Raw genomic sequence first — 109,257 nt, forward strand, 5'->3', positions numbered from 1 at the left:
TGCTTCTATATTAAACCTGGAAGAATCATTTATGCATAGCAGAACGACTGTGGTTAGAATTAAGGTTATGTCAGGTGTCAGCAAAAACGATCATTGTGAAAGATGTAGTCCACTTTTATTAGATTCCATGCTAGATCAAGGCCATATTTGATCTTGCACAGATTTTGAGAAGATAATTTATCTTGCATGGTCAACTGCCTAAGTATTTCTCATTGGTTCTTCCTGCCCCCTGGTACTCAGCTATAGGCAGCACAGGCACATACCTACATGCATTCGCTCTTTAAATAGAAACTGCTCTATTGCAGTTTCCTTAGATATATCCCTCTCCTTAGATATATCTGTGTCCTGCATCTCCACCTTCAAAGCTATTATTTTTAACTGTTCTTGGGCCACAACTATATCACTTGGATATCTCAGGAAGGAGATTTCCAGAAAAGAAACAGCTTTTTGCCAATATAAAAGTGCTGACCTGAGCTGTATTTGCATGGGGCCATGGATAAGTTAGCAGGGAAGTACAGAAGATCAAAGGAGAGTAAGATTTTTTTGTCAGGATTTTTAGATAAAGTTGATGTGCAGCAGCTGTAGCACAGATTAGATAGGGACTGATAAGAAAGAATAATATGGTTTAGTTAGTACTTTAGAATGAGGATAGGAACAAAGATAGGAAAAGCATGCATCAGTAAGAGAACATGGCTGACAATTTTATCTGATGTAGAGAAATAGCTGGACTACGAATAAGGGGGAGCAAAAGAGATGGAGTGGACAGATGCAGGTGTTGGCCAGGGGCCTGGGAAAACTGTCAGAGTGAAGGCTCATTAGTCAGCACACACATGTCCATTTGTTCTTTGAAGGACCTAAAATCAAGGCCAGGAACCAGAAGTGTTCAGGCACCTCTCCTCCAAACTTTCTACCAGCACTCCAGCTTTCTTGCACCAAATCCCTCTATGGGTCCTATCCTGTGGTTCAATACTGGAATCATATAGCACTTTACAACTTTCTTTGCCTTCCTTGAGAAATAAAAAACAGCCTCACCATAAGTGCTTTCCAGTGCATGGACAGCTTGTGGACAGACATCAGCTGAGATTTCTCCAGGACTTCTTCAGCTTGTCAGTACCATTTCACCATGGGACCTTACACACATGCAGTCCAACAGACATGCCTTTGGGATCCTGAAGGCTGTAGATGAACAGAACATGCCTGGGCATTCCAAACCCCCCTTGTGATGGCAGTGCCAGTATCTCCTGTCTTTGGGTATCAGCAATGAACCATAGAACTTTAGATTGGAAACCATAGATGTTTAGATTGGAAAAGACCTGGTAGAACATTGAGTCCAACCTTTAACACAGCACTGCCAGGTCCACCACTAAACTGTGTCCCTAAGTGCCACATCTACACATCTTTTAAATACTTCCAGGATCCCTTTAGGAAGTCAACCCTTGGTGACTCTACCAGTTCCCCAGGCAGTCTGTGCCAATGCTTGACAACCCTTTCAGTGAAGAAATTTTTCCTGACAGCCAATATAAACCTCCCTTGGTGCAGATCAAGGCCATTTCCTCTTGCCCTGTAACTTATGACTTGAGAGGAAAGACCAGCTCCCACCTGGCTACACCCTCCTTTCAGGCAGTTGTCGGGAGTGTTAAGGTCACCCCTGAGCCTTCTTTTCTCAGGGCTAAATAATTCCAGCTCCCTCAGATGCTCCTCATCAGAATTGTGCTCCAGGTGCTTCCCCAGTCCATTGCCCTTCTCTGCATGTGCTCCAGCATCTCAATGTCCTTCTTGTAGTGAGGAGCCCAGAATGAACACAGGATTTGAATATTCACAAATGTCCCAGTGCCAAGCAGAGGATGAGGATCACTGCCCTGGTCTTGCTGGCCACACTATTGCTGATACAGGCCAGGATGCCATTGGCCACCTTGGCCACCTGGACACACTTTGGCTCATGATCAGCTGGCTGTTAACCAGAACCCTCAGGGCCTTTTTCAATGGACAGCTTTCCAGCCACTCTTCCCCTAATCTCTGAAGCTGCACGGTGTTGTTGTGATCCAAGCGCAGAACCCAGCATAAAGAACATGATAGTTACCTGTAATGGCAGTTTACATTCCACAGCCATGCAAACTGAGTTAAGGAACTTGTTCATAATATCAGTCTCTAATCTCAGCAAACATGGGCTTCACAGGAAGTCTATGCCTCTGAGCACCTGGGCTCATGAGCTCTATGGACATTCAGGTAACATTGAAGAAACAACATTTATTTATTGTGGTGAGAGCAGAAAAGGCATGAGGAAGGAAGAATGAAATGTCAGCATTGAAACAGATTAGGATTTCTGATTGTCTGAGGTTGCAGTGCTTAGTTTAAGATAGCAGAATATCTGTTGCTCCCTCCAGGCAGGTCATGTGTCAGAGCAAGGAGAGGCTGCCATTCCTGCTGCCGTGTGCCAAGCTGAAGCTCCCATGCAGCTTTGTGATGGGGCAGTTTTGCTTTTACCCATGCCTCAAACTCTCCACTGGCTCAAGGCATCCAGAAGCCTGGAAACAGCTCCAGGGTCCTTCACAGGCTGGTGATCACTCCACTGAGTCGTGGTGTCCAGGCAATTCATTGATGATTCTAGTGCTTCTCAGCTGAGTGAAAGGTCTGACAGCCTTGCAGCCAGGAGCCTGCCTTGGAGTAGTCTCCATCCAGTACTACAGTTCAAATTGAAGATCTTTGCCACAGTTGCTGACAGATGACACTTGCAATGGGATAGGCTTTACCTTCAGGGTCTCCTGCAGAGCTCACAGTGTGGTATTGACTGATGCCATCAAGCAGATAGGTATTCATTCTGCAAACAGAAACATAAAATTCAGCTTTTTCCTTTCAATATAGTAGCAAGGATGCATGGACCTCCTTCTCATGGGGCACAAGTTAATTTGGACACAAGACAGATGTGCTGTGACTCCACAGCTGCCTGGTGGGACCTGGAAGAACTCTTTTCATCACCAGGCTGTAGCTGTTTTCTTATTCTGAGTTGCCTGGTGATAGCTGTGAAGTTTATCCCAGCTGGTTCCTCATGAGCTAGTGACAGACATGGTCTATGAAACTTATTTTTGTTGGATGGAAATAATCTCTTAATCATGTACTCAGAAGATGGCAGTAATTAACACAACGTAAACATCAGTCTGTTTAGGATTATCTCAGAACCTGGGGAAGCCATGTGGCTACAGGTGCAGGGAGTTAACATCGGTACTGCCAACAAGTCTTACATGGTGGGAGAAACAAAATGCATTGAAGGAATCTCTTCTGCAATTTCTGCATGTTATTTGCTCAGTTCATGTACCATCAGTTAATCAGACTGGCCATACAGACAACTCCACAGGAGTGATTCTGAGCATAAAGCCATGCTGCTGCCCTTTCTGACTGCATGATGTATCACTTAGTGGTTGAAAAATGCTTCTCATAGGGTGTTGTGTCAGGGCCTCAGCCAATTCCTACGTGATACAATCATCTTCTTACAGTTCCTTGTTTGTGCAGACTGATCAGTCCCTCTGCCCTCTAGTGGGGACCCTCTCTTGGTCCTTCTCTTCCATAACTTGCCTTTGAGAAGCATACACCAGCGCCAGTCTGAACCCCATATATCCAGTGAGGTGCTTCAGGAGTTCCATCACATATATCTATGGCTGACTCTCAGCTGTGAAGTGCAGACTCCTTCAGAGTTTTCCCTTGAACTGGATCAGTTATGGCTAAACAGGGGAACATGCAAGGATCTGTCCTGACGATGTGTATGCAGCCTTTTGCACCCTTTGCCCTGTATTTCTTCCTGCTTTCTTCTGCTTTCAGTATCTTTGTGACAAGTGAAATCCTTTCCCTGCCCTAAGTGTGGCATGTTTCTTGTTGAGGACATGTTACAGTTAACCATACACTACGTGGCTTTGCCATAAAGATTCTATTGCCTGGTGGTGACCTGGAAACGATCTGTTACTGTTGGCAATGGCTCTGGCACAGGGCTAGGAGACAGGGTGGAAGTGGTTTGACCTTGATTATATCATTTATAGGATAGACAGCTCTGCCTCAGTTTTCTGCAAAGAACAATTTCTTGACATTTTTACTGCATGTCATAATTCTTTGCTGGGCCTGCTTTAAACTCTCTCATTCAGTTTGAACTCTCGCATTTGGGCCACATGGAAGCCAGCAAGAATTACGGACAAAATGTTTTGATCTCACAGGAATTACATCTGCAGTTACCCACAAGGAAGGAGAAACGGTCTGTGATGTCTCAGGGCAGATCTCATCAATCATCTTGGAAAGTTTTGAATTTGATCTGCTAGAACAAAATATTTGCAGTATACATTAGGAAAGATAAAACCTTTTCTAGATCAAGTAGAGCTCTGGCTGAATGCCCAGCCTTGCTGCCAAACAGCTGGCCTTGCTGTTGGACAAAGAGTAGGAAAAGGCAGTATGTTTTTCTACCTGTACAGAGGCTAACAAAGATAGGGGGCCTTGTCCCTGGAAACAAAAATTACCTGTAGTCTTCATGACATTCCATTCCAAATCCTTACTGGAGAGCCTTTCAGGAAACTGATTTGCCTAAAAGAAAAGCCCATTCAAAAGCTGTTTTCTAAAATGCTTTTTGAGACGTATGTTCCTAGGTTGAAAAATATGGTGTTGTGGAAAGCAATCTCTATAAACAATAGAGCTGTGCTTTGTATTGTGTATTTTCCCCTACATCTTATGCTACAGCCATCTACTTTAGAACATATTTAAGTTGCAAATAACTAATAAATGCAGAACTCAACTTTTCTGGTCAGCATTTCCCTTTCTGCTCCTCCTGTAAACAGTGCTTTGCAAAAATTCACCAGCACAAACACAAACAATTCTATGATAAAGAGTTTCAATATTATTAAAAAAAAAAAAAACCAAAAACACAAACCAAACCCCAACCAAACAAAACAACAACAACAACAACAAAGAACAAACAAAACAAAAAACCCACCAAAACACAAAAAAACCCCACCGCAAAGTAAAATTTTGCTCTGGGTAATCAATCTTTTCTCCACAGGAAACTCTTCAGGTACCCCTCCTATTATCAGTTCATGAAATAGTCCATAAATTCAGTGTGTGTAAAACAATGTTACATTAATAAATCATTGAATGGATTTTTTTTTATTCAGTGGTGTTGTTCTTTGTTTGTTTCTTTTAACTGAAGATGTTTAGTGAAAAATCTGAGACAAGAACAGACTAAACATACCAGCAGCCGGGATGGAGCTGCAGGCCTCTCAGAATTTTGCATTTCCAAGTGGTGTCATCTGTGGAGGTTGAGGACCCAGGGCCTCTTGCTGGATGCCCTCTGTGTCTGAGCACAGTTAATGGTGGATTCAAACTGTGTCTCCATGCATTCATAGGCTGGTGCATCCAAGTGCCAGTGACTGGGAAGACTGAGATCCAGGGGCAGCTACTGGACACTCTGGGTGCCTGAGCCCAGCTGCTGGAGGCATCCACTTTGTACAATTGTATCAACCTATTTCCCAGAAATGGATAGAAACCTTCCAAAAGAGGATCCTGAGCAGGAAGGTTAGCACTCCATGTTGTTCTACATGTTGTGCAACACAGACACAGATGGCTGATGCAGAGCTCTGCTGGTAATTTATTCATGCTTGTTTGAGGGTGCATCCTTGTCTGCTCCCAGGGTCCCTAAGCTAGAAGAGAGGACTGTCTTTGAATTTGCTGCTGTGAGTAACAATTTCTGCTCTAGGCAGTGCTTAGAGGGGACTGGAAACTATGATGCAATAGGTACCCAGTAAGCCCACATCTGTGCAGTGCCACAATAAGACAATTGAGAACAGTGTTAGACTGGATTTTATGTGTAAGAAAATGTTAGATAATCATTTCATGTTTCTAATTAGCCTAGTGTTAATGAAGACACAAAGTGGCAGAAGATGACAATGTTACTCAATGAAAAATAAGACATGGTTTGTCATCTGCAGTGTTACTTGCAATTTATCTTTTTTTGATCCAATACAGAAACAAGAATATTCAAGAACATCTCTGAGGTTTAGCCACAGTAGCAGATGGGGTTGCATCTGCAGACGAGATTGTTTTGTCTGCTTTGAATTGAAATTAAAAGCTGTTGTAATGACAATTCATCTAGTATGAAGAATTAGGAAACAAAGTACAATTACTTTGGGGGTTTTTACTTTTAATAGCAACCATTTAAAGAGTAGTAATTATAGCATATTGTTCACTGACGTCTGGAATGTCTACATTGCATGGCAATTTCAGTTTAGGAAAATCACTTACAGCAGTTGACAAAATACTTTTCCTACAAGTGCCATGTTAGTGTTTTATTTTGAACTTTTATAAATTCAAACATTTTATTGGGCTTGCAGGGCAAGATTTTGATAACAGGGGTGGCTTTTGTGAGAAGCTGCCAGAGGCTTCTCCCATGTCCAACAGAACCAATGCCAGCCAGCTCCAATACAGACCTATCACTGGCCAAGGCTGAACCCAGCAGTGATGGTGGTGGCATCGCTGGGAAAACAGTTAAAAAGGGGCAAAAAATCTTGCAACTGCAAGTGGAGGGAGGAGTGAGAATATGTGAGAGGAGCAGTTATGCAGACACCAAAGTGTGTGAGGAAGGAGGGGTGAGGAGGTGCTCCAGGTGCTGGAGCTGATATTCTCTTGCAGTCTGTGATGACGGCCATGGTGAGGCAGCTGTGCCCCTGCAGCCCGTGGAAGTCAGTAATGGAGCAGACATCCACCCGCAGCCTAAGGAGGACTCCACACTAGAGTAGTGCTCTCTTTTTGCTTGTGAAAATAACTCATTTTTTCTTGGTCATTTGGCTTTCTATTCATAAGACTATACTGCTGTATGCTGTCTGCATAGCTACTCATATTTTCTAAACTACTCTTCCTAGTATTACTTTATCAGTAATTATCATATACTGCACTGTTTAGGACTAAATATTATGCTTAATCTAATATTCTTTATTTCTGAGGCTTAGTAAAATCTGCAAGGATTATTTGGAGTGTAAAAAAGACCATTTTGATCTTTGGTTACTTATTTTAGTATATCCTGATGACTCTCCTTTAACACTTGACACTTTCACAGTAGTATTTGGGATTTTCAAGTCAATTCATCCGTTCAGATACCATCACCATTTTTGAGAGACAGGCAGAGAATGAAAGAGGAAACATACTTGCCTTTGCAAAACATTACAATCCTACAAATCTACACTGTTGCACTGGGCTGCTTTGTCACAGGGCTTCCTTGCACATTAGCAGGACCCTGGCTCTGCAAAGAATGTGTCTCTTGGTCTTCTGCAGCAAAAACAACATGTGGAGTGGGGGCAAAATTGGAAGCCTCTTGATCTGTTCACCAGAAGACTCATATGGATTAAAAAGATTAAATTCCAACCCCATGAAGCAGCTAGCAGGACACAAAAATAGCAGGTAGGTAGGTGAAATAGGTTTTGCTTGCTTACACTGAACTGTCCTTTAGTCTGGACAGTGCTGCTCAATGTCAGAGTCCCCATTCACAGATCACAGCTTCTTCTTTTCTTGCAGAAGTTTATAACTAAGTTCGAGGTGGTTTTCTCTTTCAGTAGCCTGAGAGAAATGGATTGCCCCTTCCCAGAGCAGCTGGAACACGTGGCTTTGCTAGTGCTATCTCTTTGGATCCAGCCACCCATCTCCTCTCTCAAACTGGACAATACTTCCAAATCAAGAGAGAGCACAAACAACACCACTGAGACACTCCTGCTAGCACATTGGTAAGGTATCATCTCCAGGGAAACATTACACCAAAGGTTGTACCAAGTGTTAGATTTTCTTTCATCTCTGTGAGTGAATAACTTATTGTTTCCCCCAGGCACTTCTACCCAACAATGCATCATGTATTGGCTTTGATTTTTAAGCAGACATGGTAAATCAAGCAAGGGATGTAAAAAACGTGTTGTTTTAAGAAGGTCAAGAGCAAGCTTCAGTTGTGCAATTCCTTCAGGTGCAAACCTTGGTTAAGGCTTTGCCCTTCAGTTATCCTGCAACGGAAATTTAATTGCTTGCTTACACATATTTTTTGTGTGGGCACATGAGCACATAGATGATGATAGGTATGTTGCATCACTGTGAAAAGTGGTGCAATTTTACCCTGAGATCTGCTTTCCTTATGAAATGGATGTGTGTATGAAAGGCTGACCTGACAACTGCAACTGTTATAGGTAAAACTGAGGAGCAGAGAACAGGCTGGGACAGTCTCATACTAAAGTTATTAATATATTCCAATCACAAACAGGATATAAAAACTGTGGTGGGCACTCAAGATTTCCTGCCTGCTGGAAGAATTCAAGTTTATACAAGTAATTTGTACACTATCTTCACTCCCCCAAAAGATAGTGTTGTGCTGAATCTCAATTGAAATAGTTTAAACAGCAGGTGCTACAGTTTTTCAAGTGAAAAGTGACCTAGCTGCAGGAGAGGAACCCAAAGGAGCAGCCTCTGCTTCTGTTAAGCTTTGCTCTAACTGCAAGTGTAGAACATCTCAGCTACATACTTTGTTTTACGTAACTAGGAACGTATCACTAGACAAATTTACCTTCTGACTTTTAATAACTGCTTTGAGTGCATCTCATCAAGTTCACACATGCATCTAGGTCAGTCTAATCCAATCTTGTTTTCACACTCCCCAAGATTGCAGCTGGGATAATGAAATTGCTAGTACAAAAGCCTTGGACAACCTCCACAAGTTAAAGCAGGGATTACTAACAGAAAAAATAAAGTATTCAAGCAAGACACCACAAATCATGTTTTATTAGAAAGGGCTTTGAGGGAAAGATGTATCAATCTGACTAGAAGTGTCTCTACTAAAAATAGCTACAGATGTTATACCCAATAGCAAGTATGCATGTTTTCTCCCTCTGGAATGGGCAGAACAGAGTTCATTTTCACATTACTTATTCTCAAAAAGAATTGTTCAGTATTAGATATTTTCCAACAGAAAAATCTGCCAGAGCTGCTGAAAAGGGAAGGGATCACGAGTGAAGTATGACAACTAAGTAGGATATTGTTTAAACAAAAGGCAGTTCTAGCATTTGACCAAGTTGATCATACCCTCTTACTAATGTACCTGGGTTTTAAAATGTTAAAATCATGGAATTGTTTAGGTTGGAAAAGACCTCAAAGTTCACTGAGTCCAACCTTAACCCAGCACTATCAAGTCCACCACTAAACCATCTCCCTCAGTGCCCCAACTTTAAATTAATTTAAATTAAATTAATTCTTTTAAAACCTCCAAGGATGATGACTCCACCACTTGCCCAGGCAGTCGGTTCCAGAGCTTGATAACCCTTTCAGTGAAGAAATTTTTCATAATAGCCCATCTGAAAGTCCCCTGGCACAACATAAGGCCATTTCCTCTCATTCTATTACTTGTTACCTGGGAGAAGAGATGAACTCCCACCTGGCTACAACCTCCTTTCAGGCAGTTGTAGAGAGTAATAAGATTCCCCTGGGCCTCCTTTTCTCCAGGCTAAACAGTCCCAGCTCTTTCAGCTGCTCTTCATCAGACCTGCAGTCTAAGAACTGCCACAAATAAAATCTGTACTTTACTTAGGGAAGGCTCTAGAAGTATAATGAGAATATAAAATATAATCACACAAAGAACAAAACCTTCTGGCTAGGGTTTGGGGTTTTTTTATTAATCCAATTAACTAAAATTTCTAAACATGCTGACTTCACAGCCCACAGATCACAGCTTTTCCATTTCTGTAACAGGAGAGAGAACTGGGATAAGCTGTCAGACCACCACACTTCAGATCCTATCCCACTGTAGGAAACCATAAATTAACATTATGTGGGCAAAGCAACTGAACTTTTAAGCAAGATAAATATTTATTAGCATAATGGCAGAGCAAAATCAAGGCATCTGTTCAGATTTTCTGGAAACTGTGATAAAAGACTACTGGCTAGAGAGCTACAGCTCTTGAATATAGAGATGTAAAAAAGCGCTGAGGTTTTTTTTACTGTTTAGAATTAAAAGAACATTTGCCTTTTCGAAAAAGGCAAAGAAAGAAAGAAAGAAAGAAAGAAAGAAAGAAAGAAAGAAAGAAAGAAAGAAAGAAAGAAAGAAAGAAAGAAAGAAAGGGAAAGTAAGAAAGAAAAAAGAAAGAGAAAGAAAGAAAGAAAGAAAGAAAGAAAGAAAGAAAGAAAGAAAGAAAGAAAGAAAGAAAGAAAGTAAAAATACAAGGAAGGAAGAAAGGAAGAAAGAAAGAAGAAAGAAAGAAAAAAGAAAGAAAGAAAGAAAGTGTTAAATTAGAGTCGAAAGTGCTGCAGAAAGATGTTTTTAACTGGTAGGTTGTCCCATTAGTGATTTTTAAGCAAATATCCCTGAAGACACAAGATATTTTGGTGGGTTGACCGTGGCCAAATGCCAGGTGTCCACAAAAGCCACTCTGTCACTGTTCTCCACAACTGGACAGGGGGACAAAAACAAAGCCTAAGCTTCATGGGTTGAAATAAGGACCAGGAGAGATCACTCATCAAATATTGCCACAGACAAAACAGACTCAAACTGGGAATATTAACTGAATTTATTATTAACAAAATCAGAGCAGGATAATGAAAAGTAAAATACATCTTAAAAAACACCTTCCCTCCACCTTTCTTCCCAAGCTCTACCTTCTCCCCTGGGAGGCACAGGGAGACAGGGAATGGGGGCTATGGTCAGTTCATCACCTGTGGTTTCTCCTGCTGCTCAAGGAGAAGGGGCTTTCCCCTGCTCCAACATGGAGTCCCTCCCATGGGTGACAGTTCTCTGTGAACTTCTCCAATCTGAGTGCATCCCATGGGTGGCACTTCTCCATGAACTGCTCTAATCACGGATTCTCTTCAATAGGGTGCAGCCGTTCAGGCAGAGCCTGGTCCAGTTTGGGTCCCCCACAGGGTCACAAGTCCCACCATGAAAACTGCCCAGGCACGGGCTCCTCTCTCCAAACGTCCCTGTCACAACCTTGCTTCAGCACAGGCTTCCTGTGGGTTCACAGCCTCATCCCAGACAGCCACCTGCTCTAGCACGAGGATCCTCCACAGGCGGCAGGTGGATCTCTGCAGCCCCATGGCCCTCCCTGGGCACAGCTCCAGCAGAGGAATCTCAGCTCCAACACCTGAAGCGCCTCCTCCCACTCCTCCAGTTGCTGTCAGATGTTGCTCTGTCCAAGAACATATGTTGTTTTTCCTTTCTTAAATATGTTCTTACAAAGACATTGCTGTTCTTCCTGATGGGCTCAGCCTTGGTCAGGAGCAGGGTGGCCCTGGGCCAAGCTGGCATTGGCCCTGCCAGACATGGGGGGAGCTTCTACCAGCTTCTTACAGAAGCCATCGCTGTAGCCCCCACCAGCAAAATCTGGCCACACAAACCCAACAAAGATATTAATTCACCATAAACTATGTAAGTGTTTAAACACCTTGGGGTAGATAATGGGTCTTGAATCCTATATTTTTTCCACTAAAAGAGATTTTGATAGGTATATGATTTGGACAGGAACATTTTTTAAAATGTTGCAGAGAGGATAGGATTTAGAAAAATCCTGATATTTAAGACTAAGATTCTACAGTTATCTTCAGAATCTGCTTTAAGTGGTCCTATTGAACTTCTATTGTCCAGTAACTCGATTTTAGCATTGAGGAGTAAATCAAGCTATTCACCATCCTCTCTCTCCAGCAAGCATCAAGACTAAGACTGTTCATCAAAACAAATCTTACTGCAATACTCTACTGGAAAACTTAGCTTATGTTACTAATTTGTTTTGAAGAACATAACCAAACATAAAAGTGCAAACAGAGCAGATGACACTTGAAAACTTTGAATTCCATTTATTTTCAAATTATATTAGCAGCAGAGTTTGAGGGTTTTGTGGTAAGGTTTTTTAGGTAGTGCTCGTTTCTTTGGTTTTTAATTTTTTTTAATTATTTGAATTTGGTTGTTTGCTTGGGGGCTTTGTTGGATTTTCTTTTTTTTCTCTTGAGTTGTTTTGGTGTCAGCAATTCTAAAAGATTCTTTATTATGTCAATCACACAAATGATACAGTTGACTTGAAAATCTGTATGCTTGGGATCCCATCATTTTCTTGAAACCATTCTGGAGTCCTCTGAGTAAAAGGTTGGGGTATGAGAACTGATGCAAATGTCCAGAATTTGGAATACAAAATCAATGTTAAGAACAGAAGAAGGAAGACACTTGATTTTTTTAAAAACAGCATAGTAAGAATTTTTTTTAAATCTTTGAATTTTTAAAAACAATTTAAAAATGTTTTTTATAAAGTTAGGAAACATTACACAATTGTCAACAGTGCTAGATTGGTCTAAGTATCCTAAGTAGACTTCTAAAACCAGTTTAGAGTGAGAAGACACATATTGCATATTGAGATAGGTATAAATTTTAAGAGGTAGATGAAAATAATAACCTATTAGCAGTACAACTTTTATTTAAATATCATTAAATATTGTTTATACAGTGTCCCTATAGTTTTAAGAGTGCAAAGAGAAGGAAAAACACTGACTCTCATTTAAAAGCAACTGTATTAATCTAATTCCTTGGTCTAAATCACCAGCTCTTCTGGAGATGCAGGTGAGGGTAAACAAAAGGATTAGAAAGGCAGGGGAAAAAAAATAAAATCAACCCTGTTTGTGTATGTAGGCAGAACCCACCATCCAGACTGCAGTGAGGGTGGCTGAGCTCACAGCACAACTGTCAGGACAGCCTGGCTGCATTGAGTGGAAATAGTAGAAGCCCCCACAAGCAGAAAAAAGAAGCATCAGAAGTCATGCACAGTACTTCCCATGATGCCAATTCAGACTCATTGCCTAATCTGTTTATGAAGGTGCTTCACTGCTGGAAAAGCATTTCTGTTCCTATTCACCCTGTCCATCAGATTTCTGGATTACCATTAAGAGGAAAAAGCAGTAAGTAATAGCAGCACTGATGGAAAGGATTTGTCACAGTGATGATCTGAGTGTGTTGCTAACCTGCCAGCATCTGTAAAATGCTGGCTGTTACTAAAACCATCCATCTCAAAGTGTTAAAAGCACAGCTCAGTACAAAAATGGGATGACAATTTTTCTGTCCTTTGGATAGTCTTCAAATTTCTCAAGGTACCACCTGAAAAACAAGGAAAGAAATCTGATGAGTACTGAGTCTTCAAAACACTATTAAAGAAATTAAATAATTGTACAATGTGTTGAATCCATATGTGTTTTTGTCTACAAACAAAAAATAAAAAGCCTTTAGAACCTACTCTGGATAGAAAAATGGCATTTACTGCACTCACCCTAATGACATCTCATCACCAAATACAACAATACTAAGTTACAGCTGTCAGCAATGGGAAATGAAACCAACAGATCTGGTGAGTTATGTCAGGTGAGGAATGAACTATTGTTTCAAAATGTATATTGTTACACATCCTGAGTAATACACACTTGAGAATTAGAGGGAGCAAAATTTAAATCAAAAACATGTCATTGCATAATGACTTCACATGGAAAAGCAAGGGATACTTCACACACTGGAATGAGAGTCCCATTCTGCATAGAAACATCTTTGGCTGCAGTTAGAATTTGGGTAATCAAACTGAACATGACAAATGTTGCACTGGCCTTATTGCTAACACAAAGACCATCACTAATTACAAATCCAGACAATAAAAACAAAATGCTGAGCACTAGCAGATATGTGTTTTCACCTTCTATAACAAGCATGTTTACTCCCATTTTTTAATCTTTTACTGAAACATTTTGAAAATTCTTCTGCTTCTCTGAAATGAAAGAACTAAGTTCTTGGGCTCCTTGAAGGTGCAGATATTCATAATATCAACAGCTAACTGCAAGATCAAAGCTGGAATAAACAGAACAAAACATACAATGCATGATAACCTACATCTAGGGAATACAATTATTCCCCTATTAATCCATTCCAATCATCTATCCCAAGTTTTTTAAATAAACTAAACTAATATGTTTCTTCACTTAAATGGATTTGATATTTTTAGTTGCTTGAGGTTTTTTTCCTGTACCCCTCTTCCACCTTCATGCATTTTTCCTTTAGTGTAAATAGCTTCCTCTAACAACATTTAGCTTTTCTTGATGTTCTGAAAGAGTGCCATCAGGGCTTAAATTTGATGGAAACCAACCATGGAATTTGAGCCTGAAGAACATACTGTACAAGGAAAGGCAGGAGAACCTGTCCTTGCTTCATCTGGCAAGGAGGTGACACTCAGGACTCAATTAGATGAGCCCTGGGCAACTGGGCAGAGCCTTGTGGTTTGCCCTGGCTGGAGCAGCCACAGCAGTTGACTGGACAAGCTCCAAAAGCTCCTCCCATCTCAAGATACTCTGCAACTCTGCTCACTAATAGCAGGTGATGAAACAGGAAGAGATGGTCATAGGCAACAAGTTTGGAAGGCTCAGGTTGGATAGTGGAAGAAACTTGTTCGCTGAGAGGGTAATACAGACCCGGAACATCCTACAAACAAGGGGCAGGAAAACCTCTGTTTCTGGAGGTTTTCAGGACTCCATTAGACATAGACATGGCTGCCCCTACAGATGCTCAGTATTTTTTTCCAACCAGTTTTCTTCTTAAACTCATGTTTATTTCCTCTTATGCCACTAAGTTTCAACATGAGAACCAAAGCGGGAAGGTGAAAATGACCAAAATAAAATTAACACATCAAAATCTTTTCAACCTGCTATTAATAAGAATCTTTTCATCATGTCTCCCCAAGCTATGGTCCTTCTTGTAAGCAAGAAAGCTGCATTATAAATACAGTACATGAGCAGTCAGAATGTTTAGAGCAGAGACTTCATTAAATATCACCTGCCAGAACTGTTTTCATAATGTCCATACAATTGATTATAGACAATGATACAGACATGCCTATAAAGTGTGCCTGTTAAAGACAACTTGGGTGGTTTTCAAAATTTAAATTTTAGAGAAACAAGTTTGAGAAAAGAAAGTATAGTATTTGATTAATTAAGGCAATATTGCTAAACTCGACTGTAATCTTTACAGATCCAGGATGAACTATCTTCATTTAAACATTGTTTTAGCACCTTGTTGTACTCTGTTTTGTACTTGTTTATGCTCTGTAGTATTCTGCTGAAATTCTGCAGCACTTAATCTTCTTAGAGTATTCTCTATCATATTCTGCCCTACAGCAGCAGTGTCTTTCACAAAACTTGCTCTGCAACATCCCTATAGGATGAGGTATTATTTGTGAAATGGAAATGCAGTGTGGCATAGAGACAACAGAAATGACAAGGCAGGAACACTTACTTGTGGTGTTGTCTTGCCCTTGAACCCAGGATGAAGAGAGTACACAATGCAAATGCAAAGCTTTCAATGGTGCAGCAGGCAAGGGCAAACCCAAACCACTCCAGGATCTCTCCGAAAAAGTTGGCTCCACTGACATACTCAAACATTCCTCCTGAAAGCAGGACAGAGTTACTTCAAAATACCTTAATCAAGATGTCCAATGTTATCTTTTCTGTACACCAAATAGGAGCTATATCACAAACGTCTCTATTTAATCTTTAAAGGCAGTGGAGATAGTGTTTTTCAGTTCAAGCTGTACTGTGAAAGATCAGACCTCACTCTATGACAGACCTTCTGTAGCTCCACTTTTCCTCTTTAAATAAAGAAAAAAATCCAGATTAGCATCAGAGGCAAGTATATGCCTTTGCAAATAATGACTTAATAATATATTCTTTGATCATATAGAAACATTTTTAAAAATATGTAGAAATAGAAGACATACTCCTCTTGAGTCCCAGAAAATACTCATAGGGTTAGTTAGCCTACAATTTTTCATTTCTTCGAGTATTTTAGAAATTAAGTTAATTATGAACAATGCTATTATTATCAAGTAAAGTTCCAAATTTATTCTCTACCTTACAAAGTCTATTGTATAGAAAATTGTGCATAAATAATTGGTACTCAGCTGCTGACTTAATTTATGAATTCTTAATTCATAAATTAAGAATTTCACCCTAATTCCAAAGTTGGGGTACAAATTGATAACATCTCAGCATGTGCTTTACCAGTGGGGCCAAACAAACAAGTATTTGGCAAATGTAATAAAGGACATGTTTTGACCTTGCTATAATTACACTACTTTTGTGACAAAAAAAAAAAAAAAAAAAAAGAAAAAAAAAGAAAAAAAAAAAAAAAAGTGAAATTCTGGCAGTCAAGCTAGGTAAGGTACAATGAAAAGTTCAGCTCCTCCTGATCTTACAGCAAATAACATATTTCCTTCAGAACCTTTTCATACACTGAACACAGTACAGTATGTTCATATTCATTTTTCACATGAGCACTTCAATTTACATCTATTAAAACTATAATTATTTTCACCTTCTTGGTAAAAAATAACAGCCTAGCTTATATACCTTAGTTCTTGCAGTTTTATTAAAAGAAATTAATAACCAAGAAAATGCAGCAACTGGGAGAAAAAAATGTAGTGCGACAATAGAATTCAGAGGTAGTACTCTCTTTCTGATCTCAGTGAGTGTAATGTACCCGGAAGAGTGCCTGTTTCCAAAAGTGTCAAATCTTAACACTTCCACATAGGCTCTATAAGAAAGCCTTTCATATTCTCCATTTTCCCACAAAGGCCAGATTTTATAACGACAAATTTATCTGTATTTCTATCCTCTTTTTCCTGTGTCTCCTTTTCCAAAATTGTTGCCGTTCTCCGATTATTTTAGGTACCTCTCTCTTCATATATGGGACATGAGATGGGTCACATGCTGAGTACTTTCTTCATTCCCCTCCTGCCCCCACACTGAGTCAATAATTTAGGTCTTTCTTCTCCACCCACCTGCTGATTCTCTGAAAAGTTGGGCAATGTTGTTACATTTTTACCCCTTTTTAAAAAGATAGCCAACATTGATCAAGAAACCCAAAGATTTGCACAAGCCAAGTGATATCATGAAACCGATTCCTTACAATACTTGGCTTAAGATGAAAACAAGATGTTTCCCAAACTATAAAATAACTTTCTGTGGTAGAAAACAAAAGACTATTTTCACTTGCCTCTTATATCATAAATTACTATCACCTCTAAAATACACCAAGCTTTAGATGGTCATTTTTACACAGAATCACTTTAGGTTGAAAGGGATCTCTTGAGATAATCTTGTCCAACCACCACTGTTGAAGCACGATCAGCCAGAAATAGGTTGCCCAGAACTGCTCTGGTTATGAGTCTCCCCACAATCTCTCTGAGCAACCTGTTCCACAACTGTGTATTTGACCACCATCAGAGGGAAAAAAAAATCAGATATAATTTTATGTATTTGAATTTTGTGTCCACTGCCTCTGGTCCTGTCACTAGGCACCACCAAAGAGACCCTGGTTCTCTCTTCTTTGTTCTCTCCAGTCATGTATGATCTCCCTGAGCCTTCTCTTCTCCACCCTGATCAGTCCCAACTCTCTCTACCTCTTCTTACATGAGATATACTTCTTTTTGTTGTATTAATGTCTGTACTATTTTACTTACCTCTTGGTATCTTGTAACCAGTTTCCCCTGGTTTTCTCAGATTTCTGAGAATATGATCAGAATGAATATTGATGGCCATGCCAATCAACCACCCTAACAAACCTGAGAGAAATATTGAAAAAAACTGTATTTAGTGCACTGTGTTTGTTCAGAAAACAAATTACAGTCAGATATCATTAGGCATATTATCTCAAAGCAGTAGTAATGTAAGCAGCATAAACAGTTCTGGTGACATCTTGCACAGTCCCAGTCCCACACTGTGCTCCTTAGTCAGTTGAGTTCACAGTATCAACAGCTCCCTAGATGGGAAATAGCACTGTAAAAATGAAGCTTATTCTTATGTTGCTAGACTTATATAAATGTACGTATGTACATATATGCAGATGCAACATGTATGTTTCCCCAACTTCCATACAGAAAAACAAATACGCTAAAATTTTACACACTGAAAGAAACAGCCATTTTTAATCTTCCCAGAGGGACACATCTTAGCCCCACTCTCCTTCTACTATTTTACTGATAGCATATCAAAATTTCCCCACCAGATTTCTGTGCAATAAAAGGAATACAACTGTCAAGGAATTAAGCGTATGATTTACTTGTGCCATTCAGCAAAATGGTTTAGCCATTTATTACAGCCTTTCACAGAAAATGAGACTGTTGTCACATTCTGCATCTTTATGTTGCCACGAGGATAGGATAAATCAAAAGGAATTTAGGGTTAAAATTTTATCTCTTGGCAACATGTTACCTGTTATCTTCCTTTGAAGGCCACATTCCCTGCTGATAAGGAACAGATAAGGTCTGTATTTTGAGGTTAACCAGAGCCTCACCTCAGATTCTGTGATTCATTTTTCCAACAAGATACAATTATCTGGAGCATCCAGACACCTATTGGTATTAGGGAGAGACACTGGCAATCCACATCCCTTGCCTACAAGATTATATCCAGATATGGGCAATGCATACACACCCTTGAGGTCTCATGTGTGTGAAGAGTGAAAAGGTGACACGTGCTTAATAACCTGATTGCCAGAAAAAAAGCTTCATACGACAGTTGAGATGCTCTTTTGTAACCTGCACCTTGTGACTTACAGGTGCTGTTCTGCTTTGTAGAGCTGCTGCTAAAAAAGTGCTTTGATGCACAAAAGAATTAGCTATCAACATTCAAAGGAAGCAGCTGAATAGGGACTAAAGGAGTAAGAAAAGACATGGCATGCTGCAAATGGTTTGAAGAAGCTAAAGCAAGCAAAGGAAGAAAGGAGCTTCCAGCTAAAAGTGCAGATGGACTAGGAAAGGACACAAAGATGAGGCACAGAGATGTTAGTGTCCTGTTTGTAGCAGTCACCACTTAAGGGTACCACAAGCCCTCTTGGTAAATTCACAAGCTCTTTATTGGCATCCAGGTGTAATGTTCATGATGAAAGATTATGACGTTGCTTTTGGTTTGCAAGCTCATGGTTCTGCATTTGAAGCAGAACATTCCTGTTTCCTCTGAAAATGGACAAGTTCACTGCTCTGAACTAAACCAACACACAGTCCAGAGAAACCACGAGGAAATCACATCAAAAACCATGTTCCTGCTCCAAATCAGCTGCTGATGTAAGTTCTTGGGTTCCCTAAAATAGACAAACTATAAGGTTCCACAGTCGGAGAACACATCAGTTGTTTGAAACTTCTCACAATGATAGTTAATCAGACTGACTTCTCCAAATTTCTGTCTTCACTGGAAATTTATCTCTTTTCAGCTTCCAGATATAGAACCTTTGTTGGCCACTACTTGTAGACACTCTCTCATTTATCTTCCACATGCAACGTCATATAGCTTAAGAAATATCATATTAACTACCAGGAAATGCACTTTCTTGCTATTGTTATTTTCTAATATCTTAGTAATTCTTTTTTAGTAATTTTAAACAGAAGCTTAAAGACACTGTCAGACATTTTTGAAGTATTAGAACATAATAGTCCAGTTGTTCAGGGAGTACCCAGTGTACAATACTTCACTTTGGCATTTGCTTTGATCAAAGCCATAAGTATAAACCGCAGGTATTTGGAGATGCCCAGCTGGGATGAATACCAAATAGCAATTATAAGTTGCTAAGATCCAATTATGTTGATAGGCATTACAAAACAAAACAAAACAAAACATCAAAAGATATTCCAATTACAGGAATTAATAATAATTAAAAAAAAAAAAAAAGAGGAAATCTTCAGTTTAGCTGTTTAATGGGCATACCAAATATTATCTCAAGATTTGCTAAAATTACAGCCTCAAAAAATCAGCAATGGTCACACTATTAAAGTGGTTGATACATATACCAGGAATCTTCACTTTCTTATTTTTCAGGATAACTTTTTAAAGCACTGTATTGACTAACTACAGTCACCAGAGCAACACTTCCCCTGTGTTTAGTGGTACTAGAAATATATATATGCACCTATTTCAAATTGGTATTATTTGGGAAAAAAGCAAAGAAACAAAACCACAAATACAAACCAAACTATTCATATACAGAAGTATTCATAGCTGAAGGCAGATGAACCTAACTATTGTAATACATTTACATCTTTCAGAAATCCTAGAAACGTAAAAAAACCCCAAAAACCCAGAAGAATCTAAGGAACCTTGAGCAACAAGTCTTATTAGGTTGATTTTTTTCAAGTATTTGTAAGGAGGAACGGATTTATGGCTTCTTAATCATGATTTATTCACAGCACAGTATTGAGATATCTTTTGACTAAGGTACAAAAACTGCCTGGCTTCAGTCTTCAACAGTTTTGATCAACATTTTTTTTTTTTTTTCCTAGATTCTGATCTAAGGAGAGTGGAAATTTGAAGTGACCAAGAAAATTTCAAATATATTCCGGTGCCCTCTGAAGTCATTCCCTTGTACCTCAATTTCTCTATTTTTATCATAGAAACAGAGCTGCCTGTTAATCTTGGCAAGGGAATCTACTTAGATTGAAATTTCTTCAACCTTACATTCATAACAGCATTTAGCACGGTTGTCCTCTATTGTCATCCACATTAACACTGGAATAAAGACAAAAATTTCTTTTTTTGTTGTGAAAGGCTTGAGAAATATAGGAGAAACACTAACTTGCTTTGGCTACAGAATCACAAAAAGAAGGGTACTGACTCAGATCAAGGATCTACACAGTTCAGTACTCTGCCTTTGACAAGGCAAAATATTCTAGTTTATCTTCAGATGAAAATGATCTTTCTGTAAAGATTTAATTAGGAAATGATACTATCATTTTTACAGTAGGCAAAAGTAGATGCCTAGGAAACAAAAGAGCAAATAAAATACTTTTCCACTAAATGCCTTAGTCTTTTAATCATATCCATGGCTTCAAGTATAAATGTAACCTCACTTCCCAATTGGGAGTGAATGATCGACCCCTCCACCCCTTCCTTGTGGGGGCAGTTTTGTGATTTGACAAAGCCACTCCCCAGTTACAAGGGTAGCTGGATTGCTGCCTGTGTATCCAGTGTGGATAAGCTGACACCAAGGACTTGCAGCATTTGCCATGGTATGTTGGTAGTTAGGTATGTCCTGGCTAGATTTTTTACTCCATGAATTCATTTACTTTAGTTTAGTCTACATGTTACACAGAAAATCTTTGCTTCTTCTAAACATGCATGCTGCTGGTTCCATGTAGGGCTTCAAGTTTCTGTGTGAAAAAAAAATACATGACCTGGACCTGGATTCACTTGGCTGTTCAGGAGTAAAGATGACAATCAGACCATCTAGCACTGCAGAAAGAAGTACCAGTTCACAGTTCAAAAGAAAATGGGGTTAAAAGGCAGCCACACCAATGAGAAAATTATGGGAAGACTTATAAAAAGGCATTGAAGATACTATAAAATCACAATAAAAAATTAATAGCTGTGATGACAGAGGAAAATGACACCCGATGTTCTCATAACAGATTTAATTCACCTGTAATGAAGCGTGAATCAGCCAGCCAGCCTGGAGGGTAAGTTGCATAGGTGGTTAAGCTTCTGCCCTGCAAGTACCCGTTGAAAACACAGAACAGAAGCGCTAACACAAACGTGAAAAACGGTGTTGGTTTTCCTTCACGGATCAGAAGAGGAAAGATGAGTGCCCTACAGCAAATAAAGAAAAGAAAATTTATTGTATTAACCACAAAAAAAGATAGTTTTGAAGTCCAAACACTGTCCACACTACTCTACTTTTCAGATTCTCAGCACCAGCCCTTGGTGCCTGTTTGAAAGGACAGCTGTACTTGCTTTAAAATCTAAAACATTCTCTCTTTTTTGCCTAATTGGCATTACCAGATCAGTCCTCTCTCCCATGTGGCAGAAATTTTGAACTTTGTATTCAAAGCAATTACTTTGGTGAAAGGAACAAAGAGAACTGATATTAAGCACAGTCTCTGTTATTGTTCCTAAATCTTCAGTTGTATCATCAAGCTTTCTGAGATGAGCTAGGACTCAAGATCCCTCCACCAAATTCCCACAGCACTTCTAGAGGGAAAGTCAATTCCCTTAAAATTAACTTAATTGACCTCAGTTTCCTCCCTACCCTGTAAGCCAGACATTAATTGCTTCACCTTGACAATTTTGGTCTACTCTATGACACCTCTAGAGATGTGACAAACCCACAATTGCCATCCCATTTGGGAAAGGAATCTTGATTGCTTTTCCTGGGGGATTATGCAAGTAAACAAACTAGCTCCAAACAAGAAGAGCCGGTGAATATTTTGTGTTCTTTCTTGTGGAACTAGCCAGCTCCCAATTGTCTATTGATTTAATTATGATCTATAATGATACAGAAGCAGGATCACCGTAGCCTGAGCATTCTTCACATGTTTTCCATCTACCCAAGGATGACTGCTTCAAAATAACCTTTCCAAAGGAAGTCCAACCCTAGCAGCATCCAAGAAGAGCAATAAATTAATTACAGGATTATTTAAAGCATGCAATGCTACAACAAACAGACTAGAAAACAGAGGTCTCTTCCAGTCTACGTCCAATTACAGAAGAGTCCCTCAGGTTTGGCAACAGCAACAAGCAACTGGAAAAAAAAAAAGAAACTGCAGCACAGCGCTCAGCTTTTTGTACAAACCATTGCCTCACGTTCCTAGCTATTCCCAGACCTCAGGGGTGAGTTAAGATCCCATGTAAAAGCTAATGTCTTCATGCTTAAAAGAAGGAAAAGGGAGAGCAGTAACACAATTCCAGGTTTTCAAAGGTAGCCTCCATGCCGGCCATATGTCATATACCTCCCCACCACAAGGCTGTGGAATACTCTTGGTCAAAACCAAGAGCTTTTCTCAATAAAAAACAGAAAATAAGATACCAGCCACTCAAGTGGCTTAAAAAACATGACAAATCTACCCCTCCTGTCTTGGTGGCAAATTTACTTGTGGAGTACGACCAGTAGCTACTGTCCATACTCCACAGGAACAGCAAGATCACACCTGGGCTCCAGCTGCCTTCCCCAAGCATTTTTACAAAATGCCCGAATACTGTTGACTACCTGGCAACACAGGGCACTCAGCTTTGCCAGTATTTTAACAAACCATTGAATATGCTGTGCTGCAGGAAATACGCAAGGCTCATCAAGTCCAACTCCTGCAATGAACGCTGTGTTGAAAGACAGTGTTGAACAATATAACTGGAAAATAACTATTGTTTCGCAGCATCAAGATTACATCAGTACACTGATATAATAATTATTTTTAATAGTTATACTAATATAATTATATCAGTACACTGAACTGTCCTTGTTGTAACGCTGTGCTCTTAAGACATCCTGGTCAATGCCTCGCTGAAGCGGGAGCCACCACGAGGCACAGGAGCGGCACAGGGATGGAGCGGCGCGCCGAGGGAGCGCCCAGGGCTCCGTTTGCACGCCGGAGCATCGCCGTGCACAGCACAGCGCGCACAGGGCAGCCAGCACCGCATCGCCACGGCTATTTACCCAGCCACCCCAACAACACAGAGCGTCTCCTCGCGTAGCAAAGCAGAAGAGATGTCAGTGACTACTACATTAAGTAACAAGCGCGAATTAACACAACCTCAACCCCTCCGGTCGGGAAGCAGCAGGTATCCCTACGAAGACGGGTCCCTTCTCCTGCCCCCATCCCGGCAGGGAGCCCCGCGCTCCGCCCCGGCGCCGCCGGAGCCCGCGGGCAGCGCCGCCCGCCCGACCCCGCACCTGTGCGCGTAGTGCAGGAGGAAGCAGCCCAGCAGGACGCGGTTGGGCCGGGCGGCCGCCACCGCCCCGCCGCAGGCGGCGAGCCCGAGCGGGACGAGGAGGGAGGGCAGCTCCTGCAGCGCCCAGGCGGGGCGGGCGGGCAGCAGCCAGCCGAAGCGCCGCGAGGAGTACCGGCCGTAGGGCATGGGGATGAAGCGGAGCAGCAGGGCGGAGGCGGCGCCCAGCGCCATCAGCCCGTACGAGAAGAGCTCCAGCAGCCGCCGCTCCTCGGGGCCCTCGGCCCGGCGCCACAGCGCGCACACGCCACCGTCGCCGGCAAACCCCATCGCGCTCCGCCGCCTCCGTTCATCTGGCACCGCCAGTGGCCGCCGGGGGCGTGGCCGCCGCCGCCCCGCCCGTTGTGGGTGGGGCCGGGCCGGGCCGGGCGCTCGGGAAGTTCCGCCGGGAAGCGGCGCCGGGAGAGGGCGGGTCTGCGCGTGCGCGCCGGCAGCACGCGGCAGCCGCGCGGTGCCTCCGGCCGAGCGGGAGCGGAGGCGGGAGCGGCCCCTCTTCCTCCTCTTCCTCACGGCGGGGCGGCTGGCGCGGCTCGGCCGCCGCCTGGCTGCCATGGGCCGCCGGGCCCGGGACCGCCGGCGGCAGCAGCAGCAGCAGCAGCGGCAGGAGCGGGGCGGCGGCGGGGACCAGGCGGTGAGAGCCGGGCCGGGGGAGGCGAAGCGGGGTAGGGAGCGCCGGGGCCGCCGGGCTGACGGCGGCGGCGCTTTTCTTCAGGGTTGGGCCGGCGGCTACCCGGAGATCGTGAAGGAGAACGAGCTGTTCGAGCGGTACTACCAGGAGCTGGGCATCGTGCCCGCCGGAGAGTGGGACGCGTTCATGGCGGCGCTGCGGGAGCCGCTGCCCGCCACGCTGCGCATCACCGGCTACCGCAGGTACGGGCTGGGGCTGCCGCCGGGAGCCCACGGCACCGGGGTGGAACTGCGCGGTCTTTGGGGCTCCTCCGACCCGAGCCATCCCGTGATTTGTGATTCTCCATCCGCTGTCCCTCCGGGTGTCTCTCGCATGCAGCCACGCCAAAGAGATCCTCCACTGCTTGAAGGAAACGTACTTCCGAGAACTGCAGGACCTGGAGGTGGATGGCCAAAAAGTCGAGATGCCGCAGTCGCTGAGCTGGTGAGTGAGCTGGAGGCGAGATAAGGCATTCTGCATGTTCCCGGCAACCAGCCTGGCTCATCGGTCTCTTTCTTCTGCCTGTGTTCTTTTCCCATCTCTTTTCCACCAGGTATCCTGAAGAGTTAGCCTGGCACACTAACCTGAGTAGAAAAATCTTACGCAAGTCCCCACAACTGGAAAAGCTTCATCAGTTTCTGGTTAGCGAGACAGAATGTGTAAGTTTTGGATAGATCTTGATTTTTTTCTGGTATATCCTGAGCAACACTTTATTTAAATACATTATGAAAGGTGGAGGCTGCCTTTTCTCTCAGAAGTTGGGTAGCTCAGAAGAATCTGGATTTTGTGTTGCAGTTGGCAGTGATGCATCCAGTGATTCTGGTGTGTAACTGCAGCTACAAATATTTGCCTAAACTAATTGCATTTTTTTGTTGTTTGGGGATGTTAAAATGGGTCCCTGTAAAATAATCAGTTGCTGTTAGAAACCAAATGTTTAAATCTGATAAAAAGCGCATGCATGTGCATGACAACATTTAAGTGATGGATGCTTTTGACTTTATTTGAGCCAGTTTCTCCTCTCTCTTGAGAAGAAGCTACAGAATTAATACAGTTGGGTAAATACACCATTAGAAATTATAATTGGGTGAAATACTGTGATTTTTTTTTGTTGAAGTCTAACAGAATTTAATTCTAAGTTTATCGTAGTGTGTTTCTGACTGCTTTGTTATTTTACTACATAGCAATTTTAAAGTTTTATTGCAAAAGACATGCATTCTTTCATGGAATAAAAACATTTATTTTCTTTATTCCTTTCAAGGGAAATATCAGTCGTCAGGAGGCTGTTAGTATGATCCCACCTCTGCTGCTTGATGTTAGCCCTCATCATAAGGTAAATCTAGACTATAATGTATACTAAAGTTTGTTCCCTGAAATTAGCTTAATTGAACTACAAATCACAAGAGCAGTATCAAGGCGATACACGGTTCTGTTTCATGTTCATTTTATGCTTTCTGCACATGGACAGCAACACTCAACTAATGTTCAGATCACAAACACACCATCAGAGGAACATCTGCTTTTTCAGCTCTATGTAATACCCTGCAAAAAACACTTCAATTTTAGGCAGTTGCTTAGTCTTATTTTTAAAGTGTAGATCCGTTTAGCTGCATCTGAGTTACATATTCTTGTTACAAAGTAAGGTGACTGTTTTTAACTTCCTCTCTCCATCACGCTGTGAACAGATGTAGTTTTCAAGATGCAAGTGATCATATGTCTTAGATCTTATGTCTGGATTTCGCTCCTCTATGCCTTTTGAAGAGGCTGAAAAGTTCTTCTCTATAAATAATCTGTTAGATGGAATATTTTGGGTGAGCTCAAACATGCTGTTGGTGGTGGCTAAAAACTATAGGGTGCTAATTTTAACTGAAGTGTTTAAGGAATGCCCATGGTATTTTCTTATGGCACACCATAAGAATGAGACTATCTGGTAACAAACTTTCCATTCTAACTTTGTGATGTTTTCATACTCTCTGCTTGTTTGGAGGCCGAATTGTCAGGTGGCCTTACTCTCTTAATCTGTTAAATTAATGAGCTAGTTGCCTTGCTGTCTCAAGCAGCCACATGTTCTTCTTTCTTAAATTTTCATGCTGTATCTTAACATTTTATGTTTATCAGACTTTTAACATGTGTTTTAAAGACTAGTTTGTATGCAGTTGTTTTTATATTAACATTACTTAGCCTACATAACTTCACCTTTTTTTCTCCTACTTTCACCCAACCCAGTGTATGGCAGCCATGACTCTTTCATGTAAGGCAAGGTCTTCTCATCTGTTTTAAGTGAATAGTAAATTGAAAGTCTCAGTCCTGATGTGTCACAGGTGTATTTTGATTTTTGTCTGGAGTTGAACAGGTGGTGAACATATTCATCTTAATGTAAAACACGAATTGTGGGGATATTTTTGCATACACCTTATGTTGTATATGCTAACCTAGTAGTATATAGGCTTTACATTGAATGTTTAATTTGGGTGAGTATTGCAGCATTTTCCAGAATTGTGTGCAAGATTTCATAAATCAGACTAAGAACAGGTTCTTTATCCTCTCTAGTGCCAAAACAGCAAATGTTTAAGGATGTAATGAAGCCCCGACTTGTCATTTAGGACCTTTTATGGTCCTTAGTGCCTTAGCTTAGGAGCTGTTATGACCAGAATTGCAGGTTATTTTGCTTAACCAGCATGTTCTGTATGTCATGTCTAACATGCTGATTCCTTCTTCACAAGGATAAAATTAATGATTGTCAGACCTCCCCATAGCTGTGTTCATTTTTGATCTTTTTTTTTCCCCGTTTAGTTTTCCCCCACCAGTTTCCCCCATCAGTTTTAGACTGTGTTTAGTCTTAGATATTCTTCATTATCTTTTGCATTATCTGCAAAAGTAGAAAACAGTAGCATCACATCTCTTAATTTAAACAGGAGCACTGATACTGTCTTGCGAAGTGTGTTTCATGTTGTGTTAGCACTGCTGCATGGCAGCATTTAGCACACATTCTCTGGAGCTCTCTTGGTGTTTCTCTGGGGGCTGTCTTCTGGTTCAGTCTGGTTTGTGCCAGGGGCTTGCTTGAGGATCTGAGCAGATGATTCCCGTCCTTTATCCTGTTGCACGATCTCAGCTGATTTTTACTGGAGCCAGAGGTCCAGGAGATAGACATATGTTTCTGAAAATCTGTAACTTGGCAAGAGAAAATACTCTATTAAGAGAACAGTGTGAGATGTCAGTTCTTTTGCTGTGAAAGTGACTCTACCAATGACTCCATCACAAGCCCAGTTAGTGATTAATTAGGATGGAGAAATACACTAGAATTTAGGTGTTGGTGTCTTTGCTGGTGTGTTCAGCTGCCCTAGGGCAGTTCAAACACTTCCCAAGTGCTTCTTCCAAGATAAAGAAGCAGGAGACATATACTGGCCTGATTCTGTGCATTGAAATGTAAATGTGTGGGGAGAGAGAACAATTAGTTTTTATAAAGTCTGTATAAACTACTGTCTCTAATTAATTTACTAATAGTTTAAAGAATAGTACTACTTGCTCTTGAATGTAACTTTGTCATTAATATATGTGTATATATGTAAAGTTGCAGATAACTTCAGCTGGAATTGTTTGTGATCTGATAAAAGGATCATATCCCCAAATCTGTATTCAGGTTCCTCTTTCAAATTTTATTTCAGCTGAAGTTTTTGTTCCCTACAAACTAAAGTCCTTATATTTTCAACCTTCAAAGGTAAAGCATACAAATAACAGGATTGTACTTTGTTGGTTTTTTTTTCAATTTGGTATTCAGAAGAATCATAATTCTGCATGTTCAAAAATATTTATTTTAAACAACATAGTAAATTTCTCAAGTACTGAAAAAGTACAAGGCAGGACTTCTTTAAACTTTCTTATGTTTGTAGATTCTAGATATGTGTGCTGCTCCTGGATCTAAGACTGTACAGCTGATTGAAATGTTGCATGCAGACATGAATGTTCCTTTTCCCAGTAAGTCAAAAACTAAAAACTTGTGACTTGGATTTTCTGTTTTTTTCTTGTGGTAGATTGTTTTTAATGTCACAGATGAGTAACTGCAATTAACTGCATATTGAATTCCCCAAGGGGTTGTTATGTGAGTAAAGGTACCCACATTTGATTTGATTTGAAACTTCATGGGCTTCCTTTGTGTGAAAAACAGACACGAATTATATGTATCATTACAGTACATGTGATTAGAGCTTAATTTCTGTATGTAAATCAGATTTACTTCGTAGAATGGTGGCCTGTGAGCCTCTGCTTTCCTGCAAACACTAGATTAAACTGCTTTAGATTTTAAGAAATTGTGATATTTATGGGTTTTGTAATCTTCAGAGTCTTTATTTTTGTTAGATGCTCAAAGAAAATACTACCCACTGGTACTGTAAAGTTGTAGAGTGTGGATTCTTTCTGCCTTGTACTTAAATTTGCTGATGTAGAGATTGTCTTTAGTGACAGTGGGGTTTTTTTCTATTTTAGAGGTTTTCCTTTGAAAAGTTGAAGGGCCCTTGTCTGTGTCTTACTGCCACAAGGATCAGAGCTAAAACTCCTGGGCGTATGACACATCAGTTAACCTTCAAGATGCTTGAAGTTATTTTATGCTCAGTAAGGGCTCCCCTATTTGTGAGCAGTCTATAAGTAAAAATCTCCAGTGAAAGGTTTACAGAACTTTCGAAGATAAGATAATAAACTATGTAAAATAATTTATCTCTTGAATAGTAAAGCATTTTCCCACTACTTTATGTTCCCAGAGGGTTTTGTGATTGCCAATGATGTCGACAACAAGCGCTGCTATTTGCTGGTTCACCAGGCTAAGAGATTAAACAGTCCATGCATCATGGTGGTAAATCATGATGCCTCCAGCATTCCTAACCTACAAATAGATGTTGATGGAAGAAAAGAGATCCTCTTCTATGACAGGATTTTATGTGATGTCCCCTGCAGGTACCTTGCATGTGAACTTGAATACAAGTGGATGCTACTTCTTTAAGTGCAGTGCTAAATTTTTTATGCTACTGAATTGTGCCTTTTGACTAGGATAGTGAGTTACGATTTATAGTAAATTCTGCATTTCTTTTAAGTGTGGGGATACAGAATCTAGGTTAATTTTTTCATTCCAGGTGGTCCTTAAAATTGATCAGTTGAAGGGCTTCGAATTTTGACCTTATGTTCAAGACACTGAAATACAAAGATGGTGGGGAAACAAAAGAGAACAGTGTAGGAGAACTAGTTATAGTTCTATAATTATAGTTCTACAACTATAGTTATAAGGGAAAGGAACTGATATTTTGTGCTGTTATAAATGACTTGGATATGGAATGAGTTTTACACACAAATAATACAAATATCTTCAATCTCTGTTGTAGTGGAGATGGAACCATGAGGAAAAACATTGATGTATGGAAGAAGTGGACAACACAAAACAGTTTGCAGCTCCATGGGTAAAAATGCTTATTATTGCACATCTGCGCTTCTTTCATTTTTCTCTCCTTTTTCTGTATCTTTACATCTGCATGCATTCACATGTTAATATATGACAAAGCAGAGACTAAGAAGAGTAATTTTTCTCTCAAATCCAGAGCTTAGTGCCATTGAGAGGAAATGTTGGGGTTTCAGATGTGAGGAGGGAAGCATGTGAATTTAAATTGCTCGTATGGTCACAAATATCTGACATGGAAATATTAATTGAATTGATTTAGACAGGATAGCTAATAAAATGGAGCAAAATACTTGGTTGGGATTCTTAGCATTTAGGCAGGTAAAATACTGTTGGAAAATACAGTAAGTTGTAACATTTAATAGTGATATTTTAAAGTCTTTAGGATTCTAGACATCATGCACAAATGGTTTCAGTTACCTGAGATGGATTTATGTAAACTGATGGTGAATGAGTACTTAGCCTAGTGCAGGCACATGGTAAAATGTAGTGACTTGAAACAGATGGAAAAACTCAGGACATTTTACCTTGTATTTTTAACAAGCTGGGAATGCATTGGTTACTGTGACTCAGCTGACCTATGACTTTTTGGCAACTCATTCATTATTGCAGGTTTCATTTTAGTTGGAAGTATGCAGGTAGGGTCTAAACTCATGGTCCAGCTCAGTGATATCTTTCTCAGAAGGCCACTGCTAGTTAAGCTCTGTTGTCCATAATATTTTTAATAGTTGGATTACTTGTCATTTTAACTGGATTTCTGAGAAGAGTCATGCTTTCGGGTGTTATTTTTCTAGTGTTGAGTACTTCATAATAAAATTGATGGGGCACTAGAAAGAACAAAATACAGAAAGTTATGTTCAAAGTTATCCTGCATTAGTGTTAATGTTTGACCTAATTGCTGCTTTAATTTAAAAGATGTCACTGTGTGTCTGCAGTATAGATAGCACTAAGCTGACTCAGTTTAGCACTGACTCTAATTTGTGTACTGCTGACAGCTGTAGAGCTCCCCAAGTGCTGCCTTAGTCCATGGAGAGCTGTGTGTCTGCAGTAAAGCTTTTTTCCTGAGTGATAACTGGCTAGACCAAGAGTGTTCTGTCAGATTGCAGTTGAGAATTGCAACCCGTGGTGTTGAACAGCTGGCAGAAGGCGGGAGAATGGTGTATTCCACATGTTCCTTGAATCCCATTGAAAATGAAGCTGTGATCGCATCTCTGCTGGAAAAGAGTCAAGGTGAGAATGTGAGCTTGGACAGAGTGGGGAACTCTTTGGTTTGGGGTTTTTTTTCCCCCCCTCAGCCCAAAAAAAGGATATGTGTGTGATGGTACTAGTGATAAGTGTAGTGTGGGTAATATACTGCTAATTTGCAAAACTGTGGAAGTTTTTTGGTACTGTAGGATTTCATTAATGTTGCTATGAGTAGTTTCTTGAATGGATGTGAATCAGCTGCAAATAGAAAACCTGAAGAGTTGTGTCAATTATACAGAAGACACTTCTACAGATCAGTGGCATTCAGTCTCTGTTATCTGGCTCCCACTAACTGCTTCCACTGGTTGGGGTCCATGTCTGACATCTGTAATTCCTTTGGAAAACTCAGTGTGGAATGTTGCTGCTGTGCACTATAGGATTAAAAAGCTTGGAGTGTAGTTAAGCAGTTAGAGCAGAGTAATTGTACACCAGTAGGTAGGAGTCCCTGATACCTTTACCATCCTTTGCCCCACATTTTGACACGCTTGGAATTTTAATGTGTTTAAACTCATGCGGTGGAAAAACTGAGATGAGCTGGGAGGCTGTACTGCGTCACGTCATGATAGTAGAATTCAGTAGTCCATTTAGTTGCTGGTGTATGCTGTTTTTTCTGAATCAATAACCAGAAATTTGGAAATACCAAATTGAAGTTGGCATGAAAAGTTCTACAGACTTTTTAAAGTTGAGCCTTTTACAGAGCAGAAGCAGCTCTATTGCTCCTAGAACTGCACTTAATCAGGAAGTTAGTAGCCTGTTTTGTGTGATGTTTACTTTTAACTATTCTGGCCCCAAATTACACGTGGAATTTCGTTGTCTTAGAAGCAGCACTTTAGCTAAAGTGCTTGCAGGTAAATTAGGAATAGACTGTGTAATTTTTACTGCCACTCTTTTGTGCACTGAGGCAGCCTCATCTTATGTCCTGTGTGGGGTTTTGATCACTACAATATAAGAAAGTCATTAAACTATTAAAGAGCATGCAAAGGAGAGCAACAAAGATGATAAAGGGTCTGCAGGAAAGGCCTGATGACAAGTGGCAGAGGTAACTTGTTCTGTTCAGCCTGGAGGAGACTAAGGGGAGACCTCATTGCAGTTTCAAACTTCCTCTTGAAGGGAAGGGCATATGACCAGTGACAGGACCCATGGGAATGACCTGAAGTCGTGTCAGGGGAAGTTTAGGCTGGATATCAGGCAAAAGCTTTTCATCCAGAGGATAGTTGGGCACTGTAACAGACTCCCCAGAGGAGAAGTCACTGCACCAAGGCTGGCAGAGTTCAAGAAGTGTTTGCACAGTGCTGTCAGACACATGGTGTGACTCTTGGGGTGTCCTGCACAGAGTTGGACTCGATGATCTTGGTGGGTCCCTTCCAACTCAGCTTATTCTGTGATTCTGTGAAAGGACATTTTTATTTAGAAGTAGTTTCTTTGGTAATCATAGGCACATTTCCAGTAAATTATAGTATGCTAGGCTTATTGAAGGCCATAGTAAGCCAGCATTAATTTTAACAGTGACAAGATTGGAAAGCATTAAGAGCTAGTTAGGATAGGACCACAAAAGCACTAGGATATGGAGGCCAGCCATTGCAGCACCTGGGGGAGGGAAATTCAATACTTTGAAGGAAGAACTGGCTATGATGTTCAGATCTAGTCCCTGCTCAGTGGAGGTATTTTGAGCCATACTTAGGGGCTGTCGTGTGTCCCAGCAAGTGAATGTTTTACTTGGAACTTGAACACAGGTGTAGCTTAAGAAGGCAGTAGTAAAGAGGTAGTGCTGTGTTCTGCAGGGGGCATTGTACCTCAAGAATCAGTTCAGGTCAGTCCAGAGGATTTGTTAGTAGTTTCTAGCACAGCGTTACATTGCTGCTTGTGAAGCAGATGAGAGATTGCGTTCCTCTTAGGCATGAAACAGCAGGGAGAAGGCCTTTTTGTACCATGTAGCAACTATTGGAAATTGTAGCACTTCTGACACACTCTTCAGTGACTGATCAGTCTGATGTAGTCTTGAGACATCAGCTGAAGTCATGCTGTAGGGAGGCCAGATATTCAAAGGATGGATGCAAAACATCAAGTGTAATTACATTTGAGATGTCATTTTTTAATTTTTTTTTCAATGAATTCATGTATCTCCTTTTCATTTATTTAAAAAACTCACTTAAGCTGTCACTGTAAGAGTAAATGGTTATAGTCATGTAGAACAAGTTGATAAATTGCGTACATGAGGAAAAGTCCACCTGACTGTTAAATAACTAAAGTATTCAGAATCACAGAAAAGCAATGTTAAAAGTTACTATTTTCTAGGGAGATCCCCTATTTAAACAGTAAATTTTTATATCATTCCTTCTCGACTTTGGGCAGCTAGAAGCTTTTATTCAGTAAATTAAGCTATACCCTGATGTATTTCTTGTAATAATTTGACATATTTTAGGTACATAGTCTTTCGTCATGTTAGCATTGAACAATTTGGAATTTTCCTTTCAATTTTAAAAATCAAATTCTCTTACTGGAATATATTGAGATTGTAAGTCCTTGAAATTAGAATATCATAGGCATTTCGGAAGGCTTAGTTATACCAAAAGTTATTCCCTGAAAAATACTTACTCAGTGTAGTAAATCCAAGTACTGAGTAAATGAGAATAAGAGCGTCAATGATTCCATTGCTTAAAACACTGATTTTTAATAATACAGGTTGTAGAGTATTACTCTGCAGTTGCTACAAAAATAACTAGCCATTATGTTTTGGGTAATTTATAGGTTGCATGTTACATAGTTATTATTAACAGCTCTTCTCACCTTCTTTGTGGTGTAAGTGGTATAGCATTTTATTTCCTGAAGGTTTTAAAAAGTACTGTCCCTAAAATGGCTTAAAACTTTAAAGAAAACTATGTTTGTAAAAGTTAATTGGCAACATAACTCTTCCATTCTGTTTTCAAAACATTTATCTTATTGGGATTTCAGGTGCCTTAGAACTTGCTGATGTCTCTTCTGAGTTACCAGGTTTGAAGAGGATGCCAGGAATTACAAAATGGAAGGTATTTAACCTGATATTTTTGTGAAGTTCTTGGTGTGTGGTAGAGTGTTAAATTAGGGAAATTCTGAAGTGGAACATTCCACAATATGAGGTTGAACTGCATTAATAGCAGTGATTTGATGTTTATGGGAGAGAGCTAAGCTGAAAGTCTTTGCAAGGGTAAGTTTTTTTTTCCTCATCTACTCTCCCCTTACCTCTAGGTTTCTTTCCTCTGTCTCCTATACTTTCTTGCTATAATCCATATTGTGTTGTGGGTATGTGGCCTGTAGATGGCAGCATAATTTCAGCCACTTCTAACGTTAGCCATCTGTCTCTGTCTTCAGAGTCTGTGAATGTTAGATTCTGCAGTTCTTCAGCTGGTCCATTTTGTTTCATTTGGGAGTAAAAGCTGTGAAACTCTTTCTGCAGATAAGCTATAAAGCTTGTAGTGATGTGACTAATCCTCAAATATTAATAGAATCCTGTATTTTGTTCCAGGCCTTAAGTAATTTCAGTTCCGGAAACAAACTAATAGGGAGGGGCAAAAACCCCAAGGCTGCTTCAGCTTCTTGTCAAGAAAGTAGAAGGCCGTCCTAGTAGTGGGGAAAGAAACTGATTAAATTTTACTTATGAGTGTGTGCCTTTGCAATGCCATTGGATTTTCTGTTGTACCATCTCACTAGTCTCTTGCAATAGCAGACAGGTTTATGCCTGTGTACACGCTAATGAGCAAGATGCAGGGAATAAATATTTGTTCATGTTCTGCCACTGGAAATCCAGCTTAGAGACTAGCTGATTTCTTTCTTATAGTTCCTAAAGTTTACACTGTGTGCTTGTACCTGAGGAATGAAGGTAAAATGCATAACTGCGGCTTTGTGGTCTTAATTTTACCTTATTTTGATACTCCGTAAAGCCATTATATATATTTATATAATGATCATTAAGGGTGTATTCTGTTCCCTGTATCATCTATTTCTCTGTTTGCAGTTGAAATATATTTTAAAAACTAGTCTGATAAAATGTGTTGAAAGTTTGCCAGACTTTCTTCAGACCTGATTTGCTGCTACTCTGTATTTTCATGCCCCACTGGCTAGCATGTCAGTGGGGATACATGTGCTTACTTTGGTGCTGTTTTTACTTGTTGTAGTCTTTTGTTCCCTGGTGCACCGTTTGTTTTCTGGGAGGTCTGTGACTGACTGCACTGAATATTCCTGAATGTCAGTTGACTGTAAATCTCTGGAAAGAGGAAAAAACAAATAAGGTTTTGTTCAGGGGACATTTGGATGCTTGGAAATAACATTCAGTACTCCCTCCTTAAGCTAGACGATGAGTGAACTCCAGTGAATTATTTTGGGCTTGAAGGAAGACACCTTTTTAACTCCAGATTTGGTCATCTGTTCCTGCAACACTTTTACTCTTCCTTCTGCTCTAGCAGGTGATCAGTAAAATGTGCAACTGGGAAGAGTTCAGTGTGTTCTTTGGTGTTTTTTCATTCTACCAGTCACACCAACTTACCAATTAGGCTGGTAAACCAAAACTAAACAGCTCCAGACTGCTAGGCAGCTTTTCTGGTAAAGCCAAAATAGTTGTAGATTATTTTAGACTTTGGTTATTTATCGCTCCCGTTGTTGGTTTTTCTCAAGCTTGAGTCGTGACTTCCAAAGAAGAGTGGTTCAGAAGTACAGTCTGTCTTGTCTCCATCTAGCACTATGAAATGTAGCCTGTTTTGACTTGAAATACTAATTCTGTAAGTACAGTAATTTCTATTTCAGGAAATGTAGAAAGGCACAAGGTGTGATCTGATCAGTGGCTGAGAAGTGCCAGACTTCATGATGCTGAAATATGCTTTCCGAAGTTCTCAGTGAATTTTTGTAGTCTAGATAAATGTTACATTTCAGTTTCCACTAAAGCACCTGATTAAACTTTCAAGACAATCACTGTGAGATGTATGAAACCACTTCATCATACTTGCCAGTCATGAAGTTGCCATCACTGCAATTGCTTTACTTTGTTGCCTTAATAACAAAAATGGGCCTTCATTTCAGTGATTAATTTTATGCATTATCCCTGTAAATCCCCATTTGGGACCTTTCTTACAGTAGCATCCAGTACAAAACCAGGCATCTAGAACTCTGAAGTCAAATTTTTCCCTGGCTTATTTTTTCACTTTGGTATCCTTGCATGAAGAGCATTCAGAATGCCTTCCTGCAAGAGTTGGGGCTCTAACCTTTTGCTTGTATCTTAAGAGTCTATCAAAAGCTTTGACCCTTAGCCAGACTGAGGTGATGTCATGTCTACACAGTGTCTTAGAGATCTGTAGATATGTTCTGAGTCCTAAGGGAGGGTACAGATGCTGCAAAATCCATGGGGACATGGTTCTTCAGCAACTCTCCCCAAAAACATCTGTCATTGACTTGTATATGCCTGTGTCATGTAGCTTTCTGCCTACCAAGCTGTTGTGTTGCATATTTCTTATGTAACAAAATCGGGATTCTTCAATTCTAATCTTTACTGGACTGCAGTAGCTCTTTTCCTTTGTATACTGCTTGGAAGCTGCCTATAACACAATGTTTCACAGCCAGTCTCATGAAAAAAAGGAATAATGTATCTTAAATCTGATAGCTCACCTATCTTCCACTGTCCTTTCACTGGATTTTGGTGGTTCACATGTTTTTAGCAGGTTAACAGAGATCTTTGTAGTTGATTCAGCACCAATCTGCACTTTGACTGTATGCTTTTTTTTTTTTTTTTTTTTTTTTTTAAAGCATATGAAGTGGAGTAAAGAGCTGCAGCTGGCAAGAATCTCCTAGTCTTGAGTGCACATGTACAATGCACGGAGAAACAATGCACTTTAAAGAACTTCGTTTTCTATACCAGAAAATAACTTCTCTATTGGGTGTCTGAGCATTGGTTTGCAAGTATTCTAATTAAAACTTTTAAAATGGTGACTTATATTCTTCACTCAATTTATATTTACCCCTTTGAAGGTGATGCTTAAAGATGGACAGTGGTTTGAGGAGTGGAAGGATGTGCCTTCAAACAGACAAACTCAAATACGTCCTACTATGTTTCCAGTGAAAGATGAAGAGAAGCTAAAGACACTGAATCTGGAGCGCTGGTAAGTTTTGCCTGAGTAGATCTTACAAGGATTTGATGTAACGTGTGTGATTGTGGGCAAATTATAATTAGGTCAGATTAGGAATGTGTAGGTCTGAGACTATTTTGATTGCTTCACATGTAATGGCAGTGCACAATATTTAAACTAGTGAATCAGGAGAAATTACTACAAGTTGTGTCAGAGGAATAAGTGTTCACACGAAAAGGTCAAGGTCTTTGTATCCAATAGAAATAAATAGTCAAAATTACTGAAAAAGTATGTACAACTTGAACATATTCACAGCGTGACTTACTTGCTTTTAAAGGCTTTCCATAGCTATTCTAAAAATATTGTTTAGAAATGAGTCATTAAAGCTCAAATGTGAACGGTGAATGAATGTCTTGCGTTGATGCAAGCGATTTTGCCAGAATGCTCTATTTAGAGCCTGTTTCTAGTTCAGTAAATTAAATCTGCGCAATCCTACTAGGAATACTTACCTTGTCCTGAAAGTAAATATAAAAGTGTGCCTTCTAGTATTTTGTGATTCTGAATGCAGCCATGAATGTACTTCAACATTTTTTTTTCTTTTCTCTCTAGTCTTAGGATATTGCCACATCACCAGAACACAGGTGGCTTCTTTGTGGCTGTCTTAATAAAAAAGTCTCCAATGCCATGGAATAAACGTCAGCCTAAGGTATCTTCTTTTAAATTATCTAAAATGTTAATTACTAATAATGTTTCAGGATTTTTTTTTAAAGTTGGCACATAACAGAAGACATACTATAACTGTTCTGTATCTGCCCTTCAGCTATAGTTCAGTGTGTCAATTAAAAATAAATTCCTAAATCCATGAAATACTTAAGAAAAAAACCATGACGATTTTTAAACTAGAAAAGAAAAAAAAAAGGAAGGGGATTTCGAAATGGTAGTAAAATAACAAGATAAATCTTTACCCTAAAATTAGGGCTTTGAAAGAATTACAGAAGCATATTATATTGAGTAGCTGTCACTTCCTTCAGCTGTGTGTGGTCCTCTGCTAAAAGGCTTTTTTCTGCTGGGTTGTAAGCTAATTCTGATGTCGGTTTATCTTACTCTGGCTGGTTGCTCAGGAGTGATTCACTAGCAGATTAGCAGATCAGCAGCATGGGGAATGGATGTAAAACTGTTCAGAGCAGCAGCTTCAGCCATCTGACTTTAATCCATTTGTTGTCAATTGTCTTTAAAATCCTGTCAACAGGATTTTAAGTTGATGTGATTTATTTGATCTCTTAGATTGTCATGGCTGTGAGAAAAACTTCCTGTGTGAATCCCTTTTAGGTGTTTATTTGATTTGCTTTATTAGAACAACTTATGAGTAAAATGTATGTGGCAATATGGAAGAGGGAAGAAGCAAGCACCCTCCAAATAGCTTATGCTGTTCTAGGTTAAACATCACAGCACTCTTACAGAAGGTGTGCAGCAGCAGGATGCATGTGTCACTTGGAGTGTTAGGAGGAAAACAGCAGATCTTGTTTTAAAATAGGCTTCTCTGAGTGCTTGAACATGATTTTGTAGATGTTACAAAAATAGCTTTCTTGGACAGTTGGTATGAAACTATCTAGATCAGTACTAGAGGTAAATGCAATTTATAGTAGTATCTTGATCTAGTAATCAGATTAACTCCCTGAATGGATCTGTTTAAGCACTTGCATACAAATTGACAAGAATTAAGCACATACAAAGAGGGAACATAGTTGCCTTCTGTCAGAAGTTGGATACTACTTTTGCTTTTTTGAAAATACTGTACTTTGAAATAGGTTCATCAGAAATTACCAGAAAGAACAGGAAATACTGAAGTGACAGCAGCTAATTCAGGTAATGGTTCTGACTGTATTTTTGAAGAACCAACACTTGCTGAAAATGAAGAGTCTAAGAAAATGCAAGAATTGCAGAATTCGGACACTGAGCAGAGTAAAAAGGAAGGAGTATGCGGGTAAGAACCACATCTAATTATTTGTTCCGTGACAGCTCTGCAATTGCTGAGTATTCTGTAGTTCTTTTGTGATTTAGAAGTGATGAAGAAAAATTATTGAATTCATTCAGTTATTTTGCATTTCCATGTTTTCTGTCTTGTGTGCGTTTTGTTCAGCAAGTTTGGAAAAATGAGTATTCTTACTAGCATTTGTTAAGTCCTTTAATACTTTCTTCTCTGTTTAGGAAAAAAATAGTTTCAGAAGCTGGAAGATCTGTACTGTCTTCACAATCATTCCATCACAAATCTCTGTTTGTTTTTGTGAACTCTGTTTCAAAGCACTGCTTCACTTCCTTATTTTAACTAGTTAAATTGCATGTAGTGTTAGTGAAGCACAAGAAAATGCCGGTATTCTGTTTGGCATACTGTTGTTACAATAAACCAAATGTTTATGACTAAATGAACTGAATATACTGATTTTAAAGGGAGTACTCTTAGTGAAATTGACAATGCAATGTTACTTCCTTTTTAGACCACCACCATCTAAAAAAATGAAGTTGTTTGGATTTAAAGAAGACCCTTTTGTGTTTCTCCCTGAAGATGATCCATTGTTCCTTCCTATCCAGTAAGAAAAAGGATGTTTCTGTTTTGGCAGTAAGATTCCTATTCGTTCAGGGATGTTAGTAGTTCAGGTTCAGTTCATTACAGAAGATGGGTCTCGTTGATCTTGCATAATGACTTTTTCCTGACTTTGCACCAGGGCCCCTCTCCTCAACACTTAAATGAAAATAGCCAACTCGAGTTTGCACTGGAAATTTTCCAGTGTGTCTCAGGGTCTGTAACAGCTTGTCTTTTCTGATGTCATGCAGCTTAGAAAGTCTAATCTTTGTGTTCTGAAGCCAAAGTGCTAAGTGTTTGCAGAGATAGCTGGAGGAAATGGGCTAAACCATGCATTTTGAGTATGTGATTTTATTGCTTGGTTAATCAAAACAAGTATTATGGCCACAGGAAGTTTTACGCATTGGACTCATCATTTCCCAAGATGAATTTACTGACTCGAACTCAAGAAGGAAAAAAGAGGCAGCTGTACATGGTTTCTAAGGAGCTAAGGAATGTGCTTCTGAACAACAGTGAGAAGATGAAGGTATGGTTCATAAGCATCAGTGTATATCTCTTTGAACTTGCCAAGTGTACTGTTTACGTAGAGGATTAGCCCTCTGACAGGCTTTTATTTTTTTAAGTCTGGATTAATGTTTTCCTCTCTGTCCCTCCTCTGTTAGAGATGAAAAGTTGACTCTGAGATGAAAATCAGTACATTTTTGGTGGATGAAAGAGAACTTAAAAGTTGAGAGAGGGAATATATAACTGCTCTGTGTGTGCCAGCATTTTTATGTAGTGTTCAGGTAACTTTACAAGTTTACATTGAGAATGTTGTATTTATCACCTTCTCCATTATAAAAGTAATAAGAGCTTTGAAAGGCAACCAAAAAGATAAAATCAGCTGAATTATTTACTGGCTGTGTTACATAGAGACATTGTTTCAAATGTTAAACATTTTGAAATGTTAAACATTTTGAAAGTTCATTAAGTTGAGTGATAATGGGATAATAAGTAATTTTTGTCAATTAAAAGGAATTTTGGTTTTCAAAATTTCCTGTAGAAAATGTCTTGCTAATGCTAAAGATTTGTCTCAAAAGTCATTGTGTAATTTAGGTTGGAATGAAATCATCTAGTCCAACTTCCTTCCTACATCAAACAGAGCCAACTTCAAAGCTAGATCAGATACATTCTGGGGCCTCGTCCAGTCAAGTCTTGAAAATTTTTGAGAATATTCAGTACATCTTTGCAACAGATCTTTGAGATTGATAAAACAATTTTTCTTTTATCCCCTATGCAGGAAATGGCTAATAATTGACAAAATTTTGAGAAACTGGTGCAATTTAATAGGTTGTGAGACTTCGATTATCTCAGAAAATAGAGTGTCCAAACAGTAATCACTTTTACATTTTTGAAATCCTGTCCTTGATTGCATTTCCCAGATTCACACAAAAAATTCTTACTCAAGCTAAAGTTAAAACTAGATATTAGTAGTTTGGTTTAAAACTTCCTCACACTGTTCAGTTTTCAGTATGGAAAGGAGTAAAAGACATTTTCTATTGAGGCATCGCCACATTTTCATAGCAAGAGTTCCCTTTTCTCCTGAGTGAATTTTCACATTAATTCAGTGTCCAGTGCAAATAAACTTTTAGTTAAGGGGTTGAGGAAAACCCAAGTTCAGAGTGTTAATTTAGAATTTATGCTCTCTACTGATGATGCTTATTGGCTTTGCTGCTTGCAGGTTATCAACACCGGGATAAAAGTCTGGTCTCGCAACAGTGATGGTGAACAGTTTGGATGTGCATTCAGATTAGCACAAGAGGTAAGTGCATAGCATTGTGTTTTCAGAGGAGGTACTTTGTTTTCCTTGAGAGCCTATGAGACAACTGGCATTAGCTTTGTCAGATTAATGGTAATTTACGTTTTCAGTATGGTTTAAAATGTGAAAATTGTTTTCTGGTATTAGGTAAAGCACATACTGTTTTTAACATTTTTCCTTCAGAAATCAGTGGTTAAATTTTGAAATAATTGTCTTTTTTTATTAAACAGGGAATTTATACTCTGTACCCATTCATTCATGCAAGGATTATAAATGTCTGCATAGAAGATGTCAAAATTCTTCTAACCCAGGAAAATCCATTCTTAAGCAAATTTAGCAGTGAAACACAGAAGAAAGTCAAAGATATGGGTAAGCCTACTAATTTTGCTGTCACAAAATTATTTTTATACTTTGCGAAGAAAGCTGTGAAAATCCTGATAAACTGTGTTTGCTAAAAATTTTGACTAAATTTATCTTAAATATACTTGTTAGGTAAGTCAGCATTACTGAAAGGTAGTGTGCTGCTAGAAATTGTAGTCCTTTCTGATTGCAGCCTCTAAGGTTTTTGAGCTTTAGAGGACAGCAGAGTTGCCAAACTTATGACTTCTGCAAAGTAATGCTGTGAGGCATCATTTAAAACATCTGATGAACAAAGATTTTATATACGCTTCTGGGTTTTCTGCCTGTTAGTGCTCCAGCTGAAACTTTTTGTTATCTGCAATTATTTGTCATGACCTTATGTATGAAATGTAGTTACTCAGATTTGATTTTCTTAAATATGAGGAGCAATGTCTACTCATATTAAACTTTTATTTCCTCTACACTGGATGCTTCAAGATACGAAAATTGGTTTTCAGCCTTTTGTTATTGTTTTATTTCCAATTCATTGCTGATCCTTGTACTTCTGTGTTTGATGAGACAAAATGGGAAGAAAAAAATGTTCTGAAGTCTGGTCTGGCATACTCTTACATTCATTTTAATTGAGTAAAAGTTCCTTGCTAGATTCACTGAGTTAGTTAATCCAGTGTGTGGATTTTGTTTTTTAATCTGTTTGTTTGGGATTTTGGAAGAGGCAGTGTTGGCAATTGCTTCTGTAACCATATAAATACTTTAGTTGGAAAAAAAAAAAAGGAATAAAATCTGGTATTGTCTATAGTTAAGTGTACTGATGTAGATAACTGCTGACCATGTCATGCTCTGTGTTTGTCTAAAAACTTGTTTTCTTGAACATTTTCAGATTACAATCATTGTATCACTGTACCAAGTAACACATCTGTTTTGTTTTTGTTCCCCCTTCCCTGTAGCCATGGGAAGTATAGTTCTGAAGTACGACCCAGACCCTGAGTAAGTAGATGTGTTGCTTTCCATTTATGCACTTCTAAGACCTGAACAAGGATTTCTTTTCACTCGGCAAAAACAGAAGTAGAGGCATAGAGATGCAGAGAGGGAAACAGTAAAGCCATATAGGATACAGAGAATAAGACAGGGAAAAAAGCTGTCTTGTCTGTGAATTCTTAAAACAAGTGTAGAATTTAGCTTCATAAAGGAGAGCTGGTAGTTGTGCTAGAAACAGATCACTGCATTTGATTTACTTGTTTCCCTGTCAAGTCCAGCATTTGGAATGGAAAAAGTTACTTTTTATTGTTCCTTTTCATGGACAAAGTAACTTTTGTTACTTTTAGAATTTTCTAAATGTAAACTTTCATTTTTCTGTTCCTTGTATCAGTTTTGAAACCAGAGCCAGAAAATTACTTTGCTTGTTGCAGAAATTTAAGAGCATTGAGGTTTTGGGTTTTTGGCTTGCTTGCTTGTAGACAAGCAAGTGCCTGTGTAGATATTGAAGTTAAAAAACAATGTACTTTCGTCTTCTGTGAATTGCTACAAAATGTATTCATTGTTAGAACTGAACTGGTGTATGGCTATAAAATGAAATTTTGAAGATGAACTTTCTCATAACTGACTGAGCTTAACTGTTTGTTTGTAGAAAACCTCATGAGCTTCAGTGTCCGATAGTGCTGTGTGGTTGGCAAGGGAAGACGTCACTGCGTGCCTTTGTGCCCAAGAATGAGAGACTTCATTACTTGAGGATGATGGGAGTTGAAGTGTTTAAAGCAAAGAGGAAAGAGGAGGAATTGGAAAACAAAACTAAGGAAGAAATTCAACAGGGACTGGTGCAAACAGAGGAAGGAATGGATGTGGAAGATAAAGAACATGATTTAGTCACAAAAATGGAAGCAGAAATAGGTGGAGAGTCTTCCCAGAGTCCTGTGGAAAGCAGTGCTATGGAAGTAGAAAATAAAATTGAGGACTTAGATCAATCTAGTAAAAATGCCAACAGTCACGTAAGCCAGGAAGGCAAAGACACGGATGCGAGTAATGTGAAAGATTAGGTTTCTTTCTGTATTGCTTGGCAGCTTCCATGAGGCTCACATCCAGACTTTTGCTTTTAGCATGAAACTGTATTTTAAAATTTGGTTGGAATGGGATGTTCCTCTTTTAAAGTTTCACCTATTTTATATTTTAAATGAAAGCTATAAAGAGATGTTTCTTCAAGTGTGTCTTCTTTTCACCATTTTAAACTCCTTTTTATTGATGGGTTTGTGAGTCTTGCTGGCAACAGACCAGGCAAAGACCAGTAAAATTTAAAGCCTGTATTTTTAATGGAACAATGGTATGCACAAATGCACTGCACGTGTATGACTGGTCAAAAATTCCTTCAGAAGAAAACCTGGAGTTCCATTCAAACTACATAGTTTCCAAAAGAATTTTTTTTCCTGTGATTGTTTAGCCCATCTATCACTATTGGTTACAGTTGGTAACTGCAGGTTCTATAAAAGGGTAAGAGAGTCAGTGTGAGTATCCATACAAGTGCACATACAGGATATCTGACTGACAGCCTGGTGAATGGTTATTCAAAAGAAAACCATGTCCAACATCCTGGGTAAAAAAAGCAGAATGCACTTTACCAGAGACTGATGTCTGAGGTTCTTCTTCAGAGTGATTAATTGCTAGACTTAGCTAGATCTTCAGGTATGCTGAGTGCCTCAGACTCCTGTTTTGAAATGTGCCTGGGAAGAGTCTGACTATCACTCAAATCTGCTGTGGTCATCTGTCCCTCTTTCACTTCTTCAAATGGGAGTCATCTCTAATTTTTGTTAGATAACTTGTTTATAGCTGAAATAAGTTTTAAAAAAAGCATGATGGTATATATGTTGTTGTACAGAGGCTATTTGAAAGGTTTTTTAGGTCTAGAAGGATAATTTATTTAATCTGACTTTAAAAAAATTTGGCTACCTCAGAAACTTGGAATATAAATTCTATCCTTTGTGGCTTAGTTTCAACAGTACTCTGCACTTTTGTCAGGTTGAAAGGAAAGTGACCAGTAGTACAAGGTATTGTCCTCTTCTAGGACCATAGTGATGCAAATATTTGTTATGCTTGTCAAGTGGAATTTTACCATGTGTATTTTTATTGATGAAGTCTTGTGTGGCTTGGATCCATTTGCTGTACCTTGCTACAACAGACTTTTTGATGTCTGCCCTTGAACTACTTCATCAAAGGGAGAATTCTTGAGGGACAGACATAAAAGTGAAATAATGCCATGTCCTCTGATGAGATATTAGTCTCATGCAGTGAGAAACCATTGACAGGACTCATTTTCCTCTTGAGAGTCCATAAAATAGGTTAATAAAAAATCAGTTCTTGCCCTTGTATTTTGCTAAGGTTTGAGTTTGTTCTTTGAGTTGTGAGCTCTGATGGGACAGCTTTTGTGCTGACAGCTCCTTAGGCTGAGGAGCAGTATAGCAGAATTTTCTTTTGAGCAGAGATGTGTGCAAAGTATAATTTTTAATTCTTAAAGTATGTGAGGAAAAAGATTTTGCAACTTGAAACTTCAAGGATGTTTTCATATCTTTGAATTTATTCTGGCACATTAGGCATTTGAAATGGAAGCAGGGTGGAAAGACCACTTATAAGACGTCATTGAAGTCTGCAGTATTCAGCCCTGAGGATGATTTGAATCCATCTAATCTTTATGCTCTGATGATGTCCACAAATTATAAAAACATCAAGTGTTAAAACTTACATGAAGAAACTAAAATTTGTTTTGAATTATGCCTGCTGTTACTGTATCTACTGATGTTCTTTTCAGTCAGTGACTCTGCTAAGCATACAAGTTTGACAGATTCAGCTGAGAAGAATACTTGTTGATATAGACAATCCAGCAGAAATCAAACCATAGAAAGTGAACTGTCCTGATTAGGTTTCGTTGACTGAGCTTATGACTGGCAGACTAAAATGAGAGTAGGAAGCTTTTATCTGGGAGCTAAAGAAAAGCAGGTTCTTGGATCATAAACTCTCTGAAATTGGGTATGACTTAGACTTGTAATAGAATAAGAGCCTGTACTTTTAAATCCTCTCATTTTCCTGTGTTCTCTATGAAATTTTGCTTTGCTCTTGGCTTCTTGGAGGTGTATTTTTTGCTGTCAAGTGCAAGTGGGAGATTTCAGCTAAGAAACTAGAGGTCTTATTTTCTTGTGCTGTTCAGCAGTTTCTACATCTCCAAGCAAATAGATTGAAGATTTGTTTTGGGTTCTTTTAGTACTGCAAGTTTCCTTGCACCAATTGCTCTGTCCCAGTTGATCTTGCCTTGATAGCCAGAAAGGAAGATGCACAAAATTGTGTAGGTAGTGGCTGAAAGCCCTGTCCCAGATTCCCAGGCTGGGAGCCCGATGAAATGAGTGTGTTCTGTTTGTCTGTCTCTGCTGAGCTCTCTGCTACTGGGGCTCTGATGCTCCGGTGGCTGAACCTCTGCCCGGGTGGTTGCTGCAAATAATTTGAAAGGAAGACAAAAGAAAAAAGTGATAAACAATCACATTAAGCTTGAACACAAACTATGAAGTCTGTCCTCGTAAGTAGTCCCTATTTTGTGAGATTTCTCTAGTTAGCATTGCTGGTTTTTAGAAACATGGGACTGTAGATGTTTGTGCTGATGGCAGGGGGTTTTATATGTGATAGTGGGGAAAACAGAAAAAAAAATTCATGTATCTTAATGAATAGTCTGATGATGTGCTGCGCAGAGGAGTCCTCAGTAATAACTGCTGGATCTTTAGGAAAATCTGTTGACCAAAAGGCCTAGAAAGCTAAGGAGAAAACAAAGGGAACTCACCACATGGAATGCTTCTCTTCAACACTTACGTTACTCTTTGTTACTTCCGAAAATTTGTTGGAATTTTCTTACTTTGGTTTGCTGCAAAATTAATATACCACAGCCTAGTGCCATCGAGGCGATTTTTTTTTTTCCTTAAAGGTCTGAATCTTATTAAAAGTCAATGAAGCTTCTCAAAGTATACGGGCCCCGTGAAAAATTTCTGCCCATGAATTTCAAATTTAGATGAAACAGTAAAAGAAAGCAATTTAGCTCGCATAACAAGCCCTTTTTGAAGCTGGGCGCAGGAAAATCAGAGCATTTCTTCCTTCCAGCGGGGAACCTCCGTCCCGGAAAACAATCGGCAGCGTGCTCCTGCTGCGCTGCTGCCGGAGCAGAGCTCGGCACGCTCTCCGTGCCCAGGACAAGCCTTGTAAACAACCCCCAGCAAAGCGGCGCAGGCACAACAGCCGTTCTGTTATTCCCAGCCGCTGTCCCGCTGGAGCTGGCCGGCGTGCCCGCATGTCTTTTGGCGCTGGGCTCTGCAGCTGGAGCGCGGCGAGGTCGCTCGGCACGGTGCTGCCCCTCCCGGCTCGGTGCTGCCCCTCCCGGCTCGGCGCTGCCCCTCCCGGCTCGGCGCTGCCCCTCCCGGCTCGGCGCTGCCCCTCCCGGCTCGGTGCTGCCCCGCCCGGCTCGGTGCTGCCCCTCCCGGCTCTGTGCTGCCCTCCCGGCACGGTTCTGCCCCGCCCGTCACGATACTGCCCGCGGCCAGCGCGGGCCGGGCTAGAGGCATCGCAGAGCCCGCAGCATCCAACACCCCCGGGGTACGTACCCTGCCCGCATTTCTCCCTGCACCGGGGTTTGCCGCACCTGGGACTCACTCTTGTACCCAATACATGGTTGTATTTGATTGTCATTTCGTTTGTTGCTCCGCCTTTCGCAAACAAAGTTCAGTGTTGTTTTTGACTAAAATCTGGTTTTCTTACTAGGGTGTGGCTGCTTGTGCTACAAACTTAAGTTTCTTCGGCACTTGGGATCTCTATTCAGTTAACATTTAAGTAAGCTGTTGGCTACATAGGTGCCTGCCCAGGTAGCCAGATTTTTTCTTTAGATGATTTACCCACGTGTGGTTTTGGCAGGATGGGTAACTCCAGACCATCACTTGGGAACGTGCCTGTACACTCCTATCTCACCTGAATATCTCCTTGTATTTCTGTATTTTGCCTCCCTCTTCCCATTTTCTGTGTCATCCCTTGAAATTACGGACTTCTCGTAAGTTTTTCTTTTTTGTGTCACTCAAATGCTTTCAGGTGTGTTAATAATGGACTTTTGCCGGTTCTCAAAGGGAAAGCTAGTATGAATGGTGGCCAAAACATTCTTACAAATTTATATAAGAATGGGGTAAATATACAATGATCCTTGCCCAGAATATTCTTCCAGACTTCAGGAGTTTCTTGGCGCACAGATTATGTCTTTTGGGTTTAATGGTCCTTTATGTATTTGTCCTCCATACATTTGCTCCCTGAGTCCATGTGGACTTTTAGTTCTCATGACATCCTATAGCAGGGGGACTCGAAATCCTACCTCTTGTTGTGTGAAGTATTATTTTAGCACCTAATAGTTTTGTTCAATGATCCTCATTTCTTGCATTGAAAGCCACAACAAGCAACTGATTGCTGAGTAGTTTCTTCAGGACTCTTTTGATTTTATTGTCTTCTGTCATATCCCTTATCAGTCATCTCTTTTTCCAACCTGAAGGGCCCTAGCTAACTTGTTTATCCCCTCTATGGAGACTACTCCAGATCTTTTGTCATCTTTATCAAATATTTCTGAACTTTTCTCAGTTTTTATGTCCTTTTCCAGGTGGAGTAACTGCACATGGTGCTTCAGATGTGGCATTTGTGGAAGCGTGTGCTCACTGTTGCATGCTCCAGTACACTGCTTGGTGATTCTTCATGCTACTAAATATCAAGCTGAATTTTCACTGGAATTGCTTGTCATAACCTCATTATTATGTTTTGAGTGGCAATTGAGAACTGGGGTTTTTTGCATGTGCTGACAGCATTATTTTCCCCGACATAAATCACTTTTGTCTGCACTGAGATTTGTTTATTGTTTCATCACTCAGTTGCCTTGGTCTTGTAAGGTCCTTCTGCAATTCTTTGAAGCTGGACCGAAACCAGTAGTTGCTGACTGAATTTTATCCCACTCAGAATAGTTTTCTGGGAGTCTGAAGGTCCTCGGTAGCTCTGAAGGGATTCTAACCTGGTTTTTTATTATGACTAGGTCACAGGAGGGGAATTTTGTATCAAAATGCTGATGAGCAAGATGACCGAGCAGAAAGAGACTATAGTATTTTCTTTCTAATGTTTAAGTAATTAAATATACATCCACAAAATAATCTCATAACATGCCTGTTGTCTGGAAAATAGCAACGTATTGGAGGGGAAGAAAGGGTCTTTAGCACGGCAAAACTTATGACAGTTTTCCCCTAATCATTTCCAGGGTTCATCAACCTAGAATCCAATGAGGGTCTTGAGAACCACCCCCTAAACTCCTCTATGGCTTCTCAGGCTTCAAATTCAGTAGTTTGTTGTGCAACAAGGTGATATCCTGTACACTATGTTACCAAGATTTCTTGCCCTTGTAGGTCTGAATGTCTCCCTGGCCAGCTGTTAGTCTGGTACACTGTCCAACTGTGTGTCCATAATTTCAGCTGATAATTCAGGACAATGAAGAAGGAGTTTGAAACAGCCTTAAATACTAAAATTGTCTATGGCATTTGTCCCAAGTGACTTCTAAAGCCATTTTACCCCATAGAAAACTTTGCATTTTCTCTATCTTACAATTTCCTAACTTTAAATATGAGTATAGAGAGACAGGTGCACTCAGCTGATCTGAAATGGTCTTCACCATAGAAATATTTTGTCTTTTACACCTTAGTAATATATTTTATGGTGGGGTTTAAATTCATTGCTGCAAAATCAGCTTAGGTTATCTGGATTTATTATTTTTTATTGGTGAAAACACTGTAGAGCTTTTAAAAGGTGGCAGATTGACAGCCTTGAAGTTAAGCCGATTGTTCCATTATTTCCCAGCATCTCTCAGCCTTTTAAAGACATCTGCTCTTTTCTAATCTCCCATACTCAGTTTTTCAGATGACTGCTAAGTCTTCTGAGTCAGAAAAAGCTACTTCTCTAGGTACCTTCTGATGATGTTTATCAGGCTTGTCTAATTTGTGAAGTTGTCTAATTCAGTTTGGTGTAACTTTTTTCATTACTCTGTATCTTGTTCTTCCTCTGGTCCTTAAGAGAAAGAACATTTATTGATATTATTTGCATGAATAGCCTCATTTTGTTTAAGGGCTAGGTCATCATTTTAGACACAATAATTACTGTATAGAGAATGCAGGTTAAAAAGAAATAATAGGCAGCTCAGCTTGAAAACATCTGCTGATCCTTTCTTCTTGAATATATTTGTCAGCATTCTCTTTGGGCCATTCAACAAGGTAAGAACAAACTACAGAGAATGGTATCTTGTTATTCTGAAATTCTCTTGCTCACTTGAATCTCGTTTTGCAAAGGCACTTCTCAGGGCAAAGTGATGTGACTGACGGCAAAGGATACAAAGATGCAGCAAGGGAGGCTTCAGTGGGACATGAGGAAAAACAAATCCTCCCCCACAAAAGGAGCTGAGCACTGGGGCGAGTGGCCCAGAGAGATACAGATCTCCATTCTTGGAGATCTTCAAAACTTGTCTGAGTGAAGCCCTGAACAAGCTGACCTAGCCAGGAAGCAGCTCTGCTTTGAGAAGGGGGTTGGTCCAGCTCTCCTCCAGAGCTGATTCAAACCTTAGTCTTTTTCTGATTCTAGGATCACTTCCTAGGTGAATGCCTTCAGCCAAGCACAGGCAGCCACAGACTTTTTGCTGAGTACACCTTCACCCACCCTCTGGCTTTTCAGTCATGGAAATACTGCCTTTAGTGACTAGGGAAGCGCCTGTACCTGTCTAACCGGAGTTAAATCAGCCTGCAATGGTCTAACAATGCAGTTTGTGGATTCCCTACTGACTATGTACAGTAGGTTGGTACTGCAGTGTTTTGTTTTCTGTAATTCAAACTGGTTCAGTGGAATCTGTCAAAATGTAGGAGGAATAACTTCATGGTTCTTTCAATTATATCATAAATCAGAAGATAAAAGAGTTGAAATTGCCAATGAAATTGTCAATGTTAGATTGCTGTGGTAGAAATGAGCCTCCAGTGTGGCATTTTGTACCACCACTGTTAATTCTGACACAATGCAGAGGTAGCAAGGCTGGGGAATTGTGTCCTGTGTTCCAAAATGCTGCATTGCTGGCTGAGGAGAGCTGCAGCACATGAATAGTGTGAGGCATCTACAGATCTGAATTGTTCCCGTTTTCATTAAGTCATGTGTTCAGCTGTAAATGTTACGTTATCTCTAGAGGCAGAGGATGAGTTGTACATAGTGATTGTGAATTTCAGATAGAAAGGGCAGATTTGAGCAGTCTTGAACATTTTTATTCCCTAAAAAAAAAAAATAAATTAAAAATAAAATTTAAAAAAAGGGCATGGTTGTCTGGTTCTTAGACAGCACAGAAAAATCCATGCCCCCTTTGAATTTTGGTCAAGAAATGACCACCCACCTCAGCAAGGACCAGCCCAGGCCTGAGCTTTGACCACAGGGGATGTAAGACACTGTTTGTTGATGTGTTGTAAAATAAGACAGTGCAGGAGATTCAGTTTGTTATCTCAAAAAGGAAGTGATGATACAAAATGAATGACAGCTGTGAGGCACTTGTCCTGGTGGGATTACAGGATGTTCCAAGGCAGTTGGGCTTTAAGGAAAAAATACCAGTGGACGGTGTTGATAGCAGGCAAGTGGTTTGACTGTCTTAAAAAGAAATGTTCTGTGAAGAGAAGTAATACATGTGTGTGCTGATGGTCTCCTGTGTGGAGTACAGGGTGTCAGCCAGACCCACGGAGATATTTCTTTTGCTCTGGAACATCTTAAAGACACATTAAGGAGACAACATTAAGACAACTTCCTTACTTGACCCTTACTTCCCTGTGGGGGGGACTTCAGTGTTTAACTGAATTGCTTCTGATATTAGCCAGTCTGGGTTTTCTTTGTGATAAAAAAAGTTGTTAGGTGGGGTGGTTTTTGGTCAGTTTTTGGTGGTTTATTTTGGTTTGTATTGTTTTGTTTTCTAATCAAAGCATTCTTAAGCAATACTGGCAAAAAGGGGAGAGAAATAGAAACCTAGAAAATATGTGTCACATACTAAAGCAGCCATCACAACTGATGAACAATTTATTTGATTCCTATGGAGAATCCAGTTATTCTGCTTTTCACATCCAAACAGGATTTGAATTTATGTTCAGTGTTCAGAAAACTCACATAATACCTTACTCAAAATCTTCAAAAAAGAACTAATTCTTTAATGTTTTCATTCCTGTGACAAATTGCAACAGGTCATGGATGTGACATGCTTTGTTAAGGACTGATGTCATACAAAAGGGTTTACAGGGTTAAAATAATATGAAATTGCTGATCATCCTATTACAGAGACTGCTGTTCCCTTGGAGAAGAAATAGGAGGGATAATATAATACAAATGGCGTGTCTGAACAGAGGGAATAACATTAACATTTTGTACTGCAGGCTGCCTTGGTACAGGGCTGTGATAACAGGCTGATGATGTTGACCTCTCTGAACTACATTGAAAGGAAAGTCAAACTCAGCCTGATTCTTTCCTGAAGTTTATAGAAAAGCACATTAAATCAGATTTAATCTGAAAAAGTAAACATCATGAAACAGGGTATTTCCCTGCTACATTCTTTGTAGCATGTCAGCCATCTACGAGAAACTGATGTCATTTTCCGTCTCTCTAGATTAATTTCCGGGCTCTGTTCTTGAGGCAAACGAAGCTGTGTTTCAGATCAGCTCTGTCCACCACACTGAGTGTGTAGGACTGTGCAAACAGCAGAACAGGCTGGGTTGGAAGGGCCCTGGGCAGGTGATGCAGTGAGCCTCCTGCACCACTAAGGACCAACTTCCCTGGTTGTTCAGGGTCTAGGTGAGTTTTGGGAATGTCCCAAAAGGGTGTCCCAAGGGTGCCTTGCTGGGCAGCTGCTTCAGTGCTTACCTGCTCCTGTATGGAGGCCATTCAGCAAAATATGGCAAAAAACTGCAGGCAGCTGTTTTCACAGAAGCATGGAAAAATTCAGGTTGGAAAAGACCTGTAAGTTCATGAGTCCCACTGTTGACCCAGCATCACCCCGTGTTTACCACTAAACCAAGTGTCACATCCACATACCTTTTGAACACTTCTAAGGACATTGACCTCACCACTTCTCTGAGCACTCCCTTCCAATGTTTGGCAACTCCCTCAGTGAAGACATTTTTTTCCAGTATCCAACCAAGACCTTCCCTAGAACAACTTGAGGCCATTTCTTCTTGTCCTATCACTTGCTACTTTGGGAGAAGGGGCTGACCTTCACCTCACTATAACCTCCTTTCAGGTAGTTGTAGAAAATGATTAGGTTCCCCCGAGCATCCTTTTCTCCTGGCTAAATAACCCCAGTTCCCTCAGGTACTCTTCATAGGACTTGTGCTCCAGACCCTCCATCAGCTTCCTTGCATTTTTCAGGACATACTCCCACACCTTCTTGTAGTGAGAGGCCCAGAACTGGATGCAGCACTCGAGGTGTGGCCTCACCAGCACCGAACACAGCGGGTCAGTCACTGCCCTAGTCCTGCTGGCCACAGTGTTTCTGATACAGGCCACCTGGGCATGTGCTGGCTTATGGTCAGTTGGCTGGGAACCAGCACCCCCAGGTTCTTTTCCAATGGGCAGCTTTCCAGCCATTCTACCCCAGTCCTGGAGAGTTGCATGGAGTAATACTTTATACAGCTGTATTGAAATACTGTGTTTTCCTGAAATATTGTGGATGTGATTTCACACAAAAAGAAAAAAAAAAAAAAAAAAAAGAAAAGAAAAAAAAAGAAAAAAAACCCAAAACAAAACAAAGCACAATGCATAGAATGACAGAGAGGTCTCAGTAGGACATGACTGATTACCAATAAATTACCATTGATTTAGAGAGGGAATATACAGATTGTCAGGCTCACCGCTGGAACTGCCAATAGAGGAGCCCTACTGTGAAAGAATGAACAGTAGATGCAGTTAAGATAAATATAAAAAGTCTGAAACAGCTGGTGAGGACAACACTTGTGTTTATGGCTGGCTGCACCAAGCACAGATGCCAACTACTGTTTCCTAGCAAGATCTGAGAACAAGAATCTAGCAAATGCACTGTGATTACTGGAAATCACTGTATTTGCCTCCAGACCCCTGACTGGGATTGAAGGTCTCTGATAGAAAGACTTGCTCTGGCTCTAGAGCTGCTCACCCCCTTCCGCCTGGAAGATATGTGCTCCCAGCACCAAACTGCTCTCATCTCTGGCACAGCTAAGGGAAATGCTCAGAAACAGCCTCCCAAAAAAAAGCCAAAGCTAAGACAGCTTCTGAAAGCAGCTTCACAAGCTCTCCTTGTGTCAGAGTTCATCAGAGTGGCGTGACCTTGTTTAAGAAACTGTTCTAAACCTCTGGCAGATATAGGATGTGTCTGGAGGAGCCCAGGGTGGTGAAGAAGCCCTGAGTAGAGCAGTGTGCCCGAGCAATGCTTACTCAGAGGTAGGCGAGCGGAGCCATTGCAAATGCCAAGTTAAAGCTTCTCATTTCTTTAAGGGCCATGCCCCCACGGCGCTTTCCTGGCACAGGGGAAAAGCTCGTGTGGCCTGGATGTGGACATGCTCTTAAATGCTGCATGCCTGCTTCTTCCCAGAAGGATGCATCCATTCACAGAGGGCTTCCTAGCAGGGAGGTGACATAGGCAGCCAGCCCTCAGTGGGGCTGTGAGGCAGGGGAAGCTTCAGGGAGAAGGGATGAACACGATGGGAAGTGGGAGGGCAGAAGATAAGCACTAGGAGTAACTTGAGAAGTTGGGGAAGATTTCTGGGAGTCAAAGGAATCCGGCAACATTAGGACTAAGATGCAATTTAAAGTATTGCAGCTGGCTGCGGGTGAGAGGAATGTGGAAGGATTTTGAAGGTCAAACATCTGATGTTAAAAGGAGAAGATGCCTCTGGGGAATTGTGTGTATGCACAGCGCTGGAACTGCTGCTTTCCAGGACTGAGCGATGTGATGAAGCACTGATGCACTTACTGGCTCCAGCTCCTGAGGGAAATGTGTCCATGCAAGAGCTGCTCTCTCTGGTGCTTGAAGGGAGCAATTAAGGCCATTGCTAGGCAAGCAATGAGACTTTCTAATAGCAACCGCCTCTGCAGACAATATTGAAGAGATGCCAGTTCTGGGCTCAGGAATGATGGTAAAGTCTTCTGAGGATGGGAAGTATGAGAACAAACTGGTGAACAAAACAGGAGGCACCAAACCAATATGACGCATAAAACAGGAGCCTGTTCCAAGAGGCCCAGCTGACTTGTCCTCAAGAGTTTGGAAGAGGGGTAAACTGGATACTGAAGGGGTGCAAATGAAATTATGTCATAGTATATAACACATTGTAAACCTCAATGCTTACCCTACATTCAATGTTTATTAAATATGTATATACGCAAATTACCCTAAAAGATTTACTTTGTATTGTTTATATTTATTTATGCTTTAAACTTAATATATTAAAAATTTTACTGATTATTGATAAACTTTATGTATTTTATATTATAAACTATATTACATACACTGTATACTCTATATGGATGTTGCTATAGGCTTATATAACCGTGTATAATATATGCATATGTTTGTATAATGATATAATGTGTGCTATCAGATTACATAATAACATTGCATATTATTTCACAGAATTATGGAATGGCTTGGGTTGGAAGGGTCCCCAAAGACCATCTTGTTCCAAACCTCCTGCCATGTGCTGGGACACCTTCCAGTAGACCAGATTCCTGAGAGTTCCATCCAGCCTTGACTTTGAACACTTCCAGGGATGGGACATCCACAGCTTCTCTGGGCAATCTGTTCCAGTGCCTCATCACCCTCCCAGTAAAGAATTTCTTCCTAATATCTAATCTAAACCTACTCTCTTTCAGTCTGAAGCCATGTTGCCCCGTCCTGCTCTTGTAAATAGTTCCTCTCCATCTTCCTTGTAGCCTCCCTTCAAGCCTCCCTTCAAGTACTGGAAGCCTGCAATTAGGCCACCCTGAAGCCTTTTTGATTTATTATATAACAGAATGTAAGCTGTCCTATTCGCATTACAGAATGTATAAAATACATGTAATATAAAATGTGTAGTGTTGCATTATACAGTCTATCTATATAAATAATATTACATAACATATAAAATAATATCTATTACATATAAGACATTAATTTCTCACTAAATCCTGATTTTGTGCTATAAGGTTAAGGAGACACACAATGTTGAGTGACTGTCTTGGTTCTGTTTGTTTGGGATTTTTTATTTTCCAGATTAAAAACCCAGGATTTCTGGGTGATCCTCAGAATCAAGAGCCACTAAAACTTACAGCTGCATCTGGTGAATATGTTTAACTGATAATTTGAAACAAAAACCAAAAAAACCAACAACAACAAAAATCCAGATATGAAGGACAACGTAATGTAATCCATCCTTCAACAACCTTTCAGGAAGTCCTTTCTTAGCAGCTATAAAAATGCAGATTTTTATTATGGCTACAAAGATAGCCTTGATACAACAAGCAGAGTAGAACTGAGAAATCAATTTTCAAGGTGACAAAAGATTAAAAACATCATGATTTTTAAAAACATTAAGCTTCAACAGGTGATCTACATAGCATTAAATATGTGGACATTTGGAAAGGGGATGTGAAAATCGATTAGCAAAATTTGTGGAGACTACAAGGCTATTTGTTTATTTAAAGCCTGAGACTATTACAAGGCAAGTTGAATGAAGAACCTAATGAGAGACAAGTCAATGGAGGATTCCATGACAAATGGCCCTCCATAGTCAACACAAAGGAAAAAGAAGTGGAAGGAGAAGATAAAACTCTACAAACACTTGAATTTTAGATGGAGAATACCAACATGGTGGTGAGGTTTGGGCACTGCTGTAGGCAGCTCATGGGAGACCTCTGCTTGGTGGGAGATTCCATGAGGATAAAACACTGAAATATCATCTTGAGACACAAACTGGATAAATCAAACCATTCTTCTCTATATTTTTGAACTGATTTTATTCACTTCTCAGCAATGCAGGCCTCTCTCAGAGACTGTTGTGAAGAAGAGAGGAGCCAGCAGCCATGCTACTAATAGGACATAAGGAAAAGGGGAAGCTCCCAGAGGATAACCAAGCACTGGAACTGGCTGCCCAGAGGGGTGGGGAAGGTGCCCAGAGGTAACTTTTGACATATTTGGAGTTCAGGAGGACAACGCCCTGAGGATTCTGATCTAATGTCCCAGATGATCTTTTTTTGGAGCAAAGGGTTGAATGAGATCATCTCCATTCCAACCTGAATCATTCTGATCCCCAGGACAAGATTCTGGCTCTCCCCTCTGAGCCATCAGGACACAGAATTAGACGACTTCTCATCCAGCTGGACAATTAATTTGTACCAATCTCAACATTCCTATATTATATCAAAAATACAAACCAGATGCCTCTTTCAAATCTAGCCTAGCACAACATAAAGCAGTTGTTTTTATTGTACATCATGAACAGAAGCTGGAATTTGCAAGTGATACTGAAAGGTTTTAAGATACAACATATAAATATCATTAGGCATTTTTTAGGAAAAGCCTGTGTGTTTGTAGAGCATGTTCTGAGCCTTCAAATATCCTGGCAATAAAGTTACCAAGTAGCCAAAGCTGCCCTGCATGTAACAATGTGAAAACTAAGATTCCTTTTGATCAGCTTTGAGCAGAGGGATCAGGTGCAATAATAGACAAAATCAAAGCTCCTAACTGCAAACTGAGAAGCTTTGATGAATGCAAAGATGGATATGACCTGGCAATGTGCACTCACAGCCCAGAAAGCCAAACTACATCCAAAGTGTGTCCTGGGCTGCATCCAAAGCAGCGTGGGCAGCAGGGCCAGGGAGGGGATTCTGCCCGTCTGCTCTGCTCTGGAGAGACCCCTCTGCAGTGCTGCACCCAGCTCTGGGGTCCCGGCACAAGAAGGACAGGGACCTGCTGGAGCAAGTCCAGAGGAGGGACACAAAGATGATCAAAGGAATGGAGAACCTTTCCTGTGAGGAAGGGCTGAGAGGTTTGTGGTTCAGCCTGGAGAAGAGAAGACTCCAGGGAGACCTTGTAGAAGCCTTCCAGTACCTGAAGTGAGCCAACAGGAAAGCTGGAGAGGGAGTGATAGAACAAGAGAAACATTTCGCAAGAGCCTGAAGTGATAGAACAAGGGGAAATGGCTTCCAACTTGAGAGTCAATTCAGACATAAGGAAAAAATTTTTATGATGGGGCAGTGAAACACTGGCACAAGTTGCCCAGAGAAACTGTGGATTGCCTCATCCCTGGAAATGCTCACAGTCAGACTGGACTTTGACCAAGCTGATCAAGTTGAAGATGACTCTGATCATTTTGAGGGCTTGGGACTAGCCGACCTTTAAAGGTCCCTTCCAAAGCACCCCATTCTGTGATTCTCATCCTTTTCAATTGCTCCCTAAGGATATGCACAGCTTTGAGGCAATGGTGATGCTTCTGGCGTCCTTCAATGCAATACCCAGTGCTGAGTCATTTGGAGCAATCTGGAGAAGCCATCATGTCTTCAGAATGACACACTGAAGCTGACACCAGCTCCTCTTACTGATTTCCATAAGGTCACTTTCTACTTTCTGAAATAGTTGTGTCCCTTTACACTAAGTTAGAAGTTATTTTTATTTGAGTAAAAAGCATGCTGGTGACTAGTGCTGATAAAATGGATGGGGTTTTTTGGTCTTCTTTGGGGGTGGGGATGTTAAATACTTTTGTCTCTGAAAAGGTGAAGCTTCCTTTTAAGTGAATTCTCAGGTTCAATGCAAAGTGTTATGTTGCTCAGGAAGGAAGGAATGGATGCACAAAGGGAGGGCAAGGTATTTCCTGGCAACTGAGATTTAATTGTGTGAGTCCCTTTTATAGATGTTTGCCTTACTGATAGAGAGTGACAAAAAGAGAGTGCAGAAGGAGTGACATGAGGGTGGTTTTCTGTCTCAGCTCAATTATTTTCTTGTAGATGATTCTCTGAATTTGCTCCCTTTGGCTAAATTAGAAACATCTTTGCAGGCTAGTGCTGTGTTAACTTTGCTTTCCTTTCTTGTCCCTTACCCTGCTCTACTTTTCTCTCTCCATTTCTACCCCAGCACAAAAAATCTGACAGGTTTATGCTTGGGCAACAGCAGATGATTCATTTAGATAAGTAAAACAATTTGAAGCAGAAAAAATCTATCTTTTCCATAGGTAACCTGTAGACAAAGAGATGTCTCTGGTCAAGGAGCTGTGAAATAAGGAGCAGTCTCCTACTGCATATTTCCTTCTGAGATGGAGAAGCTGAGACTTCGCATTTTCTTACAAGATGGTGGATTCCATTAAGATACCTGAATTACTACGAAGTATTACGTTTTGACTAGTTATTTGAGTCAGAGAGGAGAATCTCTTTACATTACAGATGTTGACTAAGCTTTGCCAGTGTTGTAATTTACTGAGCAATGGTATTCCTGGTTTGGCAGTCTATCAGGGAACCAGAGGCAGGACACGTCTGTGGAGCTGTGGAAGCAATGCACAGTGGCAGGGGGGGTCTGTTTAAAAGAGATTTTTTTGCCCTTACTGTAAAAATATCCTCTGTAAAAAGTTAAGGACATTCCTAAGAATTCTTTGAAGACTTTTTTTTATTGGAAACAGGGACTTCCTATCCTTTTACTAGTTTCTGCTTATGTAGAGAAAAATCTGGCCAAATGTTTAAAGAACGCTCTGTGCTTTGCCCACGTCAGTTTAAGCTGGATATACCAGCTGTTTACTTTCATGAGTTAATGAGTATTTTTAAGCTTTCCTCATTTGTTTAAGAGCATCAGCATTAGAGGGCAAAGGGATGTCAGTACTGGGAAATCAAAATACTGCTATTTGCTACTTTGTTGGTACTGGGAAATCAAAATTTCTCTACTATGCTAGAGCTCTTGTTACATGACATGTGGCAAAATCTCAGATAACTTGACAAAGTGTCCTGAAGAGAGAATCTATTTCTTGAAATTAATTTCCGTGACAGACACGAGATGACCTTGTTATAAACCAAGGCTCTCTACTCTCAGATTCATACATTTAGCTTTAAGAGGAGATGGCTGCCAGAATTGCTCTGATCCGGCAAATCTAACCTGAAGCCACACAAAGGCTGCAGCATGTTTCTTTGTGGTCATTAAGCTAAGCACCCACTGAATTTTTTTCTTAAGGACAATTTTCCTTTTTCATTCCAGCACAAAACTCCCCTAAAACCGTATCAAATCAAATATAGCTCTTCAGTTACAAGTGCCTACTAGCTGAGGATGCAGGGAATACATTAACATTTGTGAGTGCTCTCCCTCCTACCAGCAATTTTACATTTAAAAGGAGCCTGTACTGGCCTTTGATGGTGTCACTGACAAGACCCCTTGAGTACAGTCCTCACGTACTTCAAATCACTTGGGAAAACACTGGGAAGGTGGAAAGGCATATTTAACAGAATAGCTGTTTAAGGCATATGAAGCAATGTAGGACAAGGAGCTGTAAAAAAGAATTTCTGGTCATCTTTCAAGTAGCTAGGTAACCCCTGACTTCTCATCCATCCCTCTTTGGCTATGTTACAGGAAGGAATTAATATTCTTCTCTGTTTAAAAGAAGATTTCAAGATAAACCAACAGCATAAACTGAAGCTTCTCCTGAGGGAGAAGCAATAACTTCTGATTCTTTTACTTCCAAAGAACCTGTAAGCTCTTCCAGGAAGACAGTCAGTAGGCGTACTGGTGAAGGATGGTTTCTGCCTCCTCCTTTGCCACCTTTACCATGGTGGATCCTCACCACTCATACCCTGGTTTGTCTGCTTACATTTATGCTTCTTCCATAAAGAATTTACTGTGGGCATTATGGGCAGCATCCAGCTGGGACTTTTTGAGGGCTGGTGCATGAATTGTTGATAGCTTCAGCTAGCAATGGATGGATCACAATGTCTGTCCATGAAACTCATGTCACAAAATACTTGGACTCTTCAGGTCACTTCCAGTGGGCAGAAACCTTTAAATTTATTTCTGCCAACACAGAAATAGGACCAGAAACGGTCACAGATAAAGCTGTAATTTCTACCCCAAGTCCTGCAGAAGATGTCTATGTAGTTATGCCCCAGGTCTGAAAACCTCATGGGTGTTATGAACAGAGTCTGCTTCATCTTTGGTCTTGATTTGGGTCCAGGGTTCACATATATGTATGTATGTATGTATATATATGTATAAAAGTAAACACCAAATTAAAAAAGAATAGAATTTAAAAGTACATCAGAAATAACTGACTGCCCATAGAGTAACTGTTCAGAAGCTCAGGACGAGGATCAGATTTTTTCTGCTTAGTGATGGAGGAGAGGGGAGAAGCAACTCGGCACAGATGCACCTTGTTTGCAAGAGCCCTGTAAATGCTGGGCACCGCTTGTGCTTGCGGAGAGCAGCAAAACCGCTCTTGCAAGTGCCTAGCATTCCGACTGATGGCACTTCCAGTATGACTCCATTTTTCGGGATGCAGAGGATAGGGGAGCTGAATCACAGCACTATTCACAGTGGCAATGTTACCAGCTGTGCTCTAGGACGACTCACTTGGAATACATGAGCCCTTTGTTCCAACCCTTTGTTTTTCCAAGTGCTCTGACTACCCTTGTGAGGGAGGGGTACTTGACAACACAACTTTATCTCAGAAATGGGGTCAAAATAAGTGAAGTCAGAGAAGGCTTTTGTATTCAGGTGCAGTGATGTAAAGCATACAAGGGAGCAGGGAAGGAAAGTTAAATCTGTTGTGCAGCAGAATGTGGACATCAAATGTAAAGCAGAAGAATTGTACTGTTACATGACCTGGATGCAGGACATGAAGAAATACTAAGAAAGTTTGCAAATGATACTAAACTGGGAGGAACTCCCTCAAGGGAAGAGAGACCTTGAAAAATTATAGAGATGGGCAATCACCTACTGTATGAATTTTAACAAGGTCAAGTGTTGGATTCTGCACCTAGGGTAGGGCAACCCCGGTCATGTGGACAGACTGGGGAATGAGATGCTGGAGAGCAGTGCTACAAAAAGGTGCCTGGAGGTCCTGGCTGATGGAATGCTGAACATGAGTCAGCAGCGCCCTGGCAGCCAGGAGCGCCAACCCTGTCCTGGGGAGCATCAGGCCCAGCATCACCAGCTGGGCAAGAGAGGGGATTGTCCTACTCTGCTCTGCACTGGGGTGGCCTCACCTCAAGTCCTGTGTGCAGTTTTGGGTGTCACAATGTAAGAAAGACATTAAACTATCAGGAGTGTCCAAAGGAGGTCAACAGAAATTGTGAAGGGCCTCAAAGGGAAGCCGTGTGAGGAGCAGCTGAGGTCATTTGATCTGTTCAGCCTGGAGGAGAATGAGGGGAGATCCCATTGCAGTTACAGCTTCCTCATGAGGGGAAAAGGAGGGGCAGGAACTGATCTCTTCTCCCTGGTGACCAGTGACAGGACCTGAGGGAATGGCCCAAAGTTGTGTCAGGCGAGGCTTAGGTTGGATATTAGAAAAATGTTCTTCACCCAGAGGGAGGTCAGCCTCTGGAACAGTTTCCCAAGAGAAGTGCTAACAACACCAAGCCTGACAGAGTTCAAGCAGTCTTTGGACAACACTCTCAGGCACATGGTGTGACTCTTGGGGTATCTTGTGAAGGGCCAAAGGTTGGACTTGATGATTCTGGTGGGTCCACTCCAACACAGCACATTCTGTGATTCTATGAAATGACACATTACAGGAGAAAGTCCCTGTCAGAAATGTCCCCAAAATCCTCCTCAAATGTTAATCTGCAGAATATTTAGAGGAGGTAAAACTAGGGCATTACTGAGAACAGAGGCTTTGGCCCTAAGAACTCAAGGATAGCTCACCTTACCAATCATGAGAGACTTGCACTGTGGCAGAACTCCAATTCGAGTAGCTTGCTTTCTGTAATTTAAATATTTTTATTGCAGAAGATCCCCGCTGTAAGCTCCAGGCTTGCTTTCCATGACTTCTACTGAGGGAAGTAATCAATCTTGCATTGCAGGAAAACAGACAACATGGCAAACCTGTTAAGCCTAAAGTTCTTCAGGGACAGCAGAATTAAAAATTCTCTCAAAACACACATTTACATGGAAAATATTTGTAACAGTGGAGTCGTAGCTGGTGCAGGTATGCAAGAATTTTAGGGTGAATTAGTGACACATTCAGCAGGTATTTGTATAACTTCAACGTCCATGCAGTGAAGTTACAGCACAGGGTGCTTGGAAAGGGATACTTTATACTTTCTGGCAGTTAGCAGTTTTATGAATCAGGCATATTTTTGGCTATAAACTTTGTTTTCCCAACATGTCTGAAGAGCAGGATTTTATAATACATATAACAGAATCATGGAAACATTTAGTTTGGAAAAGAACTATGGGGATCTCTAGTCAAAATGCTTGTCTCAAGCATGGATCAGGTTACTCAGGGCATTATGCAGCTGAGTCCCAAAAATCTCCCACAGTGGAGATTCCATTATTTCTGGGCAACCTACACTAGTGCTTGCCTGCTTGCATGATTGGAAAAAGTTCTTCTCTTTATCCAGCTGGGACATTGCTTCCTGCAATTTGCATCTATCACCTCTTGCTCTTTGTTCACCTCAGAGATTGCTTCATGCATCTTCGCATCTCCTCTGTAATCCCTCCCTAGGCGGTGCAAGATTGCTGCTAGCCCCCTCTCAGCCTTCTCTTCCCAGTTTAAGCAGAAGTTCCTGCTGGACCATTCCTTCAGCTTCTCTGGGTCCCTCTGAATGTGAGACTTGCTTCCAGAATATCAATAATTCCTCCCAGTTTTCTGGGATTATCATAAATTCTATTAATACATTGCAGAAGTATATTTATGTAACAATCAAATAATTAAAACCTCATCCAGTATATGACATTACCTGTGTTTTATTGTTACCATGCTTTTTCAGAACTAAATGATCCTGTCATGAATGGTTTAAATTTCTTGTAAGGGTGGTCTGCTTTCATTCCTGAGACACATGCTAACCCATGTTAGCATGGATTTTGTGCTGAAATTGAAGCCTTGGTTTTGTTGAGGAATATTTCATAGAAATCTCCAGATCTTGCTAAAGCAAATGGCAAGTGAAGTACACTTCTACATCACCCAGGCAACTAGAATTGGTTCAGTTACATTTCACTGATTTTTGCCAAGAGGACCTGCAACATACTTCACATATCTCTGCTAATGAACCACAAATAATTTAAAACACAGGAGGTCACTGAATAAGAAAATATGAGAATATCTGACAGCAAAAGATAATGAATGCTATGTGTGGTGGCAAACACGGAGTATAAAATGCAAAGTTTTCAGAGTGTGAGGAGTTATTTCTGAATTCCTGTTTGGTGAAGCACAACAGCAATGAATATTTATTGCCACCTTATTTAGCAGCATGAACAAAAGGAACTGTTATAAATAAACAAATGCTATGACAGTTCCACTGCTGCTAGCTTGACGTTCTCGTCTGCAGTCAGTCAAACCGAAAGACAAAGCAATCAGTGAAAAGATGAAGTCAAACATCCAAATTACAGAGGTTCTATTTTTGTGTTAACTACCGTCATCACTGATTTGTCCATGACTTGTGCAAGGAAGCTGCTGGTGAAATTTGACAGGCGTCAGCACGACATTTGCATGCTTCCAGATTGAAACGACGGCTTTTAGTGTAAATTTACATGACTTGCCTAATGTTTCCTTAGCATATGAGTAAAACTTCGAAGGGGTTAAAATTTACAAAGCAGAGCAATGTACACTCAGGAGGATGCAATTAAGTAGTCAGTAACGTGGGACACACACATGACAGAAGGCAGCTGTCTTTTTAACTTCTTGCAATGTCCTACTGGTGACTCTCCCTCAGTAGCTCACCTCCACCCTTTGATGTAAGGACGAAACCACCTCTACAGTGCAACTGTTCTGATAATAGCAGGTGACTCACTTCCAACTTATTCGTGCTCAGACCTAGTTTGACAGTCACCTTATTCTTCAGAGCCAGCAAAGAAAAATTTTACTGTGTTGTTAACTTACATGAAAGCCCCCAGTGCATATTTAGTAACCCATCTGCTCTGCAAGCAAGAACTTGGGTCAGAGGCTACTGAATCCTTGGATTCAGTCCTAGTAATACACATTTGTGAAGTGTTAGTAGGGTTTGACAACAAGACAGGATGCATATTGTCTAGGTAAGCTCAGAGGCTTGCTGCCCCCCCCCCCCCCCCCCCCCATATCTCGCAGTTGGCACTTTGTAGGGCAGCACACGGTCTCAGTGCATATGCACAGCCCTGTCTCTCTTGTTGGCTTAGATCAGGGATATATATTCCCCTCAGGAATGCACTGGGAAAGCTGCAGGAGATAATATCCAGGAGTTTTACTTTGCTACTAATTGTCATCTTCTGAAATGTATTGTCTATAGCAGACTATTTGAGTTGGTGCTTGTCAGGGAGGGAAAACATAACTGGAGAATTTTATTGTCTCAGCAGGTTGGCCTACTTAATTCTGTTGTATAGATCATAGCACAGCTTCAGAGGAACTTCTTCACCAGAAGTTATGTCCTGCATGGTAGAGACAAACTTATCACACTGACTCTATGGAGATGCTTCCCCATGATTTCAGCTAGGCTGTGGGATGCCTACGCATGCATCACATCTGCCTACGTAACACTGACAAGTAAATCCTCAGTGTGTCTGCCAAGCTCCACACCCAGGCATTCAGCTGGAAGTCAGTTATCCTCTAAAAACTTCTCCAACAAAAAGCGTGTTCATGATCAGCCACCTCACTGGAGTCATTTAAATTACCATGATGATCATACTGCCAGTGTGTGCCTGAAAACCTTGAAAGAAAAATAGATTAAAAAGTGGAGAAGAAAACCCATTTAATTTAAATTAATGTTTAAACCCAAAGCCAGTTAATTCAACACTATTTTTCTCTGTACAGTCAGCCTATCAAAAAGATATTTCTCCCTACTGCAAGTTCCTGTGGAATGGAAAGTGCATATACATCAGAGCACTGGCCATCACATCCATCATTGCTTGGCAGTTGTGACTCTCAGTGTCTTTCCAAATGAATTTTCTAAAAGTATATATATATGTTACATTGTCATATCACATGTATTTGTCATAGTAGAGAGGCTTTGTTCCAACCCTGCTGTTCACCAAAGAAGTTTCACTTTAGGATCTTATGCACTGCTTTTGACAAGGATAATGAAACGAGTCTCTTTTTTTAACATAATAGAGTATCACAGCACCAAATAAACACACCATATCTATGATCTTTCTCTGGGCTCAGGACTGAAGTTTAGGCTGGGATGAAGGAGACACGTTGTGTTTGGGACAGAGAACAACATAAGTTCAAGAGGTCTTTGACTGCTAAGGTTTTGATTGTTGAATTTTTAGGACCGATTTCTAATAACAGAGGAATACATTCCCATATAAACCATCAATTCTGTTCTTTGTGGAAATCTTTCAGCATTTAGGTATTCAAGGGACAGCTTTCTTCCTTTATCATAAGTTTGCTTCTCTTAATGCCTGTATTCATTCAAATAGCTTTTTCAGACTCAAAGATCCTCCAAAGGAATGTATTCCAAAGAAGCCAGGAAGTAACTTCCCAATACAGCTTCACACCTCCCCAGATGATAGTTTCAAATTAATCATCTGTTCTGGGGACAGCAGATGGAAAATAATGTTCCTGATAAAATGGGTCTAATGAGAGCCGAAGGACCCGTGCTGACTGCTAATTTTACAAGAAATCCTAAGGAGATTTTTGATTGGATAAATGGGGAATATTGAGGTATGCTCTCTGCAAAAGAAATCCTCCCACTTCGCTGATTTTGAGGAACTTTGACCAAGCAGATGACTGTCCAATCTGTTTTCATTTTGGCCTCCTGGAATTTAGAATCTGGGAATGACACTTGGATTTATTTCTCAGTCACAGAAGAGACTTGACAGCCTGATTTGAGTTCCACAACACAGCTCCAAATCCTAACATCCTTCTTCTCAGCTGCCAGAAGGATAGAACATGGAAGAAGCTCTCACTTTCTGGGATACAAACAAAAAGGGCATTATTGGATCTTAGGTAACTGGAGCAGGGCTGCAGTAAGTTCCTGCGGTATGTCCTGCCTAAACTGCTTTTTCTGATGCTGTGCTGCCTCTCTCGTTTTATACCCTTCTATTATCAGTCTTCTATTTTTTGCCCTGTATTTTACTTGCCCAGTTATATTTTCTCCAGGCCATACTTTCTCTTTCTTCTTGGGTCTTCCTTTTCCTTCCCTTTATATAGCCTTCCTTTCCCAATTTCTCCTTTGCTTTTCTTTTAGGCTTGTCTGTTGCAGAGAAAGTAGAACCTGTCTAGCATAGAGCTAGACAAAAAACATGAACTAATCTTCCCTAAAATAGATAAACTCTCTTTATAGATCTCTTAATTAACCACTCTCCTAGCCATCTCCCTCCCTCCCTTCCTGCTCAGAAACACAAAGCTTCTGCACTCCCTGCTGTCCCCTTTTTCCTGCATGCCCCCAGCACAGTCTGCTCCTGCCATAAGCCATCGTCTCTTTAATAGCAGCAGTATTATTTTTGGTGCAGCAGGAACTTCATCCTGCCCTAGTTCATGCAGCGTACTTTGCCTTCTTCCCTCCTTGCACGAGTTGTTGCTGCAGCTTTATGATCACACGCGCTCTGCTCCCCTTCTGCTACAGCTTCAAAGCACTCCAGATTTTTTGATTTGCTTCTCCTACTGCTCCAAGACACTGAGTGATGCAGAGAACCTCCTACAGCCAGAAAGTAACTGTGATTTTTAGCGATGATGTTTGCTCTAACTATTTAAAGCGCACTTAAGAAGACACATAATAAGTAGGTTTGAGGGAAGTGGTAGCAATCCACCCACTATGTTCCTTTTAGCTAACCCTTTAATTAAATATTAAAGATATGGTTCTCAGGAAGATTTAAAATAACCCACTGACAGAAAAAAAGAGGTTAAAAACCAGCAGAAAATGAAATAATCTCCCCCAAAGACTTACCACACCTTCTTGCTGTTTTTAACATAATTTTACTGTGCTGATGAGGGAAGAGCTTTTCTGAAGGGAAATAACAAACCTTATGCTTTCAGTGCTAGATCACTCTCTGTGTACTCAGGGAGTCCTGTTAGGGTTTACAAATTATTTGATGCTTAACTAAACATACCAGTTTCCTCTTCCATAAGGGAAAGCAAAGAAAGCTTATAAAAATTGAGGAAGTGAATTACTTGAAATGTTAATCCTCACTCAAAAGATACATTCTGCTGCTGGATGCACAGAACTGATATGCAGTTTGAGAAGAAAAGTACATATATACACTGCTTATAGCCTTGTCTCCAAGTGTATAGAAGAGTGAGATAAATGACAGCAAGATCTGAGCAGATTTGTGGTACGAAGCATTTCTCTTTGTAACTGAGTTAAGGCACACCACAGATGATCAGAGGAGAAACAGAAGTGACTACTGATGGAGATCAGAAGTGCAAGAAACCGGGTATGCCCACAAAACTGAGTGGCTCTGACCTGCATATTCCTTTTGGCGAGGGCTTTGATTATTTTTCTCTGTATCTAGCTGACAAAGCTCAACAGCCTCACTGAGCAGTGTTTTTGCACCAGTACTGCAAGAATATCTGCTGCTTCTTCTCTTGTGCTTGAACTCCATTGTACTGCTTTTGTTCTTCTATGCTGCATGTAGTTTTAAATCAAACTCCAGAGCCCCAAGCTCTCTGCATAGTCTCCAATGCTGCTGTAATACAAAAAGAAACTTGTCAACCATTTCAATTTGTTCTCGTGTTAGCCATATAATGGAAAGTGCTTCCAAACACACACTGCTTTCCCCCTCCAAATCAGTCTTACAATCGATACTGTCCTACTTTCAATTAAAATACCACAACAGATACATCTCTATGGTGCTTAGAATCTCACAACAGAAACCCCATTACTTTGAATACAAAAGCTAGCCAAAATGATTGAATTCCCGAGGCAACAGAAACGATACTGGTGATTTTATTCAGCACGATTTTCCATTTGAAATCCACATTTTTTAATACTTTTCTATTCCATTCTTAACATTACCTTCAGCTTTTATGGAGTCCCTTAGAAAGTTGGTTTTTTTCAATTTGTTTACCAGAAAACTTAAATTTTAATGATTAAATAATAAGACATTTATATACATCAGTGAGTTTTCTCAGATACTGGGCTCTAAGTACATACAATGTCTATTGAGTGAAAATAAAAAAGAAAAATTCCAGTCATGCAAATCATCTTACAAACCATGTTCCATTTGACTTGAAAATTTTTACTCTGTTACTGGCATATCATTTCAAAATTAAACAGATAAAATTTTAAGGTTGCTTTGTCCATTTCCACTCATTGTTTTGCTGTTTTGAAGAACTGACAGGCCACATGCTACTGCAGAAGGTACTGGCAGGGCAATCATTGTTCTGCTACCACCAACCAACCCCTCTGAGCCCTGGTGTGGATGTGTTTTAAAAAACCACCTAACCTTCAGCTAACTGCACTGGTTTATTTCTGAACAGCACATCACAATATCAGCACAGAGAGCACATTATTGTAACCGGTTGGGTGATTCCACTTAATAATTTTTTAACACTAGGACCTTTCAGCATTTTAATTCTGGTTTCATTTATGAATTAAAGGTCATATATAGAGCACAAATGAGGTCTAAATTTAGTCACAGCAGACCACAGTTCCACATAAAGACAAATCTTCAAGTTATGTTGACCTGCTAGGAGACAAAGATAAACAGCACAGCAAACATGTACCTGCAATGCACTGCTTCCCTATTAAATATTAACTGTTTCATTTACATTTAAATGAACTGAGCAGCAATGGATAGACTTTCCAGTACTGCTGTTTGGTGCTGCTGTCATGGAAAGAAGCTGAAGACAATGTGGGCTGTATGGGGGCAAATGACGCAATCTCAGCATCCGCTCAAGTGACTTCAATGATGACCATTCTCCAGTCTTGAAATATAATCCTACACAGCATTTTTTTTTCTCTCCCTCTGTAAACACATCTGTTCATAAATAACTTAGATGTCTCCTTGACATTCATGGTATGTAACTGAAGCTGAAGTAGAAAAGGATGGGCGGTGTACAGCACTGAGGAGATGTCACAGTACTTTTGTTCAGCATTTTTGTCAAGTGCCGGTTGCTAACATCAGCCATCAGAGACGGGCGGGGTGACCCACCCATATTTTTCATGGGTCTTCACCAAACTCTTAAATGTTGCTTCAGCTTCCTTTCGACTGAATGACTTTTTTGATTTGCCAGCTTTTCTGCAGATACGGCCCTGCGCCAAACACAAAGAGAAAACCCTCATTAAAGATATGAACACGCATCTGGAAACCACAGCTTAACTTTTCAACTCATCCGCAGGAGAGGCATTCACTTACTGGTTCCAGCAAGCACAGTTCCCAAGCTGGAGCAGACAAATGCATTATTAGAGATGATTTAAAATGATTTTCCATCATTTTAACGGGTAAAAAGGAGGGTAAAAAGGAGGGAAAAAAAAAAAAAAAGGCATCTGGCGATTGTTCCTTCCCGGCGAGCCCCTGCGCTGGCACGCCGCCCCGCTTGCAGCAACCCGCGGCTGCTGCGGCCGTGCCTCTGGGCTCGCCTCCCTCTCCGCGGCTCCGGGACACCTCCGGCACTCCGTGTTTGGCGGGAGGCCGCTCACACCCACCCCTCCTGCCGCTCCTGCCCGGCCGGGGCAGCCCTGGCACACAGCGACTGCCCGGGCACGGCGGCTCTCACCGCGCAGCGACACCAAAATCGGCATCCATCCCATGGAACACACTGCATCCTTCCTCCTGCAACCCACCGCCGAGAAATGAACAGCTCTGCCTTCCTCAAAGGACTGCCTTTAACCAACTTGCTCCCATCTTAAATTGAAAGTTCGAATGTGTTTATCACCCCTTCGTGCCAAGTTTGATAATGAATGAAAATATACCATTTGCATATACTGCATTTTTATTACTCTGCTATTAGATATTACCTCTAACTGCACAGCCGTATGGAAATTCAAACCCTTGTTTGGCAGTAGAGACTTTTACTGAGTTATCAATAGCTTACCTTATTTCTCACATTGGTCTGTGCCAATCACCAACTAACAGAGACACAGAAAGAATTACAGCTGCAGATTAATACCACTCTACAATGAATACCTTTAAACAAAACAATTAAAATAAAACCCTTTAAAGTATTTATGCCTACTAGATTTCTAACAAAACATAAATTTATCAAAGTCACTAGTCTAGTAATTTTAGTAGCTGTTTGATAGATTGCACTGAAAGCCTTTTTAACAAGAAATTGCATTTGATGAGCAGCTATCATATTACAGTGTTAAAATTATTAAAGAACCAAGTTAGAATGTTCTCATTTTTTTCTGTTCAAGTTAGTATGTTCTCTTTTTTTTTGTTTTGTTTTGTTTTGTTTTTTAGCTCAAAAATAATCTTTTTCTTCCCTGATTTTACTGTCAATTTGGAATTTAACCCAAAATTTGGCATTTGCTATAGCATGCAACAAATACTGAGAAAATAGTCAGGTATATGGAGGGAAGAAAAGGGGGGAAATGGGGGAGAAAAGGAAAACAAAATCTCTCCTCAGAGTATCAAATTCACTTTTACAGACTAAAATGAGTAAGATTAGTATGCAGTATGGACAAACGATTTCTTTCTAGAAAGCTGTCTCAATATTGCAGAGGTTCTTTTGTGTTCAGTACTGCTCCTGTTACAGCAAAACTATGGACACATGAAAGAAAAAAGCTGTTTCCTACTCCTGTTTTAACAAATAATTTTTCAGTGCAGTTTGAGTTGTCTCTCAGAGCATACCTTAACCAAAGATTACAAAGACCCTTCAATTCCTACCTTGATTTATTCAATTTATACCCATTTGTTTTTCCCCAAAACAGCTGTTTTACCTGTCAGTGCTTTTCCTCTTCTTTCTCCCTATCTGCCATTTACAGACTAGGAATCTATTTCCTCTTTAAACCCCCTTGACAGACCAAACAGCTGGACACCTTCTATGTCTCCACACAAATTTGGCAATTAATATATCCCAAATAAGGATGATTTGAATGGTTCTCAACTGAGTCCTGATCATAAACTTTCTTAGAAAATGTTCATTTTTAGTTGTGACAGATGGAATAATTAAATAAAGCTGGGAAACATATTTTTAAAATCTTATTGAATAATTATCATACATAATTATATCATATATATAATTATCAATCATAATTATTCTGCAGGAATATTTTCGTGGTTATAAAACATTCTGTATTTTCTTCCTAATCTAGGGTTTTGTTGGAAGCACACTTAGAGAAACATAGGAAAAGATAAAACAAAGTGCAACAGATGATTAAATCGGCACAGAAAATGCTGTCCTCAAAATCTCACCGATGAAATACTTCAGAAAGTAAATATAAACTTATTCTGCTGCTCAATTTCTGGATTAGATCCATTTGCCATCTCCTGTGTTTTGCAGTTTATTTTTTATCCTTTAAGGTTTTGATACCTTTCTGAATTATATGCACAGCACCTAGAACAGTATGATTCACCTAGAAATAGGATCTCTGCATTGTGAACAGCTCATGTTTGGTGTTGACTGTACAGCTTTCAAAGCAGGAATGTAAGAATTCTCTGGTGTCGTAATGATGTGGTAAACATCATCACATCATGTAAAATGTTACTGGAGCCATATCAGATGAAGGGAGCATCATTTCATGAGTTTATTCTGAAACCTTTCTGTTATTAATGTGATGGATCATTAAATCAACTTCCACACTGGTACCATATGCAGGTTGTATGTGAACTGCACCATCAAAGACCAGCTAATTCTACCCTGCTACAGTCCATGTACTGCTATACTTATACAGAAACGATGGGTGGCATGGTCAGCACTGTCTCTTATTAATCAATATCCTGTCAGCTGTTTATAATCTGGATAAAATTTAACCTCCTAGACTGAAAGTTTCCCTATTTGGTGCCTCAAGTAAACCTGGGGTAAAAAGAAAGAAGGCTGGAATTTCAGCTGATCGACTTCAGATGCTTTCAAGCCTATACTTGGGTGGTATCTACTGTCTTACTGATTTTTAGTTTTTTGCCATTCCTAGAAAATTCTTCCCAAGTTTAAGTAAAAATGTCATTTTGGATGCAATTATAGAAGAAAGTATCAAATGTTTTATCAGGCACCGCTACCAGCCCTGACTACAGTTTATTTTCAGCCTGCTTGTTAAACATGCAGTCATTTTAGCACCTGGGAGCTGCTGCATTCTGTGGTGGTGATGGCAAATACAGAATGTAAATATGTGCTGTCCACAGCTCTGTTGGGTACATCTGCATTTTGACCAATCCCCAAACCACATATGTCACTACTGCCGGGTTAGGGAATACAGATCATTTGCATGGCCAATGTCTTGACATGTCCAGCACCACATGAAGGAAAGCTATCAAACTGGTATCTGAACAAGATCAAAACATTCCACAAGAGGTTACAAACAACAGCAAGACCCCAAGAAGCCTTTCATAAAGATATTACCATTGACTTCAGCTCTGAGAAGTCACACCAGGAGCTTATTTAAATACTCGCAATACTTTCAGACGCTCACAGAGCGCCTTTCATAAAGGGATAACTGAAAACCTAATTAAAGAGTTGGAGAGAACGTTTCAGATTTTGCCATCTGCTGTGACTTCATGTACTTATGAAGATATAATTTTAACAAGCTAGAAACATATGAAAGGTGAAAGCAATGCCACAGCACCCAACTGGTTTTTATGCAGCCGTGCTGAAGCGCAGGGGGACGTGTGCTGCGCTCAGCCTCCTCCATGGCTCGTGCTCCTGCTGCGGCCAGCCTGCGTGGCACAGTGAGCAATCACATGCCACTCATCCAGGCTTTGCCCAAACTAATGAGCTTGCACAAACAGCTGATCAGCATCCAGACTATAACTCTGATAATGGCGGACAAAAAGAACTCCTAGAACACGATCTGCTGTGGGCAGCCTTCTCAGGACTCCAGCCGTACTGAGCGACCAACCACTCCCTCCTGCCATGTTCAGCAAAAGACCCAAGGTATGATTTGCCAGGTATGATTTGTCCCCCTGTCCTGGTTTCAGTTGCAATAGCTGATTTTCTTTCTAGTAAAAGTGGCGGTTTGGATTTAGCATGAGAATAATGTTGATAACACCCGGATGTTTTAGCTGATGCTCACACTAAGCCAAGGATTTTTCACAGTGCTTTGTGCTCTACCAGTGAGCAGGTGCATAAGAAGCCAAGAGGGAATCTGGCCAGGACAGCTAGCTGTACTGGCCAAAGGGATGTTCCACTTCATAGAACATCATGCCCAATATATTAGCTAGGGAGAGTTGGCTGAGAGGGGCCAATCACTGCTTGGGGATGGGGCTGGGCATCTGTCTGTGTGTGTTGAGTAATGGTTGTGCATCACTTGGTTTTCTTGTAGGTTTTTTGTCTCTCCATCTTAAACTACTATTGGGGTTTTTGTTATCATTATAGTTATTAATATTACATTTTACTTAGTTTCAATTATCAAACTCCTTATCTCAACCCACAAGTTTTTATTTTTTTTTCTGATTCTCCTCCTCAGCCAGCCAGGGGATGAGGTGAAGGAGTGTTTGGTTGGCAGGTGAGGTTAAAACATGACACATTCACATCTATAGACCTCTGTAGGCAAATCTGGGAGCTTTTCTACTTCCAGGTGATGCCACAGTAGTCTCTCTGTGAACACATCTCCCCTTCATAATGCTCTGTCACACTGAATTATGTGTGAAATATTCAACTCAACAACCATTAGCTCTTTAAAATCTGTCAGTATCACTATCAGCAATGTGCCATGTCAACTCCTCCCCAGCATCACTAGATCACAAAGTAGTCAAAAAAAAGAGCTAAGTCCTGTACAGAAACCAAATATGAAGCCTGAAATTCCTGAGCCCACTATGACCATATATTTACCCATAGCTGGCCTACGGTATCATGAAAAGCAGTCTTGACATTTCTTCTGGTCCTTCCAGAGTCAGGACAGTCTAAAAGGGTTTCTCTGGACAAAGGGAGTTCCCTCTCTTGTCAAATGAATGATGGTAGCTCTCAGATCCAAACCAAATAATTTTAGGACAGTACCAGGCGTGCTTCCATGTGTGTCCAGCTGGCATTCCCTTGAAGGACAGGACTATCTACCACAGGTCAGCCTTCCACAGGATCATGCAACCACCAAAGTACTGGCTGGAAGGGACCTGTGGTGGTCTCCAGGTCCAGCTTAGACACTTGGAGCTGAACTGCCAACACAGGTCAGCTGTGCTACTGCACAGCCAAGCCCTGAACCCTTCAAGGTTGTGCTCAGTCCACTCCTGATGCCACTCACTGCTTTATTAGGTCCCAAATTTTCAGAGATTTAATGTACACAGCCAAAAGCCCTGTAAGGGCTGACGTTACTGTGCCAACAATGCAAGCCCCCATGCTTGATCGCTGATCTCTTGATCTTGTGGATCTCTGAGGTGTCACAGCAAATCTTCTGTCATACCCAGACATTTTACCTGGACCAGCTAACAAAAAGCTGCGTACATTTCCAGTAGTGCACAACTAGAATACCCAGAAGCAGGCAAACCTTCATGTGTTTAGCACAGCTCTTAGCACAATCTCCTCATCCCTGCGTATTTTCATTAGTCCTGGCAACGCAAATAACTCCAGGATGGTCTCCCAAGGGCAAATCACACAAGCCTTCTGCACATTGGGCTAAACTGAGCCCATCATGTAAGCCAGCATAAGGATACAAGGATGGCTACAGTTTCCTTTTCTGCCTCCATCTCTTAACAGATCTCTACAGGCAGGTTCTGCTGACCCAACCCTAGGTAAATGTCAAGAGATGGAAAACAAGCAGGGATAGAGAAGCACACAGAAAACTGCAGGAAGTCACTGTGCCAGACACAGCATCTGTGGTGATCCCTTCATGGACAGGAAGATGATCCACAAGGATATGCCCATTTTCCAAGTCTGTTGTGCCAGGCTTTCCTATGAATGACAAAAAAAAATCTATGGATTTCCTAAATATTGAAGCATGCTATGAGTTTCCGGCACGTAACACATTTCATAATGTGCCAGTGACTAATGGCTTTGGGCCCCAACTATTCCATGCAAACATACTCAAACATTTTCTGATAAGGAACAGAAGCACTCACTGCATAAGCCTGAACCAGCCTTATCCTAGAATATTTAAACAAGCTTTTAGAGGAAAATATTTCCACTGGCTTTAGAGACACATTCAAAAGCAGAGCAAAGCTGAAGTGAGTACTGTCATGCTCTCAGTGCAGTGATTGCAATGTGTCACAACATCACTGTTAGAGCACAATATATACAGTCTCTCCCCCCAATTACATGGTTTGTAATTTTTTTCCTTCAAGTACTGATGAGGCACAGTTAATCACGTCTCAAAAGCCGCACACAATTTATATTGCACTGTATATGATTATTAGCTGTAGCTAAAATAAAGCAGTATAGAAAGTGATACAGACAAATGATGTTGCAGCATAAGGAAATTAAAACAAGGAGGTTTCCTGCAAATGTGTAATTTCCAAAGCAGTACTTCCATGTCTTTTTTGGTCTCCTTTTTAAGAACAATCCGTAAAAGAAGTGAAAAAGTAGCAAGTTCGTGCTTTAAAGCATCCAATAAATTGTGCCTTCTGGGAGCATAACTGTTCTTTGTCCAGGAAAAAAGAAATCTGAGTTGCAGCTGAGTAATTATTTATGCTCATTTGTCTGTGCCAGTAGCCTGGTGCCAGTAGCTCTTAATCGATACAAACGCTTACAGCCCCAATCCCTGTCTGACAGCTACAGAGCACTGTGCTGCTCTTCCTCGCCTTTCCCTAAGTCAGCACCGGGCTGGCTGAGCGATTTCAGCACAGATGAGTTAAGAAACTTTCGCCCTGCATTTTATGGGTGGGACAAACTCTGTGCTTGGAAAAGAATAAGAAAATTTTGGTGGCTGGCTACATTACTGGTGACTCAAGCATCTCCAGGGCTGAAGACAGTACAACATGGTGGGCTTCTGTCAAAAGAGCCAGTCCACATTCCCTGCCACCAGAAGGGCAGGGACTTGCTAGTCTAGCTGACAGAGGAATGTCTTCTCTGCTATGAATTCTCAGTATTTTGCTGAGCTCCCTGGAATCAGGCACTGGCAGAGCTCCTAAGGGCCAGTCCAGGCAAAAAGGCTGGGAACGTGACAGGAACCCTTTGCATAAGCCCACAGGTCCTCTGCATCAGGAACCTGAAGCTCCCCAAGTTAAACACAGTCATGGGTGTGAACCCAACCAAAGCAAAGCCGAGATAACCATTCTTTGTGACGGGCTGTAAAGACAAAGGCATCACAACAATGCCTATCTTTACATTCCCCTAAGTTTTACAATGCTAAAACAAAACAAAAGAACAAAACAGTAGTAAAAACCAGGTTGCCTCTGGGAACATCTAATCGAGTTAACCCCAAATTTAGTAAGATCAGAGCCAGAAGTGGATGTGCTTTTCTCCTGCTATTTATATGAATGTGCCAATCTTTCGACTGCAGTATGTTTCATACTGATGCACATGGACATCTACTCAGAGAGCCTTCACTTCTGAGTGCTTTAAGCACATATCCTCAAATCACCTTTGGGTCATTTATAAATTTCTCTGTACTTTCCACATGGGAAAGAGGAATATAGTGAGGTTATATGACTTGCCCATGACTGTACCTGAAGTCAGTGGCAAAACCTGGCAGCTGAACTCAGATCACCTTTTCTCAGGCTAAATGCTCAAACTGTGAAACAACCTCCTCTGGCAAAAAATTATAGAACACTTCAATGCTAGGTATATTTTAATGGAAATGTTACTGTTAAATTTACAGAAAATTTAATATTTATAGAAACTCATAGAAAGCTTGAAAAACTAATAACATCATCTTCTGTTTTGTGATGCTTTGGTTTTTTCACGGACGTGTATTATGGAAATGAGCCCTTCTTACTGTAGCTAGGGGCTTGTTACCATTTGTAGCATGAGCCTAGAAACAGGAAAAATACCAAGTCATTCCACAGCTCATAAAGCCTGACTATGACAAGCATCTGAGCTCCGGGCCATTTCATAACGCAGGCTTATGTCTTCCTTCCTTGGGTTTATTTTCACTCATCTTTGAATGCAGGTTTGGGATTATAACTGACTTGTAACTCTATCAAGGAGTCACTGCAGAAGTTCCATGGGTGTTGGAGAGCCTGTGCAGCAAAGGATTAAATCGATGAGGATCATCAATTTTAACAAAGAAAATGCACAAGATCGTGCAGGAGATAAAAAGACATTTTCCAAGGACAGACTGTGCACGTGCATGAGGCAGGCACGCATCTGCAATGCCTGGTTGAGGATGGACATGCCTGATGAATCATTCCTCAGTGTGACTTTTAATGGGAACGGGGCAAATCAGACTGGCACCTCGATCCTGTTTCAGAAGAGGAATCATCTGAGCATCTGAAGTGTGGTGCCCACTTACCTGTTCCATGCACACCAGTAGGGACTACAAATTCTCTTCCCTCAAAGCACACCTATGCTTCTCCCTAGCTCAGGCACTTTCAATTCCCAGTGCAGTGCTCATTTCACTGCGAGACAGGTTAGGTAACAGAATCACGTCCTTCCTGTAAAGTTTGCCCTGAGACTTCCAGGATCTACTCAGTTACTGCTGTTTCCAGGTGCAGTTAAAGGCCAACACCAATGCCCAGCAGCCTCCAGAAATGACCTGTAGAGTACAGCTCAGACCAGACCCCGCACTTTTAAAAAGTACAATGATATCAAAGAGAAACCTGCTATTCTATTTACAAGTGTAACAGCCAGATCCTGTGCACCTTACAATTAAGACACATTTTGAGCCATTCAGCCAGCATAACTACCACAGCATCTGAGGTTCTCCCTGTTTAACTGCAGAGGAATTGCACCCAGCAATCCTCCCACCGCCCATCTCCCTGTGCACTGAATGCCAGCATTACCTTTTTTGGCATTTACAGGAGAAAACTGGAAACTGCATGTGAAGGACTGAATACGTCAAGGAAAAAGAAGAGCCCTTTACTGACTCTTGCCAGCGCAAAGGAGCTTAGATGGGAAAAAGAGATGCAGTAAATATTATGTTACTTAACCACCGTCCCACTTTGTGAGAGCAGATGCCCACAGGGGGACATGCCCCAGATCATGCCTGGCAATCAGGCTCCCAGGATATGAGGAGCTGAATTACTGTGGAGTTACAAATCTTCAATCTAGTAATACTTCAATGGAAGTATCCAGCCATGCATGGAAATCCCTGGGCATTGTGTGGATGCTGGGAAAGCTGCATATTTTCAAGACTAGCCTGTAAAAAGAAGAGTAAATCTTCCTCACAATAGAAAGTGGGTTATTTAGGTTACTCCTTCAGGACATCAACCTTCGTGATTAGGCTTTTTGCATTTGAAAAAATACAATTTTCAATGAAGTATCTGACAAAGCACCCCGGTGCTTCATGGTTCTCTCTGCCTGAACACTCACACTGAACAAAATGAGCACTTCTTATATAATCCAGGGAAGAAGAATCTTGCTCTTTGCAGCAAATTCAATTTTCTCACAAGATCCAAAGCCACAATTCTTTCAAATTCTTATTTAGGAGATCAGCTAAGTATTGCCAAGATGAATAAAAGCATGTTCTGAAATTAGTAATTTGGCTCAGTTTAGGGATTTCATTTATTTGATGACGAGTTTAACAGTAATAATGATAGTTAAAAGTATTTAAAAACTTCCATTTTTATGCTTAGAAGGAGAAAAATGGAGATTATGTTCCCTTTGCTTTTTAAAAGAATTAAGCCAACCTCCTATTTCAATGAGCTGGAATCCCTGTGCCTTCATTCCCTTCAGTAGAATACATTTGCATAATAATAGTGGATGGTCAGAACACCAATATATCAGAGTACACACGAACAATTATTTTTTCCAGCCCGTTTATCAGGCCCAGCATCTCAACACACATGCTCCCACTAAAACTTCAGCTTCCAATCCAACGTTTTTCAAATGAAATGAAAGAGACATCTTAGAAGGCAAATAGATCTGATTTTCCTCTCTAGACAAACAATATTCTGTTATCTCTTTGGCCCAGCATTTATACCTTTTCATGGGAAACAAGTCCCCTAACACAGTCTTAGTCTCCTCTGTCATCTTTGTACATGAGTCGATGTTTTTCACCCATGGACCTAAAGCAACATTTCCTCCCTTGAGGATCACTTGCTCGGCAACTAATCAAAAGCAAAAAGGAAAACAATTACAATTTTTTTGTAATACAATGGCTCCAAATAATTCTGAGACCACTGTGGTCTCTGTACATTTCTGCAGCCTTTGAGATTAGCTGATTTATTCATGGCTACACTCCTCAAACTCAGCATCTGGAGTATGAAAACCCATGGATCTGCAATTAATTTCTGCTATACATATTTGAAAGACCTGGAGTCTGCTGACCTCCTGGACACTGTGCAAGTCCCATCTGCTATCTGCTCGCTCACACTTTTGTTTGAAAGGACGAAGAGGGAGTAATTTAGACTATGATTAACTGCTACCTTCTGTAGCTGTTTGTCATAAAACAAGCCTATTTCTGCTGTTTCAGTCTGGTAAAACGCAGCTGGGATATTTAAATCTTTAAAATGGAAAGATAAATTCATTCAATAGTCACACAAGGCACACGACATTTGAATCAAATGAACAGGGTTCCGCTGAAGTATTTCTAATGTTACAATGTGAGGGATCAAAGTACTAGACACCAACAACTTTTATTTGAATTCAGGACCTTTTCTGATACAAAATTAAAGCTTAACTATAAACTGTATCTTAATTTTTATTTAAATCATTCTATAGAAGCCTACAACAGCAAGAATACTGAGAATTAGGGGTACCCTGTTCCCATTGTAATATGTCCTGGCAAAATTTCTATGTTTCTTCTATTCCCTGAAAGGATCCTGGAAAAATTTTATGGTCCTCCTATTCACTGGAAGAACAAGGGAGTACTTCCCTCAAAATGAAGACCTTTTTTCATGACAAATTGCAGACCTGAGAGTTACCTGACAGCTGCCTTTGTCTGTCAGTCTGGTCCCCAGCCTCCATGGAGAGAACAAGAGACTAGTGAAAAAGAGGACGAGGCATCTACTGGTCAGCACTACCACAAGCTTAGATGTAAAGTCCCCAAGGCATCAGGTACAGCTCTGTTTATTGCTCTCAAAAAAAGAAAAAAAACCAAAACCCTGATGCATTACTTGGACACTGGTGTATATAGCTTTGTCCTCTTTAAACATCCACCAAACCATTCTGTCCAGTGAGAAACAACACATCTATTAGAGGGCACAAAACTCTCTCTTAGTTCTGGACAAAGTTCACTCCTTCTCCTTTGGGAACACATCATCTGCCATGTTTTCTAAGGACAGAGATGACTCCTCCCTGAAATATAGGCACTGATCTCATCTGTGTGCACTGTCACTCAAGGAGAGCCAGGATGAACCTCCTGCTCTGACACCCCTCTCCTACAACTGGTACCCTTCCTTTCTTCTTTCCTTCCTTCCATTATTGATATTATTATGACAATGACACCATTATCTGGAAGTGGAAAACAACTGACTAATTTTTAAATATCTCTCTGAAATTATCAATAAATCATTTTAAAAAGCTAAGAATGAATAATACTCCATGGGCCACTTCCTTGGCCTGGATAGACACAGAAAGACAGACATGGGAAGCTCAGCCTAGACAGACATGTTGAACAGCTGCCTCCAGGACGATAAACAAGTGGTATTTAAATTATTTCATTAGCATCACCCCACCTTCCTGGCTGGCACCCCAGCTCTGCAGCAGCTCACAGCGACTGTTTCGCCGGTTCAGCAGGGCCAAACTCTTGCCTGTGATGACAGGAGCCAGCGAGCAGCTGACTGTGCAGGAAGCAAGTACAAAGTCATCCCTTTAAAAGCCAGGCTACAGTTGAGTTAAGGACAACACCAAGTTTTTTAAAATAGGATTCTGGATCCCAGACAGATAAACAGTCTTTGGCCTTTGATGTACTGAGAATTCCCCTCAAGATACTGACTAGAGCTGTGTGAATAATTGATTTTCTCAGCTGAATAGCTGAAGCAACCAACCAAACAAACCCCAACTTGTTTGTTAATTAACATTTTTTCCTTGAAAACTGAGAGAGAAAAAAAGTTAAATTTGGGACTGTTGGATTGCTATATTCAGACAAAAGCCACTTCTCTTCCACATTAAATGTTTTTATTTATAGACACAAAAAAATATCTAAAAACACAATGCTAGATTCATGATAGGAAGCTAGGGTGTGCATCCCATAAGGTAGAGCATCTCTCAAGCAAGGTCACCTGAGGCATATGGTTCCTGCTTGGTGAAATCTAGAGAAACAGCCACCCTGCTTTAAAATCCAGGCCCTGGGAGATACGCTCACATCTGGGAACTTGGACACAGGTTTCACCATTTACAGGCATAATGCTGAAAAGTAACAGAAAAATGCTAACTCTTAATTTCTCTGTTGCACATTTAAATCTCTGTACAGACACAACTCCTGAGTGACTTCCCATGAGGTGTCAGAATGACTTATCTCAATTTCTCTTCTACTATGCTAAAAGGTCTGTGAAACCCATGAAAAAACATCTGAGTTTGTCAAGAATCTCAACTGTCTGAAAATGTATTTTCAATGTTAATTTTATCTGCTTTTGGATCACTTTGTCAAAAAACAGAAGGTCATACATGCTCACCGTTACTACTGGCTGTACCAGCAGACCAAGAAGTGCTGTTTCTCTTTGAAGAACCAGCAGAGAATGACACTGCCACAGTTGGCTCAGCAAAATGGGACTGACGAGAAATGTCTCACAAAATGAGCCACCCTGGTTCTATCCCCTGAACTGCCCCAAGGAGGAAGGTGTGCCAGTGGAAGGCTCAGCCCTGCCCACTCACACTGGTGCCTGTGCCAGCTGGGCACTCTTGCATGTGTCACAGGCTGGAGTATTCACGGTGATTTCATGCTCAATCATGGCGCTGGGAACCAGTGACATTTCTTTGGAAAGTCCCTTTGACTCACTGGTGGCGGCAGTGCTCCATCTCCCCCTCAGCCCGATGGCTGCTGCCATTGGCTCAGGCAGGTTCATTCTGAGGCGATGGAGAACGGCCCTCACCCTTCCAGCCTTGAACAGCATCTTGAATATTTCATGCTATTGCAGGCTGCTTAGAGAAATTAGACAATTAACCTGCTGACAGCCACGGCTGTTTGTTTGGGACGGCTCCTTGCAGGCACCAGGACTGCCCACGGCACGGCAGGAGTCACCCAAACCTGGCCACACAGCGCTGGGGAATGCAGCACCTCCGCCCTCGATGCGCCGTCGGCTCCATTTTTATTTTTAAAAACTAACTGGTCATAAGTAGATCACCTGTAAAATGAAACAGGGATAGGGGAGTGCCAGTCGTATTTTGAGCCCTATTATGCAATGGAGTGGGGATTACATAACGAGGGGAGTGCAATTACAGAAATGTGGCTCCCATGACACGGAGCCCAGCTACGGTGACAGGCTGGTAAACCATCACAGGCAACATCTCTCTAACCCAGAAAATAAATGTATTGACCGTACTGCCTAATAACCTTTCCACTTGGATTGAACAATCTGAGAGGTTGACACGTGCCATGTTATATCAATTTAACTACTAAGTTACTGTCAGCAGCTTATTTCTGCCTTTTTTTGTTTTTTAATCCCAGCTCTCTTTTTGTCATAACTGACTTTGAAAACTTCTGGAAGAATGTTACTGGAACTCTTGCTTTTTACATGGGTTTATTAATGATAAATAAACACATAAACATCCTCTGGTCATCAAAAATTGCTGCTACTTTCTGGAAATCTCTTAAGTTGTTTAGGGAAGAAAACTGTCCAATTATATAGCTGAGAATTATATATTATATAGCTGAGAATTTACTAATAAAACAATTCAGTGCTTCTCTTCACTGAGCCATTTTATGATCCCAGTAAATATTCATTTAACCCCTTTAACATTCAACACTGCAGAAAGCGGCTGAACTGCTACAAAATAAGAGAATTTAGCAGTGTCCTAAATTCTTGTAACAAACAACTATGGCCTCTCTAAAAAGAGGTTAACAAACAGTGAGATGCAGCAAGAGCAGCTACAGAACTTCAATGTACCTCAGGCTCCGTGTTAATTAAAACTCTTTTTTTTTTTTTTTTTTCTTGGTAGGTTTTTTTTTCTATCCCAAGGTGACCTAGGAAATTTGACCTCTTGAAATGAAGTGCAGAGAAAAATACCATCTGATTAAAAAAAGGAGCAGTAGGCCCAAATCAAATAGGTTAAAGGGAAAAGGAGCCACTTAAAAAAGAGCCTGTTGAAAAATCAAAATTAATTTCAGTCTTAAGAAGAAACAACTTCTTTACTTCTGCTCAGCCAAACAGTTCCATAGAAGCAACAGGAGTAACGTCATTTTTAAGCAAATAAAAAGTATGTTATTATTTACTCTTTCCCCACCTCCTTGCCAAAATAGAAATTTAAGAAGTTACTTTAGTATAATTTACTGACAGGCAGAGCTGTGCATGTCCCCTGAGTTCAAAGGCATTCATGAACAGCCTGTCACATCCATGTGTGCATTGCCCACTGTAAGATAAAGCGTAATATAAGGCCATTGAGAGCTACTCACAGAGAGCTACTGCCTACCAGCAATATTTGCCCATTTATTAAAAATGGCTTATGAAATATTTCTCTTCTACGGATATTCTGCAGGAAAAAAAAAAAAAAAAAAAAAAAAAAAAAAAAAAAAAAAAAAAAAAAAGCAGCATAAAATGCACCGATTCAGGTCAGACGAGATCCTCTGCCAGGAGAACCGATCACCCCCTTTGAAGAGGAGAGCTGGCAAGAACCGTCTGGCTGCTGCCGCTGCAGCCCCTAGCCCAAATTACTCGTTCCTTTCGGGCCGGACGATTTGAAACCTGTGTAAGTTTGCCAGCAGCTCGGGCAGCGACTCCCGGCGCGACCCCGCGACACACCTCAGCGCAAGGTGCCAAGCCCCAAAGGCGGGGTGGCCCCTTGTCCCCGGAGGGATGCTATGCGGGACAGCGCAGACAAAGACCTGGGGGCAGCAGCTCCAGCGTCGCGCCCTCCGCCAGCGGCACTGCACGCAAGGGACCAGCGAGTATGGCCGACTGCTTGGTGAAGGGCAGGAGGCTCCGATCCCAAACCCCACTGGAGCCCGGAGTGCCGCCTTTTGCTCTGGGGCGAAGGAGGTGCCCATCAGGGTTAATGAGCACGATATCTTGGCGTGCCGCAGGCGGCAGAGCCAAGCACAGGGACAAAAGCCGGGCGGGAGGACACGATGGATGCATGTGCTCCTCGTCTCTCCAAGCCGCCCCGCACCTCTGCCGCACCTGCCCGAGAAGGGACCCCGGAGCCAAAGAAGCGTGCCCTTGCCTTCGCCCCAGCGGTGACACCAGGTCCTCGGGGAGACCGGGCCCGGTGGCGGACAGCCGCGGGCCGGCCGCCTTTGGGGTTCCCACCCGAACACCGCTCAGACCCACGCCCCGAGCCATGGATGCGTGTGCTCCTCCCCGAGCAGGGAGCCCTACCTGCCCCTTGACCAGGCTGGCGGCGAACTGCCTCATGACGGCCTCCACGGTGTAGGCGCTGGACCAGCCGCGGGGGGTGAGCAGCTCCATGCAGATGGCCCCGCCGTCCAGGACGTAGCCGTTCTCCAGGCGGGGGCTGAGCACCCTCATGAAGGGCGGCGAGAAGGGGAAGTTGTCGGGGAAGGTGAGGTTGAGCAGGATGTACTCCGTGTTGGTCTCCTTCATGTCCTGCCACAGCACCGAGTCCTTGTCTACCTGGTGCAGCTTCACGTTCCAGTCGAAGAGGCTCTCGTCCACCAGCTCCACCGAGATGAAGCGGTCGCTGAGCCGCGCGATGTCCTGCAGCTCCTTCATCAGCCGCCGGGTCCGCACCTGCGTGCAGTGCTGCTGCCGGCCCGCGGGCACCAGCGCCGCCGGCCCCGACCCGCACCCGGGGCCGGAGCCGGGGCCGGGCCGCTGCGCCGCCTCCTTGCCGGCGCCGGGCTCCCTGCCCGCCTCCCGCGGCTTCTCCCGGCCGACTCCCGAGCGCGCCTGCTGCGGGGGCTGCTTGGCCGGCTCCGGCGCCTTCTTGTTCTTGTGGCCCCCGGGGCTGCCCTCGCTGCTGCTGCTACTGCAGCCGCCCCCGGGGGGGCCCTGCGGCTGCGGCTTGTTGCTGCTGTTCTTCTGGTTGCCCCTGCCGCGGAGCGAGGAGCCCTGCTGGCTGCTGCTGCGGTGGTGGTGGTGCTTGGGGTCCTCCGTGTCCCGGCTGTGCAGCCGGATCAGCCCGATTTTCCGCAGCAGAGTGGCCATGTTGAGCGCGGCTGTGCGATCCCTCCCGCCTCTGAGCACCGGCGGGGCTCCGGTGTGGTTATTATCAATTTAAAGCCCGGCTCGGCGGGTTCGCTGTTGGCGGCCGGGCGGCGAAGCGCCTCTCCGCCGGTCCGGGGCGCGGAGAGGCGGCGGCGGCGGTGCCGGAGGATGTGCGGCCGCCGCTCAAACGCCTCCCCTGCCTAGAGCTGCGGCGGGGAGCATTGCCGCAGCGGGGCTGCTCCCGCGGACATCACGGCCCCGCCGCTGTGGCCATGATCCCGTGCAAAGGAAGGAGGAGGAGAGTTGTGGGGGGGAAAAAAAAGGTAGGAAGGAAAAAAAAAAAATCCCCCAGCCGCCCGCACGGGAGAGCCCCCTCCCTTCCCCCGCACAGCGGCGGCGAAACCGCCTGCGCTGCAGATGGCTTCCCCGGCACCTTCGGATCGCGCTCGGCCGAGCCAATCCCCGGCGGCTCCCGGCGGGCCGGGCCCCGCGCCGCTCCGGGCGCCTCCCCCCGAGGCGGGCGGGGGGGTCGGAGCCCGCCCGCGCAGCCCCCGCTGTGCCCGCGGCGCGCTCGGCCCTTTGTTCGGGGAGAGGGGCCGCCCGCCCGGGCAGCGCCGCCGCAGCCCCGCCGCGCCCCCCGCGCCGCCTGCGCGCCTCCGCACCGCCGCTGCGGGGCTCGGAGGGGCGGCGGCCGGCGGGCAGCGCGGGGACCGTCCCGCTCCGCTCCGCCCCGCGCTGCGGCAGCGGCCCCGCCGGCCGGGCGGGCCGGGGGCGGTGACGGCGGGGAGGGGCGCCGGGACGGAGCCGCGGGTGCGTGGGCAGGTGTTGCACACGTACGTGTGTGTGTTCGCGCGTGTCGGCGCCCACACGGCCGGGAAGCGACGCCGCGACAGCTCCGCGCACGTGTGTGCGCATGGACAGAGCCCGCACCTAACGCGGGGACGGAATAGCTCTGTGGTCATGTGTAAGGACACGATGGCATTGAAGTGCATGTGCGTATATATATTTACACCTACCTGCCTAAACACATAAAATCGCATATGTAATGCCTGCAAAAATCGATATATAAGCATGGCTAAAAAATAGTTGTAAGTGCATGTATATGTATGTGTGTATGTGCACGCGTGCATTTTGGTATTTGTTGTGTTGGGAATGATGGGACAATCTTGCTTTCCTCAGCACGGCAGATATATATATATCCCATCCCTCTTACACCTGCTCCCCTCCAGACCAAGTACGTCTGTCCTCCTGGGACTCTGTAGCACAGGAAGGAGCAGCTGATTCCCAAAGTCTCTATCCCCACCATCTTCTTTACCTTCACAGACTGGAAAAAAAAATTACAATAAATGCTTTGAATTGGGGAATAGTGAAGGCAGGCCCCAAAGCGTGATTACATCTGTTCTGCGGAGGATGTAAAGCAATAAGCAGTGTGTGCACATAGCAGCATTATATTCCGTAACACATTTCCCAGTGGAGGATCTGGAGGTGGATCTCCGCTTGCCTCGCTGAAGACTCCACAGAGCAATGTCAGGAGATCCTGGCAGAGTTGACCTGTGTGTGACAGCCGGTGTTTCTCCATTGGCCTGCTTTGAACAGGGAGAAGATGAAGGGCTGTGAGCAAACTGTCAGTGATGGCCTGGGAGGCCCATCACTGACACAACACTGTCCTTGTTTGCTCCTGTCCTCTGTCCTGTTGACCTTGCCAATCCAACACTGTGATAACTGCTCTGATCCTTTCCTGTGCGCAGATACCCAGCTGGGTCTGTTGCAGGAAGAGATGTTTGCTAAATCCCCTACCCCTGAGAAGATCTGTATTGTGAAGTACTGTTGACAGAGTGTTTCCCTGGAGGTCAGACATCCAGGTGAATGTGAAGTGGGTGGAGGCTGAAGTGTCAAAGATTGTTCCGTTCATCCCATATTCATCTCTTACCTCCTACATTTGCCTGAGCAGTTGAAGAACCTCCAGTTTATTGGTTATTGGAAACTGTGTGCAAGCCTTCCCTTAGTAGCCTTCTGGTGTGGCAGAAATGCCACTCCCCTGACCTATTGATGGCCCACCCATGGAGCTGGAAAAATTCTGAAATGCAGACTGTAGGCGAATCTGTGGACGGCTGGGACAAGGAATTCTGCTGACCTGTATATTCTAGAACACGTGGTTTTATTGCAAGGGTTGTGGGTAAAAGGGCCTTGCCTTCAGCCACCAGCCTCGGCTGAAGGGCAGTCCCAAAGAGAGAGGGAGAAAGAACAGCAGGGTGAGAGCTAAGAGAGAAGGGAGTGAGAGAGCAAGGTGACAGGGGGAAGTGAGCAAGAGAGAGCGAGAATAGGGGGAAGAGGAAGGGTAAGAGAGGAGTTCAGAGGAGAGGTAAGAGAGAGGGGTCTTTATACATTATGTCTCCTTTTGTGATGAATATTCTAATTTACAGTGACCAACTAACACAAGATAGAAAATCCTATAGAATCTACATACAGCCTATAAGAACTACTATATTACCATACTTTAATACAAAAGTATTACCATACTGGTGTTATATTTTAAACTCTAAAAACTACTCTTTAGACTTCTGTTTTGCTACATTGACCTTTGGATCCCTTAGCCAGCAGAAAGGTATTGTTCAATCAAAAGGGATTCTCCTTCAGCTAGCTAGACTATTGTTTTCAGGTTATATAGTAACTAAGACTCAGTATCCTTCAAAGTAAGCTTTCATTTCTATTTTGATTATAGGTTTCATATTTTCAGAATCTTTTGCTAAGAAATCATATTTATAAGGTTTCCCTGATTCATCTTCCCCAACATCAGACAAACTGCACCCAGACATCTCGTGGTGTGTGATGGCTTCCAGGAAACAAGTCATCTGTGCTTCACTGGGAAAATTACTCCAGCAGGACTTGCAGGAGGGAGAAGCTAAGGCAGACACGGAAAATTCTCATCAGCATATGGAGCAGGACACTGAGAAACTTGATGGGACTGGCTGGAAGACTGTTCCTTCTCTGGTGCAGAAGCTGGCAGTCACAGAACCTTCACCTGCGGCTTCAACTCCCACAGGCAGTCAGGTGGAACAAGGTGCTCGGAGGTCACCTCTGGATGAATACCGAGGGTAAGGCAGGGTGGGGTGGCACAAATGCAGAAATGAATCACAACTGCCAACAGCAACACAAGCCTTTGTGTCACCTACATTAATGTTTTAAACTGAAAGGTCTCTGCATGGGGTTCCTGTGGCAGGTGGCAGCAGGAGCTGTGATCATTAATTTAACATTATGGAAATTGTTTACCTGACTTGCATAACTGAGGTGTCTACCCAGTGGTGAAGCCAAAAGAAAAGAGCCAGGTTTCTGCAAAGGGAGGCCAGAACCAAGCATCCCCTCTGTGGCCTTCCACCACTGCTCTCTGAAATGGTACAAGATTAATGAAGGAAGTGAGGAGAAAGTTGTTTCAGTGATGAGGAAGGTGTAAAAGGTGTGCCTGGCCAAACAGGGTTCTGCTGCTACAGAGTGCTGCTCTGGTGGTGCTGAAAATAGTGAAATTCATCACAGTTTGTGCCCATATTGTCTGCAGGGTCAAAAAGCAGAAGTAATGGAGCGAACTCTTCTTTTTCATACCCAGGCTTCCTCAGCAAGCAAGGTTAGTCCAGTATGGACTATTTGTGGTTAGTTCAGTATGGACTCTGGATGGCTTGAAGTCAAGTCTTGAGGGAAAACAGGTAGTAAAACATCTTGCAGGGGAGAGAGACTTCCCCTGTATCTAGACTGTCCTTAGCTACATATTCCTTAACTGATAAAAAAAAAAAAAAAAAAAAAAAAAAAGATCAAATTTGGTCCAGGATTCCTCTTTACATATTCCTAATAAATTTCCATTCCTTAGTATCTTAAATAGTAGAAACATATCTATTAACTTTGTTCATTATTATACCTTCTCACCAGTTTGCCAAGTGCAGGAGTCAAACTGAACTCACCTACCATCTCCCAGACAAGGCACTCCTGTCCTTATCTTGGAGCAGGACTGGTTGATCCACTTACAGTGCATAAAGACATCCTAGACTGATGCAATGACTTTCAAATCAGAGAGTCATCTGGGTATGAAAAACAGACTGACCTCTGGCAGATATTTCTCCTATATATTCAGCTGGAGATCTGCTTTCAGGCTCAGCCATTTATTAGTGACACAGGACAGCATTCAAAGCTCAGGTCTGGCAGCAGCCCTCTGCTCCATGAGGAGCAAGGTGCAGCTGATGAAGGGGGTCTCAAACTCTTCCTGTGGTAGAGAAGCATCTGCTGCTAGCTGGAGATTGAACTCCCATTGCAATACCAATTTGATATTGGGGCTGGCAGGAAGGTGGATTTTTTGGTGAGGTTTTTTTGTTTCTTTCTTTTTTTTTTTTTTTTTTTTTTTTTTTTTTTTTTTTTTTTTTCCATCCTAGTAGAATAATATTGACTAGTGGTTTTCTTGTTTTTACTGAGTTTGGAAAAAAGAAGTCACCTGTAGTTCAGCAAAAAGTTCATATGTGTATTGTTTACTTCCATTTAAATGCAGCAGAATTTTAATGCCAAATAAAAATGTTACTTAAATTGAGCAAGTGCACAGAAGCATTTCTAGAATGATTGGGGAACAAAAGTCATATCTTTTCAGGAGATTAAAAGATTTTTTTTTTTGTTTAGTAGAGCTCAGCAAAGACTGATTAGGGCTGTGATAACACTTTATAAATACATTTGAGAAGTAAATGTCAGAGAGGGATATTGACTTCATCACATGATCAAATGGCAGTACAGTGAGTAATCCTGAATACATCTGCACTGGAAATCAAAGGGCTTCCAAGTATATGATGAAGGAAGTGTTTGAATACTCTCCTGAGCATTGGAAGGAGTAACTTGCAGCCTGGCAGCAAGGAGCCTGAGAAGTTTATGGGCATAATTGTACAACACAATAGAAAAGGAAAATGCCTGAAGAGAGAAAATTAGGCTTATATTATGAGTCCCTGGGCATCTGGTGTGTCAGTATCCCCAAGTGTGTGAGAAAATAGATTAAATCACTGTCAATTTGCATTATAATAATTCCATGCCTCAGGGCTTCCACTGGAGTTAGGAAAGATTTTATTTTATTCTTCCTGATGCATGATTTGTCCTCTACTGCTCTTTTTTTGCCTTCCTCTGCAGGTCTGAAGATAAATTGACATAGGTGGCATTAGAATCTTAGGGTTCATGTATTGTGCTGATATACACAGGATTAGGCCAGCCTCTAGGCCTGGAATTCTTTTGAAAGACTTATTTACCTAGGTGATCTTGGTAGGCTCCATTGATTTCATTTACAGCATGGGACACAGCCTCCTTCCTAGAATCAAATGGAGTTATATTTAGCTAATTCTTTGCAAACTTGCAAACACACACCTTTTCAGCTATTTATTAATATCTCTCTCTTTTGCCTGAGTTGTCCTGATGCTTATTACTATCTCACTGGGCACCTTTGACTGTTCATTTTTTGTTTGCCTCCTTTCATCCTCCAAAGGAACAACATGATTTACTTTTAGAAGGATATTCAAAAGAACGGCATTTTCAGCAACAAACAGCATGAATGAAGAAGGACACAAAATTGTTCACTCCTGGAATATTAAAACTTACAGAGCTATATGTGCGACACATCCTTTGAAATTACCTTCATCTTGGTGTTGGAAGCCCATCTGCCAATGCTAATCTCTTTTACTGACTTAGCTAAACAACGTTCTTAAGGTGACCTTCACTCAACAGACATGATAAGCCCAGGTAAATGCAAAGGATACCTGGGTAAATGAATAACCATTGTATCACAGTAATAGCTTCTGAGAATGTGTGAGGTAAACAATATCCATGGAGAATATGGCTGGCTGATTTTTAAGTCTGCACAGCATTGGAAATGCTCAGGAGAAGCTTTTTATGTTCAGGGTGTTCATTTCCATGTATTGCTACTTACTGACTAAAAGACATTTGCATCCGGTAATTCTGAATCACAGAACTCTGTGTCAGAGTATGACCTTCTCACATACACACACAAGTATTTTTTAATTTTTGCACTCATACACAAATTCAAGATGTGGCCAGTACCCTAAAGGGCAGAAGTCACTCACAAATTTCTCCCCAAATAAAGGTACAATGCATGCTTTACCTTGTTCCACCTTCAGCCTTGACATCTGGCCACATTTTTGTCATACAGTATTATCTTTGAAGTAATTCTGTAGCTGCTCGGTGAGAATGCTGTATGCCATGGAATGGTTGGGGGAATGGCAACTATCAGCTATTCCCTCCACTTAGGATACCAAAATTTCTCTTTGCATGACTGTCAATTATGATTAGATTTTTTAAAGGCCAGAGATCATGAACTTTTTTAACCTCCTTCATATAACCAGAGAACCAAGGCCATCGGTGAAGCCTGGCAACAATCATGCTTTTAACTTGGGGCAAACAATATCAATCTGAGCCTCAGGTAGTCCTGTTCATGGATGGCTCTTTACCCCAAGAACAGTCTGAGGGGTCTCCTGCTTCAGCTGCAGTCCATTCCACATAAAGCTGAGGGTGCTGCCAGACCTGTCCCACTTGTCAGTGCCCAGCAGCTGAGCCTGAAAGGAGCACGCCAGGTGTTCCAGTACTCTGGTTCACAGCACCAAAAGGACACATGAATGACCCCTATTACCTGCTCAGAGCACCAGATTAACCTCTGGCTCGGCAAAAGCACTGTAGGTCATCTAAGCAACAGATGGATGTTGGTGTAAACCACACAAAATCAACACAGAGACACCAACTTTAGTGTAACTTTAAAGGCAGAATGCTGGAATTTCAGTAACTTAGTCTCAAAGACCTTGTGGAGCCATGAAATAATTTTTGGATCCTGAAGTTTTTAAACAGCATCACAGTCCTTTTGCTCTCCTGAAGTGACAGGAACACGATAAAGTACCATAATACAATGTACAAAGTCCTGAGGGGCCAATGATAAGGAGTTTTTACATAAATCCAGAGAAGCAGACAAAGAAAGAAGAGATAAAAAAAGAAGGATGTGTTGGTAGAAGGGATTAAAAAGAGGTGCTGCCAGAGTGATGCAGCCTTAAAAGAACAGGTTGATGTGACTGATGATGGCACTCAGTGAGGTATTTTGAGTAAGGATGGGGAAGTATTAGAACATTTGTATAAGATGACATAAGATCACATTTGGATCCCAGAACACCACACACTCCTTCCTCTTTGATGCCAGCTCAACAGCTTTTCTTTGACCCCAGTCAATCCTTTACCTTCATATTCCCTTAAATCTCACCATATTATCTCATTTTCCTCTTTACAGCACACAGCCATAAGAAAAGTCACTTGCAATGCATTTATGGGCAATGAACTCTTCCTCCTTTATCCTAAGATCTTAACAGAACCCTAGTCATCACAACAGTGAAAGACATGTTTTAGCTTCCTAATTCTCAGTGCTAATTACAAACCCCTAACTACTATGCAAAAAATTTCAAAAGGAGCTAAAAAATTAGAGAAGCTAAGTTCTTTTTAAGGTAATTAGATTAATTGCAAGGTTGCTGATAATGGCTCCGTTTCTTTAAAATGAGGAGTGTTTATTTGCTTACTTTCATAATGTGTCGCCAGGAGCTGAGATCAAGTCCTCACATCCTGATCTTGGAGAAGCTGCTGCTGCCACCAGCTGGTAGTTCCCTGGTCCTTGGCTGGAGATATGAATGTATAGCTTGCACGAAGAATTCCCAGGGAGACAGATGGACCCTGAAGGACGTCACATCTACAGAATATTATAGAAATGTTGGTCCAGTCCAAAGTACATTTTGGAATATGTCGGAAGACCTGTATTATGTGTAGATGTGGCACTTAGGGACATAGTTTTTGGTGGACTTTGCAGTGCTGGGTTAATGTTCGAACTCAATCATCTTAGAGATTTTTTCCAGGCTAACTGATTCTATGGTTCCACGTTAACAGGGCCAACTGAAGATGACATTCCCAGTTGGCAGTTATCCACAGGCAGGGCTACAACAGCAAGTCTACTGAATTCACAGCATCAGGCATGCAACGCTGGTTCTTTCTATGATTCTATGACATCATATGCTTCATCACTTAGGTTCAAGAAATAAATTTTTTGGGTGGCAGCTCCATTTGAATAAGAATGACATTTCTTTGAATGATTCACTGCTACTTCTGCAAAACCAATAAAAGGAGAAATATAGGGAGTACTGGGTTGTATACCATGGGAAGAGCAAATGGTTTGTCACCCTGTGGCTGCAGTCAGATGTAAAATGGATTTTGCCACATATGTGGGATCAGTGCAGGTCAGTGGTCCTTTGTACATGTGCAGAGGCACATAGAGATGGTGGTTTATCACGATCTGCACGCAGTCGTAGATCAGCTGCTGGGTTTATCACTAGCAAGCCAAAAGGATGGAGTCTTTCTCTGTTAGATTTAGGAACAACAGGGACTTCTTCCTGCAGTATCACCTACAAGAGAATGGTAGGAGCTTGAGTCCTGCTTCCAAAAGCACTGGAAGGTACCCCAGCTGCTGGCTTGCTGTGCACTTTAGAGGGGGTTTGTCAGGGCTGGGATGGTTGTATTGTAAAGCAAACCTCAGCTGGCTGCTTCATATCTGGTTGTTCCTATGATAACCAATTCGTTGCAATTAGAAGAAATCAGTCACTTCTTTTGTTTCTAAAGCAAACTGCTTTATCTGGATTTATGAGACAGAAGATGACCCTGGACATCCTTGTTTCTAGACTGAAATATGGGAAATAGAAGCAAAAAATCTTCTTGGGTTTAAGACATGCATTCATAGTGGGTTAAATTAGGTCTGTTGTAGACCTAGACTGCAACTACTGCAGTGGTGATGGGTAGTGCTAAACACAGCTTCTCAGCCATAGCTGGCTATTGCAGCAGAATCCCATGCAACAAGATTCATACATATTCTTGAACCCTTAGCCAGTGGTGGCATTTGTGTATGAAATGCAAAAGCAGAAAAATATGTGAAAGCTGGAAAAGGAGGATCTATCCAGGCTTCTAGGTAAGGTGTGCTTATTTTCAGAAGTGTCTCATAAGGCTTGCCCAAGGACTCATTCCTCTACCTGTGGTACTCATCCCTCTACCTGAGGTACTCATCCAAGGAGGCTGTAATCAGGTCTGACATGGTGGTTCTGGTGGCAAAGGGAAGACAGAGAGTGGAAGGGCTGCTGTCAACCCAGTAGCACCAGGGACTTAAACAGGGGAACAAACGCCTCCTGAATCAGTTTAATTTTTTTGATTTCCTCCTGTTCTGAGAACAGATGGTCCCTTCTCTTCCATCAGCCGTTTTCTGGCATCAGGGCAGGCTGTTCCCTACCCATGCATGATCAGTCTTCTCTGCCATAGGCCCTAGGACACATAGTGTCTTCTGTTTCTTCGGTAGATGCCTGCTAAGGTGAAAATCAGGGAAGATACATGAGGTCTCAACCACAACACCATGGTGAATTGTGCTCATATGGATTTTTTTACCTCCATCTCTAGTCACATTTTTTCTCATTCCAGAAGACCTGCCAAGACAGGAGGGCCCACTGGCATTCCCTGGAGAGGTGCTCTGAGGTTGTGTCTGAACCTCAGACCTGTGCTGGGGAACAGAAAGGAGGCAGTAGGCACAGGAAAGAGCCAAAGTATCGGGTTTATGGGGTGATCATTACAAGAATGGACTTGCCTACTCTAGCTTTTCATCCTTCACAGAAAGCAGTCTGTACTGTGCCTGTGCTAATGACTGTTTTGGAAAGTCAAGGACACTGAAGGACCATGAAAACAGTGCTTTTATTATATGATGATATGGCTGTACATGATGCAGCTTGAGCCAGGGCTTGTGGAGATGTGCAGCTGCAGGGACATGATGCCTGTTGGGATAGTATTGGACTAATGGCTTCAACAAGGTAAATCTGAGAAAACTTATCCATATAGGTAAAAAGAGGACCCTGGGGCAGTCCCTTATGCCAGACTTAACCTGGAATTTGCCTCACATCAGGCTGGTCTAATCATTCCAAATTCAGTTTTGGGAGCAATATGACAGACAAGGTGATCTGTTTACAAGTGGGACTTTATCTGGCAATATTGCCAGCAGAATTCCCAGGAGACTGCTACTGCCATAGTTTAATAGTTGTATTGATGGTCTGGAGGTAAATAAAAACTTTCAAATAAAAGAAGAGCATACAGAAAGACCAGAAAAGTGATAAAGAGTGTGGAGGCAGACTGAATTGAATAGCTGTCTTTGTGAAATAAAATGTGTTTTAATAAAAACCATTTGTGAAGTCATCTTACTAGGAGCACGTCATGCAAGTTTATGTAACTGCAGACCATACTCCCTGTAAAAGGAAACAGTAAAGGAAATTAGGGGTCACTATGTACCAGATCATTGCAATCTGGTGGCATAGAGGAATCTTGTTGAATAGAGGAAATCTGCAGCCCTGCATAAATAGGAAGAAATACAGAAGAAGCATGAGGCATGGGGGAACAGGGACCAACACCATTGCAGGGACCAATACTAGATTGCAATGTGCAGGTCACCTTTCCTTTTCTGCTGATATTGGAAAAAATAGAAACACTGGAAAAGCTGGAGTTCATTAAAGAAAAAGGTGTTAAGAATTCAATGTGCTTAATATGTTTTATCATATAGAAGTCTCAGAGATGATTCAATTATTTGATTAAAGCATAGAATAGATATGTATACTATCTGTATCTAAACTAACTGGGCAATAAAGCATTTCTTCATCAGTTAGACAGAGGTGTGGAAAGAATCAATAGCTATAAATTAGAGTCTTCCTCAGGCAACTTCTGTAAATAAAATCTATTTGAAGACTGGATACTGGGTATGAATTGTAAAGTATCTTTCACAGTGATGCAGGCAGATTTTGGAGACAGTGGATATCAACATGCAAAAGTGTGAAGAATGAGTTTAAAATTGAAGAGTCACTTGAAGGCCCCTCCCAAATAATAGTACAAAGAGAGTCTTTGGTGCACTGCCTGCCTGTCTCCTAGTGCCTTCCAGGAAAGAATTCCTACTGGCATGATAAAGTATACCAGAGAGCCAACAGGCTAGGACTATGTCCCAAGGGTCTGCAGGACAGAATGGACTGGAGGAGCCTTATATTCAAGCCTTTTGCCTCACCACATTTTGTAGTCCTCCGGAGCCTACCATTACCCACACATTTGTACACCATTATTGGTTTAACCCCGAGCACTTCAGAAATAGATTGGAAGAACTGGCAGTCGCAGTTTGAACTGGAGGCAGTTTGTGGGGATTTCTGTGAACATGAGACACTTTGTGTTGATCAGGCTGAGCCCTGTAGTGTTCACTGATTCCAGCCCCTATTACAGGACATCCCCATAAAGCCCAGTGTTATAAAAAAGAGGGAGAGCAACTTTTTTACCCAGGCAGATAATGACAGGACAAGGAGAAATGGTTTTAAACTAAAGAGGAGAGATTTAGATTAGACGTTAGGAAGAAATTCTTCACTGTGAGGATTCTGAGACACTGGAACAGGTTGCTCAGAGAAACTGCGGGTGCCCCATTCCTGGAAGTGTTCAAAGCAATATTTGATAAGGCTTTGAGAAACCTGCTCTAGTAAAAGGTGTCAGGTCCATGGAAGGAAAGCTGGAACTGGATGATCTTTAAGATCCCTTTCAAACCATTCTATCCTTTTATATTCTATCCTTCTGTGGTAATCTAGCCACAAACCAGTGGTGCCAGTAGCTCCATACCAGCTGTGACCATGGCTATGCTCAACATACTTATCTAAACCTCTATCAGGGGCATAACCCTGAATGCAAAGTAATTTTTCTGATTTGCTGATTTGTGCCCTGGTTGGAACCCATGTGGCCATTATTTCCTTTTTCCTGTACACTGTGACTAACAGATGTACCTTAGAAAAATAAGAAGTGACAGGAAAAATGAGAAGTAACAGGAGCACAGGCACTCACACCATAGAACAGTGGCAAAGGTACACAGGCAGCTTTTTCTTCTGGGCCACCCATATTCTTCCAGAACTGCTTTCAGGTACATGTCAGGATTTGGAATACAAATAAGGGCTGCTCCATGCCAGCTGGACTCAGTGCTGGAAAATGGTCCTAGGTCTTTTTCATTTGCTAGCACAAATGTTGTCTGGGCGTTTTAGAAATTCTCCCTGCCCAGGATATTCCTGTACCTTCTTTCCTGTATCACTGGTAATGAAAACAGTATCAGTTTTAAATACAGGATGCTACTTATTCTGAGTTACAGGGAAAAAAAAAAAAAAAGAAAAAACCAGCAATAAGCAAATCAACCTTACTTGTTAGTATTGCATAATCAGAAGAGCATTTTTGTAGGAGTATGATTGTGTATACATATACATATACATATACGTATACATATACATATACATATACATATACATATACATACATATACATACACATAAATATTTATATACATGTATTTCTCACACATGTGATTTAAAAAAGCTACTTGGAAACTATTGAAAGCAACTCTGCATTTCAGAAGAGTAGACCTTAATTTTGCTTTAAATGACATATGGCAGCAATATGAATGTAATATAAACTGAGTCTGATGAATAAGTTTAATATTCCAGGAGGAAAAAACCACAGATAATTCCACTGATTTCTCAGCATATTTTTATTTTAAACAAAATTAAGAATTAATTCTTCATGGGATATTAAAAGTACTATGAAATAAAAGGTTTCAGTATTGCAGATCTAGATGAGTTATCACTACACTATGAAAATAATATTCCTGTCCTGAAACATATATGCAAGTCCTTTGCTGTGTCTTGCTGACCTCCTTGGAGGCAGTGTTGTAAGAACAGACTGTCATCCAATGTCCTTTACCATCAATAGAAAGATCCTCATGGGTCTCAGTTATCTTTGGATCAGGTCCCAGAACATTCCCAGATCTGCAGGACTTGAAAGACCACAAAATTATCTTATGAACAAAATCCTGATCCTGCTGCTTCTTAGATAAATAAATTAAGATGAGCTCAGTAAGACTGACATCCAGCCATGATGCATAAATGCATCATCCTGCTAATTTGTTGTTAGACATATATTATTTCAAGTCATTAATGAACACATTACTAAACACAAAATCTATATGGAAATTATAATTACAGCTCTTATTCAGCCGCATAATTGATTTTTAAAAATTGTTTATTTTATTTTATTGTAGCACGTTATTTTTATGCAGTAAAATGCGACAGTACCACATGCTTCTGAGTCAGCTGAAAAACATCCTAAACAAAATTGCCATCAGCCTGACATATCAAGAGCAGGTGAATGGTATCCTCTGTGCCGTTCACATCTATCTCCCCTGCTTCTCTTCTGTTTATTACCTGTTGTAATTAAAACAATGAAGGGTAGATAGCTCACAGAATGGAATTCTTAGCAGGTGATGCTCCCAGTTAATGACCTGAAATTTCAATCTCCATTTCTATGTCTGCAGAATGAAGAAGTGATTTAATCATGCAAAAGAAAAAGGGAGAAAGACAGGAGAGAAAACTTGATGTATTTTACTTCCTTTCTTAATTTTCCTCCACTTTAGTGGCCAGCAGCAGAAAACATGAGCTGAGAGGAGAGTCACAGTTCTAGAGACGGACAAACAGACAAATTATTTGTTGTTTTTTGTATTCATGAGAAGTTGACTGTCTCAGCACTTTCAGTAATGAATCTTAAACACTGTTGTGTCATATTATATTGGACAAGTAATTTATCTGGAGTATATGTAAGACTAAATAAGAAAACAGCGAGCTGAGCTTTTTCCATACCCAAAGGCTGTATAAACAGTGTCAAATCAATCTTTTTATGTTCTGCTTGGTAAGATACCATTATGCAATCTGTCTGCTTCCTTCACAGCACAGGTCATTATTTGACATTCCAAGCAGGGAGGACCTCACAGCAGTAACCCCCAGATTCATAGGAAGGCTCCATCTGGGTCAGTATCCTGTGCTCAGCACTAACCAGAAGTAAATGCTAAAGAACAAAGACAAAGAAAACATCTATGAGACCTCTCCTGAGTACCCTCCTGGCCTTGGGCTACCTTCAGTTCATGGGATTTCCTGAGCCAGGAGTGGTTTACCTATGTCTCCCTGACTGTCTACCAAGCATTTGTCCCATTTTCCCTTCAACACAGCCAAGCATTTTCTGTCCGTAATATCCATTGGCAAATAGTCCCAAAGGGCTTATGAACTTTGTGTGACAAAAATCACTGCTTTTTGCGCATGCTGAAGTTGTCACCTCTTGGCTTTACTTTGATGGCCTTTAGTTTTTGTGCTGAAAGGCACTCTAGACTCCAGACCACTCATGGCTTCGTAAATACAGTGAAATATTGGCCATAAGTCTCATTAGTGGACTCTCTCTCAGACTGAAGGGTCCCTGTCTGTTCATGTTTTCCTATTACAGAAGCCATTTCATGTGGGAAGCCTGCCTGAGATGTGGCTGCGTGAGAAAGGACATAGCAGCCAGATTCAGCTAATCTCTGTGTGAGAAACTAGGCGTACGTGACTGAAGCAGGGCCAACAGTGCCCTTGAAACACAGGTGCAGAGATACCAGCTGAGTTGTTGAGAATAGTTGGTATGCAGTAAAGAAAATTAACGAGATGGGAACTTGGAATCGCAAGGCTAGTAATAGAAAACAAAGCATTAGTGTTAGACCCAATCCTGAGCTTAGATTTTGCAATATGCATGAGCTAATTATTGTGTGTATAAAAGACCACTGGTTTTACAATAAAGCGAGACCATGTTGACCATGACAAGATGAGACATGTCTCCCATCTTTTCCAATATCTGGTGACCCCTGGACGTGATGCGCTGCGTCCCTCCCTGCAGGAGTTGAGAAAAGATGATGGGTTCGGATTCTGCGGCAACCAGAATGGTATAAGGGCGATAAGCGAGGAAGCCCCGACCCTGAGTGATCGTAACGACGAGCTCAGCCGATACGTGCCGCCGACAGCCTTTTGGAGAGTTGCAACAGCGCTGACGTGAGTATGGATAGGCAAGCGGCATATGAATTATTTACCGCCTGCTTAAGGCAGAGGCGGATACAGGGTATCGACCTGGATAAAGAATTACCTTTACTTTTGAGACACGGGGAGTCTTATGGGTTTTTTTACTAATCCCCACACAGTGCATGAGTTGTCGGAATGGAGAAAGTTCGGAGATAGGTTGTGGGAGTTGACCTTGGAGGATGATAAACTGGCTAAAAAGATTGGAAAGCTCTGGCGGGTGGTGCACAATGAGCTGTTATTAATGCAGGCAGAAAAAAGAGCTGCAAAAGAAATCAAAGCCGCTCAGGAACGTAATTATGCCTATGACTCCTCGCAGCAACATCCTAATGCCCCCAACCCTCCTGCCTTCACCACGGTTACCTTGCCTGCTCCACCGGCCCCTGCTGAAGCCGCGCCATCGGCACCTCCCCTAGACGAGAGCTACGAGCACTCCCCTGAGCGCACCCCTGTCCCTGCCGGTGCTTCAAGCCATCTGCCTACCCCCCGCAGTCAGGAGCCTATCCCTGGGGCGGAATCCGACCTAGCGGAGGCCCTGGCAAGGCAGCGGCGTGAGTTATGGGTATCGCTGGCCCGCCAAGGTGCGGAAAGTGGGGACAAAGGGTTGCTGGAGGTTGCCTCTCAATGCCTGGCGTGTCCGGTGGTGTTTACCCCAAACGCAGCTGGAGGTCTGACGGCAAATCTGAGCGCGCTTGACTGGAAGCTGTTAGCACAATTGCGTACTACAGTGGCACAATACGGTGTGAACAGTGAGCCGGCAAAGCAGATGCTTGAATATCTTTTTAATGCGTATTTGCTTCTGCCTGGGGATATTAGGGGTATAGCTAGATTGATCTATTCACAGCATCAGGTTATGTTGTTTGGTGCGCATTGGCAGGCAGAGGCTCAGGCATCTGTGGCGGTACAAAGAGGACCGGGTGATCCTTTGCACGGAATAACAATAGATGAGCTATTAGGTCTCGGCGCATTCCTTAGACTAGAAGCTCAGGTGTTAATGGGCCCCGATAAAGTCCGTGAGGCAATGGAGGTAGCGCGTAGGGCTATGAATAAGGTAAAAGATCCTGGGGGAACGCCTATATACATGGGCATTAAACAAAGTAGGGAAGAGTCGCTGGGTTCGTTTGTAGATAAGGTGGCCGAGGCTATAGATAAAGCGGGGGTGCAAGAGTTTATGAAAGGGGCATTACTGAAGCAGTGTATATTACAGAATGGGAACGCACAGACTCGCTCATTAATAAATACTATGAATGGAGACTGGACCGTTCCCTTGTTGCTTGAAAAGGCTGCCGGCATGCCATCTGGCTCTCAGGCATTTTTAGTGGAGGCAATTAAGCAATTAGGTTTAGGGCTCCAGGAACAGGCAAAAACATCACAGAATCAGGTCATGGCTGCCCTTGCACCTCTCCAAACTGCAGCGGCCGGTATGGCTTGTAACCGCACCGGTCAGGTCGGCTCTCGCATGAAGTGCTTCCGCTGTGGAAAGTCCGGTCACATCAGGAAGGAGTGCCAGGTTAAGAGTGTCTGGTGTATTAACTGTCAATCTAACACCCACAATACTGCTACATGCCGCCGTAAGCAGGGAAACGCGAGACACAGCGCGAGCAGCAGCCGCGCCGGGATACAAGTAGCAGCTGCAATGCCATCCAACAGCTCCGACCAGCCACAGCCGGGAGCCTCGGTCTGGACCTAGCAGCCGCAGTAGAGGTTACGCTGATGACACCTCACCCACAGACTGTTCCTACGGGAATCTTTGGACCTATAATCATAGAAGGCAATCAAGTTGGCGGACTGATATTAGGCAGATCATCAGCTTCGATATCCGGACTATTTATCCTGCCAGGGTTGCTGGATGCTGATTACAGCGGAGAAATCATGGTCATGGTACATACCCCTTTTCCACCTTTAAAAATCGCCAAAGGTCAGAGATTGGCTCAAGTGGTGCCCCTACCACAACTCGCGAAAGCCCTCCCCCCGATTCAACCAACACCGCGGGGGAAAAAGGGTTTCGGAAGCACCGGAGGACTTGTCTTGTTAACCGTGGATCTTTTGTCCCGGCCTAAAAGACAGCTGCAGCTACGATTTAAGGATAAGACTGTGGAGTTAACTGGACTGTTGGATACGGGCGCGGACTCAAGTATAATTTCTCCGGACTACTGGCCACAGAACTGGCCCTTACTAGCCTCCTCAACGACAGTCACAGGACCAGAGTGGATACCGGCTCGGAGCGCGAGACCGGCGCAGCGGCCTCAAACTGGAGCCGACTTACATCAGGAATCCTCAACTGAGGCTGGGTCTTCTACTCAGACCACATCTCCCCTTCCTGCAGACCTGCTTCAGCCCAGCCCAGCTGCAGATACGATCACCGGATGAGTTTGATTATCTAATCTCTCGCTTGCATCGATATAGTAGCGGACAGCTGTCGCCTTATGCTTGTGTTTGTTGTGTAGATGGTACCCATAGGGCCTGGATATTGTTGCGTTGTGGGGGTTGTAACACAGTCAAGTGGGTTCATCAGCGAGAGTTATCTTTTGACCTTGCGTGCCCTAACTGTGTGCGGTCTTGGAGAGCTGCCCACCCGGAGAGAGTATTATCAATTGAAACAGGGTTACCCTTTGGGCAGGCCATACGCCTGCTGGAGAGCGAAGAACAGCGCTCTCTGGCCCTTTTCCGTTACGACCTAAGTAGGGCCATAATAAGAGTTCAGGCTATTAGAAAGTCTGAGGTGTTGCAAAAGCGTTGTGAGATTACATGTTTTGCACCTCGGCAGTGGTTCATTGATCCGGCTGATTGGGAGAGTATTAACCGCAGATTTCAACGATTGAAACTTAAAAGGAAAAAACGAAAGGAGAGATCCAAGGCAGGATTGGATTAATCGCAAACATGGGGTTGATTTTGATCGTTGTGGCCATCATGCAGGGGGTGGAAAGTTTTTGGGCTCCCACGCAACCTAAAGAAAACATATGGGTTACCTTAGCAAATCAAACAGGCCAGGAGGCAATCTGCCTGTCTCTCTCCTCTCCCGGTAACCCCTTTACCACCTGCCTGGTGGGATTGCCCACTGATGTGTGGCCATGTCCTTTCACCTCGACCCATTCCCATACGTTATGCCAAAACTATGCAGATCATTGGGACCAAATTGTTCCCTACCTCCCTCCAGCTCCCAGGGAACCTCAAGAGCTAGAACTACTAGGATCAGTGAAAGCAGATGCCTGTGTTATGTTTAATTGGACAAGTACACTTCGAGCCTCTGGTACACCTACTGGAAATCAGACTTTTCCCATAATTGTTAATGCCACTATAGCTGCGTATAGAAATGTTACTGCTTGGTGTAACTACACTAGCACGAATGTTTCTCGGTCATCTAACACTCCGATTGCTTTGCCAAAAGGGATATTTTTCATTTGTGGGGATAGAGCATGGGCTGGTATTCCATCAAGGATAGAGGGTGGTCCGTGTACATTAGGAAGGTTGACCCTATTGACACCTAATATGACCATGATCTTACACAAATACAGAAATCACATGCGATTGAGGTCAAAACGAATGACACACGCATACACCCCAGAGTGCAGAGATGATGTAACGTTCTGGTCCCCGGGTGAAATCATTGCAATATCATTTTTTGTCCCTCAAGCAGCAGCTGCTCGGGCTTTAACATTGTTGGATAGGATGGCCTGTTGGCTGGCTAAACAAACTAATGCTACTTCTAAGGCCATTTCAGACCTGCTGATCGATGTGGATTCAGTGCGGCATGCGTCCCTCCAAAACAGAGCAGCTATCGACTTCCTGCTGCTGGCTCAAGGACATGGATGCGAAGAGTTTGAAGGGATGTGCTGCATGAACTTGTCTGATCACTCAGTCTCTATCCATGCTCAGCTTTCTAAGTTGCAAGAACTAACCACACATCTACAGAAATCCACAGGCTTTGGACTTGATGATTGGTTGAAAGGACTCGGTTTTGGCCCTTGGATAACTTCATTGCTGCAACATGGAATAATCTTGCTAATTGTTATTGTAGCTACCTTATTGCTTTTGCCATGTTTTATAAAATGCTTGCAACGCATGCTTATGAACATGATTGATGGTGGTGGGAAACAGCTTTTGTTAGCACAAAAAGAAAACGGGGGAAATGTGGGAAGCCTGCCTGAGATGTGGCTGCGTGAGAAAGGACATAGCAGCCAGATTCAGCTAATCTCTGTGTGAGAAACTAGGCGTACGTGACTGAAGCAGGGCCAACAGTGCCCTTGAAACACAGGTGCAGAGATACCAGCTGAGTTGTTGAGAATAGTTGGTATGCAGTAAAGAAAATTAACGAGATGGGAACTTGGAATCGCAAGGCTAGTAATAGAAAACAAAGCATTAGTGTTAGACCCAATCCTGAGCTTAGATTTTGCAATATGCATGAGCTAATTATTGTGTGTATAAAAGACCACTGGTTTTACAATAAAGCGAGACCATGTTGACCATGACAAGATGAGACATGTCTCCCATCTTTTCCAATAATTTCATATCTACAGTTATCTTGGCAGCCCTGCTCTTACTCCTTTTCCAGGTCCACTCCAGGGAATGAGAACTGCACACAGTATTCAAGGTTGGGGCAAACTGTGGATTTATACACAATGATATTTTCTGCTTTGTTCTCACATTTCTTTCCTGACAATTCCTTACTCTCCACATGACTTCTTATCACTGCTGAGCGCTGAGCTGATGTTTTCAAAGAACTTTCTATTTTGATCCTCAGGTCTTGCTCCTGTGTGGTAATGGTCAAGAGGTCACGAATCTTCATGTGAAACCAGAGGGGTTATGCTTGCTTTGCACACGGCTTTACATGATCCATCTTGAAGTCTTTTCAGGCCCTTCTACAGTTTCCTACAAACTGCATTCATCTTTAGTCTGCCAAATAATTTTCTCATAAGCCAGTTTTCTCATTGTACCATCTGATCTCTTTTCTGGGTCATCTACAAACATACTAAATGGCACAATTTTCAGCCTAGTTCCCTGTTGGACTCTTCTGGGATCAATTCTGCCGTTGCAAGAATTAAATGTTTGCCCCTGTCCTGCGTTTAATATCTGGAATTCAGTTCTTTATTCAGTCTAGGATTTCTCTTCTAATTCCATTCCTTTATTTCCTTAAAAGGTTTTGTTTAAGGATTTCTCTAAGAGCTGATGGAAAATCAAGTAGATTGTATCTTTTAGATCACTCCTATCTACATGCTTGCTGACCCCCTGAAAAACTCATTAGGGGTTTGCAAAACAGGATTTTCTTTCATGTAATCTGTGCTACTCTTCCCAAATGGGTCATATTGATCCATATGGCCTCTCATTCCATCCTTTATTACAAGCCCTACTTAACTGCCAGTGCAGATGTCCAGCTTACAAGTCTGTAATTGTCCACTTCCTTTATGAAAATCAGGGTACGAGTGCAATACCATTACTTACATCAACGAGCTATGACATTTTCTTTCTAAATATTCCTCTCTTTACATACCTATTGATCAATGCGGTTATTTGTCAGACTGACTTCCTTTCTTTCTGTTTCTCTCTCTCTCTCTTTCTCGCTGAAGTTTCTTACTTCTACATTTTACCCCTGAACATGAAACCAATGCCCAAGCTGGTGATCATGACAAAAATTTACCAACTGGTAATATATTTACAGCAAATTTTAACCTTAAAAGCACTGAATTGTGTTTAACATAACATAATTTTTTTATGTTAAGCACTATATTGTGCTTAACATAACATAATTATGTTAGATAATTATGTTTATCTAACATAATTCATTAAGCGAACCTAACTAGGCTAGTAAATATAGATGTACAATGAACTAGATATCTCTATATTTGATGCTAAACTTACATTATTTTCTTCTGTTGAATATGTTCCCTGAGTTAGATGTGATCATGGACATCTATAGGATTTATCCCAAGCAAGCTAGAAGTCATATTTGCTCAGTTTCAAGAACCAAAGGCTTTCATCCAAACAGGAAGGAGAGGAAGCTTTAAGAATACCTCAAACCCCTTGTTTGTTTCTGAATTTAAAGCAAGTGGTTCTGCTCCGTACTTCCACTGGATGTATTTCCTTGTATGCAAAGAGGGACATAAGCAACTTTTCTCTTTGAATTCCAGTCTCTTTTGCCTGCAGAGCCACATCTGACACAATTGTTTGTGTTCACAGTGTTCTTTCAAAACTTGATGCCCTGTTCCTCATGCTCAGATCTAACTTAGTAAGTGCACCCTGTTCTACATTCTTCCTTCCAAATATTAGAAAAAGTTATTACTTTCCTCAGACCAACATCTCTCATGTGCAAAGTAGTTGTCTTAAAATCTCATAATCCTGGGACTTCTGGTGTCCAGACAACATTCTGCCAACGACAGATACAGGATGGTCAGCAACTGCTGATCAATGGCAGTATGATTACTTTATCATAGGATGACAATATTTGTCAAGGCCTAGAACTGAAAAATTCTTTTCTGCATCCTACGATAAGTTTTTACTTTCACATCTGCACAGTCCTATATCTTCCTTAGTATTCAGTGCTCTTTATTTTTAAAAGCTTGCTTTTTAATTTTAGGTTAGCATATTCAATTCTATTCTACTCAATTCAACTCCCAAACAGTGCTTTACATTTTGCAAAACCCCAACTTTCTGCTTCTGGTCTAGCATCGTAACCCAGAATAGAAACCAACCATTTGATGGCGTTACTGTCATTAATGAATAAATGCAAAAATAAGATACAGCCAAGAAACTAAGAATCGCAGATTTCAATGGTTCTCATTGCTCATTGTGGAGCAGAAATCGCTGCAAGTTGTAGCTACAAAATGTATAAAATACATTCAATGCCATTTTGGGATGGAAGGTATTATCCAGTTACAACTCTCTGTCGTGGGCAGGGACACCTTCTGCTGGACCAGGCTGCTCAGAGTCCCATCCAGCCTGGTCTTGAACACTTCCGGGGATGGGAAATACAGAGCTTCTCTGGGAAACCTCTTCCAGTGCCTCACTATGCCCACAGTAAAGAATTTATTTCTAATATCTAATCTAGTTCTACTGGCTTTCAGTTTGAAGCCATTCCCCCTTGTCCTGTCTCTGCATGCTCTTGTAAAAAGTCCTCCTCCATCTTTTTGGCAGACACCCCACAAGTACTGGAAGGTGGTAATTAGGTCCCCCCTTCTCTTTTCTAGGCTGAACAATCTCAAGTCTCTCAGCCTTTCCTCACAGAAGAGGTGCTCCATCCCTCTTGATCAATCTGGTGGCCTCCTCTGGACTCCAAAGGTCCACATCCTTCCTGTGCTGGGGCCTCCAGAGCTGGATGAGTTATCTCCTGACGTTACTGGACTGATCTGCTCAGATTTAACCCAAAACAGACATACTGGAAATCAGCTGCTTGTAAAACACAGTTTTTGTGATGTGCCGTGGGGGTCTAAGCATGTCAGACAACCATCCCGCAGGGACGACAGATAGTTGGATTGTTTAATATAGACCAATTCATGATAGAAGTAATGGGCTCAAGCTGAGAGAGGATGCATTTAGATTGGATACTAGGAATAAAGTTTACTGATTACCGTGAGGGTAGTGAGGCACTGGAATAGGCTGCCCAGAGAAGCTGTGGATGCCCCATCTCTGACGGCGTTCAAGCCCGGGTTGGAAGGGACTTTGAGCTACCTGGTCTAGTCGGAGGTTCCTCTGCCTATGGCAGAGAACTAGAAGTAGATGATCCTTTCCATCCCAAACCGCTCTGCGATTCTGTTTCTACGCTTGGCTATTCCCCAACTGATTCCAGTGTGG

General features: G+C 41.8%; 3 protein-coding genes across 3 annotated transcripts; 1 reads left to right on the plus strand and 2 right to left on the minus strand.

Moving 5' to 3' along the window:
- Positions 1–12,275: 12,275 nt before the first annotated feature.
- Positions 12,276–24,318, minus strand: SRD5A1 (steroid 5 alpha-reductase 1). Its single transcript, XM_066326731.1, is given in 7 exon segments — positions 12,276–13,123; positions 15,296–15,446; positions 17,520–17,621; positions 21,467–21,633; positions 23,711–24,136; positions 24,138–24,231; positions 24,234–24,318. Coding segments are annotated over 7 exon segments (1,092 nt in total). The 3' UTR covers positions 12,276–13,056.
- On the plus strand, positions 24,317–44,125 carry NSUN2 (NOP2/Sun RNA methyltransferase 2). The gene is made up of 18 exons (XM_066326717.1): positions 24,317–24,636; positions 24,773–24,877; positions 24,987–25,092; positions 25,692–25,763; positions 28,321–28,405; positions 29,185–29,377; positions 29,800–29,874; positions 30,970–31,100; positions 34,068–34,141; positions 37,107–37,237; positions 37,814–37,910; positions 39,013–39,188; positions 39,700–39,792; positions 40,176–40,311; positions 41,506–41,586; positions 41,814–41,952; positions 42,888–42,927; positions 43,568–44,125. Exons 1-18 carry the CDS (start codon positions 24,317–24,319, stop codon positions 43,971–43,973), a joined length of 2,460 nt encoding a protein of 819 aa, XP_066182814.1. The 3' UTR covers positions 43,974–44,125.
- Positions 44,126–69,005: 24,880 nt separating this feature from the next.
- Positions 69,006–86,997, minus strand: UBE2QL1 (ubiquitin conjugating enzyme E2 QL1). The gene is made up of 2 exons (XM_066326743.1): positions 85,676–86,997; positions 69,006–70,329 (listed from the first exon to the last, which is right to left on the minus strand). The coding sequence occupies exons 1-2, from the start codon at positions 86,462–86,464 to the stop codon at positions 70,198–70,200; spliced, it is 921 nt and encodes a 306-aa protein (XP_066182840.1). The 5' UTR covers positions 86,465–86,997; the 3' UTR covers positions 69,006–70,197.
- Positions 86,998–109,257: the final 22,260 nt, after the last annotated feature.

This window comes from Sylvia atricapilla, chromosome 1, assembly GCF_009819655.1.
Source record: "Sylvia atricapilla isolate bSylAtr1 chromosome 1, bSylAtr1.pri, whole genome shotgun sequence".
In the NCBI taxonomy this organism is placed as follows: domain Eukaryota; kingdom Metazoa; phylum Chordata; class Aves; order Passeriformes; family Sylviidae; genus Sylvia; species Sylvia atricapilla.

What these genes read in the sequence shown, in the direction of transcription:
- NSUN2 (XM_066326717.1), top strand. Translation starts at nt 24,317, where the DNA reads ATGGGCCGCCGGGCCCGGGACCGCCGGCGGCAGCAGCAGCAGCAGCAG. An exon ending in TCTGCTGGAAAAGAGTCAAG is followed by an intron (nt 31,101 to 34,067) that starts GTGAGAATGTGA and finishes TTGGGATTTCAG; the next exon opens with GTGCCTTAGAACTTGCTGAT. An exon ending in CCATTGTTCCTTCCTATCCA is followed by an intron (nt 39,793 to 40,175) that starts GTAAGAAAAAGG and finishes TTATGGCCACAG; the next exon opens with GAAGTTTTACGCATTGGACT.
- UBE2QL1 (XM_066326743.1), bottom strand. Translation starts at nt 86,464, where the DNA reads ATGGCCACTCTGCTGCGGAAAATCGGGCTGATCCGGCTGCACAGCCGG. An exon ending in CCAGCCTGGTCAAGGGGCAG is followed by an intron (nt 70,330 to 85,675) that starts GTAGGGCTCCCT and finishes TGTTTGGCGCAG; the next exon opens with GGCCGTATCTGCAGAAAAGC.